General features: G+C 39.5%; 1 long non-coding RNA gene across 1 annotated transcript; it reads right to left on the bottom strand.

The window, feature by feature from the left end:
• Nucleotides 1-40,190: 40,190 nt before the first annotated feature.
• On the bottom strand, nt 40,191-143,736 carry LOC126284053 (uncharacterized). The gene is made up of 3 exons (XR_007551431.1): nt 143,651-143,736; nt 42,523-42,883; nt 40,191-40,362 (listed from the first exon to the last, which is right to left on the bottom strand). It is a non-coding gene; the product is annotated as an uncharacterized LOC126284053 (long non-coding RNA).
• Nucleotides 143,737-144,179: the final 443 nt, after the last annotated feature.

Genomic DNA, 144,179 nt, shown 5'->3' with positions numbered 1-144,179 from the left:
TACAAAGGCAGCAGAGGCCTGGAGAAAATGAAGAGTTTAAGAAGAGATTTGAATGAAGAGACACATGTGACAGTTATTGGCATCAGGGAACGAGGAAATAATTTCAAGATACTATTCATGGAAGAGAGAATCAGATATAAGGACATAGAACTGGATTTTGAGAATGAAATGTTCTGTGGGAAACGTAGACCCAGTAGCTACAGCAGAAGCTGGAATACCTGTGGAAGAAACGGAAACCATCCCGGAACAAGAAACTATCAATAGAATTAGTTAAGTATGGACGGAATGTGTTATGGGAATATTCAAGCAAGTTGTTTAATGCATGTATGAAGTCTCTTCAAAAAATTCCAGAACTTTATCTACAAATTTTTTCTACATTTACATTTTACTTATTGTGCATGGTCTCCTTCAAAACACTCTCCTCCACAATTGCTACTACACTACCAGTGCCATTTCCGCTTCCGGAAGCAGTCTTTGTATGCCTCTTGCTGGGTCGTGAGAAGTTGCAGTCTCCGCATTTTCTTTTATCTCATCTATTGTTGCAAATCTTCATCCTTTCAATGAGGTTTTCAACTTCGGAAATAAAAAAAAAAGGCCACAGGAGCCAGGTCTGGAGAGTATGGTGGCACCACAATGATTTTGTTTTTTGTGCAACAGTCATCCACCGACAGGGATGTATGTGTGAGTGCATTATTGTGATGCAAGAGCCATGAATTGTCTCACAACATTTCAGGCTGTTTCCTTCTCACATTTCCTCACAGGCATCACAACACATCCTGATAGTACCACCAATTAACAGTTTGACCTATGGCACAAATTCGTGGTGAACTATCAGGCTTGCTTTGAAATTTGACCTGACCTGACGACCTTTCCCGACCCATTGTGAAGACTGAACCTTGATCTGAACATCATAACTGTAGACCCATGTCTCATCACCAGTTATGGTTCTCTTAAGGAACATCTCATTCTAATTTACATGATCCAAAAACTTTTCACAGATTGTGAGGTGAAGGTCGAAGGTCTTTCTGGCCTTGACTCATAAGCCATGGCACTAACTTGGTGGCAATGTGATGCATTCCAACATGCTGTGTTACAATTTCGTGATGTGTTCCAAGTGAAACATAAAATTCTTGTACAATCTCTCGGACAGTCAGTCTTTGAATGGCATCCACAATTTCATTACCATTAATGACAGATGCTTTGCTCCTCTAACTCTGCCATCTCGAAATTTGTAAACTGTGTCACTCAATGTTCTACTCAATACAGCACTGAGCAATAACTAACAGACAGACAACAATGAAATTTGTGGCATTTATACACTGAACACAGGTGTGTGCAGGGATTCCAACCACATTTCACTCAAAAACACCATTGGCATGAAATTACGAATGTTCTGAAATTTTTTGAACAGACTTCATTTGTTAGAGAGAGAAGTGACCATGGAATGAAATTTGGCATATCCAAGTCCAATTTATAAGAAAGATAGTAAGAAGGTTTGTGTAAATTATCATGGAATCAGGTTACAAACTTTATTGGTAGGCTGCACAGTAGAGTGCTAAAAGACAGGATGGAGAAGATGTTGATGGATGCTGAAGAGCAAAGTGGATTCTGGAAGGGAAGATATCATAATGACAACTCTTTAACTTTAAGACAACTAATGGCAAAGACACTGGAAAGGAATCTGAGCAGCCACTTAGTGTCCATAGATCTCAAGAAGGTGTATGACATGGTGCTGATGAAGAAATTGTTTGAAGTCCTGAGGGGGAGTGAGCTTCAAAAGACATATGTTAGAAGTACATGCAAGCAACACAAGTTTCCGGAGTGTTTGATAAAAGTGGGGATAAAATTTTATCACAGCCTTTCAGAATTACAAAACGATTTAAACAGGAATGATGATTATCTTCTACATTATTTAAAATGTACATCCAGAGAGTTGTAGACTCGCGGAGTAGGAATTTCATAGGAAACAATTAATGTTTACACAACTTGTTCTTCACAGATGATCAGGTAATGTTAGCCAGCAAGGAATATGATATCTGCTTTATGCTAAGAAAATTAGTAGAAGAGTATGATATGCTGGGATTGAAAGTAAATTTTTGAAGGTTTGAATACCCATACAGCAAAGAAAATGTAGGAAATTTAATAGCAGATGGCTAGCACATCGAGGAATGTAAAAAAATTAAATATTGGGTGGCATTCTACCAGAGGACAGAACAAGTTATTGGGAAATACAGGGAACAGTAGCCCATGGGAAAGCAGAAATCCAAAAGCTAAAACCTGTGTTATGCTCTTCTAAGATAAGTTGAAAAGTAAAGTAGATGCTCTGTAGGAGTAATGTAGTTATGACCTACGGATGTGAATGCTGGGAACTTAGAAGAAAAATAAAAACAAACTGAGATTTTTAGAAATGGACTATCTCAGAAGATAATGTAGAATATCTTCGCAAGACCATGTGAGAAATACATCATAGATGGAATGGAAGAATGGCAGTTCACTTAGTATGGACATACAATACGAATGGCAGATGACTAAAGAAGATCTTGATGTACCATCCTCAAGGAAGAAGGAGAGAGGAAGAGTGAAGGTTTCCTGGTTAGCAGGGGAATAGGAGGTCATGAGAAAAAGAGAAATAGTAGAAGACATGGAAGCATGGTGGGAAGTCAGACATTGATGGCAACAGATATATGGTATGGGTGATAGCAATAGGAACCCCACACGAGAGAGAGAGAGAGAGAGAGAGAGAGAGAGAGAGAGAGAGAGAGAGAGAGAGAGAGAGAGAGAGAGACTTTTGTAACTCATTATCTCTTTGACCCTAGCTATTCAAATATTGTGCTAAAGGACAGTTTTTTTAAAATTAAAAAGTCACATTAACTTCATATAGGACTTAATGTTTGTGCTTAAACAGTTGTCCTTATAATATACTGTTGCCTTATAGGGTGTTCACTGACTACAGTTTCTCATGGAATGCAACCATTGGCATTAACTTCACAATTTAATAAAAAAAATCTATATGTTTTATCTGTTTAGTGAGAAACTTTCCTGATCTCTTTGATAGAAGATATATTTCTTAATGTGCACAATATTTCTGCAGAAGTTGAGATTGTGACAAAACAAGTTGGGATCTGTTTACTTCCTATTTTGTTTTTCCATCTGCCTCCTTAAATTTAATTTTTTTAAATTTTTGACTGATTACTATTAACATAAGTGAGTATGATCTACATTTTCATAAAAGAGAAAGGTTGACCCTCAGTCTTAAGGAATGTACCACCAAATCTAATTTTGTGCTTAGTTTTATGTGTGTAGTTGATTTTCTAATTTATTTTGACTATTCCTGGTTAATACTTTTGTTATAGGGTGAAATCAGTAATTGTTTTGTAACTTAAATTCAATTGTGTGCTAATTATACACATTTGGAAGAACAGCAAATAGTATTCTTAAAATATTTATTTGGCTCTAATCAAAAACATGTTAGCAAAGGCACCTCTTAATTTATTCCAAAGCAATTATCAGTTTTGTCAAATGTATTGTTTGTATAACTATATCTGTTAATTTCATCATTTAAACAAATAATTTAGCTTAACCCCTGTGATAGAAGAAACTGTTAAAAAGAACCAGTTTTTGATGTATACAATTAATTTAATGAGTTATGTACTAATTGTAATTTCTGTAAATTAAACATCAAACAATGTATAGTTTCAGTATCTATTATTGTGATAATATAAAAAGGCTCGATCTTGGGCTCGAATCAGTCAGTCCACGCCCAATTTTCAGACGAGAAACCAACAATGCATCAACTTAACTGTGAAATAGGTGTAACACAATTATGCTGAGTGTTAAAATAATGACAGTGTCTGTTCAATACGTACTGTATTATTCTGCAAGAACTATGTGGTTAGTATTTTACTGCTCATAGATATTCAACAGCAAAGTGTTGTATGCTAATGTATGCCTGCAAACTACTAATGAGGCTTATCGAAAGTTAAGCAATAGTGAATTGTAACAATTTTCCAACATTGAACTAGCCATGTTAACTGTTAACTGTGTGTATTGGGGGGTGGGGGGTGGGTGTTGTGTTGTAAACAGTGAAAGTAAAGAAGTATGAAATGCAACTGTGCAGCTGTCATTTATAGCGGTCAGTGTTGAACTTCCACCCCACATTTTTCAGCCAGTATCACAACACAGTACCTCGACACCGAGGACCATCAACAAAGAAATAAAGCAGGCAAATGTCACGAAATCAACTAAATTTTTGTGGCTCTTAGCAATTGCAGAATAAGGAAGGACTGTGCACGGCACCTAGCCAAGCTGGGTGAACAGGAGTCATTGAATGATATTTTATTGTGAATTTAAAATTTTCTTTCAGGCATGTAGCTGCAACCAAGTTACATGCATAGGTTGCCATCATGAGTTCTTGCAGGGCCTATATGTCAAGCCAGCCTGTCCTTCAGGACAGAAGCAGTTCATTCCAGTAAAAGCTCCTGACAGGATACACTTTTAGTCCTCTGCTGAATGTACTAACTTACCCATACCACCAGCTAACCAACAGAGTAGTGTAAGAAAGTAGTCATGTGGTTGCTGCTGGACTTATCCTGAGGAGCAGATGGCAGTGAAGTCACATTCTTGGTTTTTAGGTTTCAGACAGAGCAGATGGCCTTATTTCACATGCATCTGTCTCTACTCTCTCTGACTGGCTGCAGGTTAGTTCAAACATGGAACTCCTTTCTCTTCCCTTCCTATTCCTGCATTTAGCCATGACTCAAACTGGTGGACATCCCTTCAGTCCAGCCCTTCAGAATATCAGAATTTAGACAAAAGTTAATTTTATTCCTCTGTTTAATTTAAAACTGTCTCATTTCTGGTGCCCCCCCCCCCAATCTACCATCCTTGACACAGGTCACCTCCACAACAGATTTTGTCTGTACACTATGGGGTGGTGAGTGTTAGGTAATGTGATACATTATGGTGGCTCCATAATTACTTCAATTACACACTGATTAATACTATGTAATGTGAACTGCTGTAGACTGACAATCTTATTTATCACTCAAACTGTAATTAATACAAATTCAAGTAAAGTGTATAAAAGAAGTAATATGCAAATGATTACTAAGAGTATGACTGAATGAGGAGGGCTGTGGTTGTCTTTAAAGTTATTAATCAAAATTTAGTTTATGCTACTCGTAAGATTACTTATATTTTATTATTAAATGACATGCTTTTATGCAATTTTTCATCACATACCATTCTGTACTGTTATCTAGGTTAATTTGTATCTGAAAGGAACAATATAATTAGTAAAGTAAGTTTTCAGAAAGGCCTTGTAGCATGAAAAGCATTGTGAATATGCTAATTTTCCCTATGCTTCTGTAAATAATTGTATGTACTTACATTTATTAGAATATCACATTCTGAACCTTTGGGAACTATAATGAAAAATCTTCACAGTGGGATTCACTAAGGATTTATTTTGTAAGGATATACAAGGGGCTCAGATTTAATATTTCTACTGTTAAACTACCAGAATCAGTACTTTAATTATACTTAAGGGAAAGAAGAAATGTTATCAGCTGTGATGAATTTTATACATAAGCAAAATACCTTGAACTTGTTATTTCACTTTTACTTTGAAAGATTTAATATGTATTGAGAAATGAAGTAAGTTTTATGTAAAGTAAGAGCAAATAATCTAAAAGTATAAAGCTTTGAAAAGTAAATAAATGATAAAATGTGCTTTGTTACATTACAAAGTAATGAGTTTTACACTGCTTTCATGTTACAGAAAATAAGTGAGAAACAGTTATGATGGAGTATAGTAAACTGCTTAGGATATAATGAAACTTATTATGACATGAAATGATGACAAAACTGTGTCAGGGTTACTTGCAAATATTGATTATTATTATGATGAACATGATCATGTTGATGTATTAGATATTATTTATGGAAGTAATGATGTAGTGTGAGTGTTATAACCTTTAATCACAATAATTGCATGGATATTCAACACTCTCTCTTAGAAACAATAGCTGATCACATGATTACAACTCAGTCTCTCGTATTCGACTGCTGTGCCGTGACATGCAGCCAGCGTCGTTCGTAGCTAGGTGGCGCTCCCACGCTCAGCCGATTTGCGGAGCGCCTCTATCGCCATTTGCGTGCACTGTCGTGGCGGCACTGTTAAATGTCATGGCACTATCACAACACATTTCCCCCTTGAAAAAAAAAACACTCACTTCCTTGGAGACATGGACAGCATGGAGACATCCATGGCCTCTTGTGGGGCCCCGAGGAGATCCCGCGGAGAGACACGAGAGTATGGTCGAAAATGTCCAGGACGGAAGCTCGTGCGTGGAACGTGCCTCCTGGATGAGATGATGGGCGAAAACTCCGGAGCAGCATCCATAGGTGTCATGGACCTGGGAGTGTGCTCCAGCAAGATGGGTCCTGGAGAAGGCGGCGTCGCGACTGTGGCCAGTTCCGGCATACTCGGAAGCGGCAGCGACGTCGGCTGCATCAACACGGATGGTAAATCGGCAGCAGCGACAGGACTGGTTTCTCGGGTTGGTGGAAGCGAAGGATGGGGCGGTGGCACCGGCGTGACCACCACTCGTAGGCGCATTTGGTCGTAATGGCGAAGAACCGCCGGATGGTAAATCGGCAGCAGCGACAGGACTGGTTTCTCGGGTTGGTGGAAGCGAAGGATGGGGCGGTGGCACCGGCGTGACCACCACTCGTAGGCGCATTTGGTCGTAATGGCGAAGAACCGTGCCGTCGCCTGTACGGATTTCGCAAAGCCGGCGGCCGCGAAGAGCCTTGACCACCCCTGGAATCCATTTAGGGCGAGATCCATACCCTCGTGCCCAGACGTCGGCGCCCACCGAGTATTTTCCCACACTAGGGGACACAGCACAAGGCCTGACAGGGTGAAGCAGGTGCAGTAGAGTGCACGGTTGGCGGCCATGCAAGAGTTCAGCAGGGCTGTGATCACCCAGAGGCGTGAAGTGATAAGAACTCAGAAATTGCAGCAGAGCGTCATCTGTGAAAAAATCACTAAGGAATTTTTTCATCTGGCATTTGAAAGTGTGGACAAGGTGCTCGACCTCCCCATTCGATTGCGGATGGAAGGGAGGTGCTGTAACATGATGAATCCCTTGTCCAGTACAAAAATCACGGAAGGCCTGCGAAGAGAACTGAGGGCCATTGTCTGTGACGATCGTGGATGGAAGATTTTGGACAAAGCCAGCGTCGTCACCGCAGTGGTGGGTGACGGACATCTAACAACAAACGGAAACTTCGAGAAGGCATCAGTCAACAGTAGCCAATAAGTACCGAGGAAGGGGCCGCCAAAATTGGCTTGCATCCGTTCCCATGGCTGAGCTTGATCAGGCCACGGAGAGGGCATTGTACGAGGTGCCGCCAGTTGTTGAGCACACTGGCCACACGCAGCAACCATATGGGCGATGTCCAAATCAATATCGGGCCAATAAACATGCCTGCGGGCCAGGGACTTAGTCCGAGAAATACCCCAATGGCCTCCATGCAACAGTTTGAGAACATCTTTGCGAAGAGAGGCTGGCACCACAACCCGCGGAGATGCGCCATTCGTGGCCAGAAGAACAACACCATCACGAACAGACAGACAAAGGCGCAAGGCATGGTAGTTGCGAAGGGGATCCAATGTCTGGTCCTTGGTCCTGTCCGGCCAACCCCATTGAACAAAACTGATCACCCGATGCAGGACCGGGTCCCGCGCAGTAGCCGACGTCACCTGGGAACCTGTAAGTGGAAAGCCCTCGACCACACGACGTTCTTCCTCATCAATGTGGAAACAGAGGAGTTCATCACGATCGAAAACAGGGTCGGGGCCCATCGGCAATCGCGACAATGCGTCAGCGTTGGCGTGCTGGGCCGTGGGGTGATAGTGAATCTCATAATGAAAACGAGACAAGTATACGGCCCACGTTGCAGGCGGTGAGCCGCCTTATCCGGAAGCGACGCCGATGGGCTGAACAGGGAGACCAGCGGTTTGTGGTCGGTGATGAGGTGAAACTTAGAACCATACAAAAAAATGCTGAATTTTTTTAGAGCATAAATGATAGCGAGCGCCTCCTTTTCGATTTGAGAGTAACGCCGTTGCACCTCATTGAGGGTCTTGGAAGCATAGGCGATGGGTCATTCCGACCCATCCTAATACCGATGGGCGAGAACAGCCCCTAGGCCATACTGTGATGCGTCAGTCGCCAGAACCAAGTGCTGACCCGGACGGAATGTGGCAAGACAAGGCGCCAACTGCAAATGAGCCTTCAGGCGGACAAAAGCCTGCTCACACCCGTCGGACCAACAGAAGGGGACGTTTTTGCGTAACAGCTGATGCAGAGGATAAGCTACCGCCGCTGCGGATGGAATGAATTTGTGATAATAAGCAATCTTGCCTAGAAACGCCTGAAGTTCTTTGACCGTAGACGGCCGCGGTAGAGCGTTAATGGCCGCAACGTGCTGACGTAGAGGACGTATACCCTCACGGGACAAGTGGAAACCAAGATACTCAATGGAGGGTTGGAAGAACTGTGACTTGTCCAGATTGCACCTCAACCCAGCCGAATGCAAAACCCGAAACAGTGAACGCAAATTACGAAGGTGCTCCTCAGTGGCGGCCGTCGTGACAACAATGTCATCCAGATAGTTTATGCAGCCGGGAACGGAAGCCGTGAGCTGTTCCAAAAACCGCTGAAAAATGGCCGGTGCGCTAGCGACGCCAAATGGTAACCGCTGGTACTGATACAACCCACAAGGAGTGTTGATAACGAGAAATTCCTTGGAAGTAGCGTCCAACGGCAACTGATGGTACGCCTCTGATAAGTCAAGTTTGGAAAAGAACTGGCCCCCAGCGAGCTTCGTAAACAACTCCTCAGGACAGGGAAGAGGATAAGTGTCAATGAGGCTCTGAGCGTTGACAGCGGCTTTAAAGTCACCACACAATCGCAGACTCCCGTTTGGTTTAGAAAGCACCACGATCGGTGATGCCCATTTGCTGAAGGTAACCGGAAGGAGAATTCCTGAAGCTGTTAACCTGTCTAGCTCAGCCTTGACAGGTGCACGCAACGCCACCGGAATAGAGCGTGCCCGGAAAAACTTAGGGTGAGCCGTAGGTTTAAGAGTAATGTGGGCTTCAAAATCCTTGGCACAACCCAGACCAGCAGAGAACACAGACGAAAATTCAGAACACAATCCATCCAGCTGTTGATACGGAATATCCTCAGATATGAGGTGCACATCATCATCAATGGAAACCCGAACAACTGGAAAGCATCATAACCGAACAGGTTTGCAGTGCCCGCATGATCCACCACATAAAACATGAGGGGTCGAACAACAGACTTGTAGGCAGTGGAAGCATCAAACTGGCCCATGATAGGAATTTTCTGTTTATTATAAGTCCTCAGATTTTGCGTAACTGGAGACAAAGGAGGGGAGCCCAACACCAAATACGTGCGAGAATTAATGAGAGTTACTGCAGAGCCAGTGTCCACTTGCAAGCGGATGTCTTTATCCAGAACACGAACAGTAACAAACAACTTATTTGTTTGAGAAAGCACACAGTGAACATCCATGTCTGACGCCTCATCCTCGTCAACAGGAACTTTAGGGGACTGACACACAGAAGCAATGTGGCCTTTTTTCCTACATGAATTACACGTGGCCCAACGTTTTGGACACGCTGCCCTGTCGTGCTGTACGAAACAACGGGGGCAAGAAGGAAGTGCGGAACGAACCGGCTTCTGTGGTTGCTGGTTTTGCTGCGAGCGTTGCGGCCCAACGTGACGTTGTTGATGCGAGTGAACTGCCGCCACATCATTGTTCTCCTGTGAAACAGGCAAATTGCCCGTGTCGAGAGTTGACTGTACAGCACCTACATCACACCACGCGTCTATTTGCGCGCCAGCAGCGTGAGACACTTCAAAGGATTGAGCGATGTTTAGAATTTCCGACAACGACCGGTTTGGCAGTTGTAGGGCATGTTGCCGAACTTCTTTATCAGGAGCAAGCCGTAGAATAGCATCTCTAACCATTGAATCAGCAAAGACTCATGATGTGTGTCCGTGACAAACTGACATTTCCTACTCAGACCGTGTAGTTCCGCCGCCCAAGCCCGGTAAGATTGATGGGGCTGTTTACGACACCAGTAGAACGCCACGCAGGCGGCAATGACATGGGTGTTTTTTCGATAATAGTCAGACAATAAGTCACACATTTCTTGGAAGGACAGGAAGGCAGGTTCCCGCAGAGGGGCTAACTGAGATAGCAGCTGATAGACTCGAGGGGAAATCCAAGATAGAAATAACGACTTACACATAGGAGCGTCGACAATGCCGAAAGCCAAGAAGTGTTGCTGCAAACGCTTCTCATAATCCTCCCAGTCTCCAGTGGCCTCGTCGTAAGGAGGGAATGGAGGCGGAGAAGAGGAAGACAGATGATGAGTAAGCGACGTCGACAACGCCTGAATCGCTGCCGTCAGCTGTGTTTGTTGAGCCTGAATAGTAGCTGTCAGCTGTGTTTGTTGTTCAATGAGCGCTTGTATAAGCTGTTCCATGTCTGCTCCGTCACGAACACGGAATTCCACAACGCAGTGAAAATATCCCGACCTCGTCGCCAAAAAGTGTTATAACCTTTAATCACAATAATTGCGTGGATATTCAACATTCTCTCTTACAAACAATAGCTGATCACATGATTACAACTCAGTCTCTCATATTCGACTGCCGTGCCGTGACATGCGGCCGGCGCCGTTCGTAGCTAGGTGGCGCTCCCGCGCTAACCTGATTTGCGGAGCGCCTCTATCACCGTTTGCGCGTACTGCCGTGGCGGCACTGTTAAATGTCGTGGCAGTATCACAACAGTGAGAAGTATGAAAATGAAGTTACAGCTAGTAGTAAAGTATATTAATCAGACCATAAGGAAATGTGGATCTTTGTAAACTGGGTTCTGAGGAAAGACAAATAAAATAATAATAATAATAATAATTAGTTAAATTAACTAGTCTGCTTATGACAATGGGATAACACACTGAGCCATTAAAATTGTGTTACTACAGCTATAACTGACACAAATTAATAGAATATTGCAGGAACAATTGGGAAAAAGATGTTGAAGATCATCACTGTAATGTAGAGAATCATATTTAAAAACAAGACAATGAAAGCATTACTGTTAGCACTAGTTATTTAAAACAATCGTGTTACTGTTTGTCTCAATTTGTACATAGTAGCACTTGCCATCAGCATCTTCTTCTTCTCCTGTTTCTAGTCCTTGGCTACATCTGTTTAGAACATAAGCCTTAACATAATTCCCTGTCTTCTCACCACATTTCTCTTGTCCCAGTCTTCTCCTCACTTCATCACACAGCAACCACTCATCTCTCATTCTTCCTCTAGGTCTCTTGCCTTCTACTGTTATTTCATTGGCCTGTCTTGGTCACCTGCCAGCTCCCATTTCGTAGCATGTCCATCCTATCTTAATCTCATCTTTTCTATGGTCTCTTGCATGGGCTTCTGCTCTGCTTTTTCTTCATTACTCACTTTAATGATATATACACAAGCACAGGAACATAATATACTTTGTGTAACATTTGCTTACTTTTCGGTGGTACATCCTAGCTCCAGACCAGGCTTCTTGCACTTTGTTAGAAGCCACGGGCTTACCTTCCCATTTAACTTATCTCTTCATCATTTCTGCTACTGTCTTCCATTATGCTACACAAGTATTCAAAATTTCCCACAGCCAAATAAGGTATAAAATGCAATATCGTATTTCATACATTTTTTAGTATCATCTGTAGTTTTAAATATAAAAAATCAATCTGAACTTTAATTACACTAATGTCTCTTGTATTATTTTAGTTATGTAATTAATTACAGTTTGGATTTGTTTACTAACATTCAATGACAGTACAAATCTCGTGCTTTATCTGACTACATATGTAAAATTTACAAACAAGGCCTTAAATTATGAAAATCGAAAAGTTGTATGGTGTAAATAATTGGAGAGTTAATTAGAAATGTAATTACAAAGGATATTAATTACAAGGAGGACATAAAAGTAGATAACAAATGAAAACACATCACTTGGTAATAAATTTAAGCCATTTCTCAAGATAATGATGATCTCTGTATCAACCCACCTATCAACTGCAATTAAGGTAATTAGAGGTGTCAACCACTTATGCCAACATTTCTACAGCCTCTTAATATTTGCTACCAGATATTTAACACTTCAGTTTCTTGATTAAACATCTAACTCAGCACCTGTACATAATTTTGTTAATAACAACAATCCTCTGACAATCACGATAATATATGTCCTTCCAGAACATTCTATATGCTTTCACAATGAATACAAAGTGTAATAGCATATTGGACAGAATGATATATACAAAGACACACATACAAGTCCCTAGGAAGCACTGACTCGTCTGATAGCCAGCTGGAGCACACAAAAAAATGAAGATATCAGTCTCTTCATTAGAGTCTTGGGGAAGGGTGTATCGTTATAATTTCTACTAAGGAGAAAATTATTAAGTAAAATCCACTTCAAATACAACAAAACCATATGTCACTTAAAAATGCAATCCATTTTGTTATAACTAATATTTTCTCAAAAAAATTTGATTATGAAATAATATTTTGTGTATATATTAAGAATGTGGCAAACCTACGTTTCTAGCATTCGTAGACTTAGAGAAAGCTTTTGACAATGTTGACTGGAATACTCTCTTTCAAATTCTAAAGGTGGCAGGGGTAAAATACAGGGAGCGAAAGGCTATTTACAATTTGTACAGAAACCAGATGGCAGTTATAAGAGTCGAGGGGCATGAAAGGGAAGCTGTGGTTGGGAAGGGAGTGAGACAGGGTTGTAGCCTCTCCCCGATGTTATTCAATCTGTATATTGAGCAAGCAGTAAAGGAAACAAAACAAAAATTCGGGGTAGGTATTAAAATCCATGGAGAAGAAATAAAAACTTTGAGGTTCGCCGATGACATCGTAATTCTGTCAGAGAGAGCAAAGGAGTTGGAAGAGCAGTTGAATGGAATGGATAGTGTCTTGAATGGAGGATATAAGATGAACATCAACAAAAGCAAAATGAGGATAATGGAATGTAGTCGAATTAAGTCGGGTGCTGCTGAGGGAATTTGATTAGGAAAGGAGACACTTAAAGTAGTACAGAAGTTCTGCTATTTGGGGAGCAAAATAACTGATGATAGTCGAAGTAGAGAGGATATAAAATGTAGACTGGGAATGGCAAGGAAAGTGTTTCTGAGGAAGAGAAATTTGTTAACATCGAGTATAGATTTAAGTGTCAGGAAGTCATTTCTGAAAGTATTTGTATGGAGTGTAGCCATGTATGGTAGTGAAACATGGACGATAAATAGTCTGGACAAGAAGAGAATAGATGCTTTCGAAATGTGGTGCTACAGAAGAATGCTGAAGATTAGATGGGTAGATCACATAACTAATGAGAAATAATTGAATCGGATTGGGGAGAAGAGAAGTTTGTGGCACAACTTGACCAGAAGAAGGGATCGGTTGGTAGGACATGCTCTGAGGCATCAAGGGATCACCAATTTAGTATTGGAGGGCAGTGTGGAGGGTAAAAATCGTAGAGGGAGACCAAGAGATGAATACACTAAGCAGATTCAGAAGGATGTAGGTTGCAGTAGGTACTGGGAGATGAAGAAGCTTGCACAGGATAGAGTAGCATGGAGAGCTGCATCAAACCAGTCTCAGGACTGAAGACCACAACAACAACATTAAGAATGTTCTCAGTTCACTTGAAATTCAATTACATTTTGAATAACTCTCAAATTACATTTATTAAAATAGAATTAAATAGTTCCACTGATCAACTGTCTCCGTTTTCACATGTATGATGTTTTGTGAAAAATTTATGCTTCTGTTGACATTTGTTATTTGTTTTATCCAGGGTGTCTTTCCTAAGAGCTGTCAGATGCATTTTCTTTGGTGTTTCAGCAAATATTTGCAACTTTATTTCAGTCCAAACAAACAATGCTCATCATATATTTCGTGCAATGTCCAGTGTTGACAGAAAGTGTCTGTTTGTTTCCCATTACAAATGAAATGAATTTTAAAGTGGAATTTTACATGCTCATTTGAGAGAGCGGCCCAAGTTAGTCAAGTGCAATATCTGTTTTATTGATATGTATAAAAAGGGACAGTAAAACTCAAAGAATAACCAGTATCCTGCAGCGGCAGCACTGCCCTGGCCCTCGTTGACTGTTTTACTGACTAGACTAATTTGGAAGTGCTTTATTGAACAGTCGTGTAAATTTCCAATTTAAAAATAATTTTGTTTGTAACAGGAAACAAACTAATGCTTTCAATAGACACTGGGTATCACATGAAAGATGTGATGAGCAGTAATTGCTTGGGATGACTTCAGCTACACAATGCAAAAAAGGAAATTGCAAATATCTGACAAGACACCTGAGAAGATATGCCTGACGGCTCTTAGAAAGACACCCAGTATACAATAACAGTTCATATTGAGCATTGTTAACAAGCATAAAAAACATAATTGGGTATTCACCTCAAGTCGAGTATTCATTTTTTTGTTAAGGAATGTCATTTGTCTGCTTTGGATTATCATATGCTTTGTGGGTATTAGGGAACAGGTCTAGCATACACTCCTACCTATACTTTGGGTGATTATGTGCTCACCCGGAAGAGCAGAAAAAGTTTTTAAAGTTCAGATAACTACAAAAGCATAGTAAAATTGATAGAATTGAATACACACCTTGTCTATATACAGAAAATGAACTAATATTAAAAGAAAATGTTTATTTTAATAAAATTATGGTAATATACATCTCTTTAACTTACTTGTGGACTGACAAATGGCACAGATAATGTTTCAAGAACATGGAAAAATATTTTTCATTATATATTGTGTCCAGCACCCCATTACTTTCAATTAAACACAAGAACACTGATATTATCACAGATTTATGATGATTTTGCGTGATCCTTCAGTCCATACAGAATGAAAGTACTGTCCACAGTGCCAGGCTAAAAATAATATTGCAAAGAAATATCTGTCTTCAACAGCAATACTCTCTTGTTATATTTAGTGCTGAAATTTTTTAGAAAAACATCATCCATTGTAAACAGTTCTTTTTCACAGTTTTGAAAAGGTAATTCCAAAACCATGTATGTGTTTAGTAAACTAGATAAAACATCAGTGGTGCCATATCTCAATGAGGAACTTGAAAGTTTCAACACAGGGCAGGAGGACACAGATGAATTCTGGGTCAAGTTTAAGAGAATAATTGACCATGCACTGGATAGATATGTACCCAACTGAACAGTTCATAGTGGGAGGGACCCTCCACGGTATACAGTCACTGTAAAGTAACTTCAAAAGAGATTACTGCAAAATAGGTGTGAAACAAAGCATAGGGCTATAGATAGAGAGATGCTGAATGAAACATGTTTGGCTGTCAAGAGAGCAATGAGTGAAGCAGAATATTATCAGATGATCTTTCATAAAACAGAAAGAAATTCCAGACGTATGTACAGGCTGTTAGTGGCACCAAAGTTAGTTTCCAGTCCCTAGCAAATGAGGCAGGAATGGAAGTTGAGGATAGCAAAGCAAAAGCCGAAATATTAACTCCATTCTCAAATGTACCTTTAAAAAGGAAAACCCAAGAGAATTGCCCCAATGTAGTCACATACCATTGAAAAGATGAGCAAAATTAGTCTCAGTGGTATTGAGAAACAGCTGAAATCCTTAAAATTGAACAAAGCTTCATTGTCTGATAGAATCCCTATCAGATTCTATACTGATTTTGCAGCAGAGTTAGCCCCTTCTTCTAGCTATACTCTATTGTAGATCCCTTGGACAAAAAAACCATGTCCAGTTCTTGGAAAAAAGCACAGGTCACAACTATCTATAACAAGGGTAACAGGGAAATGTAACAGATGAAATGCAATAGATCTCAAACAATACAAAAATGCCACAACTTTTCGTTTAAATGACTGCAAATGGTCTAAATAACCTCACAATATTTTTTAATTGTTTTTATTAGGACAAATATAACAACCAGGATTATACAGTGTATTCTAATTATAATGTAACCTAGAAATATTCTACCTAACAGTAATGATACCCCGTTTTGTTTAACTTGGAATGATTCCCCACTTTTTAACTATCACATTTTAGAGACTATAAGGTGCTTTGGAGTATATGACACACCTTAATTTTTATGTAATTTTTTAAAATAGTAACATTTTTACCATTTTTATTACTTGATTGCAAAGCCAGACTAAAAAATTCTTAGTTTATAAGACATTTAAAATCCCTAAAAAAGTCATCTGAATTTTATTCTACTTTATTTATTTATTTAAAACAGAAAGAAACTTCCACATGGGAAAATATATTAAAAACAAAGATTCCAAGACTTACCAAGCGGGAAAGCACCGGCAGACAGGCAGGCCTGTCTGCCGGCGCTTTCCCGCTTGGTAAGTCTTGGAATGCCTGTCTGCCGGCGCTTTCCCGCTTGGTAAGTCTTGGAATCTTTATTTATTTATTTTATTTACTCGTCAAGTTCTGTAGGACCAAACTGAGGAGCAAATCTCAAAGGTCATCGAACGTGTCAGTACATGAAATTACAACATAAAATTAATAACAGATAAAAATAAATGTTCATGAACCCAAAAAAAGTCAGTCCATAAGTTTAAGTAAACTCAATCAACAAAACAATAAGAATCAGCTTAATTTTTCAAGAACTCCTCGACAGAATAGACGGAGTGATCCATGAGGAAACTCTTCAGTTTCAATTTGAAAACGCATGGATTACTGCTAAGATTTTTGAATTCGAGTGGTTGTTGTTGTTGTGCTCTTCAGTTCAGAGACTGGTTTGATGCAGTTCTCCAAGCTACTCTACCCTGTGCAAGCTTCTTCATCTCCCAGTACCTACTGCAACCTACATCCTTCTGAATCTGTTTAGTGTATTCATCTCTTGGTCTCCCTCTGTGATTTTTACCCTCAATGCTGCCCTCCATTACTAAATTGGTGATCCCTTGAAGCCTCAGAAAATGTCCTACCAACCGATCCCTCCTTCTAGTCAAGTTGTACCACAAATTTCTCTTCTCCCCAATTCTATTCAATACCACCTCATTACTTATGTGATCTACTCATCTAATCTTCAGCATTCTTCTGTAGCACCACATTTTGAAAGCTTCTATTCTCTTCTTGTCTAAACTATTTATCATCCATGTTTCACTTCCATACATGGCTACACTCCATACAAATACTTTCAGAAACAAATTCCTGACACAAGGTTAACAAATTTCTCCTCTTCAGAAATGCTTTCCTTGCTATTGTCAATCTACATTTTATATCCTGTCTACTTCGACCATCATCAATTATTTTGCTCCCCAAATAGCAAAACTCCTTTACTACTTTAAGTGTCTCATTTCCTAACCGAATTCCCTCAGCATCACCTGACTTAATTCGACTACATTCCATTATCTTCGTTTTGCTTTTGTTGATTTTCATCTTATATCCTCCTTTCAAGACCATGTCCATTCCGTTCAGCTGCTCTTCCAGGTCGTTTGTTGTCTCCAACAGAATTAGTGTCATCGGTGAACCTCAAAGTTTTTATTTCCTCTCCACGGATTTTAATTCCTACTCTGAATTTTTCTTTTGTTTCCTTTACTACTTGCTCAATATACAGACTGAATAACATTGTGGAGAGGCTACAACCCTGTCTCACTCCCTTCCCAACCACTGCTTCCTTTTTATGTCCCTCAACTCTTACAACTGCCATCTAGTTTCTGTACAAATTGTAAATAGCTTATCGCTCCCTGTATTTCACCCCTGCCACCTTTAGAATTTGAAAGAGAATATTCCAGTCAATATTGTCAAAAGCTTTCTCTAAGTCTACATATGCTAGAAAAGTAGGTTTGCCTTTCCTTAATCTATTTTCTAAGATAAGTTATAGGGTCAGTATTGCCTCACGTGTTCCAGCATATTTACAGAATCCAAACTGATCTTCCCTGAGGTCGGCTTCTACCAGTTATTCCATTCGTCTGTAAAGAATTCGTGTTAGTATTTTGCAGCAGTAGCTTGTTAAACTGATAGTTCGGTAATTTTCACATCTGTCAACACCTGCTTTCTTTGGGATTGAAATTATTATATCCTTCTTGAAATCTGACGGTATTTCGCCTGTCTCATACATCTAGCTCACCAGATGGTAGTTTTGTCAGGACTGGCTCTTCCAAGGCTGTCAGTAGTTCTAATGGAATGTTGTCTACTCCTGGGGTCTTGTTTCGACTTAGATCTTTCAGTGCTCTGTCAAACTCTTCACACAGTATCATATCTCCCATTTCACCTGCATCTACATCCACATCCTCTTCCATTTCCATAATATTGTCCTCAAGAACATCGCCCCTGTATAGATCCTCTATATACTACTTCCACCTTTCTGCTTTCCCTACTTTGCTTAGAACTGGTTTTCCATCTGAGGTCTTGATATTCATGCAAGTGGTTCTCTTTTTTCCAAAGGTCTCTTTAATTTTCCTGTGGGCAGTATCTGTCTTACCACTAGTGAGATAAGCCTCTACATCCTTACATTTGTCCTCTAGCCAGCCCTGTTTAGCCATTTTGCACGTCCTGTCGATCTGATTTTTGAGAGTTTTGTATTCCTTTTTGCCTGCTTCATTTACAGCATTTTTATATGTTCTCCTTTCATCAATGAAATTCAATATCTCTTCTTTTACCCAAGGATTTCTAGTAGCCCTCATCTTTTTGCCTACTTGATCCTCTGCTATCTTCACTATTTCGTCTCTCAAAGCTACTCATTCTTCTTCTACTGTATTTCTTTCCCCCATTCCTGTTAACTGTTCCCTAATGCTCTCCCTCAAGCTCTCTTCAACCTCTGGTTCTTTCAGTTTACCCAGGTCCCATTCTCCTTAAATTCCCACCTTTTTGCAGTTTCCTTAGTTTTAATCTACAGTTCATAACCAATAGATTGTGGTCAGAGTCCACATTTGCCACTGGAAAAGTCTTACAATTTAAAATCTGGTTCCTAAATCTCTGTCTTACCATTATATAATCTATCTGAAGCCTGTCAGTGTCTCCAGGCTTCTTCCATGTATACAACCTTCTTTTATGATTCTTGAACCAAGTGTTAGCTATGATTAAGTTATGCTCTGTGCAAAATTATACCAGACGGCTTTCTTTTTCATTTTTTACCCCCAATCCATATTCACCTACTATGTTTCCTTATCTCCCTTTGCCTACTCTAGAATTCTAGTCACCCATGATTATTAAATTTTCATCTCCCTTCACTACCTGAATAATTTCTTTTATTTCATCATACATTTCATCAATTTCTTCATCATCTGCAGAGCTAGTTGGCATATAAACTTGTACTGCAGTAGTAGGCGTGGGCTTCGTGTCTATCTTGGCCACAGTAGTGCATTCACTATGCTGTTTGTAGTAGCTTACCCACATTCCTATTTTTTTATTTATTATTAAACCTACTCCTGCATTACCCCTATTTGACTTTGTATTTATAATCCTGTATTCACATGACTAGAAGTCTTGTTCCTCCTGCCACCACTCTTCACTGAGTCCCACTATATTTAACTGTAACCTATCCATTTCCCTTTATAAATTTTCTAATCTACCTTCCCGATTAAGGGATCTGACATTCCACCCTCCAAACCGTAGAATGCCAGTTTTCTTTCTGCTGATAACAACATCCTCTTGAGTAGTCCCCGCCCGCAGATCCGAATGAGGGATTATTTTACCTCTGGAATATTTTACCCAAGAGGACGCCATCATAATTTAATCATACAGTAAAGCTGCATGCCCTCGGGAAAATTTGAGTGGTAGCTTACTGAAAATGGATGCAGCAGTATACTGCACACCTTTTTGCACAAGAGTTAAGGAAGTCCGATCCAAATGCAGGTTTTATTTCTGCCAAGTATTAACCGAGTGAAAGCTGCTTATTCTTGGGAATAAGCTAATATTGTTAACAAGAAATGACAGTAAGGAATATATATATCGAAAGGCCAATGTCAAAATACCCAAACTCGTGAAGGGGGGTCGACAAGAGGTTCGTGAAGTTACATCAAGTATTGCCCAAATCGCCCATTTCTGAGCCAGAGATATCCTTTTAGAATGGGAAGAGTTACCCCAAAATATAATACCACACAACATAAGCGAATGAAAATAAGCAAAGTAGACTAATTTTCGTGTCAAACAATCACTCACTTCTGATCCCGTTTGAATAGTAAAATTCTTTTTCCTCTTCGTCATTGTTTCCCTGTTCATATATAAGATAACCTTCATTGCCATCAAGAGTGTTATTTGTGCTACATTTCTGGAAATATTTAACAATAATGTCTTTTCACACATAGACCTTGATTGTTTTATCCACTGACACACTGGTTTGATTGTAGGTCATTTTAATTCTCCCTTCGGTGTGCATTCACGTTGGATCTCATCCATCATCCATTTCTTCCTTTCTCTCGCATATGCATTTATTTATCAAGATATCAAAAGGTTGTAATTGTGAAGCAAATGGAATAACAGCAGTTTTGAATAATAGGATGCTCTGTATTTCTCTGTCTCAATTTCCATTTCACAGAATTTTTCAAATGACTATGGAATTGATCTAGCACAAAAAGAGAACTTTCTTCAATAAAGCACCATTCCTTCTCTCCCACACATAATTTCCTACCAGCCTTGTCTGTCCAATCCTTGTCATGTACATGAACAACACCACATGGTGGTATTTCAGAAGGTTTAGGCATTATTTTGCACTTGAAAATCATTGGTTTATGTTCCGGCATAACGTCAAGTAAGAATGTAGGGGCATACATCACTAGGGGTAAGATAGATATTGCCTACTGGAAAATTAGAGAGACCTTTGGAGAAAAGAGATCCACTTGTATCAATATCAAGAGCTCAAATGAAAAACCAGTTCTAAGCAAAGAAGGGAAAGCAGAAAGGTGGAAGGAGTATAGAATAGAATGTATTTATTCGCCTTTCAGTATTTTTCATACAATTGGCTTCATCAAAGTTTACAATAGAGTACAGTTAACCACAATAGACACTTACACATGCAGAATTATTTAGCTTATTTAAGAATTGAAAACATTTCTTTATCACTTATTAAAAGCTTATATTATAATGAGTATTTCCTAGGATTTCTTCAATTCTATAGAATTCACTGTATTTTAACCAATTTTGAGGAGGAAGAAAAGAAAATATTGTATGCTGATGACATGACAGTACTAAATAGTGACCAAAATATGGAACAGCAGCTTGAGAGAAGAGCATACATATCTGCAAATGTCACAGCTCAATGGCTGTTGGAAAATGAACTGGTTATAAATCTAAAAAAGACAATGTATGGAGTGTTTAAAAACAAGGAATAGGCTGCAGACATGGATTTAGAAGTTGATGGAACAAGGCTGGAGGAAGTAGAATCTGCTATATTCTTAGGTATTCTTGTGGGTAATGAACTGAAATGGGAAAAAAAACATATTAATAATGTCTGTAAGAAACTGAGCTCTGTCATATTCTTAATGATGCAGCTATCACAGTATTCAGACAAGAAACTTTTGTGTACAGTGTATCATGGACTTTTTGAACCATACTTACAGTATGGAGTGACTGTGTGGGGAAACTCAAATAAACAAGAGACAAAACAAGTGTAAACATTGAAAAAAAAAAATGCTGCAATTAGGACCATTTTAAGAAGAAAGACCTCTGAAACGCGCAGAAACTTTTTCAAGAATTTAGGTATCTTAACTTTTTCATCATTGTATATATACAAAACAATAATGTACATCACAAAAGGTAGTGAGGACTGGATTACAAATGCTAGTGTACACACCCACAATACAACAAGGAAGAGTGAAGTACGGAGCATACCCCACCGACTGGCAATGCTAGAAAAAGGACCCCAGTACTCTGGTATCAGACCACTAAGAAGTCTACCCAAAATCCTGCAAGATAGTGTACTTCACAATGACTTTCCAAAGAAACTTAAAGACTATCTCATTGAAAAGGAGTTTTACAGTGTTGCACAATACTTATGCCATTAAATTTGTATATATTGTTATTCATTATCAGTGATGTAAAAATATAAGCTAAAGGTGTAGAAAAATAAGTGATAATGAATGTAATACTTTGACATGTCCTATATTACACGTACATTTACTGTACAAAATGTAATCTTACAGGATTCAATTCAATCACATCTTGTGCTGAATTTGTCCAGATCAGGTTGTAGTTTCACTAACTACCTATAATGACCAACAAGCGAATGTGGTAGCAGCTAGGTACCAATTATTTAATCACAATAAATTGTCAGTAACAAACATATCATGAGTGGGTAACACATTGAAGGGCATGACAAGGAAATGCAAATTTAAATGCACTTGTGGTGCTTTCTATTCAGATGTAATGTTGCGCGATGCGATCGTGTACAAAGTAACTGATGTCAAACTTAGAGAACAGATTTTGAAACAGTCTAATTCATCATTTCAACATGTAGTGCAAATACTAGATCAGGATGGTACAGGTCCCCTGTTCGCTGGTAAGTCTGAGCAGCCAGCAATTTGATGGGTTTAGTCCCTTGCTAGCAACTGGCCTATTAGGCAGCGGAAGCTTGTGTGCACCACACCACATAAACAGTTCTCCATGCCATATAAGCAGCTCACTAACCAGGTGGCTACACAGGCAAACAGAACTGTCATGCCCTCGGTGCTATTCATAGCACCAACACCAAGACTGCCAATCTAGACAAGCACAGTGTTATGTTTGTGGCAAGAAAGGACATGTACAATTCGTATGTTTGCAATGGAACACTCATACGACTTGTGCCCACTCACAAAAATCCAGTCACAAGGCCCATGTAATTTAATGCAGTGTATTCAAAGCATGCTGCAGACATTAGCAAATCTGGCAAAGCAACAGTTTCTTCAGTGCTACGACAGTCCAACAAACTTTTTGTACATTTGCATATTTGTGGAAAACAGGTGAAATTTCAGTTGGGCAAGGGTGCCTCTGTTACATTGCTGAATCTTAACACATATGACCTGTTAGGCTCCCCACGCCTGTCTAAAACTGGCATGAACCTGATGGCTTGTAATGGACAAGACATTCAGACATTCCCCCTTCTTGGAAAATGTACTTTGCCTGCCATGTATTGCTCGCATACATGAACTGTGACTTTCACTGTGCTACAATCACGTGATTGTGAGAACATATTTGGTCTTTATTTTTTGATTTGGGCTTTAAAATTCAGGACTGTGTTATCAGTGTCTGCATTCAATACAAAAGACTGTATAGCTAGCTTTCTGAAAGAATTCCTGGAATTGCTCAATGCTCACCCGAAATTTTGCTGGGACAAAGTTGCTGCTAAAGTTAAAGAATTTCAAGATAGTAGAGCAATTGTGCCCATACAAGCTAGTCAGTGGGCAAGTCCACTGCTTTTGCTCCCCAAACCTTCAGGTCACATTCATCTCTGTGTTGACTAACTCTACAGTCAACTAACAAACTGTCATTGATACTTTTCCATTGCCACACCCACAGGATGTCATGGACATATTAGGTGCTAGTTGCTACTTCTCAAAAACTGATTTGCACGATGCATATCTTCAAATACCACTAGATGAAGAATCTCAAAGAGTGTGTGTAGTGAACACTCATCTGGGCTTATTTAAATATTTGTGTTTGCCTTTTGGCAGTGCTGCTGCACCTGCCATTTTCCATTGGTATTTGGAACAGCTGACTGTTCAACTACCAAACTGTTCAACTACCAAACTGTTCAAACTATTTGGATGATATTGTCGTAGCAGGTCATACACTTGAAGAACACATTGCAAAGTTGTGTGCTTTGTTTCGTGTGTTATCTGATACAGGACTAAAGTGTAGACTGGACAAGAATTATTATTATTATTATTTTTTTTTTTCCCCAAACCTGAGCTGCAGTATCTTGGCCATATCATAAACAGTCAATGTGTAAATCCTCTTCAGTCACATTTGTTAGCCACACATGACCTGCCAGTTCCTCACTATGTGACACAATTGCAGTCAGCTTCAGGGAGAATGAACTATTATATTCAGTTCATATCAAATGCTGCATAAATTGCAGCTCCACTACATCGTTTGGATCACAAGAATATCCCCTTTGTTTGGACAACTGAGTATCAAAAATCTTTTCAAAAATTTAAATACGCAATGCTCAGTGATCACTGCTTTGTTCACTATGATCTGAACAAACCAGTTGTATTGCGAGTTGACACTTCTTCTTACAGAATTGGTGCACTGCTTTCACACAAAACTGGTGATAAAGACAGGCCTATTGCTTTTCCATCATCAGTGTTGTCCAAAGTTTAGTGTAATTATTCACAAATCGAGAAAGAGGAATTGGATATTGTGCATGGTGTCACCAAATTCCACCACTATTTTTTTGGCAGAAAATTGTACTTAGTCATAGATGACAAGCCATTGCACTCCTTGTTTCATCCAACAATGCTGGTTTCTGTTCAAACTGCCCAAAAATTGCAACGATGGGTTTTGTTGTTGTCTCAATACCAATATGAGATTGTGTGTCATCCAACGGCTAAACATGGTAATGAGGATGCACTTATGAAGTTTCTTCTGATTGGCCTTCATACAGACTTTGACACTTCTGCTGCATCTTCTTGTCACATCAATTCTCAGGATCCAGAATGAGATTTTCATTCTGCAGCGGAGTGTGTGCTGATATGAAACTTCCTGGCAGATTAAAACTGTGTGCCCGACCGAGACTTGAACTCGGGACCTTTGCCTTTCGCGGGCAAGTGCTCTACCATCTGAGCTACCGAAGCACGACTCACGCCTGGTCCTCACAGCCCCAATTCTGCCAGTATGGCAGATGCTAGAGCACTTGCCCGCGAAAGGCAAAGGTCCCGAGTTCGAGTCTCGGTCAGGCACACAGTTTTAATCTGCCAGGAAGTTCAACTCTCAGGATACTGAATTGCTTCAATCCTTTCTGCTGAACTATCAGAAAATTGCACAGGCAACGGAAGCTGATTCAGATTTGAACATTTTGCTGAAATACATTCACAAATCTTGGTCTCATTCATTGCCTGATACTTTGCACATTGACATAGCCTCATTACACAAAAAGGTGTGAGTCTTGTTCAAAATGGCAGTGGACAGTACCATGTGTTGATCCCTAAACTGTTGCAGTTACTTCACCAAGGACACTGGGGGATTGTTTGCACGAAAGAGTTAGCATGTTGACACTGTACTTGGCGGGGAACAGACACCAAAACAGAAAAGATGATGTCACTGTGTCATCCATGTGTGGAAACTCAGTCTGCTCTGCCACAAAATTCTCTGCTTGGCCTAAGCTGCAATTACCTTGGCAACGTGTGCACATTGACTTTGCAGGACCTTTTTGGACCAGTCATTAGTTGATTGTGGTAGATGCTTGTAGCAAGTTCCCTTTTGCTGTGACAATTAACTCGAAAATGTCACTTAGCATAGTTTAGGTATTGTCCTCTATTTTTCACCACGAAGGTTTGCCTGAAGTCATCGTGTTGGACAGGGGCCCCCAGTTTACATCAAATGAATTTGAAGCATTCTGTGAATGCAGTGGTATACTCAATTTAATAAGTGCACTGTTCTATCCACAGTCAAACAGCAAAGTGGAACATTTTATCAGAACTTTCAAGTAGCAAACTGCCAAACTTCGCACCACACAACCGGGGATCAAGCATTACCTCACCTCCTATCTCTCGCATCCATGAGATGGAACATCGCTGGTGATATTGCTTCACAGCCGCCACCATTGGACACTGCTCCACCCTCCTCAGCATCCGGCACTGAAGGAAGGCCACAAGCATTGCTTGGTTTTTAACAGCAGCAGCAGCAGACAGTGGGCGCAAGGCAATATCGTTCGTCAGCTTGGCAGTTGCATGTATCTCGTTTCAGGACCTGATGGATTGCAGTGCCGACATCACAATCAAATTTTCCATTGTCATGTGCACAGTGATCCTTTTGTGGCTCTCCCACCAGATCTATGGATCCCGAGGACAGCGCAGCCACAGCATCACTCAGGGGAGACTTACTGTACAGTATTAAAAGGAAAGTCTCCATTTCATCCCATACGGTAAATCTCCCCTGACTTGCGGTTCTGGGTGACCTTTCCTAGACCTCTCCAGTCCTTTTCCTTCACCTTCTTCCTTCCCCTTCAACCCTTCTGCCTGAAGGAGGAGCCACTGGCTCCAAAGGCTGGTCAGTTACAACAGTCTTTTATGTGTGTGTTCTGCCATTGCTTGGTGAATAGATTTTTTATCCATCCAGTTAGATAATTTTGTCAATAATTGAAGATTATGAACATTTTGAAAAAGGATTTTGCATTTTTACATAAGGGGAAGTTAAACTGAAAATACAGGGTGAGCACTAAGTCTTGCCCTGATTGTAACAATTTATAACAGAATAACCGTTTGACATAATAATTTACATTTGATGCTGTTATATAGGTTAGTGTTACTAGTTTTTTTTAAGACCACTTATGTTAGTAAACCTCAACGTGTGTTCCCTTGGTAGCTCAGAGAATGTTGAGGCAGTATTCCAGTTCCCACCAGGTGTTTCGTAACATGTGTTCTGTCACAGCACCCACAGCAGCTTGTACCCTAGCCTTCAGCTCGTCGACATCAGCAACTGGTGTGACTAAGACTCCGTCCTTGATGTAGCCCCAGAAAAAAAAAAAGTCAAGGGGTGTAATGTCTGGAGAGGAGAGTAATGTCGGATCGGTGGATTGAAATGAATGGTCCAACACCTTGGCCACCCCACTCTCCAGACATTATGCCCCTTGACTTTTTTTCTGGAGCTATATCAAGGACAGAGTCTTCGTGACACCAGTCACTGACATCGACAAACTGAAGGCTAGGATACAAGCTACTGGAAAAAAAAAAAAAAAAGGTAACACTAACCTATGTAACGGCCTCAAATTTAACTTATTATGTCAAACGGTTATTCTGTTATAAATTTTTATAATCAGGGCAAGACTTTGTGCTCACCCTGTATTTTACTGTTTATTATGATTATAGTCAGCTGGTGTTAGCAACACAAAAACATCTAGTAACTTAGTGCATGAAAAATGTTTAAGGTAAATGAATATATTAGATTTTTGCAAGCTATGTCATCTCTATTACTGTTGTAGCATCGTTGCGGCAGCAAGGCTTAATTGGGAATTATGTTTGTCAGACCAAAGGAATAAACAAATTAAGCAAAGTGAAGGTTATATAAGATGTCTGAAAGATCAGTTATGATGTAAAATATATTTCTTGGTTCAAAATAGATTCTATATTATTGTGAGCGATGTAATTTTTGGGTATATTTATGGAATTACATGAAGCTTATGGAGATTCTGTGACGCCTATATACAGATAAAGTTACGTGAATTATTTGGTGCTTTTGAGGTTTACAGTGTTGATAGTGAGATGATGTTGTGAAAATATGTTTCTCACTATTTTGCTACATGTGAGCTCAACATGTGCCATGTCATGGCCCAAACAGGACTGGGTCTGCAGATTGAAATAACAGACACAGAAATGTTCTTGTGGTTCCTTCATTGGAACTGGGCACCACTACACACAACAAATAGCAGATAGTAAGATTACAAGGGGGCCGTAGGTATGCACCTTTGAGATGGTAGACACCAAACCACAAATAATTTGTGGTGGGTGGCAAACAGTTGGTGCTGACAGTTTTGAGGTTTGGACACCATTTACTACACAAGACCCTATCAACAAGGCACTAAGCAATCTATAAACTTTAAACATACTTAATTTAGTCAAATACATCAACACACAGTTATGACCAGAACAGATACACACAATATTATTGTGACAATAAAACAGCTATCATCCATTCATATACAAGAGGAAGTGGCAAAGTACCTATGGATGGAATTTCTGTAAGCTTAATCATGCACAACACAAACAATATATTCTCAGTACAGAGGTGAGGGAAATAGCATACTATCCACAAGGGTATAGTACATGCTAATACCATAATGTACATGAGATAAAAAAGAAACTGGCAGTCAAAAGGACAAGTCATGTATGAATTTACTCTATAATAATTACAAAGCGAGCAAGGCAAGAGAGATATTGTCCATAAGGTTGTATACATTAATAGAAGGGATTTCATGAGGTGGGGACAGTTGCAAGCTTGTGGCAGAAATTTGCTATCCTGAGGAACCTGTGGAGTTCCTTGTATGTCTTGGGATGGGGAAACTCGGACCTTATTGGTGAGAGGGCAGGAACGTACAGATGATATCCTGCACCCCAGAAAGTCAATCTCCAAAACACTGAAAATGCACTTCACCAGTTTGACAATAACACTGCACTACCTCCCGGAAGTGAGAAGAATACAAGTACCTCCTAGAGACAGTGGTTGTGCTCTGCTATCTCACATCAATAAATCAGGATATTGTCAAAGTAGGTGTAACACCATGTAAGATGCTGTCAAGGAAATGCTGTCATGTCTAGGTGGTATTTTGGAGCCTGAATGGCATGAAAACATTCTTGAAGAGGACAAAAGGTGTAATAACACCATCTTCTTCATGTCCTTGAGGTCAACCCTTATCTGCCTAAACACTTTTGTGCAGTCCACTTTACTAAAAACAAATGTGCCACACAGATCACCACCGTAACTGCTCATAAGTGGAATGGGGGAAAAGATCTGGCACCATACTGCATTTAGCCCAAAAAGTCCCCACATGGGTGCTATATGCAAGGGCAGTGCATACCAACAGCGATCACTGCCTCAGTCTCAGCCTGTGTGGCTCTCCATTTGTTGGGTGGGGCGGGGGCAACAGAAAACCAGTACGACAGAATGGTGGGAGGTGGCATTGACATTTTGCCAGTTTAAGGAGGAGGCGGTAGTGGGAAATAAAATCACTGCCAAGGAGAGGTCCAAGTAGATGGATCAGGCATGGAAACTGTAGGTTGTGATTGCTGAGCCATTAGCTGCAGTGAGGAATAGTGGACAAGATGGATGGTCTCCAGCAGAGGGTAATAACCAGCAGGGATAGATGAAAAGATCTGAACCAGTATCACGAAGGTAGTGTATCGAGGAGAGTGGGTTACCATGATCACACACGAAAAGGTACTGTGAAATTGCAGAGCAACTGGGCACACCTATTGACAGTTGCTGCCATGTTTGGTCCCATGCACACAGTGCTCAGCAGGTTGGAGAGTCTCTTTGGGGGTCATGGTAACTCCATGAAGACAAATACATTTAGTTTTGATATTATCTGTTATTTACTTAACTTGCAAATAGTGTCCATATCCAAGGTCGGCTATAACTCCACAATCTTGGGTTGTTGACATAACATGGCAGCTTAATAAATTGTTTCCAGATTATGATGTTTTATTTCCATTTAACATTAATCAATCCACAGTCAGAAACATTGTCCCGAATCATAAGGCAAATATAAACTGGTAATGCATATAAAAGTTATGAACAGATCCACTGTCTTTCTACCCACAAAAAGTCAAAGACCTTCACTTCGTGTTCACTCTCTCCAATGCAGAATGAGTCTGACACAACTGATGCCATACAAGAATAGGATATACCTTGCAGATTATTATGGAAGCTTCCAGAAAGTTCTATATACCAAATTACTATTTAGGTAACTTCTGTTTTTAAGTTTTATAATATTTTCAATTAGAAATTGATGTTTCCAAAATGTAAATTCTTTTAGAGATTTATGAAATTAACAAGTAATAAAAATATTGTAAGATTAGAGTAAATACACTCTATAAAAAGGACACGCCACAAAGGATTTACTAAAATTGTGCACAAATTGATGTTCATACAGGTGTCAACAGAAAATGCAAAATTGTCAACTTTGGCAGCTAATGTATGAATGTAGGGCACTGCAGTGCAGTTTCACCACAAAGCTGCCAAGGATAGTAAACAGGGGTCATATTGATACCAGTGTATAAAGCATTTGCGAATTTCATTTTGTGTAATCAGTTGGACAGTTAACTATGCCTCACAGACAGGCGCATGAACCATATATGCAGAAATAAGCATTTGAGAGAAGACATGTAGTTGGGTTCAAAGAAGCAGGAATGGGATAACCATGGCAGAAGCAGTCAATCCAGAGGGAAAACAAAACGACAGGACCAAGCAATCATCAGAGAGCCCCTCAGAGCCCCAGATTCATCATTATCACTGATCCAATGTTCAGCTTGGCATCAGTGACCACAAGCACCATTAATAGGTGGCTCACAGAAAGGGGACTGAGCTTATAGTACTCCTCATACTGACTATAAGTGACCTCTGTATACCAAGAAGCATGTTTGCTGTGGTGCTGGGCACGTTCAGACCGAAATCTCATTGACTGGAGGAAAACTGTCTTCAGTGATGAGTCCAGCTTTGAACTAAGCCCCAAGGACCAGCAAAGATGTGTTTGGAGATGATCCGAATAGAGACGGGATACCAAAATAACTGTCAGCTGCCATGCGGCCCTACAATCAGGAGTAATGGTCTGGAATGCATTTCATAGCTGGACCCCTTTAGCTGTCATCTGTGGCACCCTTACAGCACAGCAGTGTGTCGACAGTATTCTAGGATCCGTTTTGTTGCCCTACATGGCAAGCCATCTTGAGCTTACATATCAGCAAGATAATACCCAACTGCACATGGTGAGAGCTTCTACTGCTTGTTTTTGTGCTTACTGCATCCTACCTTGGCCAGCAAGGTCGCTGTATCTTTTCTCAGATGAGAGTGATTTGGAGCATTATGGGCAGGACGCTTACTCCAGCTGCAGATTTTTACGATCTAATGTGCCAATTGGACAGAATGTGGAGTGATATCACTCAGTTGGACATCCCACAACTCTTTCAATCAATGCCAAGCCAAAAATCTATTTGTAAAAGGTGCCAGAGATGGCCCAACGTGTTAATGGTTGGTTGGTTTGGGGAAGGAGACCAGACAGCGAGGTCATCGGTCTCATCAGATAGGGAAGGACAGGGGAGGAAGACGGCCGTGCCCTTTGACAGGAACCATCCCGGCATTTGCCTGGAGCGATTTAGGGAAATCACAGAAAACCTAAATCAGGATGGCCGGACGCGAGATTGAACCGTCATCCTCCTGAATGCGAGTCCAGTGTCTAACCACTGCGCCACCTCGCTCAGTCAACGTGTTAATGATTTGCTCAACTCATGACATTCTTTCCCTTGAATAAACCATCCATTTTTTTTCTGAAATTGCAATCATTTATTTGTCTGTACATGAGCATCACATCTATTGATATCTGTCCCATTTGGATAATTCATTTGCATGACACTTGCTTTTTCTTTTTCTTTTGTTTTGAGTGCATTTCTAAAATTAGTGGCTTTATGTTAAGGTTTCACCAGCTGTGACATAGTCGTGAATACAAACAGTGATCAAGGTATTGTCAAATGTTTTTTTTATTGCAGTCTTTGATCACAATATAAAGTCCTTCGATGATGACTGGTTTCAGTCAGTAATGACCATCTTCAGATCTATAATATAAAAAGTTTACAACTATGGGCAGCCTATCTTTCAAAACAATACAGTAGTTCACATCACGATATACTCTCATACAAAATGGGAAATGTAAAGATCAAATAAGATAAAGTGTATCTGTTCTATACCATAATGGCATCATCAAAACATATAAATACACTCATCAAAGCATCATTACGTAGAACTCAAATATGGTGTAAAATAGGCCACAACGTCCATACAGTCATTTTGCAACTGATGTTACTGTACAAAACATACTGAAGTGCAGAAGCTACCACAAATATGTTTGCCTATATGCTTCATAGATGTCGCTGCTGTGGGCTTAGATGCATTCTTCATTTACATAAGAATAATAATATGACAAAAATACATTAAGTAAAAAACATGTAGCAGAGTTTTAAATTTTCAAAAATATTATAGAAGCCATTTGTGATCAAATAAAAGACAAATACAGTTAACCGTATAAAATTATTTAAAGGAAATATATAAAGATTATAGATCTGACACTTTTATGGTGAATTTACAGTCAAAGCCAAAATATATGTAACACACTGCCTATGGCAATCTATAAATTACCTATGAAAGATAAAATGTCTATATGACAAAATAACTGTACAAAAGAAAAGACAGATCAATGACTGTAAGAACTTTTATGTTAATGTGCTAGTTTATAATCTGATATCAACTGTAAATCAATACCATCAATACCAATAAAAATACATACAATTATCTCGACTGACTTCAGTTACTTAGCAAAATAGAAGTAAGTGATAATATTCTGTTTTACATGTTTTACTAACATTTATTGGAAAACTAATTTTTGAAGTATAATATTATAGCTATCATTATAACTATGAAACTATCGATATATATAAACAGAAAAATATATATGTGCAAAAGTTTCGCTCAAGTACTAGAAAACTCTATAAACATTAAAAATCATGAATTACATACTTTACCAATGAAAGTAAGTTCAAATAAGGCCAAAAAGTCAGGTTATTTCTGTTAGAGGAAGAATTTCTGACAAGGCTTCATTTATTACAGGGGTACGCTGAGATCAACGCTGTTGAGTGGTGAGTGTTCTGGTACTTGTCAGCGACTGTTGAATGAATATGGAGTACACATGATACAGTGTAGGGTGTGGCAGGAGGCAATAGGATCAGCCATATTGTGGGGTAATGGGGACTGCAGGCAATCCTGCCACTGCCACTGACGAGGGTGGATCATGTAAGCATGGTGGCAGTAGCAATGGTGGGTGGTATGAGGCACAGAGAGTTAGCTGGCAGGGTGATAGGGAGCCTGCCAGCGACAGAAAGCAGGGAGGATACAGCAGCAAAATCAACAGCTGGCAGTAGGCAAAAATGCGCGAGAGTCAGGTAGTAATTAATGTGGATGGTTAGTCCAAAGTCATATGACTAGCTTCAATCAAAAGTTCTGTGTCAGCCAGATTGACCACAACTTCATCCGGTTGATAGTTGTGGATATTGACTGTAATAATTGCAGGCTCGGTGTGTCATGAGCCTGGTGGGAGCGAGTTGACCCAAGTGTTATTATCTTAAGGAACAGTTGGGTCTCCAAGGCAGAGAGGATTCATGCAGGTTTCAGCCTGTCAATGGAGACTGTCTTAGCAGTGCCTCTTATGTCAATGTTGAAGGCGTGACTACCTGTTTCAACATCTGGAGTGGCCCAGCAGAGGGTGGTTATAAGGCCTGACATATGGTATCATTGTGGAGCATGACATTTGCACAGCCTGCAAGCTTCTTGTGGATGAATGGTTTCTGGGCTAAGGCGCAGATGGGGGGACACACTAGTGAATCACAGATGTGACTTTTGGTATGCTCCACCAAAACAGGGAGTCCCACTGAGTTCGGCATAGGAGTAAATAGAACAAATTCTAGCGGCAGTGTGAAGATCTCACCACAGATTATTTCAGGGAGTGAAGTGTGTAAGTAATCTTTGGACATCTTACAGATGTTGACGAGCAGTTACAGAAGGACCTCATTCCATGCACCCCCTTGGTACATGACCCTGATTGGGCAACCGAACTGGGATATCCAAGATTCTAGGAAGACTTAGGCCATGGATTCTGCTGTGATGTCAGTGACTGACACAGCTTGCACACACCGCAAAACATGATTAGTCATGGAGAGAACATATCCATACCCCTTCAACCTGGTAGGGATTGAATGAGATGCAAGGATATGAGGCAGAAACACCTTCTTGGTATGTTGAAGCTGCTTAGGGGCTTTGGCACATGGCAGCTCATCTTACTGCATCGGCACTAGAGGCATGCCTGCTTCCATGTACAGCAGTCATGCCAGACATCTAGCCAAATAAAATGCTTGGTGACCAACAGGATCATTGTCGAATTCCTGGATGAGTGAGCTTGGACAGATGATTGAAGATTGGCCATCACATCAGTATGAGGAGGAGAAGTCAAAGCCTGAAATGGGATGCATCACAGAGGATGCGGACATCTGAATTGAGATTGGAAGAATTGTTGTGGAGTAAAGCAGAAATTGCTGGATCCTGCTCTTCGCTCTCAGCCAGTCTGCTATGATCGTGAGCAAGGGTGAACATGAGCACCATGAGAGGGTAATCAGCAACAAAGTTGTCTGCTCCATGCAGATGACAGATTTTGATGGAGTACTAGGCAATTAGAGGTGGTGAAATTGTCAAGGATTGACAGTTATTAATGGGTGATGTATGGCATCCAGCAGTGATCTGTGGTCAATGTAGATGAGAAAGTGATGACCCTCAGTGTCTTCCCAGAAATAGTGCACAGCCTTGCATGTGGTGAGCAACTCATGATCGGATGCTGATCATTTTGTTGGAGAGGATGTGAGTTTCTTGTAGAAGAAACCACGGGACTATATATATCACCTGACACCTCTTCGAAGAAGACCGCTCCAATGACTGAATAACTTGCATCTGTGGTGATGGTGAGCTGGTTATCTAGTATATGGTGTGCCAGGAAAACAGCCATTGTGAGACACTCCTTGGTCCGGGTGATGTTGAACCTCCATAGTGTGTAGTAAGTGCCAACAGTAGAAATTGAGGTTTCTCAGGAACCAACAAAGGTCATGGTAGGTTGGAGGCAGTGGCAATTGGCAAACGAGTTTCACACCATCTGATGATGATCTGAACCCATTAGCATTGAGGGTGTGTCATAGAAATGTTACCTCTGGCATCTGCAGTTGTGATTTTTCCTCACTGATGATCACCCTTGGAACACAGAGGGTAGTGAGAATGAGTTTGAAGTATTGTTCAAGGCTTTGAGAATCAATGGAGAAAATTAAGATATCCTCCAAGTACATATAACAGCAATCAATCTTGAAAAGCATCGATAAATCATTTCCACATTTGAGAGGTTTTCTTCAGTCCATAGGGAATAACAAGGAACTTGAATAGGCTGAATGGCATAATAATGACCTTCTTGCTGACATTTTCCAGGTGCATGGGTATTTGATAATAGTTCTTGCGGTAGTTGATCATACTAAAAACAGTAGCCCCCTGCGAGCAAATGTGTGAAATCTTGAACATTCGGCATATGGTAGCTGTCATAAATTATGAGGAGTTAAGAGTTCTGTACTCACCACAGAGCTGAACAGAATCATCTTCCTTAGTGATGAACTATGTGGTAGAGCCCCAAACGCTGTAAGAAGGGTGAATGATACCTGAGTGCAACAGTTTGTCCACTGCTGCCTTAGGTGCACAAAGGAAGGTATGATATAGTGTGGTTGTGACAAATGGGCAGGCTGGGGGATGTGTTAATGCAATGCACCATACTGGTCCTGATTGCACACTGATAGAGCCTAATCCACAGTGTGTCATGTGGGAGAATGGAATGCATTTGCTGAACTGAGATGGACACTGCAAAAGCACTGTACGGACATATTGTGGATGCCATCATGGCTGGCCCTGCAAGGAAGCTTCATCAGGCTGCAGCAAGGGGATGTTGCCGGACATCTGGGGAGTGGTCATGTTGGCCAGAGTAACTGCATCATGCGATAGGCATCAGAGTTGCTTTAGTGTGTGAGATTTTCTTTGTATTTGGTGATGCAGGTCATTGTTGGCAGAGTGTAGCAGCCACAAGTCATTGCAAGTTGCAAAGAAATGTTCCTGAACTGTGGAGATAGCTTCCAATGTTGTATGCATTCATGAAGAATTCAAGAACAATTGGTGTCAGCAGCAACTTAGATTGCGAGGAGGAATGAGCACTGGTCAGCAGCCCATGGTGGAGATAGAGAAAATGCCCTGGGATGGACTGAAGTGTCACATGATAGAACATGGTCAAATCTGTGGAGGAAGTCAATCCCCAGCCACAGGTTCAGTAATATCAGTGACGTATAAAGTCCAGAGGCAGTGTAGCTAGTCTGAGAGTTGTATGCATGTGGATACTAGCATCATTACATGTGTGGAGCTGCAACCCAATGGCTTCAGAGTGCCTTTCAAACATCTGTTGGGACATCGCACTTATGTCTGAACCCTTGTCAGGAGGTATGCATTTGCAGATTGATCATGGATATATATAGAAATCCTACAGCAGATGTCAACATTGTGGAAGACGGATCAATTGATTTTGCGGTAAGGGTCAGCATACCTACTGTGGCCTGCAATTGTCAATTTACGGAAGAGCTGCACTGCTGGCAGTTGCGAGTGGTGGCACTAAATTGCAAGTTGTATGAACAACAGTGTGGCCAAGAGGTGACAAAATCAGATGATGCAGTGTTGTCTGACAATCGTGTCATGGCCTCAGCATTCCATGGTCCGATGCTAGGGAGGGGATCTATGACATCAGTTGGAAAGTTGGAGACAATCAGTTGGAAAGTAGGAGACAAGTCACTGGCAGAAGTTAAGCTGCGAGGACCAGTTGTGAGTTGTCCTTGGGTAGCTCAGTTCATAGAGCACCTGCCTGCAAAATCCAAAGGTTCCAAATTTGTTTCTCAGTCTGGCATACAGTTTTAACCTGCCAGGAAGTTTGCTAATCATGTTTAGGCAAATATGTTTTTAGATAGCTTATAGGCATGTAGGACTTGAAGGTGTCCTTGATGGTGATCCCCAAGAATTTTATTCAGTTTTCATTTTTTACTATATCAATTCATAGTGAACTCTATTTCTTTCTTGGCATTAAATTCCATTATGCAGCCTTTGTAGCACTTACATTTAGGTGGCTTTTATAGAAATACTGGACTATTTCATTCATAACACTGTTGAGCTAGTATGTCAGAAGTTTGGTATTTGCACAAAATAAATATATTATGTATGTAACACATTTTTTTTTTCTTTGGGAGAACAGTACTTCATGTCATTAACAGAATTCAAGAAGAGCAGGGTCCCAAAATGGAACTTTGAGCACTCCATATTTGATATTAGTAACTTTAAATGACCCACTGTTGGTTTCAAGCAACACAAATTGTTGCAATCACTCATATATGATTTTATGAATTCTTACCTGCTGTTTGTAGCTTGTCAAGTAACACAGTGATGTTAACATAACCATAACATAACCAAATGTCATCAGTATAAACTGTCTCAGTTACCATAGAAAATGCAGGTGAAATTGAGATGTGTCGACAGTTTTCAATTTTAGGTTTTTCACCTTTCTTATAAAATTGAGTTACTTGCGCTCTTTTTAGGCTGTCTGAGGAACTACCTGATGTAATTACAACATTTATTGTGCAGCAATTGCATAAGACATGTTGCAAAAAGCTGAGGCAATTTCAAATTGTAGTTAATTGCCTGAGATGGGTAATATTGTTTTTGTGAACGAAGGGATGTAGAAATCTGGATAAATATTGTTTGGTGCCCAAGGGTAACCTATACCAGGGAAAACAAAAAATTTCTGAGAATGGAAAATTTGTTGATTAGGGCAATGTTTAGAAAGGTTAACTGAATTACAGGCATTTGGAAACAAGAAACTGTGTGTCATATTTAATAATATGGAGAGAAGGGCAAATAATAGGATAAAGGGATTTGACAGGTGAAGGATGATAAAGTCAAGCAATTCTATGAAGAGAGAGTAAGTGCAAAACGTGAAACCTAATGATGTGTTGAAGGAAAATTCTATCAAGAATGCTAATAAATACAAGACAGAATTGCTGCAGGAGGTGAAATCAGTACTGCGAATAGACACACATAAAAGAAAAGTGATGATATTAGCCATGCATTTGACACAAGTAGTTATTTTCTTCGCGAGGAGAGAAGGTTAGTGTGGTGAAGGTTAGAAATAAAATGCTTGTTATTCACAAACTGAGATGATGGGGATCCAACTGTAGTGAGGACTAGGGTACACAAAGATGAAGGGGGAAGCTACAGAGAAAGCAACCCAGTTAAATGAACAGTGTCTCATTTGTTTAGATAACGATGAGCTGGTCAAAGAAATGAAGAAATAATTCAATGAAGAATATCCAATCATCATGGAAAACTGACATTTTGTCCATAAAACCTCAGAGCTAGTGCATTACAAAGGATATAGAGGAATTCTATGTTTCAGAAAGAACACCAAAAGCAGCAAGGGAACTGAAGATGAAAAAAATGAATATTAGCAAATAGCAAAATCAAGCATAGACAGAAGCTTCCAAAAAAACACAGTTCACTTTCACATAATGGATTTCAATAAATACTGTGTCGTTCAGTAACCTATACAAAAGTTACACGGAGGTATTTCGCTCAGTCCAGCCATTAATGACAGTCATAATGTATAATAATCATTTGTTCCAATGGCAAAGATGGCCCAACCTTTTTATTGTCTGTAACACAATTTAGTCAAGATAATCACAAACTTGCACAAGAGAACTCACTAGTGGATCCTTAGGCACAAACATTACTAAATTTTTGCAGATACCAATATGTGTGCTTTCAAGCAGATGCTAGCATGTTCAAATTCGAGAGCTGACCTTTTTATTTTTTAATGCAAAGATCTCAGCATAGTGGACAGCACCTGGTGGGTGGTTTGGGTATTAAAAAGATTGGCAATAGATTTATTGTAATTTTGGAAAAATAAATAATTATCTGAAAAGTTGTTTGGATACATTTCACCACTTAGGATGTACTGTAAGTATTAACAGTAATTTTGTTTATGAAACTTGTGATGATCTAGGAAATTAGAAGAGTTTATGAAACCATGTTATGCCTCCATGTTGGGAATACCTCATTTACACATACAAGTGCCATACTGAAAATTATGGTAAATTATGCAAAAAATCTTTATTAGTGGCTTAACTAGTTACTGAATTATGTCACTTGTGCATAAAAGTTATGTCAAAAAAATATAATTGTGAAAGTCAGAATCCAAGGAGCACAGAAACAAATCTGCCATGGAAAATGTAATTGGTCACAAACTTTAAAAATAATTATCATGGAAGTTAATCAGTTTAACAGTAATTGAAATATGTTACTGAAAAATCAGAATACTGATCTTTGTAATGACCGGTGTCATTAAGTCCATGAATATACATTAGTTCACACAAAATTTGCCAAGTTATACTGCAGTAATAAGTTCAGTTAGTCATATCTTTTAACAAAAAGAATTTCCAGTAAAACTAAAGGCAGAATTGCAATCAGTACATTGAAAATAATGCTTTTAATAAAGAATGTAAGTGGGAAAAGGCTTAGTTAAGGTTTCAAAACATTTGAACACATACCACATATATGCTACTTAGAAACTACACAAAATAAACAAAGATATTGAAACATTGACTATCATCTTGAGTGGGTTTATTGTTAATTGTCTTCTCAAACTACATGGAAAAATTTTATTGGAACAAATTTTCCTGATATTTTGACAAGTAGTAGGTTCTGAGTAAATTATAATAACTTATTGGAAAACTGACAAAGCAAATATGTACTTGTACAGAAAAGAGAGTATGGCATGAGCCATTGCTTTCTGATCTGTCCTGCACAAACGTTGTAAGATACCAGAAACAAAGAAAAATTTATGCTCCCCACCCACCACCTCCTGCTGTATGCCCAGGGACCTCAATACATGGGAATGAAAATTTGTAATAAATTAAAAGGGAACAAGTTGATGCAGATGAATTTAGGTTCACTTAAAAGAAGCTATATGAGGTACTGACACTGAAGTCAAGTGACCCAATCTGGAAGATGCACTCAGTCCATCCACCTTTAATTAATTAACAACAAACCCACTGCAAGATGATAGTGAATGTTTCAATGTCAGAGTAGGGCAAAGTGACAAACAGTTTCAAATACAAAAATTGTAGAGTTAATGTAAGTAGATTTTGCTAAGAAGTACAGTTAATTTGCTTGTAACACAGATTTCCATAAGAAAAATAGTTGGATTATTTTGTGCCAAGTGACAAAGAGGATAGCAGGCTGCAGGATCTTAGCCGCATCAGATCAGGATCAGTGTTATTACTCAGTGGATGAATTCATGCGGGACAAACTGGAAATTTGAGCTGGGTACAATGTGTTATCCTTATAGTGTTGTTATTTATTATAGTGCTATTATTTATTAATGTAAAAATCATTGTAATTGTTTTATAAATTTTTGACATGTCTCCTGTACGCAAACCAAATGGATTGCAAATGTACGTCATGAGATGAATAAAACACAATTCACAAATCAATTCACTAAACTAAAATTCTTTGTTAGTTTATCAGTTCTTACCAGTCAAAATTACAAACATTTAACTGAAAACCAAAACAATGAAAAAGTCCCAGGTTTTTCCCCACTTTCTCGTAGATGAAGAAATTCTCAGGTTTCCTGGGGTGTATACATCCTGTTAATTCATCCTGTGCCTGAAAAAGCAGTTAGAGCGTAGTTGCATTGTGCTTACTGCAATGGTTATATCAATAATAAATAAATAACTTTAAATTAACCTTCTCAATTTTTATTTAATACCACAATCTGTTGAACTACAGTGATTGCAATTTCCCCTTTAATACATAAAAATCTACAACACTGAAGAAAATGGATCGTGTTATAATGACGGAGAAACTTCGAATAAAATTTTCCTTATTCCTTGAAGACAACATTATTTCTTGAACATTTAAACATATTATTTTACCAATAAATTGTGTAAAAATCTTGTACTGTGAGCTACAAACAGTACTGTTGAAGAGGGCAAACTAAATGCAATATGCTTTGAAATTACAGTATACACAAAAAACAATAGTGCTCCACAGCAATCAACTTTGTAAGAGTGACATAATAATCATGAAATTGTAAACACTGGAAAAAAAGAAAAAAAAAGTGTTTGTGCATGTGTGTGAAGACAAAGGGGAAAGACAAATGTGTGTAGAGCTCATGCTGTAAGGGTTCCTTAATTATTCATTTAGATGGTTCATCTACACTATGTTTCTCAACTTTTCTGAGGCCATTACGCCTGAATGCAGTCAGATATAAGCTATTCCTCCATAAGGTATATAAGCTATAACTACAATTCCAACATCACCGACATTAATGCCTAACTAACTTTTAGACTGAAAAAAAATTTTATTTCAACACTTTTATGTTTAGTATTACAAAAGATAGTTTTCTATGTGTTTTATTAGAGAATGAAAAACTGTTTCTGCTTATTTGTAACAACCTTTTTTATAAAACAATGAAATGCTTAGCAGTGCATCACTGTGCTACCTACAACTCCTCTTTAAAAATGAAGGCTAACTATCTACATTGAGGATAGACACTTTTAACAAAATATGCTTCCTTTGCACCACTCCTCTCCTAGTGACTCTTGCTTCACCCACACATCACACCCTCATTTAAAACTAATCAAACTAAAATGCATGCACAACACTAACTGTTCATAAATTACTTCATTGCCAGACTCATTACTTATGAACTGGTAGAAATTTGGAAGAGTTTATTCTGCTGATGCATTATGTCTGACCACTGCTAATAATACTAATAACAATAATGACAATGTGTAGGCCCTACAGCAATTTAGTTAGTTAATGTTGTGTTGTGCCCTCAACTACATGGATTAGCTATTGTTAAGTGAATAGTGAATCAATTTCTGGTCCACTGCAGGAACTACTTACAACTTGGAGAAGGCATTCTGTTGAAATACCAAAGGATATGTGATATATTTGTATTAGTTTTCCTGTCATAAAGTAAAATGTTTGTCTATGTGAGTGGCCACGTGAGCAAGATGATGTTCGTACATTCGTTTCATTGATTTTAATCTCACCCAAATTGTGTCAAAGGGTTAATGTTCATATCTGGGGGGGGGGGGGGGGGGGAGGATAAGAACTGGAAGTTAGTAATCAGTGTTACAGTCTTACGAAACAGTGATAATAATAGTGACCTTTACATAAAAAAATTTTAACAGCAACACAATCGAATTCTTTCTTTTTACCCCTTCAAAAACCCCTTTTTACCCATGTTGGAAACCACTGCTCTATAGTTTTTGATGACTGAGTCTGCGAGAATAAAAATTTGTGACACAAATGCCCATATCTGTTGCTTACATTGTCTTAGAAACTTAAATTTTTTACTGCACCCGAGAGAAAAGGGGTCTTAACAGATGATTGTACTTTTTGATTGTACTGACTTAGTAGCATAGATTTTTTTACACTGCCAAGGGACTGCAGACCTGACATACATTTCAAATAACTGTTCCCGGGAAAAGGGGGTCTTAACGGTCAGCCAGACAGAGATACAGACAACAAAGTTATCTTATTATGGCTCCAATTTGAGTGACAAGTGGAAAAAAAGTTGAAATGTTACATTAATCATATAAGTACCTTCACTTCAATAAGGAGAAACAATTTTTTGAAAAGAAATTGCTGCCACAGTTTGCAGGAACATATATATAGCTTGCAATGTTAATTTACTAACTAACGTATCCTGCACTCACCTTACCCGTAGTCCTATTCATTCAGCCACTAACATCATTAATTCCCCTACACCTAACTTCAACCACTACATTTCTGTTTTTAAATTCTGTAACCTACCTACATGATCAGAGATGTAACATTCCATGCTCTGACCCCTGATAACAATATCCTCTTGAGAAGTTCCCATCCAGAGGCCCAAACAGGGGACTATTTTGCTCTGGAATATTTTACCCATCTTAATTTAACCATATAATAGAGCTGTATGCTCCTGGGAAAAATAATGGCTGCAGTTTTCCCGCGCTTTCAGTTGTTTGCAGTATCAATACAGCAAGGCCATGATGGCTAATGCTACTAGGCAAGATCAGTCAGTCCTCCAGATTGCAGCCCCCACAACTTCTGGAAAGACTGTTGCTCCTCCTCAGAAACCACATGTATGTCTGGCCTCTCCATTAGGGGTAATGTGAGAGTAGGTCTAATACTGAAAAAGAAAAGAGTAAGGTGGGTAAGCTACTATGAACAGCATAGTGAACAAATTATCATAGCCAAAATAGACATGAAGTCAACAACCACCACAGTATTACAAATTTATATACTAATTAGTTCTGCAGATGATGAAGGAATTGAAAAACAGGCATAATGAATTAAAAGAAATTATTCGTATATTGAAGGGAGAGGAAAATTTATTTGTGATGGAAGACTAGACTCTGAGGTCCATAAAGTGGGAAAAGATAAATGGAGAATATGGACTGGGGAAAAGGAATTAAAGAGGAATGCATCTGGTGGAATTTTGCACAGAGCATGGTTTACTCATCACTAACATTTTGTTTAAAAATGATGTAAGAATGCTGTATATGTGGAAGGGACATAGAGACACTGGAAGTTTTCAGATGGATTATACAATGTAAGGCAGAAATTTCAGAACCAGATTTTAAACTGCACGCCATTTTCAGAGACAGATATTGACTTTGATCTTAATTTACTGCATGCTAAATAAAAACCACTGCAGCTATTGTAATTCCTTTATTACAGGCATGACAGGTTTCATAATTTAAATTACAACATCAGGTGCAAATCTGAATAAAAATAAGAAAGAGACCATGGACAATATTACACAAAGACCCTATCACAGCAATAAGAAGTGTCTGCAAGACTGAATACTTACATTACAGTGGCTTCTACAGTCCGATTCTAACTCTTTCTCTAAAAGAGGGGAAATTTTGCGAAAAGTGATAGTCACCGACCAAAACAGGGCAACAAAACTGCAAACTATGAACAAATGGGATAAGAGAAAAGGTTATAAAAATAATATCACAAAAAGGTGGAGTGGGGAAAAAGATGAAGTACGGAGTAAACAATACTTCAGAGGAAGTCATGCAGGAACAGAATGCTGCAACTACCCTAAATGAACAGAAATGATATCAAAACTTAGGCTCTGAAGGAAGCAATGCATGTGCGGAAGTGTAAATTACATCTGATAAACTTCATGAAAATTTTTGAAAACCAGGTGTACACACATAAACATTATTAATAAAATTAGCAAACATTAACTGAACAACTCCTAGACATAAGGACAAAAGCCTAGAAACTGTTGTGGACCACTTATAAACATAACATTTAGAATTAACAATAATAAAAATTCTTACAGTTTTCAAAAAGTTTTTTTTTTTAATTTTTAAAAACTCTTTGAAAAGGGAAACAGTCCTAGTAGAGGCACCAAGGAAGAGGAGGTAAGGGGGAGAGGGCAATGAACCAGGCTACATGTAGCCAAAATGGATTTACATCTTAATTCAGTTTGAGAATTAAGTGTTTGATGTGAAGGTTTTCTTAACACATGAAAGATCTCCAGCTCTTCAAAGATATCAATAATATTACCCTTAAATTCTGTAAGTAAAACTGTAGGAGCAGATATAATACTAGAAACTAAGTGACCTGTTTCAGGCAAATCCGAATTCAAGACTGAACTGGGACATGAACCAGAATTGTACTCCTTAAACCTAACTTCAAAGGACCTTCCAGTTTGACCTATTTACTTAGACTGGCAATCATCATGGGTGATGTAAACATTTGCTCACTTGTACGACATGTGTTTCATTCTCTCCCTGTGTTTAAACTTCAGTCCATTATTCCTAGGAATGAAACATGGTGGGACAATATCTTTTATAGCCAACTGTATACACTGTCAATTTGAATCCATTCCAAAATACAGAATCTTATTGTAAGAAACAATCCTAGCCCATTCTAATGCACAGGGAGTAATTTAGGTGAAATATTATGTTGATCCTGGACCAGAGCAATCTAATGCTCTTTTCATTTTTCTTTTTTAAAAGGCTCTTGTTAACACTCAAAACAAAATCAGTGTTGTACCCATTAGAAAATGCTATGAACTGGATGACCCTATATTCACATTCATATGATACTTTAGATAACAGGGTGTATGTAATGTGTAAAGCATTGACTCTAGAGGTTGAGAGGAAGAGCTGTGAGTAACCAAATCTGTGGTTGCCGATTTTCTATAATTGTCATACTCAAAAGAATTCCCTGATCTAGTGACTGATACGTCCAAAAATGGTAAGTTCTCTTTACACTATGTTCAGTTGTGAATTGTACATGGTCACTGAAGCCAATAAGATGATAGAGGAAATTGTCACTCTTCAGGGTGGAACACTTAAATAAAAGAAAGATGTCATGTATATAGCATTACCAAAGTGGAACTTTACTGCAGTACACAGGTAGCTCACTGGAAATCCATAGCGCCTGGATCTAGTATAGTTTGAATAATTGTAGCCACTTGCTTATTTTTGACTGGTGTTATTGTAATAAGACATTTAAATTTGGCTCAACAATAAGCATTGGAACCCAGAAACTAATTTATCAGTAGATTCAGATTGTTGCTGAGCACTTTAGTCACAATGCAACTACATAACACATGAAATTGTAAACAGTATTATTTAAATAAAAAGACCCTTTCAACTGAACACTGTAACTGTCCATTCATGAAAGTTACATGAAGTATTTCAAAACTTGTCCTTACTAAACAATTATGTACGTTACAAATCCACAAAATTTATTAACTTTTATTAAAGACAATAATTGCTTTTCAGTTCAGTAAAACAGAATACTCAGATTCATTGTAGCACTTGGGATAGGATCCAGTCAAGGTAAAAGACGAAGGATAAAATATGGTGGCTCAATAGAGAGTTTACAGAACACAAAATTATTATTGAAAACATAACCACATAAGTGGTCTGTGCAAAGATACAGTATTCAACTGACAATTTGAACTAAAGGTGACAGCAGTGTTGATCTCCTGTGCTGGCTCATCCTGTGCAACAAGCTCTGCAAATTCTCTTCTTAGTTTCGGATTTTCATAGGACAGAGTAAACCAAAGAATTCCAAGAATAATAAGTTGCATTATTTCTTCATCCGATGCTACATTATATAATCTTGCATTTATCCTTGTCTCTTTCACTTATGAGATGTGCACTCTTTGCCTACTAGCCACCAACTGACTCATGCCACAAAGGAGCTTTGCAGTTTGACCGCCAGATCCACCTTTTCTATTCCCACCTAGCCAGTTCCATTGCAGAGGGATTCCCTCCAAGATTTACATTATTGCAAACCTACTTTCCCTATGCATGAACCAGTAAATATAACATTTTCATACTTTTACAACACATTACTTTTGACATTACACCCATAGATTAGTAACAGTTACATAAACTACCATACATAATCAATAAAACATTTACATAGATGTTACATCACAGAGCATAGTCATCCAGAAATCACATTAAGTAAAAACAGACAAGATAATTGGGTGTTTGAAACTTTTACCTAACTACTTGGCTAAAATTTTTCAGTGAGATAACCTGGTCCATTTTTTGTGTTAACAAGCAGGTGATTCGGAACCCCAGGCTTGTGTGTCTTTACAACGTCATGTAATTCGGGGAGGGGGGGGGGGGGGCAGGAGGAGGGGAGACACTGACATTCAGAGATACCAAAGTACATCTTTTATGCTGATCAGGGAAAACTTCTAAAGATTTCAAGGTCTTCTCTACACTAGTCAGATATTTAGAGACTAAGTCAAATCTGGTTATTGTGATACTATTGCCTTCAAAGAAGTGATGCACTTTGCTAATGTAATACACTTCATAAGTAATGTCTGCTGCTTTAAATTTATCAGCACATACTATAAGGGCCTTGTTGTCTGACAATTTCTTACTAACACCAACTGAATGGGAACATTGAGAAACTGAACACATCCAAAAAAAAATAAAGTTCAGGAGATTAAAACATTCCAGACTTTAATATTATGCAGAAATTTCAGTTTTCTTTTCACTGTTTGTTAAAGTGAATGTAGATAAAAGAATACCAGAAGACTGTAGACAATCTTGATACATTTTCTTGATGTTAGTAGTAGTAGTAGTAGTAGTAGTAGTAGTAGTAGTAGTTTATTCATCCAGAGACAAAGTACATTGCATGGATTTCGTCAAACTATACAAAATACAGATGTGCATAGTAGACTACATAACATCAGACCACATTGAAATAGCACGTACAACTTTGATTTTTTACATTGATGTATGAGAAAGACTTTTTACATAGAATACACAGTTGATATTTAGATATAACACATATAATTAAAGCACTTTTGTAGATAATATTTATTTAGATCATAGCAACAGTCAGATAAAAATTACTATTGGCATAGAGTACATAAATATAATTGTTTAGTATGAAGCTATTCCAGGTATTCTTTTACACTATAATAGCAGTTGGTCATTAAAAATTTGAATACTGCTTCTTTAAATGAAGACAATTTTTTTATTTCTTTTATCTTTACCGGTAGTTTGTTGTACAATCTGCTTCCTTGTATGTTTGTTTGTTTCTGCGCCAAAGCCTTGTTAACTCTTTTTGTATGAATGTCATTGCACTTTCTTGTGTTGTAAGTATGTAGATCCGAGTTGGATTGGAAATTGTTAATATTTCTTCTCACATTAATTATACTTTTCTGTATATAGAGGCATGGTAGGGGTAGAATATTCAGCTGTTTAAATAATTGCTTTGAAGGAGTTAGCCTTGAACTGTTGGTAATTATTCTAACAGCTTGTTTTTGTAGAGTGAAGATGATTTTGAGATTTTTCTTACTATGACCCCAGAAGGCGAGGCCATAGGTAATAGCAGAATGTATATAAGCAAAGTAAACAGTTCTGCTACATTCCCTACTACATACAAAACTAATAACACATAAAGCAAAGCAAGCAGAGCTTAACTTATGCAACAGATTCAGGATATGTTAAGTTAAAATTTATTTAGTGAACACACAGTCTTTCTAGTATTTTGTAATATATAAGCATAAATCATTAAGTAACTCATACTTTATTACTAATATGGACCAAAATCAGACGAATTATGCCTATTTCCATTCTCTTTGGGATTACAGTCTTCATAGGGTTCATTCTTTGACACATAATGACCAATTGTGTAAGTCAGTGTAGAAGCTCTGGATGATTTCTTCTTTTGATAGGAATGGTAGAAATTGCCTTGGGCCATGGATTTTACTTTTAACTATAGGCACATATCAATTATGTTTGCTCTTTAAAACACAGCTGACAACATAATACTTTGAGAAAACCCATGTATTTTGCACATGTGAGGGTTTCTCTTCAGTTTAGGTGATACAATGGCTGCATAACAGCACAAAAAATGCAAGAACATATGAGGTTTCTCTATAACATGATTGGCCTATATGTTTAAAGCACGAAATCATAGATAAACCAAACTTCTCAAAAAATGAACATGTGGGGTTTCTCAATATTCCCGTTCAACTATAATACTGTTCTCTGTAAGAGGAGCTGATATTAAGCGCTTTAGACCCACCGACATATCGCTGGGCTGACACCTGATTATTTTATTAACATTGAATGTAATTTCATATCATTGAGCTGTTGTCAACAAATGTCCATATAAGGATGAAACAACATGGGCAACTAATCTATCAATCTGTTGCTATGAGGCACACTATTGGAATTATGGGATAGATCTCTATTAAGCAATTTCATCTCATTCTGGTCAAAAAGAACCTTAATTATACTCGGAGTCTTAGGCCAAACTGGACATAAGGGAATTTTCACCAAGGTATTTCAACACACTTAAGAGCTTGTTAAGTTCGTGTTAGTGGCATCTAGCTAAGCCTTTGCCTAGTTGCTGAATATACATATCAATATGCTCATTGATCCAAAGAAAATGTTGGCTACTCAGCATCTGTGAAAGTAAAAATGAAGCAAATACAAATCCTTATTTATATCATTTTTCTTTACATACTTCATCCCACAAACAGAAGAAAATAATTCTATGTAACCTGGACGCCAAAAAGGAAATATTCCTACATAGTTAGGAATCATCCAGTGTGTTACACACATTTTATTACACCCAATATTCATGATCATTATTGCATCAGATTTCCTGATATTCAGATATTTATGAAATGCCATTTTTGTGGAACGTGGATAACTTTAACATGCCAGTTTATTGGTTGGGCATTGACAGCTACCCTTTTGCATGTTGAATAGAAACCATTGCAGCTGTTGTAAGTCCTTATCAAAGGCAAGACTGGTTTCATAATTTAAATTACATCACCTGCGAATCTAAATAAAAAGAAGAAAGAGATCATAAACACTATAACATAAAGACCTTATTAAGGAGCTAAAGGTGTTCAAAATACTAAACACTTACATTATAGTTGTTTCTACAGTCCATTCCTAAACCTTTCTTTAAAATTTGGGAGATTTCGCAAAAAGCAAGAGTCATAGATTAAATGAAACTGGAACGTATGAACAAATGGCATGAGACAAAAATGGATTAAAAGCACTGGAAAGAGGGGAGGGGGTGGGAGGGGGGGAGACATGAAGTATAGAGTACATAGTACCAACATGGTTATGAACTGTAGATTAAAACTGAAGAAACTGCAAAAAGGCAGGAAATTATGGAGATGGGACCTGCCGAGACTTTGAAAGGGTGCATTAAACAATAGTTTACTGAAATAGGGGAAAGAAATGCAGTGGTAGAAGATGAATTGGTAGCTTTGATTGATGAAATAGTGATGGCAGCAGAGGATCGAACAGGTAAAATGACAAGTCTCAGTAGAAATCCTTGACTATCACAGCAGATAGTGAATTTAACTGGTAAATGGGGAAAAAATAAAAGTGCAGGAAGAGGATCAGGTGAAAGGGGATACAAACATCTAAAAAATGACAACAGAAAGTGCAACATGGCTAAGAAGGAATGGCTAGAGGAAACTGCAAGGGACATTAGATCCTTCTTACCAGGTGGAAATGATCATTCAACCAGGTGCATCTTTAAAGGAAATCACAAAAAATGTGACAAGCCAAACATATACTTCCACAACATACAATATATTAGTGGTAACAGAGGGTGCAAATGAGAGTGACAGTACTATTCAAATAGTTAAAACAATATGTACACAAAACATCAGAGACAGTGCTGAAACTTTGTCACAAAAATGAATATAACAATACACCCTACCTCAAAACGACATGACGTGCAACATCTCTTAATTCAAAAATTGAAGCAACAAGTCACTATATTACAAAGACAGTCAGTGAATTAATACATGCAAACTAAAGAAGAATCACCATTAATTTTGGAATGGAAAGCTTAAATCAAAACAAATGTATTTTACAAGGCTCCACTTACTCAAAGAAGAGAAGAAACTTATGTGAGAGACTGGCTTTTCTCATTAGCAAGAACAAAGCAAAAATCCAGAGTGTTGATGTTCAGTCTCAGAAGAGAGACAAGAATGCAGAAAGTATAGGAAAGAAAAATGGCTAAAACAGTACAAAACAAAACTGACCAGTGAATTTCAAAGACAAAGGCAGAAGGCATAGGAAAGAAAGTATCAAAACAATGCAAACTACAACTGACCAGGGTAAAAGAAAGAAGATATCCAAGGAATTAACAATGATCTGGATGAAACAAACTACACAGAAGGAAGAAGATATCAAGACATCAGTCAGTGAACCTGTGAACCTGTTTCATTTGTCAAAATGTTGTCCCAGTGTTGCAGCATCCTACACCGTTGCAGGACCTGCAACCTCAATGGAAACTAACACTTAAGTATGAGCACTAAACATTCTGACAGAAGAAATAACTTCAATAGGATCTGCAACCACTTCACAGTGTTCAACACCAACCTCACCAACAGCAGCTGCAATCGCTTCAGCATCAATACCAACCAAATCAACAACAGAAGAAGTTCAGCAAGCCCAGTTAGAAGGAACATGAGCAACCAAGTCATTTGACAGATTCTTTATTGCCAAAAGCAGCAGCTACAACATTGGAAGAAGGATGGTCACTAAGGAAGCTGTAAGCTGCATAGGTGAAAGACCAGAAATTCTGACGCGCACAGGTAACAAAGGAAATGAAATAGAACATAGGAAAGAAATTGGAACTTATTCTGATTTCCAAATATTTCATCAATATGTTCAGTATGGTTCATAAAAAATCAGAAGAAATAGAAGTTTTACTTGCTGCTGAGGTACCAAATATCTTCATAAAGACTGAGCATGGATTGACTGAAATTGAATTATAAAAGGAGAATTTACAGGGTTATAATAGTATGCTGTCCACCTCCATAGCTAAGTAGCAGATGGCTGCCTTGCAGAGAATCTTGGTTTGATTCCCAGTATTGTAGAGGAATTTTCTTGGTGGGAGGATTGGTATGGGGGGTACTCAGTCTCATGATGCCAACTGAGGAGCTGCTTGAATGAGGAGCCGGAGCTCCATGGTCTCAAATGTTGGCAAAATGGCTGGGAGAGCAGTGTACAGACCAAATGCCACTCCTTACCAAGGCTGCATGACACCAAATGGCAGATGATGACATGGCGACCAGTCGACACCCCTCAGGTCTTCAAGGCCTGGATGAGAAGTTTGTAATAAAAGTGTGTAATATTTGTGCAGAAATGGATATAAAAGTAGTGGGGCACAATTGTAAGTGAATAACAGTATAAGTGAATGGGTTCCATGGCCAGTTACAGACTGTAGAGAAACATGTTTTACAGCAGTAGCAACTGAAACTAATTTTTTGAAGACAAATGTCTAGTGTTAGGTATATACTGCTCTCAAAGCTCTAGGATAAAAGATTTTGTAACAGGCTGTTTGACAAAGCTATTAAAAAATTCCCATAATTAACAGTAGCTGATGACCTAAATATAAATACAATGAAGCAGAGTAGTCGTACAAAATGTTTACATGATGTTGTAAAGACATATAATATGAAGCTGCTTGTAAATAGCCCAACAAGGAACACTTAATCATCAGACACAGTAATAGGTCTTGTTTTTACAACATACTTTCAAATGAACTGAAGGTACTCAAATTAACACAGTTTCAGATCACAATGGTCAGTTAACTAAGCTACATAATCAGAAAATTGAAAATGGAAATGTAGCTTTAGACTGTAGGCTGACAATCGCTGGAAATGTTACTCAGATCAAAAGGCTCGAGGCTGTATATAACAATGGCATGGAATGATTGATTGATGGGGGTATGGGACTAAATGGCAAGGTCATCAGTCCCGTGATTCCAAAGTTACGCGCAGAAGAGAGAGTGTCCACTAAAAGTAAAAAGGAGTGAACTATAAAACGAGGAAGTTAAAACATACACAGCAGAAAGTATAAGATGAAGGGACAAAAGCAAGGGACATTCTACCAATGTTACCAATGTATGGGATCCTTCGGTCTGGCTCCACAACCGCACTGGGGGGAGGGGGTTCATTACACAAGAGGAAACAATGAGTGAGCCTGGTATGACCAATGCAAAGACGTCGTAAGATAGTGGACTCCTTCTGAGAGGAGCAGAAAGAAGAGTACCAAACTGCAATGGACTCCTTGATTGTGAAGAGTTTATTACTGTGAGCAGATTAGATTAGATTAGATTAGATTAGATTAATACTTGTTCCATAGATCATGAATACGACACTTCGTAATGATGAGGAATGTGTCAGTGCGCCAGATGTCATTCCACTTTTGGGTAAAGAGAGATTTGACATTGACCTGCATATCTGCAGCTGGAATCATGAAAGGGACTGAGGAGTAAGTTCCTGCTTCTCTAGGCCACATAACTTTGGACCCAGAAAAAGACAACTGAGCAAGCGGCATGACCAATGGTAGAGAGAAGGTCATGGATAGCAGAGACCAAAGGGTGACAGGAGTAGCATTAGTCAATAGCCTGCAGGCTGCTCATTGAGTTGGTACAAATTAAAACATTGTGGAGGGAAGCCTGATAAACAAAATGGGGGGCTTTGTGAGTCACTAGGAGCTCTGCTGTAAACACATTACATGACCCCGGCAATAAATGGTGTTCTGAGGTAGTAGGAGACCTGAAAGCATATCCCGCCTTATCTATTGTCTTCGAACCATCAGTGTAGAAGATGGTGGCACCCTGGACCTCTACAAGGATGGACGTACAAGATGCTGGAAAACCATAGGGGCGACAGAGACCTTAGGACTCTGGAATTGGTCAGTCCTAATCAGTGGTCTAGGCACCATCCAAGGGGGAGGGGAGTGAGGAAATACATGGAGCGCATTCCAATGAGCGGCAAGGGAGGTCCCGGGGGAAGCAAGATAGGTGATTAACAGGAGGGAGACATCCCTCATTTGCAAAGTGGACACGGTACACAGGGTGGTCAGGGAATTGGCAAATGGCGATTGCATAAGAGACCAGAAGGTTGCTCCATTGTATTTGTAGAGGGGGGTCCCCATTTCTGCAAGGAGGTTGTCGAAGGGACTAGAGCAAAAGGCACCAATAACAAGACACATCCCACAATGGTGAACAGGGTTAAGTACCTGCACAGTGGAAGGAGCTATTGAGCCATAAACTTGATTACCTTAATCTAATCTGGACAAGATCAGAGCATGATAGACATGGAGAATCGTGCCACTGTCTGCACCCCACGACGTATGGGCTAGGAGGTAGAGAGCATTAAGCTTCTGCATGCATGTTGTCTTTAGGTGGTGAATATGGAGGAGCCATGTCAGCTTTTTATAAAAAGTAAGGCCCAAGAAATGCGACCATGCCACAACATCGAGGAGCTGGTCACCTAAAAATAAAGTTCCGGTTTGGGTGGTACTGTGGGTTGATGACAAAAATGCATAACCCATGTTTTGGAGGGAGAAAATTGGAAGCCTTGGGAGATAGCCCACACAGAGGCTCATCAGATGGAACGTTGGAGCTGGTGCTCAGCAGATGGTACCGAGTGGGAGCTGCACCAGATACAAAAATCGTCACTGTACAATGCTGGGTTTACCACAGGCTCAACAGAGGTTACAGGCCCATTGACAGCTATGAGGAAGAGTGTGACAATTAACACAGAACTCTATGGGATACAGTTCTCCTGAATGAAGTGAGTGAAGTGCCAACTTAAACCCGGAGGAGCTGGTGAGATAAAAACTCCCAGATAAAAATCAGAAGGAGGCCGTGGAAGCCCCAGTCATCGAGGGTGGCTAAAATATTTTGGCACCAAGCTGGGTGGTATACCTTATGTAGGTAAAAGAAGACCACAACAAGATGCTGGTGGTTTGTAAAAGTCTGTCGGATAGCTGTTTCCAATCTAAGTAAATGGTCAGGTGAAGATCGTCCTTCCTGGAACCCAAACTGATACATGGACAAAAGGCTCTGTGATTCGAGTACCCAACGTAATCTGAATATAACCATCCTCTCGCACAGTTCATGAAGTTCATTAATCAGGCTAATTGGGCGGTAGCTGTCGAGAGACATTGGGTTCTTCACAGGCTTAAGGATGAGGATAATTACATTGTCTTGCCACTGCAACAGGAAAGCACCTGTGAGTCAAATGCAGTTGAAGACCCTGGGGAAATATTGCCTCTGTGTTATGTCCAAGTGTTGGGTTATCTGGTTGTGGATGGAATCCGGACCTTGGGCTGAGTCACGTGAAGAGATAAGGACCTGCAACAATTCCCATTCAGTGAACAGTTCATTATAGGGTTCCGCATGGTGCAGTTGAAACAGAGGGGGGTCTATTTAACTAGGCATTTCAGCCAGAGAAAGGTAGCGGGATAGGATGAGTACGCCAATGCCATCGCAAAGTGTCTCGTGAGGTGTTCCGCAAGGACTGACTGATCAGTGCACAGAGCACCTTGGAAGTTAAAACCCGGGACAGTTATCTGTCGCGGGTGGCCCAGAAGGCTATGGAGCTTGGATGAAATCGGCAATGAAGAGGCATATGTCCCCAGGGAGGAAACAATGTTCCCAGCATTCCTTTTTACTCTGCTTAATAAGACAATCAGCCTTATCATGGAGACACTTAAAAGCAAGGAGGTTGGTCTGTGCAGGTGTGACAAGGCACGCTGCGATATTTTTTACTTCCCCTCTTCTTTTTCCATCTGCCTCCTTGAAATTCATTTTTTCACTTTTGACTAATTAACATTAACATGCATGAGTACAATCTTTATTTTCATACAAGAGAAATATTGGGCCTCAGTTTAAAAAAATATAACACTAGATCTAATTCTGTGTATAGTTTTATGAATTTAATTGATTTTCTAATTTATTTTGATTATTCCTAGTTAGTATCTTTCATTACAGGGTGAAATCAGTAATTTTTTTCGTAACTTAAATTCTATTGTTGACTTATAAGCAAATTATAAGTTCTGTGCCAATTATAAACATTTGTAGGAACAACTAATGGTATTCTTAAAGGATCTATTTGGCTCTATTCGAAAACATGTTAGCAATGCCAGCCCTTAGTTAATTCCAAAGTAATTAACAGTTTTGTCGAAAGTATTGTTTGCAGAATGATATCTGTTAATTTCATCATTTAAACAAATAATTCAGCCTAACTCTTTAGCAGAAGAAACTGTTTAAAAGAACCAATTTTTTAATGTATTCAGTTAATCGAATGAGTGAAGTTTTAATTGTAATTTCTTGAAATTTAACTTCAAGCAGAGTGTAGTTTCAGTACCTATTATTGTGAGGATATACAAGGGCTCAGTTTTTGGTCCTGAGACAGTCAGTCCACAGTCAAGTTTCAGACGAGGAACCTGTATTGGTTAGATCAACAACAATGCAGTTGTGAAACAAGTGTAACACAATTAGGCCATGTGTTAAAACAATGACAGTGTCTGTTCCATACATACCTTGTTATTCTTCAAGAACTGTGTGGTTAGGTTTTTATTGCTCATAGATGTTCAGTAGGAAACTATTGTAACAGTATGTGGATGTTTGCCTTGAACTTATTAATGAGGCTTATCAAAAGTTAAACAATAGTGCACTGGTCATATAACTATACATAACTATGTCTTATTGGGGGGGGGGGGGGAGGGGAGGGGGGGTTGGTTGTGAACAGTGAAAGTAAAGAACTGTGAAATGCAAATGTGCACCTGTCAGCTACATCATCATTGTTTAAAGTAGTCAGTTTGGTTTAAGAATGGGGGTTGGAAGATCAAGTGTTGCTACACAGTACATCAACACCAAGGACTACAAACAAAGAAATTACACAGGCGAATGCCACATGTGGTACCCCAGGTGATTCATGAGCTTTGACAGTGAACTTGAGCGGTTTAGAGTGAATAATATGGAAGAGATGCAAGAGCCAATCAGTGCTGGGGTTTCGTGGCCACAGTAGAACAGCAGCCAATCAGTGAGCGGGTTCTATGGAAGCAGCCAATGAGTACAGAAGCAGCCAAGCAGCATCTGACCGAGATAAACAAGACACCTCACCGACAGAATCACAACTTGCTCTGCTGCAAGTTGAGATGACAACCACAGAGGCAGCAGCAGGAGACAAGTGATCAAAAATACAGTAATTTCATAGCAAAAGCCATTTTATGTTAAATGATACATTATGAGAGGCCTTAATGAACAGGAGAGTGTGACTGAGAACAAAGCTGTAGAGGCTAAGTGGTTAAATGAACAGAAAGACCTAAGTGGGACTGGTTTTGTAGATGATAGTGATTATAAATCAAACATGAATGTAGCTTTGAATGAAGGGGTGAAAGTCCTATTGCAGATGGAATGATAAAAGTGTAATATATGTTGTATGATGATATAAGTGAAATGGACGAAAACAGTACAGACGTGGATGAGATCGTTAAGGTTAAGGAGAAGGTACCTAGCAGCAAAACTCACCAAGGGCAAAAGTTTAGGGCAGATGGAAAAGTGGAAGCGATGTTAAGGCAAATTATGAGTAGTCTGAGTAATATGAGTATGAAAGAAGACATTAGTAGTATGAAAAAAGACGTTAGTAGGTTGGAAAATAGTATGAAAAAGGACATTAGTAGGTTGGGACATAGTATAGAGAAAGTAGTACATAACAATAATGAGAAATTAACAGTAATAAGCAGTAAATGTGTAGAAGAGAGAAAGAGAAACTTTGTGATGACAATAGTAGGAAGCTGGAGGTTTCTGAGAAACAATATGCTGAAAATAGGATTAAACTTGAGAACCAAACTGATCAGATGAAAAATGATTTAGAAACTGAGTCAGAAACCAAGTGGGCAGCATTGGTAGAGGAAAACTGCAAAATGTAAATGAAAATGTAAATTTAAAATTGACTGAAATGGAGATAAACGTCAAAGAGGTACAGAATCTAAAGCATAGAGAAAGTGACAGTGATTTTGATTCTGACAGTAGTTGTAATGATGATAGCAGGAATGAATCCAGTAGTGATGAGGATGCGGTATTTGAATTTATTATCGATAATGATGGCAATGTGGTAAGTAAAAAGGAAGTGTGGCACCCTGTAATAATGGCAAGGGTACAAGGTATACATTAAGTGTTTACTTGACATTGGTAGTGATTTGAATGGCATTTCACAAGCATTTTTTGAATCTATTAACAATACAGAGGGTGTAGTAGTGATGCATGTTCCTGGAATAAAAATTATTGGTGCTACTGGTAACCTATCAAGGAGCATGAAACAAGAGGTACTATCAAATGTGTAACTGGCAGGATGGCTGTTGGAATGCAATTTCTTGGTGATTCAAAATCTCAGCATTGATGTTATAATTGATACTAATTTCCTGTGCAAATAGCAAGTAGGGTGTTCAACATTCTGTGGTGGATTCCACTAACAAGGTAAGAAAGGTAAGTAAAATAATGGAGCTGACAGACGTGACTGAGTAATGAAAAAGACAACTGTATACCAACACATGTGGTGTAACTGTACTGATGATCTATTTTTGAGCAACTTCGGATACTGTGTATATTCTGCAATTCATGACAATGCAGCTGGAAAGGAGAGCCTAACAGAAACGGCAATACTGTAGTGAGGTATGAGTCATAGACTGTATGAATGCAGAGTCTCGCGGCGATAACATTGAGCAGCTGGAGCTAACGGTCTACCCATTGCTACACAGTATGTCCGATTGTAATACTGGCCATTGTACACGAAATAGGACAATGACCAGTATTAAGATCAGACAGACTGTGTAGCAATGGGTAGCCTGTTGGCTCCAGCTGTTGCAAACCTCTTCATGGAGAATTTTGAGGATATTTCCACAGATACTGTGCCATTAAAGCTGAAGTGTTTCTTTCGATATGTTGACAGCACGTTCGTCATTTGGCCACACGGACGTGAGAAACTAGACAAGTTTTTGGAACACCTCAATGGCATCAACAGTAATATACAGTTCACCATGGCGGTGGAAAAAAATAAGGTGTTGCATTTCCTCGATGTCCTTATCCACTGTAAACGAAATGGGTGCCTTGGCCACAGCATCTACAGTAAACCCACCCATACAGACCTGTACCTGCACGCCACCAGCCATCATCATCCAGCACACAGTATTACAAACATTGGTTCATCGTGCAAGAGTAATATCAGATGACGATAACCTGCCCCCATGAAGTGCGAGGTTTTCAGGAATAAAAGATACAGTGCCCATCAAGTGAAAGAAGTGATTTCTGGGAAATATCACAAAAAGACCACCGACGAAGAGCAGGAAAAGAAACTTGCTTTGCTGCCATTCTTTGGTTCTGTGTCGGGAAACATAAGACACCTGCTGAAAAAACACAAGATCAAATCAATCTTCAGGCCTCCAACAAAAATCTGTCAATTACTGAAACCAGTTAAAGATGCAGTAGGTCTCAGAACACCTGGAGTCTATGAAATACCTTGTGAGTGTGGCCAGAAGTACATCGGACAAACAGTGCGCACTGGGGAACAATGCAGGAAAGAACACAAGAGGTATTATCGCCTACGCTATAAAGAGAAATCTGCGTTAGCTGAGTACGTGTTAGAAAACGGTCACCACAAAAAATTTTACTATACCTCTGTCGTGGCTCGTACTAATGGCTTCTGGGACAGTTAATAAAGGAAGCTATTGAAATAAAAACTACTGCAAACACCCTGAATAGAGACGGTGGCTTGCAGCTCAGCACTGCATGGGATCCAGCGATCGCGCAGTTGAAGAGGGCACATCGAACGCCGACTCAAAACATGCCCATATATGGCAATGTCATGGGCACCAGTGATGTCACAGACGGCAGCTAGCATATGTAAGGACACACCAACAGCACACTGACAGTCATACCAATTGACAATGGCCAAGGAGTGCTTGGCTGAAAGCTCATGTAGTTTTAAGTAATTGACACTGTTTGAAACCCAAGAACATTTTATTCAAGTCATGTAATGCTGCATTATTGGATATATAGGTTATCTGAAAACTTCTACTGGTGTTCTGAGGAATTATGAGCCTAAATTGTTAATACTGGGATGAAGAAAAGTAATTTTGATGATTAACTGATAACTGTAGTTCTAGACTTATGTGAATATTCTGACAGGTCAAATATTTAGTAACATTTCGTGTGGATTTAATTTTCTGTTTGAATGAGAGTAGTGCTCAGAGTTGAGTAAAGTGGGGCAATGATTTGGTACAGCTTCTATCCCCTTAATGTTGATTTGCATAGTAATTAAGTTACGTAATGATGACACTATTCTTTTTTCATAATGTAATGATTGGTAAATCTATGCTATTGCACATCTTGAGTTTTTGCTATTTTGCAAGTGGGAAAGAAATCCAAATCTTTAAAGTTTAACCAATTTTAGACAGAGTTTGACTTAGAGTAAGGTTTTGTAGTGTAATGCACACTTGATTAAAAATTTTTTTTAGTCTACACCTTTTGTACTATAGTCAAATTGAGCGCTAATTATTGTAATGTTATGAGAACTATGTAATGTATGATGTACTGACTATCATTTGCCATGAGTGTTAAACATTTTTTGCTTAGACTTAAGTTAGAAGTAAAAGTAATTGTACTAGAGTCTTTTGTCTAATTTTTTCTTGTACTGTGGTGGAGGAGAACCACCTCCAAGGGAACTGATAGAAATCATTTCCTTAATAAATGCCACTTGGACCTGTAGAAGGCATGGACAACTTGGTGAGAAAGTGTGTTGAAGCTCATTAAAAGAGTGAAAGTGCTTCTGAAGAATATCAGATGTTGAACAAGTGATTTTTTTTTTTTTTTTTTTTTTTTTTTTTTTTTTTTTTTTTTTTTTTTTCGAGACAGAACTTGTGTAAAGTGATATGTATCTTCGGATGTAATCCTTGTTTACCAAAAAAGGACATCACTTGTGAAGAAGGTGCCTAATTCTTATTAAAAGAATAACTTGTAGATATTTTGTTTAAATGTAAAATACACTGTATGTAAATATTTTGATATGGAGAGTTTCATATGGCCAGTTCATATAAATATAAATTAAAAAAAAAAACATATGTACTGTAGTTTTGACAAGATTTCTTATGTAATACTTTTTGTGTGTAGAGTTTTAATCCACTATCTGGAGTCACGTGTGGTCATTGAATTGCCCACATAGCTATTTGCAATATCTGTCTGGTCAATCCAATGAGGGGGTGATGTCACAAAGCAAACTGGGATATTTTTTTTACTTCCCCACTTGTTTTGCCATCTGCCTCCTTGAAATTCATTTTTTCACTTTTAACTAATTAGCAAATATAACATGGAGAAACATGAGAAAGGTTGGCCCTCAGTTTTAAAGAATATAACACCAACCTAATTTTGTGGCTAGTTTTATGTATGTAATTGATTTTCTACTTTATTTTAATTATTCCTAGTTAGTATCTTTCATTACAGGGCAGAATCAGTAATTGTTTCGTAACTTAAGTTCCTTTGTTGACTTATAAGCAAATTATAAGTTCTGTACCAATTATAAACATTTGGAGGAACAACTAATAATATTCTTAAAGGATCTATTTGGCTCTATTAGAAAACATGTTAGCAACACCAGCCCTTAGTTAATTCCAAAGTAATTAACAGTTTTGTCGAAAGTATTGTTTGCAGAATGATATCTGTTAATATCATCATTTAATCAAATAATTCGGCCCAACTCTTGTAGCAGAAGAAACTGTTTAAAAGAACCACTTTTTTAATGTATTCAGTTAATCGAATGAGTAAAGTTTTAATTGTAATTCCTTGAAATTTAACTTCAAGCAGAGTGTAGTTTCAGTACCTATTATTGTGAGGATATATAAGGGCTCAGTTTTTGGTCCTGAGACAGTCAGTCCACAGCCAAGTTTCACACGAGGAACCTGTATTGGTTAGATCAACAACAATGCAGTTGTGAAACAAGTGTAACACAATTAGGCCATGTGTTAAAACAATGACAGTGTCTGTTCGATACATACCTTGTTATTCTTCAAGAACTGTGTGGTAAGGTTTTTACTGCTCATAGATGTTCAGTAGTAAACTATTGTAGCACCTGACGGCTACATCATCATTGTTTAAAGTAGTCATTGTTGATCTTCCAACCCCTATTCTTAAGCCAGTGTTGTAACACAGTATGTTGAGACCGAGGACTACAAATGAAGAAATAAAGCAGGTGCATGCTACAAAGGGTGTCGTTTAAATCGTTGCAGCAACTGTCAGCAGTCCTGGACAGGGACAGCTACATCCTTGGTCCACCACAGTACCAGTCAACGATGAGGGGGACTTGTGGATAGGGTGACAGCAGTGCCAACAGCATGAAGAATAATGGCAGACACACCTTGCACGACTGCATTGATACAATTTGAGAGAGAGTTTCGAAGTGCACAGCACATATATAAGGGCCAATTGACATTGCGGAATGCCCAACGTGGGGGCCTGTCTGCCTGGTGGCAACAGTGGCCCAATACAATCACCAGAAAGTGGGCACTATCACAGAGATCATCTTGGGATTGCCAATCTAGGGAAGCCACAAGAGCAGGGGAGGAGATTGTGAGATCAACAGCAGTAAAAGTGCCATGAGTGGCATTGAAGTGGTAAGGGACCATCATTGAGGAGACACAAATCGAAGTCTGTAATAAGTTGATCAATTAGGAGACTCCCCACCCGTTGAAGTGGCACTCCGCCACAGTGGATGGAGGGCATTTACGTCCCTGAGGAGGAGAAATGGGGCAACAGTTGCTGTATTAAGCTAGACAGTTCAACATAAGGAAGTGGCCTACCAGGAGGCAGGTAGACATTGCAAACCATGATTGCTAGAGGCGTTTGCACTGTAAGCACTATTGCTTCCAGGTTGGTACGAACAGAGATTCAGTCACTAATGGCATTGGAGCGAACCAAAGTGAAGACCCCACCAGATGCTACCCCAGGGTCGATATGGTTCTGACAGAAAGTCTGATAAATACGAAAAGTTGGAGAGCAGTCATCATGGAAATGCATTTCTTGAATAGTGAGACAGAACGCAGAATAGGAGGAAACAAGATGATGTTATTTCCAGTAGGTAATGATAATATCCTTTGCAATTACACTGGATGATTGTGTGGTGGGAGTCTAGGTTAGAAATAAAGAGGCCCAGAGGCGATCCTGTCACTTGGTCAGTGGTCATCACCGACATGGATGGGGTGACATCCATAAATAAGATGTAAGACTCAGGTTGTGAGGGGAGAGATGGCACCTCTGGAGGCACTGGGCAGCTTCGTGTTGGAACTGAAATTTCTTCTTCTTCTCTTTTGGACATGGAGCAGGGCAGGGCACAGAGGGAGTACAGGCATCTACAAGGAACTGAAAGAGAGCAGTCAACCTTGGGGCATTCACATGGTGCATCTCATGGCCAAGTTGTAGTAGCATGCTTCCAGCCTGAGACACATCTGGGTAAGTTGCAAGGTGTGCGGGAGGGGGTGGGGGAGGGTGCGAACGCCAGCAACAGCAGGTGCCAAAGGAAGGGGGGACTTCTTCGGCTGGGGAGGGGGAGTGGCTCCCAGAGAGGAGCTTGTGGGAACTGCAGGAGAGGGAGAGAGGGAGGGGGAGAGAGAGGGAAGAGGGAGGGGGAGACGGAGGGAGGGGGAGAGGGGAGGGAGGGGGTGGGGTGGAGGGAGGGAGGGGGAGAGGGGAGGGAGGGGGTGGGGAGGAGGGAGGGTGGAGAGGGGGAGTTGGAGGGGGAGAGGGGGTAGGAGAGGGAGAGAGAGTGGGAAAGGAGGAAGGAGGGAGGGGGGAGAGGGGGAGTTGGAGGGGGAGAGGGGGTAGGAGAGGGAGAGAGAGTGGGAAAGGAGGGAGAGTGGGAAAGGGGGGAGAGGGAGAGGGAGGGGGAGAGGGAGGGGGAGAGGGAGCGGGAGATGGGGCTGGTGTAAGGAAGAGGTAGGAGGAGGAAATAATGTAACAGAGTCAAAAGTTAAAGAAAGTGGCACTGGATGGAGGCCCCAATATTTTTTGCGAGCCTCAGCATAAGACAGGTAATTCAGGGACTTGAACTCTTTGATCTTCTTTACTCTCTTGTAAGCTGGGCAGTCTGGTGAGCAAGGGGAGTGGCAGTCATGGCAACTGATTCACAGGTGGTGGAACACAGGGGCTTTCCTCATGGAGTGGGCATCCACAGTCACCACACACAGGATCTGCCATACAGCAGGAAGACGTATGCCCTAGATGAAAGCACCGAAAGCACCTCATGGGTGGTGGGACATACGGCTTCACGTTACGTCTGAGGCACATAACCTTGATCTTCTCTGGGAGGGTATCCCTCTCAAAAGTCAGAATGAAGGCCCTGGTATTGGTGCAGTTGTCTTTGCAGTCCTGCACATGTTTTACAAAATGATCATAATGTCACATCGCTCCAGGTTAGCCTGGAGTTCCTCATCAGTTTGCAGGATGAAGTCCGTATGAAAAATCATTCCCTGGACCATACTCAGAATTGGTGAGGGGTAATATACACTAGGACATTGCCAATATGATCACAAGCATGAAAAGCTGCAGATTGGGTGGCAGAGGAAGCTTTAATCAACAGCGAGCCTGACTGCATCTTACTGGGAGACTTCACCTCACCAAATTAGGCTTCAGTATTGTCCACAAGAAATAATGGCTTTGCGGTGGTGAATGTGTCCCCATCCCTCCTAGTACAAACAAGGTAGTGGGTAAAAGTGTTTCATCCCAAGACTGCCAGCCTGGCCATCCTCCCATGGTATAGCCAGGGAAGGGAAAGCTGCCGCATCATATGAAGTAGCATTCAATGATCCTTCACCATTCAAAGAGACTGCCATTTGAGAATGGCTAGATTTTTGCAGACTGATATGCTTCATGCTCAAGCATCTGCCCTGATACCACCCACTCCAATCAGGGGCTTTCTCCATGAATACCACCCAGACACAGCAAGGGCTGCCTGGCACAGTGGCTGGTGCCAAAAGTTCTGATGCTCCAGGAAGACAAGCAACCCCTCCTTGCCATACATGGGGAGGTAACAACTCTGATATCAGTAGTGTGATTCCTGTGTGGGGTCAGGTGGTTCAGCCAGATGGGCACATAACAGCTCCACTACACAGATTGCCTACACATGCTGGTGACCTGGAAGGGTGGAGGGGGGGCTATGGTGGGGATGGAAGAGGGGAAGGAAGGGGGGGGGGGAGGAGGAATCCACACCACAGAAGCTAGGGAGGGAGTTCTCCCCCATATGACTCTCAAGTTCTTCCCCATACAGCTCACACTAAAAACAAAAAATTTAGGTCATATCTCAAGCGGAGACCTAAATACCAAAAAGGAGGAATGAGAACAGGCATAAAAAACAAAACTGCAAGCAATACAGGGAACCAGGTGGATAGCCAGGTTGACACAAATTAGGACACTGAATGAGGTGAAGGAGGGGGACTCGTGGGGAAGTAGCAAGAATACGGAGGGAAGGGCAGGGTGAAGGAAATGCAACTAGGGAACGTAGAATGGGCTGCAATAGCTCAGGGCCATGTGTGCGCCGTGCCCGAGTTCATGAACGAACCGTGAGCCCTTATTCTTTTCTTTTCAAAAATGTTTTACTTTTTGCAGAAACTTTATATTTCAGAAGTTATTTGTACCCAAAAATTTCATGTCCTAGAAACTTTCAGAATTAAAGTGTGATTATTTCCAAAATCCAGTACCACAGTATCACAGCCCAGAAATTTTTGATTCAAAAAATGCCTATTTTTGCTAGAGTCAATTTTAATTTATTTAATTATTCAATTTGGAAAATTTAACTTTTTCAAAACATTTTGTCAGACTTTATGAATCTCTGTGTACATAGTTACACAGTTAACAGTTAAAGAAACTTTCTCCTTTGCCTATTCTATCTTAATTCACTTGAATTGTAATACCTCTGCATTTCAACATTTTGAGGGGTTTTCGATCCGTCTGTAGTGAGGTACAATTATTTTATAAGAGTTAACTATTAGAGTTAACAGTGTGTAATTTGCAGTTCATTAATATCACGGAGATGGTCTCAGTTAATCCATCAAAATGTACATTTTCTGTCGGAAGAGTATAAACTTATATATCAGTCTGCCACTAGAGAACTTTGTGACTTGACACCTATTAGTGCAACTTTTTTAACTCATTCAAATGCTTAGACTCTTACTTGGGACAATGCTGAATGTCAAATAGGGAACACTGAATATGAATATAAATAAGGATAAAGAAATCAAAAATTAATTGCTGTAGTGTAGTGTTTATTGTTTAATATATGTTCGTCAAATACTCCAACAGCTGGAAACCAATTATCATTGAGATATTGAGGAGTTACTGAAAGCTTAACACTAGGTGAGCAAACTTACAACTGGAAGGAGAAATGATTTGCATTACCCTTTAATGAATCTAACTTTGGCACAGAAAGCAGTGAAATATGCAGTTATAAAATTCTTCGACAATTTACCTATTGACTTAAAAGTCTGATATAAAGCAGAAGTGTTCTCAGATAGAGATTGAAGATATTTCTCCTTAGCAATTGGTTCTATGCCATAGATGAATTTATGAATGAGAGTAATAACTTATGAATATAATAGAGGGAAACATTCCACGTGGGAAAAATATATCTAAAAACAAAGATGATGTGACTTACCACACAAAAGTGCTGGCAGGTTGATAGACACACAAACATAAACACAAAATTCGAGCTTTCGCAACCGGCGGTTGCTTCGTCAGGAAAGAGGGAAGGAGAGGGAAAGATGAAAGGATGTTGGTTTTAAAGGAGAGGGTAAGGTGTCATTCCAATCCCGGGAGCGGAAAGACTTACCTTATGGGAAAAAAAGGATAGGTATACACTCGCACACACACACATATCCATCCGCATATACACAGACACAAGCAGACATTTGTAAAGACAAAGAGTTTGGGCAGAGATGTCAGTCGAGGTGAAAGTACAGAGGCAAAGAAGTTGTTGAAAGACAGGTGAGGTATGAGTGGCAGCAACTTGAAATTAGCGGAGGTTGAGGCCTGGCGGATATCGAGAAGAGAGGATATACTGAAGGGCAAGTTCCCTCCCATCTCCAGAGTTCTGACAGGTTGATGTTAGTGGGAAGTATCCAGATAACTAGGACGGTGTAACACTGTGCCAAGATGTGCTGGTTGTGCAACAGGGCATGTTTAGCCACAGGGTGATCCTCATTACCAACAAACACTGTCTGCCTGTGTCCATTCATGTGAATGGACAGTTTGTTGCTGGTCATTCCCACATAGAAAGCTTCACAGTGCAGGCAGGTCAGTTGGTAAATCATGCGGGTGCTTTCACACGTGGCTCTGCCTTTGATCGTGTACACCTTCCGGGTTACAGGACTGGAGTAGGTGGTGGTGGGAGGGTGCATGGGACAGGCTTTACACTGGGGGCGGTTACAAGGGTAGGAGCCAGAGGGTAGGGAAGGTGGTTGGGAATTTCATAGGGATGAACTAAGAGGTTACAAAGGTTAGGTGGACGGCGGAAAGACACTCTTGGTGGAGTGGGGAGGATTTCAGGAAGGATGGATCTCATTACGGGGCAGGATTTTAGGAAGTCGTATCCCTGCTGGAGAGCCACATTCAGAGTCTGAGCAAGTCCTGGAAAGTATCCTGTCACAAGTGGGGCACTTTTGTGGTTCTTCTGTGGGAGGTTCTGGGTTTGAGGGGATGAGGAAGTGGCTCTGGTTATTTGCTTCTGTACCAGGTCGGGAGGGTAGTTGCGGGATGCGAAAGCTGTTTTCAGGTTGTTGGTGTAATGGTTCAAGGATTCCGGACTGGAGCAGATTCGTTTGCCACGAAGACCTAAGCTGTAGGGAAGGGACCGTTTGATGTGGAATGGGTGGCAGCTCTCATAATGGAGGTACTGTTGCTTGTTGGAGGGTTTGATGTGGACGGACGTGTGAAGCTCACCATTGGACAGATGGAGGTCGACATCAAGGAAAATGGCATGGTTTTTGGAGTAGGACCAGGTGAATCTGATGGAACCAAAGGAGTTGAGGTTGGAGAGGAAATTGTGAAGCTCTTCTTCACTGAGTCCAGATCATGAAGATGTCATCAATAAATCTGTACTAAACTTTGGGTTGGCAGGACTGGGTAACCAAGAAGGCTTCCTCTAAGCGACCCATGAATAGGTTGGCGTACGTGGGGGCCATCCTGGTACCCATGGCTGTTCCCTTTAATTGTTGGTATATCTGGCCTTCAAAAGTGAAGAAGTTGTGGGTCAGGATGAAGCTGGCTAAGGCAATGAGGAAAGATGTTTTAGGAAGGGTGGCAGGTGATCGGCGTGAAAGGAAGTGCTCCACTGCAGCGAGGCCCTGGACGTGTGGGATATTTGTGTATAAGGAAGTGGCATCAATGGTAACAAGGATGGTTTCCGGGGGTAACAGGTTGGTAAGGATTCCAGGCATTCGAGAAAATGGTTGGTGTCTTTGATGAAGGATGGGAGACTGCATGTAATGGGTTGAAGGTGTTGATCTACCTAGGCAGAGATACGTTCTATGGGGGCTTGATAACCAGCTACGATGGGGCGGTCGGAATGATTGGGTTTGTGAATTTTAGAAAGAAGGTAGAAGGTAGGGGTACGGGGTATCAGTGGGGTCAGGAGGTTGATGGAGTCAGGTGAAAGGTTTTGTAGAGGCCCTAAGGTTGTGAGGATTCCTTGAAGCTCTGCCTGGACATCAGGAATGGGATTATCTTGGCAAACTTTGTATGTGGTGTTGTCTGAAAGCTCCCTCCAAAACCTCAAAATTCCAATCAACACAATCTGGAACCACAATAACCCTAATTCAGTAGTTAACCTTTCCTCCAAACCTCTCTCCCAATCCGAAACCTCTGTCCTATCCAAAGGCCTCACCTTCAGCCCCACTCCCAGATTCAACCACACAGCCCTCGTCAAAGATTTACTGTCCTACACTCGCACCCTCTGCTGGAAATATCACTTTGCCACGAAGAGAAATGATCATAATCCTACTTCTAATGATCCAACTCCCCAAGACACTATCAAAATTGAACCCTGCCTGGAACAGTTCCATCCTCCGTCACAGCGGGACCCACCTCCTCTTCCTCAAAATCACCCTCTCCAAACCTTCCAGGAGTTTCTGACTTCCAGCCTTGCCTCTCAATCCTTATTAAAAAACCTTAATCCTACTCCCAACATCACCACTGCTGAAGCCCAAGCTATCCGCGATCTGAAGGATGACCGATCCATTGTCATTCTTCTGGCAGACAAGGGTTCCACAACCGTGGTACTTGATCGTCGGGAGTATGTGGCTGAGGGACTGCGTCAGCTTTCAGGCAACACCACATACAAAGTTTGCCAAGGTAATCCCATTCCTGATGTCCAGGCGGAGCTTCAAGGAATCCTCACAACCTTAGGGCCCCTACAAAACCTTTCACCTGACTCCATCAACCTCCTGACCCCACCGATACCCCGTACCCCTACCTTCTACCTTCTTCCTAAAATTCACAAACCCAATCATCTCGGCCGCCCCATTGTAGCTGGTTACCAAGCCCCCACAGAACGTATCTCTGCCTACGTAGATCAACACCTTCAACCCATTACATGCAGTCTCCCATCCTTCATCAAAGACACCAACCACTTTCTCGAACACCTGGAATCCTTACCCAACCTGTTACACCCGGAAACCATCCTTGTTACCATTGATGCCACTTCCTTATACACAAATATCCCACACGTCCAGGGCCTCGCTGCAATGGAGTACTTCCTTTCATGCCGATCACCTGCCACCCTACCTAAAACCTCTTTCCTCACTACCTTAGCCAGCTTCATCCTGATCCACAACTTCTTCACTTTTGAAGGCCAGACATACCAACAATTAAAGGGAACAGCCATGGGTACCAGGATGGCGCCCTCGTACGCCAACCTATTCATGAGTCGCTTAGAGGAAGCCTTCTTGGTTACCCAGTCCTGCCAACCCAAAGTTTGGTACAGATTTATTGATGACATCTTCATTATCTGGACTCACAGTGAAGAAGAACTTCACAATTTCCTCTCCAACCTCAACTCCTTTGGTTCCATTAGATTCACCTGGTCCTACTCCAAAACCCATGCCACTTTTCTTGACGTCAACCTCCATCTGTCCAATGGCGAGCTTCACACGTCCGTCCACATGAAACCCACCAACAAGCAACAGTACCTCCATTATGACAGCTGCCACCCATTCCACATCAAACGGTCCCTTCCCTACAGCTTAGGTCTTCGTGGCAAATGAATCTGCTCCAGTCTGGAATCCTTGAACCATTACACCAACAACCTGAAAACAGCTTTCGCATCCCGCAACTACCCTCCCGACCTGGTACAGAAGCAAATAACCAGAGCCACTTCCTCATCCCCTCAAACCCAGAACCTCCCACAGAAGAACCACAAAAGTGCCCCACTTGTGACAGGATACTTTCCGGGACTGGATCAGACTCTGAATGTGGCTCTCCAGCAGGGATACGACTTCCTAAAATCCTGCCCTGAAATGAGATCAATCCTTCATGAAATCCTCCCCACTCCACTAAGAGTGTATTTCCGCCGTCCACCTAACCTTTGTAACCTCTTAGTTCATCCCTATGAAATTCCCAACCACCTTCCCTACCCTCTGGCTCCTACCCTTGTAACTGCCCCCAGTGTAAAGCCTGTCCCATGCACCCTCCCACCACCACCTACTCCAGTCCTGTAACCCGGAAGGTGTACACGATCAAAGGCAGAGCCACGTGTGAAAGCACCCGCGTGATTTACCAACTGACCTGCCTGCACTGTGAAGCTTTCTATGTGGGAATGACCAGCAACAAACTGTCCATTCACATGAATGGACACAGGCAGACAGTGTTTGTTGGTAATGAGGATCACCCTGTGGCTAAACATGCCCTGTTGCACAACCAGCACATCTTGGCACAGTGTTACACCGTCCTAGTCATCTGGATACTTCCCACTAACATCAACCTGTCAGAACTCTGGAGATGGGAGGGAACTTGCCCTTCAGTATATCCTCTCTTCTCGATATCCGCCAGGCCTCAACCTCCGCTAATTTCAAGTTGCCGCCACTCATACCTCACCTGTCTTTCAACTTCTTTGCCTCTGTACTTCCACCTCGACTGACATCTCTGCCCAAACACTTTGTCGTTACAAATGTCTGCTTCTGTCGGTTTATGTGCGGATGGGTATATGTGTGTGTGTGTGTGTGTGTGTGTGTGTGTGTGTGTGTGTGTGTGTGTGTGTGTGTGTGTGTGTGCGCGCGCGCGAGTGTATACCTATCCTTTTTTTCCCCTAAGGTAAGTCTTTCCGCTCCCGGGATTGGAATGACTCCTTACCTTCTCCCTTAAAACCCAGATCCTTTCATCTTTCCCTCTCCTTCCCTCTTTCCTGACGAAGCAACCGCCGGTTGCGAAAGCTCGAATTTTATGTGTATGTTTGTGTTTGTTTGTGTGTCTATGGACCTGCCAGTGCTTTTGTTTGGTAAGTCACATCATCTTTGTTTTTAGAGTAATAACTTATCTATACAATATCATGTTAACTAATTCTTCCATCAGTTCTTAGTAGAACAACATTGTAACAAATATTCTACAGGATCAACTTATTGAGTTAACCAACTTTCACCTTACAAGATCATCATCAGTCTTTAACTGACTGTTGCCAAAAAATTACAATGTAAGCAACTTTGGGAATTATGTTACTCATATAGATTGAGGCACAGATGAACAGTAAATGTCGTATTTGACAGTGTGGTGGTGATGCAATTTAAAAGGTAAAAAGTTGAACAATAAATAAGTATAAAGTGAGCTAACAGCAAAAACAGTAACACTATTTTCAAAAACTGTACCTATGTAACAGTTTACATTAAATAAACAAACCAAATAAATAAAGCAATGTAGGTACTTGACAATACTATTTCAAGAAGTATTAAACATGGAAAGTGACACAGAAACCTATTAAAAGATAGAATTAACAACTGTAAGAAATGCATGTATGGAGTACATCAGCAATCACAATAAAATAAAAAGAAATTATTACATACAAGAAACTGGATAATTATGAAGGTACAGACAGTCTGGAAAGTTTAAAAGAGGGAAATATTAAGCTGTGTTTGGTTATTGAAGATTGAATCAGGACTGTGGGCTGGATGTTTGTTGATCTCCACCAGGGCTTCCAGCAGATTGAGTTTTTTGCCTTTGTTTGTTACGCGAAGGACATGGGACTGTCGCTTGTATTGTGGCCCTAATTCAGTGAACTTTGAAGGGCAAAAGACAAATGATAGGCTTAAAACACTACGTAATAAATTTCACAATGTGTCTCTGGTAAATGTGAGGAATCTAGAACGAGACCTACACAAAACTCATGGTATGCACATAAATAAAAGAGCCAATAAAACTGTCAGTAAATTTATTGCCAATGAAATCAGGTGAAATTGTCCACAAAGCAGTATAAATAAGTGCATTGGCATGGAACAGCACAACCCACCAAATCGCGATCTGCCACACAAACAGCCACTGCAGGCAAGCCAGGGAAACTTCTAAGGCTTGGCAGACAGTTTTGTAACCCTAAATCACCTTGTATGGTCCAGCAGGAGAAACTCAGACTTAATATCATACGCTAGAATTTTGATAATTCTAAAACCAAGCACAATGATCTGGATATCATAAAATGTGTTGATTGACCTCATATCTTAAGTCATAATTGAACACTGGTACACTGAAGGCCTAATTAGCATTAGTCCATTAGTTTTCATGAAATTTTTTTCTGCTTTTTGTAGGAAAAACAAGGCTCGGGGTGGTGTAGCAATTTTCACTGTAAAAGCACGTAATGTAAGGGTTATTGATGAAAGAGCATTCTGCACAGAAGGAATTGCAGCATCTGCCACAAAAATCTAGAAAGGGTTGAGTAAATACTGCAATTATTAATGTGTACAGACAAGCTGGGGCATGTGTGCATACCTTTTTCAAAAATCTATCTGATTATCTCATATACAGGGTGAGTTGTGTGAGACATAACACTTATTTTATTTTGTGAATGGCTACACATATCGAAACGTGGTTTTTGGTAAATGTTAGAACATCAAGGGGATTTATCGTCAGGGAGGGGAGGTTGGTTTGTTTGGGTAATGTTTTTAGCACTCTTGTCAACTGAGATATTGACATAAGTACTTTTTTTTTTTTTTTAAAAAAAATGGAACCATATATTTTTTATAACTGCTTTTAATAGCTCTGGAGAAGACAATGATAGTGATATGTTAGTTAATGTTTGAAGTTGAAAACTGTCATAAAAAAATTTGAGAAGTGTTCTATAATTTAAGAGTATGGTGCATGGGAACAGCTTTTGCAATGCGAACACTGCCAAGCAGGCATGTTGGACCAGGCTGTGTAGTTGTGTACTGTAAGGCAGGCCTACACTTAGGGAATAAAGCTTTATTTCCCCTTGAACCAACTTACAACCTAGATTCAGGTTCATTTATGAATTCTATACAGTGGAACCTCACATAGCAAGCATAATTCATTCCAGAATCTTACTCATAGTGTGAAACATTTGTGAAGTGAAACAATTTCTCCTACATAAATTAATGTAAAATACAATAACGTGTTCCATGCAGAGAAAGTAATAAAAGTTTTATCTTATTCATGCCATTTATTTAAAGAAAACTGTAAATACAGTATTATGTACTTTTCATGATGCACAACTTTTTTTCTTTTTTGTTACTAGGAAGCTATCTATAATAATTTGTTTCTGACAATGCTTGGAAACAATTCAACACAGCATTACTGTCAAATAAATATGAAGCATTTGTAGCCACTGCTTTATTGTGTTAATGATTTTTGATGGAACTGATTCTCATGCTTTCAGCATTTCTCTTATTGTGTCAGAAGATTGCTGCTTTGCTGCTATCGCCTTCACCTCCGCCTCCTCGTCTGAAGAACTCCTCTCCACAACTTCCTAATGTAAAACACACCGCAACTCCCTAAGCTCTTCGGTGGTCATTTCTTGGCTGTGGTCTTCCACTAGCTCATCCATACCACTGTTATTCATTTCTACTCCCATGCTCTTGGCCAAAGACACAATCTTGTTGACTTCAGGCTCCACAGGTACTGACGCAAATGCCTCAGAGTCACATTGGACAACACACTCCAGCCAATACCTCTTCCAAGCAGATGTGAGAGATCTCTTGGCAACCCCTTCCCACGCCTTTTTGATAATCTTGACACAGGCAACAATGTTGAAGTGATATTTCCAGAACTCTCAGAAAGTGAGATTGGTAGCTTCAGTCAACTAAATGCAATGCTTGAAGAATGCATTAGCATAGAGCTTCTTAAAGTTAGAAATAATCTGCTGGTCCATAGGCTGGATTAATGGAATGGTGTTGGGAGACGGAAACTGGATCTTTACAAAATGAAATTCTTCAAGGATGTGATCTTATAGGCCTGGAGAATGGGCAGGTTGTAGCAGTTCCACATGCTTTTTGATTCTTCATTTGTTGTCCTCGGAGTCGATGTACTGCATTGCTACACTGGCTGAAAAATGTGGTTTGTAATTTGGGCACTGACTACTGTAAATATTGTAGCCGACAGGACACATTTGTGTTTCACCATAGTTTACTTTCAACCTCCCCAGTAATACACAGTTATGTACGTATGGGCAGTGCAGTATTGTTAAAACTTTCGATAAGCCTCATTAATAGTTTGCAAGCGAACCTCCACATACTGTTACAATAGTCTTCTGTTGAACATCTATGAACAGTAAAAACATAACCACATAGTTCACAGTCCTTCAACTAAATTGAACAGTCACTGTTATTGCTTTAACACCTGGCCTATTTGTGTAACACTTATTTCACTGTTAAGTTGATATATTGTTGTCGTTCTAAGCAACACAGGTTCCTTGTCTGAAACTCAGCTGTGGACTGACTGTCTTGTGATTAAGACCGGGACTTTATATATCATCACAATAATAGGTGCTGAAACTACACATTGTTCGATGTTAAATTTACAGAAATTACAATTAAAACTTAACTTATTCAATTAACTAAATACATCAATACATTGCATCTGTTTAACAGTTTCTTCTACTGCAAACAATACTTTTGACAAAACTGTTATTTACTTGGAATTAATTCAGGTCTGGTTTTGCTAACATGTTTTCAAATGGATCCAAATAGATGCTTTAAGATTACTAATATTTCGTTTTCCAAATGTTTATAATTATTACAGAATTTATATTTGTTTATATGTCAAATAGAATTTGAGTCACGAAACGACTACTGATTTCAGCCTATAATGAAAGATACTAACTAGGAATAATCGAAATAAATTAGAAAATCTGTTACATATATAAAACTAAGCACAAATTAGATCTGGTGTTATATTCTTTAAAACTGAGTACCAACCTTTCTCTTTTATGAAAATGCAGATTTTATTTGTGTATGTTAGAGGTAAATAGTTAAAATGAAAAAATGAATTTTTAGGAGGTATATGGCTAAACAAGAGGGTAGTTAAAATTATCCCATCCTCCTTCGTCACAAGGTGTGTTGTCTACAACAAGCAAGACATGGTGTGGCAGATTCATCTCAAGCAAATATTGTTTCACCAAAGGTCCAAACACTTCACTTCATTGATCCAATCACAAAGAAGATCACATGTCATCAAAGCCTTGTTGTTGGACCTTCACATGACATTTAACTTTCTCTTCTGGACTCCACACTTTTTGAAGGCTCTTGGAGTTTCTGAATAGTAAAGAAGTAGCTATTTAATTCTCAAATCACCGCTTGCATTGGCACAGAATAGTAGTGTCAGATGGTCTTTCATTGGCCTCTGAATGGGCAATGCATTCTCATCTGCTGTTATAAAGTTATGGTCCAGCAACTTTTCTCAGAACAGAACTGACTCCTCACAATTAAAAACCTCTTACAGAGATCACCCTCAGAATCTATGAGCATCTTGAAGTTATTGATGTGTCAGAGCTGTCTGTTCCGCCATGCCTCATAATGCTGTGGATGCTGGTTATTCTCTTAAAACTTCTCGAACCACCTACGGCTTCCCTTAAGCACTTCTTCAGCTGCTGATGATCCTGATGTCTCCTTAATATGGCCGGCAAACATTATTCTCTCCCTCTCACAAATTATGTTCTCATTAATAGTGTTGTCTTGCAATTACTTTTCATTTATTCATATGAGGAGCAACCTTTTGGCATCATCCAGAATACGAAACCATTGTTTAGATACTCTTGCCACACCCTTTGAAGCATCTCCTTAATCTTGTCCTTGGTTTTGAGTATAGAGCAAATAGTTGATGTAGACCAATTATATGTGTGTGCTAAATCAGTGTTTCTCACACCATGTTTGTGTTTTTCAGTGATTTTACATTTCAAATTCTATGGTCATATTCTTTCTCTTATGGTTGTCTTCTTGTGGCTTTATCTTCAGGGACATTTTTATGAAGGTTATTAAAATTTGCACACAAAAAAACTCTATGAACACGTTTAGAAAATTGTGTGATCACAAGCTGCACCGAGATGGTAGTAGGAAGGGCGCTAAACCCAGATTGCAGTACATAATACTAAAGACATTGTTCATATGCTGCTGCCAACAGTGAAAGGTGTTCATATTGTTGAAAGTTTTTCTGGTGACATCACACTCAATCATCGTCACTAGTTATGTGAATTACATGTTATGGGAGGTGCTCTTAAGCAATGTTCTGCTGTGTATGGAAATATGACTTAGGCTAGAATCTAACATATCACAAAAAGCTTAGGCTAACTATTTCACATTTGTATACCTTCCCAGATTTATGAGAGCTGAAACAGAGAAATCAACAGTTTTCTTCAAAAATAAAGAGGTCTTATGTGCTGCAAAAAGCATCTAAATGTTACAAGGAAGATTTGACCTATCTTTTCCTGTACATGGCTGTGTGCTTCTTAGAGGTAAAATATATGCTGTTGGATAATTGTCTCTACCTACACTGCTCTAAATTATATCATATGGGTTACGTTCATTAAACTAAACAACTTATTAAAACTACTTGGTGACCACCTGCACGCCAGGAAATAAATATACTTCTTAACGAAACAACATTTCATGCTGAATGTAATCACATAATGACAGTGTTACTTCTTAAGTAATAGAACCCAGTACGTTGTCCTCGATGCTGAGTGTTCATCGCAGGTGAGGGTATCATCTGGAGGGGCCCAGGGAAGTGTGGTAGGTCCGCTGTTGTTTTCTATCTACATAAATGATCTTTTGGATAGAGTGGATAGCTAAGTCTAAATATAGATAAATGTAAATTAATGCAGATGAATAGGAAAAAGAATCCTGTAATGTTTGAATACTCGATTAGTAGTGTAGCGCTTGACAATTAAATATTTGGGCATAACATTGCAGAGCGATATGAAGTGGGACAAGCATGTAATGGCAGTTGTAGGGAAGGTGGATAGTCTTCTTTGGTTCGTTGGTAGAATTTTGGGAAGATGTGGTTCATCTGTAAAGGAGACCACTTATAAAACACTAGTACGACCTATTCTTGAGTACTGCTCCAGCGTTTGAGATCCCTATCAGGTTGGATTCAGGGAGGACATAGAAGCAATTCAGAGGTGGGCTGCTAGATTTGTTACTGGTAGGTTTCATCATCACGCGAGTGTTATGGAAATGCTTCAGGAACTCCAGCGGGAGTCTCTAGAGGAAAGGAGGTGTTCTTTTCGTGAACTGCTACTGAGGAAATTTAGAGAACCAGCATTAGAGGCTGACTGCAGTACAATTTTACTGCCGCCAACTTACATTTCACGGAAAGACCACAAAGATAAGATAAGAAAGATTAGGGCTTGTACACAGGCATATAGGCAGTCATTTTTCCCTCGCTCTGTTTGGGAGTGGAACAGGAAGAGAAGATGCTAGTTGTGGTACGAGGCATCCTCCGCCATGCACTGTATGGTGGATTGCGGAGGATGTATGTAGATGTAGATGTGCAATATATGCTGTCAACTTATTTGACATTCCAATGCAGTTTCATACACACATAAATGACAAACAATTTACTAACAATGATTTAGTAACCACCCAAATCACATAACAAAAATTTTGTCCCCCTGCCCTTTTCTTCCTTTTTAACAGATGTAATTACAGTGGCTGATATGGTAGAGCATGCACTGGTGATTCAATGACATATCGTCAGGTGTAGTTGGGGCTTTGTCACAGACTGCTTCATTGAGTGCTCTCCAAGGAAAGAAATGAAGAAAAGTCAAATTGGGGACCCTCACAGGCCATTTGACAACAGAATTTCACCCTGTCTAATGTCTAGCAAAGTTCCCATTCAGTATTTGCGTTGCAACATGGGACAAGTGAGCTGGACAGTTGTTGCATTGCATCCATGTACACTGTTGAATATCCAGTGGTACCTGTACTTTAAGAACTGGCAGAATGCACATCAGAAAGCATGTGTACGAATGTTCATTTAGAATATTTAAAATGCCCGAGATGAAGAAAGGTCCCACAACGTAATTTTCTATGATGCCACATCACGCATTTATGCTCCACGGCCGTTTATGTTGCACCTGACAAAGCTAGTCTGGATTTTCGGCTCCCAGTAGTGCATGTCATACAAATTTACATCAGTGTAGCTAGTAAACATTGCTTAATTGGTAAAGAGCACAGGTTGGAAAAACACAGGGCTGTCTCGCAGTTGCCAAAGGGCAAACTGACAAAGTTCTGTATAACCTTCAAAATCAAGATCATCAAGTGCCTAATGTAGTGACATATGTTAGGGATGGATATTCTGTCACTGCAGGACATGAATGACACTTATCTGTTCATCTGATTGATTTCACGTTCCCTGGAAATATGTCTTGTACCACTGTGTGAATTGATTAGCGTCATAGCTAGAACAGCTTCTTTGTGGCCTGTGTCAGTTGCAGTCTTCTTTCTTGTCCTGTTTTTGATGTTAGAGCAATCTGTTGGCACTAGCATGTTAATAATTTGTACAGGTGCTTGGTGTGTCGGACAATGGAGACGTAGATAGACAGCCATATAGCACCACACTGTTTTTATGGAATTTCTTTTACATTCACCATATAAAAGTACTATATCCAACTTCTCTTCCTCACTGGTGTACATTTTTGAACGTAGAGAATGTTGAAGCAGAAATGAGTGGCCTGCAGTTTAGACATGTAAACAGGTGAACATGTTGACATTCTGACACAGCATAGCATGGGAGCTATGCTTGGTGGTGTTTGCACTACTAATGCTGATTCCAGCCACCATGCTCTCAAATTCTAAGACATTTCTCTAATTTTTTTTATGAGAAGTTTCAACATCAAGAAACACTATATCAATGTAACTGTCTTCTCAAGACCTATTGAATGCAGTTATACGATTCCATTTCAAAAAAACATACTTGCTCCAATATCTCCATTGATAACACCACTAAAAACATTAACCAAACAAACAAATATATCATTCATGAAATAAAAGGGGTGTAACATCTTATGTGACTTACCCTGTATATAGACAGTATATTTTCTGGGTTGAATGGTCAAGTAAATATTATAACAGCAGGGGACATAAATACAGACTTATTAACCAATGACACCAATTCCAAAAAGCTACACTTCCTACTCAATTAATTCAATCATGCCACTTATCCACGAGCCAACTAGAGGAATAGGCAACAGCAAAGCACATAATAACAAACATGACCCATCTTTCCTGCAGAACATCTGTTCCAAAATTAGGCATCTCTGATCACCATGCAGTACAGCCTCAGTTTGTGGCAAATGAAATGACCATTATCACTAGAAAGAAATGATATGCAAGCTAAAGAATTGTGTGTAATGTTAACATTGACAGATCGAACTGCTTGTTAGCACACATACCATGGTTTGAGAATGATACCGTTTCTATGTTAGCTTTACTGCTGACTTCTACTGCAGTTTTGATGCCATATGCCCTGTTGTGGGTACAAAAGTTAAACAAACAAAAACATAAACAAAAGTATCTGCAAAAATAGTGATGTCACTGAAGCAAGGGAAAACTTAAAATTACTCAATGGTGCAATGTTGAATAACAGATAACATCTCAAGTTAAAGGAGGCCTTCAGCATTCATTAAGAACACTATAAATATTTATTAATACAGACCAGGTGCAACTATATTGCAAACAAGCTTCAGACTTCACACAATGTTACTACTGGTGTCTGGGGAGTGAGTAACAGTTATAGATCATGCAGAGACAAACCACGTATGGAGCTGTTATTGTCCGCAGTAGGACGGTCGTAAAAGACCAACTTGAAATTGCAAATATTTTCAAAAAATATTTGTCATCAGTAGGGGAAGCTATCAATGACATACATAATAAGCAGCAGCATTATTTTAAAGGCACTCTATCTGAGCATAGCACATGCCTAGCCCCCCACAAATAGTAAAGAAATAAACGAACATTATTGTGTTGTTGTTGAGGTCTTCAGTCCAGAGACTGGTTTGATGCAACTCTCCACGCTACTCTATCTTGTGCAAGCTTCTGCATCTCCCAGAACCTGCTGCAACCTACATCCTTCTGAATCTGTTTAGTTTATTCATCTCTTGGTCTCCCTCTACGATTTTTACCCTCCACATTGCCCTCCAATAGTAAATTAGCGATCCCTTGATGCCTCAGAATATGTCCTACCATGCAATCCCTTGTTCTAGTCAAGTTATGCCACAAATTTCTCTTCTTCCCAATTCCATTCAATACCTCCTCATTACTTACGTGATCTACCCATCTAATCTTCAGCATTCTTCTGTAGCCCCCACATTTTTAAAGCTTCTATTCTCTTCTTGTGCAAACTATTTATCGTCCTCGTTTCATTTCCATACATGGCCACATTCCACCCAAATACTTTCAGAAACGACTACCGGACACTTAAATCTACACTCACTGTTAGCCAATTTCTCTTCTCCAGAAATGCTTTCTTCGGCATTGCCAGTCTACATTTTATATCCTCTCTACATCGACCATCATCAGTTATTTTACTTCCTAAATAGCAAAACTCCTTTACTACTTTAAGTGTCTCATTTCCTAATCTAATTCTGTCAGCATCACCCGATTTAATTTGATTACATTCCATTATCCTCGTTTTGCTTTTGTTGATGTTCATCTTACATCCACCTTTCAAGACACTGTCCATTCCGTTCAGCTGCTCTTCCAGGTCCTTTGCTGTCTCTGACAGAATTACAATGTCATCGGTGAACCTCAAAGTTTTTATTTCTTCTCCATGGATTTTAATACCTACTCCGAATTTATCTTTTGTTTCCTTTAGTGCTTGCTCAATATACAGATTAAATAACATCGGGGAGAGGCTACAACCCTGTCTCACTCCCTTCCCAACCACTGCTTCCCTTTCATGGCCCTCGGATCTTATAACTGCCATCTGGTTTCTGTACAAATTGTAAATAGCCTTTCTCTCCCTGTATTTTAACCCTGCCACCTCCAGAATTTGAAAGAGAGTATTCCAGTCAAGATTGTCAAAAGCTTTCTCTAAGTCTACAAATGCTAGAAACGTAGGTTTGCCTTTCCGTAATCTTTCTTCTAAGGTAAGTCGTAAGGTCATTATTGCCTAATGTGTTCCAACATTTCTATGGGATCCAAACTGATCTGGCTTCTACCAGTTTTTCCATTCATCTGTAAAGAATTTGGGTTATTATTTTGCAGCCATGACTGATTAAACTGATGGTTCGGTAATTTTCACATCTGTCAACACCTGCTTTCTTTGGGATTGGCATTATTATATTCTTCTTGAAGTCTGAGGGTATTTCACCTGTTTCATACATCTTGCTAATCAGATGGTAGAGTTTTGTCAGGGCTGGTTCTCCCAAGGCTATCAGTAGTCCTAATGGAATGTTGTCTACTCCTGGGGCCTTGTTTCGACTCAGGTCTTTCAGTGCTCTGCCAAGTTCTTCACACAGTACCATATCTCCCGTTTCGTCTTCATCTACATTCTCTTTCATTTCCATAATATTGTCCCCAAATACATCACCCTTGTACATGTGGTTCTCTTTTCTCCAAAAGTCCCTTTAATCTTCCTGTAGGCAGTATTTATCTTACCCCTAGTGAGATAAGCCTCTACATCCTTACATTTGTCCTCTAGCCATCCCTGCTTAGCCAGTTTACACTTCCTGTCGATCTCATTTTTGAGACGTTTGTATTCCTTTTTGCCTGCTTCATTCACTGCATTTTTATATTTTCTCCTTTCCTCAATTAAATTCAATATATCTTCTGTTACCCAAGGATTTCTAGCAGCTCTCGTCTTTGTACCTACTTTATCCTCTGCTGCCTTCACTACTACATCCCTCAGAGCTACCCATTCTTCTTCTACTGTATTTCTTTCCCCTATTCCTGTCAATTGTTCCCTTATGCTCTCTCTGAAACTCTGTACAACCTCTGGTTCTTTCAGTTTATCCAGGTCCCATCTCCTTAATTTCCCACATTTTTGCAGTTTCTTCAGTTTTAATCTACAGGTCATAACCAATAGATTGTGGTCAGAGTCCACATCTGCCCCTGGAAATGTCTTACAACTTAAAACCTGGTTCCAAAATCTCTGTCTTACCATTATATAATCTATCTGATACCTTTTAGTATCTCCAGGGTTCTTCCACGTATACAACCTTCTTTCATGATTCTTAAACCAAGTGTTAGCTATGATTAAGTTAAGATCTGTGCAAAATTCTACCAGGCGGCTTCCTCTCTCATTTATTCACCCCAATCCATATTCACCTACTACGTTTTCTTCTCTCCCTTTTCCTACTATTGAATTCCAGTCACCCATGACTATTAAATTTTCATCTCCCTTCACTATCTGAGTAATTTCTTTTATCTCATCATACATTTTATCAATCTCTTCATCATCTGTGGAGCTAGTTGGCATATAAACTTTTACTTCTGTGGTAGGCATGGGCTTCATGTCTATCTTGGCCACAATAATGCGTTCACTCTGCTGTTTGTAGTAGCTTACCCGCACTCCTATTTTTTTTATTCATTGTTGTACCTACTCCTGCTTTACCCCTATTTGATTTTGCATTTATAGCCCTGTATTCACCTGCAAGGAGTCTTGTTTCTACTGCCACCAAACTTTCACTAATTCCCACTATACCTAACTTCAATCTATCCATTTCCCTTTTTAAATTTTCTAACCTACCTGCCCGATTAATGGATCGGGCATTCCACACTCCGATCCGTAGAATGCCAGTTTTCTTTCTTCTGATAATGATGTCCTCCTGAGTAGTCACCACCCAGAGATCCGAATGGGGGACTATTTTACCTCCGGAATATTTCACCCAAGAGGACGCTACCATCGTTTAAACATACAGTAAAGCTGCATGCCCTCGGGAAAAATTACAGCTTTAGTTTCCTCTTGCTTTCAGCCGTTCACAGTACCAGCACAGAAAGAACGTTTTCATTAGTGTTACAAGGCCAGATCAGTCAATCATCCAGACTGTTGCCCCTGCAACTACTGAAAAGGCTGTTGCCCCTCTTCAGCAACCACACATTTGTCTGGCCTCTCAACAGATACCCCTCCGTTGTGCTTGCACCTACGGTACGGCTATACAGCTATCTGTATCACTGAGGCATGCAAGCTTCCCCACCAGACATTATTAACTCTTTAAAATCTCCCATTTCTGCAGGGCAAGATGGCCTAAATATTAATGTATTAAAAGTGGCTGCACAAAATGTATCCGTATTTCTGTCTGAAGCAGTAAAAAAATGTAACAGAATCAGGCACCATCACAAAAAGACTAAAAACAGCACAGGTAATATCGATCTTCAGAAAAGGTGACAAATGCAGACCAATCTCAACACTTCCTGTTTTTTCCAAAATAGTTGAAGTCTTGTATAACAAAATTATAAATCTTCTCAATGAGCACAATCTAATGTTTTAAAATCAAAAGCGATTTTTTGAAAATAATTCAACTAGCACAGCAGCTGTTCAGGTAACTGAAGAGGTAATAAGTGGTGTCTTGACCTTGAGAAAGCTTTGACTATGTGAACTCTACTATCCTTTTATGTAAGCTATGGAACCTTGGCATCAGAGGCACTGCTCATGACTTAATAAAGCCTAGCATTAGAAACCAAAAACAGTTTGTTCTGCTTAAAACTGAAAGTGGTGTTCATAAATCCAAAATCATTAATATAAAATATGGAGAGCCCCAGGGCTCAGTTTTTGATTTATATAGATAATGTAAAATTTTGCACTCACAGTTCCAAAGTAGTTCTGTACGCAGATGATATATGATTTGGATGTAAAAAGGAATCATTTAATGAACTAGAGACCCATTGTCATAATGAAACTGTTCAATACTTTGGTGAAACTCACTTAAATATAAGCACCAGTGAAACATGTCTCATGGAGTCCAACAACAGCAATTTTAATGATGAAATTAAACTGTATGTAGACAATGAATTAGTAAAAAACAGTGTAGTGTAAAATTCCTCGGTTTAACAATTTAAAACAATCCAAAATGGGTAACTCTAGCATGTAAGTTGTCTAAGAATGTATTTGCACTTAATATGATTAGCAAGTTCTGCAAGGACACTCTTATCCTCAAAACTGTGTACCACACTTTATTTTCCTACCACCTGAATTACAGAATAGAAATTTGGGGAGTATCACCCAAAGAAAATCTAAATAAGTTAGCACTGCTTCACGAAATGGCAATAAAAAATTTTTCTGTGCAACAAATTATAAGGAATCATGCCATGGCTGGTTTCCAAAAATGGATGTGCTAACTGTAGAAAACACATAAATTCTAAAAGCCATATTAATTGTTCAAAGTCTGCAGACCAACATTTGTTCCGGTTTGCATCAGCACAATACCAGAAATAAAGAAAAATTTTACTTCAGGTGGCACAGAAAAGAATTCTATGAAAAGGATCCACAATATGTTTGTTTAAAATTAACCAATGTGCTGCCCAGTACAGTCAGGACTTTTCCCACAATGAAGCTTAAATATCAGCTAAAGAAATTTCTGTTACAAATTCCATGTTACACATTAGAAGAAAATCATACTCACATGCAGAATAAGAAGTGCCTTGAAAAAAATAGTGTTAAGCAAACTATTTTATTTGTAATCTAATCATGTCTTTATTTTTCTACATATGCAATGAATCGTTTGATGTTGAAATGAAGTATTATTATTATTAATATTATTGTGTGTCTGTGTCTCAATCTATATGAGTATATCTGTTCCAATTCTATTTACAAACATTGTAACTTCTTTGGCAACAATAATCAGTTAACATCTAATGATGGCCTTGTAAGCCAAAAGCCAGTTAATACATTAACCTTCTAGAACATAAGCAACATAATGCTTTTCAGTTATTTATACATACATTATTTGTAAATGGCTAGAATTTAGCCTTATAAATATTTTCCGTAGGTTCTCAACCAGAGGTTCTATCAATTCCGTGATGGTTTACACTGCATTATTGGGTGAAGAACTTAAGGGGCATACTACAAAGCAAAAACAGCTAATGAGGCAGCCAGTCAATACACAGTGGGTAAAATCAGATAGTGTAAAAAGTAAAGCTACTTCATATGTCAAAATTTTAACAGTAAATTGCTAAGGTATTTGTAACAAAGTTCCTGATTTACTGCCCACCAGGAAAGCTGATACGAATAATTATGCTCTGAATTGACAGCTGGATGTAACCCAAAAAGTAAGAAGCCTAAAAGCCTTGAAATATTTAATAAGGCATGGATGGAATGTGCGTCAAAAAGGCAGGTTAGATGCCATAGGAGGATTAGTGTTCATTGCAACAGACAGAAATATTGCACCTATCAAGGTCAAAATGCAGACTCACTGCAAAGCTATCTCAATGCCAGTAACATGACTAGGTAAAATCAGGCAAATAATCAGATTTCTTACCAGTCAGCTGATTCAACTGTAACAAATGAGTGTGTGTATTCCTAAGAGAACAAACTGCTGAGGCAATTGGTCCCTAGACTTACACACACTACTTAAACTAACTTATGCTACGAACAACACACACACCCATACCTGATGGAGGACTCAAACCTCTGGCAGGAGGGGCCGTGCAATCCATGACATGGCGCCTCATACTGTGTGGCCACTCCACACGGCCCAAATGTAACAGTTATAGAATCATTCAAAGAAAGTCTATGCTTAGTATTGCAGAAGTATTAGGTTGTTGTGTAGTATTAGGTTGTTGCATAAGTTAGAATGTTTTTCCACCAGTTTAACAAAACAACAGTATCAAGAATGGCACAAGAAGTATCAGCCTCCACAGAGCTGTTGCACAGCAAAGCGGTATCATGAGGTGCCAATGAGATGCTAGGAAGTAGTCATACCTCCTGTAGTACTGAGGAGCCATCACCGCACACCTCTGCCATGAAATAGATTTGCCAGAGACAAGTGAGTGAGTTTCATTTGAGGTCAGATCCTGCCCACTTTCAGGAAGTTCCTGTCGGAGTAATGTAGTTGTGCTGTCTACTCACCATGACATAGCTTGTGTCAACCATTGAGGAGTGAAGCAACTTCTGTCTCCTGTTAACTGTGCCTATGCATGAGTGCTATCAGAACTGTGTCAACATGTGTTTACAAATTTGTGTTTTTTAGTGACTGCAGTGGAACAACTGTACAGCCATTATGACCTTGTGTCAATCTGTCATTCAGTAATAGTGGCTCATTTAGTGTGTTCTGAACCACTAATCCATGTCTGCAGTTTCATAGCTACAGCAGAGCCTGGAGAACAAAGATAAGTTTTGTAGTAATTAATAAAGTATTTGTTACTCAGAGTTCTAATTAACTGAATTGTTACTAGTGTTATAGTGAGTGGTCATGATGCCTCTGGATGTTTCTTTAATGCAAGCTACACAGTTGCAGGAACAAATGATTAAACAATTATTACAAGAACTGTAAGAAACTGTGGCAGCACCATAACCACCACCCCAGCCCCCCAGCCTGTTCAAATGGAAACAACTCAACAAATGGTTCGAGCACCTAAATTCAGAGTGCTTCTGGGGCAAAGCAAAGACTGGGTAGAGTATGTTCTGCAGCTCACAGCGTATTTCAAAACCTATGGCACAACAGGTAACCAGCGTATTTACCATTTCCTCTCCCTCATAGGCTCAGATGAATTCTGGTTGGTAGTAAAACTGTTTCCTGATCACCAACCTCATGAGGTACCTTACAATGAGTTAGCTGACAAACTGTCAAATCATTTTAAATTACAAGCCCATGTAAGGGCTATTCATTATACGTTTTTCAGATTAAAACAGCAGCCAGGACAGTCATACAAACTGTGGGTAACACAACTTCATAGTCTTACTACGCAATGCCACTTTTATTGTTTATTTGGGTTAAGTTACAGTGACATTATGATGCGATTACTCAGAACCTGTCTGATTCCTGTATTCGTGCTGACATAGTAAAGCATCCAAACCCTGACCTCAGTACAGTAGTGTCAATTACTGAGTCACAGGACATTGTCAGAGTACCTGAGAATGATTTTCAAACACCTGCAATATCTGTTGTCAAGAGTAAGACAGTTGAGGACATGAACTCCAAGCTTATTAATCAGCAGTCGAATAACTTGTACATTCAGTTGCATGTGTTCAACAAGTGTGTAATTTCCAGTTAGATACTGGTCCTACTGTTATGATGCTCAGCCACACTACTTATGAAAGGTTAGGTAGCCCACAGCTTCAGCTACCACATAACTCATTGTCGGCATACAATGGACAACCTGTTCCAGTGCTTGGAGTGTGCAGTTTACCAGCCACACTGTATGGTATGACTAAAATGGTATTATTTCATGTGTTGTGCTGTCACAAGTATACTAACATTTTTGGCAAGGATAATTTTGACCTTTTTGGACTGTCAATTCACAGGAAGATGTTACAAATTAATTCCTATGTGTTTCTGGCCTAAATTAAAGCATTATGTGACAAGAACAGTTCTCTGTTCCATGGAAGTTTAGGTAAAGCTCAAGGGTTCAAGGCCCGTGTGACAATGAAAGACAATGCACAGCCCAAGTTTTTTTGTGTGTTTGTTCTGTCCCTCATGCATTGTGAGACTGGGTTGCTTCAGAATTGCTGGACAGTGACATCATCAGACCAGTGTTGGTCAGCCAATGGGCATCACCCTTGGTGATCTGTAGTAAACTCTTAAATGAGTTGAGACTATGCAGATTTTAAATCAACCACCAACCCACAAACTGTTGTTGAATCTTTTCAATTGCCGCACCCTGAATATTTGGTGGACAAATTAGGTCAGGGACATATCCTTGATCTCCAGGAGACCTGCATGCAATTGCCTTTAGCTAAAGAGTCAAAGAAGATTTTTGTGATCAACACATATACAAGAGATTATTCCAGTCTCAATGGTTACTATTCAGTAGCTCTGCTGCCACAACTATTTTTCAGGACCTTGAACAAATGATGTCACAAGAACCTTCTTGTTCTAACTAGTTAACTGATGTAGTTGTCTCTAGTCTTATGCCAGCAGAACCCTTCCAAAGTTTAGAGGCATTGTTTCAAGTATAGTCCAAACTGGGACTGACCTGCAACCATTCTTAGTGTTCCTTCTGGCTCACTGAAATTGAGTATTTAGGCCACGTGATTAATGTGCATGGCATCTATTCATTACAGTTGCACTAGTGGCCATTCATGACTTCCCTGCACTAGAATTGCAAACTCTAATGGGGAAGCTAACTTATTACATCAGTTTTCTCCCAAATGTCACTCAAATCGGGGCATGTCTAAATTGGTTGTACCACAAAGGGGTTCCTTTTGTACAGTTGGATGAATGTTAGACCACTTTCCAGTGGCTGGCACTAATAGCTGACCAGTGTTTTGTCCACTTCAACCCCAATCCTGCAGTAGATGTGTCATCTTATGGCATTGGTGTGGTGTTGTCACACCAAGTGAGCTCCAATGATAGGCCAATTGCGTTTGCATCAAAGACCTTGACCAAGGCCCAAAGCAACTACAGTCAACTTGGAAAGGAGGCATTGGTTATCATTTATGGGGTAATGCCTTTAATCAATACCTCTACAGCTGCTGCTTTTCTCTAGTTGTGGACTACAGACCAGTTATTGCTCTGTTTGGATCCTCCCAGCCTGTCCCAGCACACACAACACAGAAATTACAAAGGAGGGCCTTTCTCTTGTCCAATTACCAGCAATAGTTCTCATATGAGCTCACTACTAAAAATTCCAATTCCACCCTCCTATCAAGGCTCCCTATTGGCTCTGATGTGTCATTGATTCCTCCAAGGACTCCAGTCATCACAGTGATTGAGGAGAAATCTGGCTTTCGAAAGATTCCCTGGTCACCTTCTGCTGTGTGGCACAGGAGATGGCATCAGATCCGGTGTTGCAGATAGTGCTCGAGTTTGTTCCTTTTGGGCGATTGCAGAGTCTGTAGGAGATCTGCCACTCGGTAGTTTGTCAATGGCATGCCATCTCTGTACAGATGGGCATTAAAAATGGTGATGCAAGAATCATGGTGCATGAGTGCCTCCAGCAGGAAGCTCTTTGGTTGTTGCACCAAGCACAATCAGCACAGTATCAGCTCTTGCATCAATCTTCTGCACTGGAGGCATACCTAAGGTGATAGTGTCAGATAACGGGCCACAGTTCACATCTTGAGAGTTTGAACAGTTTTGTGCAGACAATGGTATTCAGAAAGCCCTTGCAGCACTCATTCATCCACAGTGGAATGGTGAAGCCAAACGCTTCATAAGGACCTTCAAATTACAGATGGTCAAGCTGTGAGCCACCCACACATGGGACCAGGTTTTGAAATTTTTTTTGTCATCACATCTCTCCCTGACAAAAAATGGAAAGTCAGAAGCAGAGAGCCAGCACAGTTGATGTCATACTTTCAGCCTCAGGAACCATTGTTCTTTCATGTGTTTGTCAGTGGGTCAAAGTTGCAAACGGGTTGTGGTGTCCGACGTGTTGTTCTATTGCACCTATATCATCCATGGTCCGATGGGGTTTCAGAGGCAACATTGGAATCAGCTGCAGCCAATTCACTTGGCAGGTTCACAGACCCAGCACACAGACTGGGCAATCAGCTCCCGTCACAGTTGCCTCCGGTGGCATGGGCATCTCCACAGCAGGAGGCGACCATGGATTCTGGCCTGGCAGTGCTGATAGTTTTGTAGTCATGCTGGTGTCTGTGACTTGGCCAGCAATGGGTTGCACCCAGTCACCCAGCCGGACAATCCACTACAGTTACTAGAAAAAAACAAGTTTGTAGATATTGACTGAAACAGTTTTGATAGTGTTGGCACATAGGCTCAGTCCAGAAGACATGGAAGTCTGTTCACTCTCCAATGGTTGACACGGACTGTATCACAGCGAGTAGACAGCACAGTGACATTACTCCAGATAAACTTCCTGGAAGTGGGCAGGATCTAACCTTGAACAGAATTCTGCTCCTGGCCTCCTGCAATGCTGTATGGCATCAACCATGCAGGAGCTCTGCTGGTGACTTTCCTTGCTTGGGCAGGAAGTGAGACAGTGGCATAAAAACTTTCAAAGCTTGGTTCCATGTATGGATGGGCGGCTTCACCATTTGACTGCAAATGATAGGGTGCTGTAAAGATGCAGTGAATAGCATTGCATGAACAAAACTGTTCAAACTCCAGACATGTGAACTGTGACCCATTATCTGACACTATCAACTCAGTTAAGCCTCAAATGCAGACTGAAGTAAGAATTGACAATGTGCTTACTAATATGGTAAACTTCATTGGAACCACAAAAGGAAACTTGTTGTACATATCGAGAATCACTAGCCAACATATGTTCCATTATGGTCCAGCAAAATCTGTGTGCATGCATTGTCAAGGTCCATCAGGACTGAGCTACTGAAAGTACTGCAGTGTTTGTGTGTGTGTGTGGGGGGGGGGGGGGGGGGGCAGATTAATACTCTGCATTCATTACACACTATGAAGTATCGGCCTCTATTTGTGGATCCATTCCTGGCCACGTACAATGCCACCTTGCCTACTGCTTGGTGCAGACAATATCCCTATGTCCTTGATGCAACAACCAAAGAGCTTCCCGCTCAAGGGATTGAGGGATAATGACTACTGGGTTCCCACTTTTGGTGTGCATCAGGAGGACACCCATCTGTACAGAAATGGCATGCCGATGAGCAAATTAGTGATGAACCTCCAGGTGGTGGATCTCCTTCAGACTCTGCAGCCATCCATGATGGACAAATTCAAGTACCATCTGCAACACCATGTACAATGCTATCCCCTGTGACACACAGCAGAAGGTGACGGGAAAATCTTCCAAGAGCCAGACTTCTTCTCAGTCATTGCAATGACCAAAGTCCTCTGAGGAATCAAACCCACCATCAGAGCCAATAAGGAGCCTCAACGGGAGATCGGCGTTGGAGTGTTTGGTAGTGAGTCAGTATAACAACTTGTACTGGTAACTGGGCAAGAGAAGGAGTCACAATTATAACTTTTGCACTCTAAGTGCTGGGGCTTGCCAGTAGGACCCAAACAGAACCATCAGTGGTGTGTGGTCCATAATGAGAGAAAAGCAGCAACTGTACAGGTATTGATGTAAGTGTGTGAGCTCATAAATGATAGCCGACGCATCATTTTAAGTTGACTGTAGCGCATTGGGTCTTGCCCTATGTCTTTGAAGCAAACACAGTTGGCCTGTCACTGGAGCCCACATAGTGTAATAATACTGCACCAATGCCATACAATGCATCCACTGCAAGAATGACAGGCTTGCTGAGTTTGAAGTGGACCAAACACCAGTCACTTAGTAGTGCATCTTTCAGCCACTGGAAAGTGGACTTGTATTCGTCCGTCCTTATGAGCAGACAATGCCTTTGCGAAGCAACAGATTTAGAAGTGCCATTATCTGAGAGGCATTTGGAATAAAACAAAAGTAATAGGTTAGCTTCCCCATTAGAGCTTGCAATTCTGATACACTGGTTACCACAGGCAAGGTGCGAATGGCCACTGAGACTGTGATTGTGGGTGCCATCTGCACTAATCACATGGCCAAATACTCAGTTTCAGTGAGAAAAAATGTTTAGAATGGTTGCAGGTCAGTCTCGGTTTGGACAACACTTGAAACAATGCCTCTAAATTTTGTCAGTGATACGCTGGCATATGACCAGAGACAGCTCTAACATCTAAATATTTTGAACAAGGAGGTACTTGTGACATCCGCTGCTCTAAGTGCCTTTGGAAAATAGCTGGGACAGAAATGCTACCAATTGGTAACTGTGGAAGCTGCAATAAGCCCTTGCATATGTTGGTCACAAAAATCTTCTTTGACTTCTCATCTAAATGCAGTTGCAGGTAGGCCACCTGGAGATCAGCTTTTGAAAAGAAATGACTATGACCTAATTTGTCCATCAAATCCTGAGGACAGAGGAACAGAAAAGAATAGACAACAGTTTATGGGTTGATGGTTGATTTAAAATCTGTAGAGTGTCTCAAGCGCGTGACAGTTCAGTAAGGATCACCAAAGGTTATGCTCATGGGCTGGCTGATTCTAGTTTGATAATGTCATTGTCCAGCAACTTTGTGACAACCCAGTCCCATAATGCATGAGGGACAGGAACAGTACAAAAAAACTTGATCTGCACATTGACTTTCAATGTCTCCTGGGTCTCAAAACCTTGGGCCTTGCCTAAACTACCATCGAACAGAGAACTGTACTTGGCACATAATGCATTGCTATTGGCCAGAAACCCAGATGAATTAATTTGTAACATCTTTCCATAAACTGATAATCCAGAAGGGTCAAAGCTATCCATGCCAGAAATATAGTAGTGTCATGGGAGCACAACACATGAAATAACACAATTTTATTAGAACCATGGAATGTGATTAGAAGTACCTTCACTCCCCAATGGTTGACATACACTTTGTCTTGGTGAGTAGACAGCATAACAACATTATTATGACAAGAACTTAGGGCAGGGTCTGACCTTGAACAGAACTCCCCTCCTGGCCTCTGGTGTCGCCATTTCATGGCAGAGGTACAGAGATGGCGCCTCGGAACTATGGGATATATATGGCTTCTTCCCAACAGCTCACTGTCGCCTCATGATACCACTTTTCTGTGCAATGTAGAATAGTTCTTGCACTGCTCTCAATACTCAATGATGCTGCATTCCTCCCCAAGCATTTGCCCCGGCATTGGGTATGGAGATGGAACATGACAGTGGGTGGGAGGATGGAGTGATCGCTAACCAGGAAAGCAATCACAGGGTGCACAATGGTGGGTGGAGGTGCAGAGGCAAATGTGCAACAGGCAGGTCACTGGAGATGACATTTGTGTCCTCTGGATTGTCCAGCTGGGTGACTGGGCGCAACCCATTGCTGGCCAAGTCACAGACACCAGCATGACTACAAAACTATCAGCGCTGCCAGGCCAAAATCCATGGTCGCCTCCTGCTGTGGAGATGCCCATGCCACCGGAGGCAGTGTCTGCAACTGTGACGGGGGCTGATTGCCCAGGCTGTGCGCTGGATCTGTGAACCTGCCAAGTGAATTGGCTGCAGCCGATTCCAATGTTGCCTCTGAAACCCCATCGGACCATGGGCATTCTGAACTTGTATTAATTCACCACTCAGTGAAACTTTTATCAATTCACCACTCAGTGATTGTGGCTCATGTAGTGTGCAGTTCCATAGCTACCACTGAGCCTGGTCAGCAAAGGTAAGCCTTGTAGTAGTTAATAAAGTATTATATATTCATACGGTTCTAATTAACTGAATTATTACTAGCCATCTCTGTGTCTATCAAGTCAGACATAACAAGATACACATAACAGAGACATTAGTCATTAATAATATATTCTCCTTTACTATTTACAGCAGTTTGTCAATGCTTAGGTAACTATCCCATTCCACGACTGTAGAAATCATGTTTTGAAGCAAAGAACTCATTGAGGCATGTTCAGAGCACATTTTCATCCAGAAAGGAAGTTCCTTGGAGGTTGTTTGATAAAGAGTGGAAAAGGTGAAAATCTGAGGGCGCAATATCAGGTGAATAAGGCGGGCGCAGAATGACGTCCCAATCCAACTCCTGTACAGTGTTTTTTGCAGAATGTGATTTGGTGTTATCATGGAGTAGCATGACTTCATGCAGTCTTCCTGACTGCTGTTCTTCAATTTCATCTGTAAGATGTTTCAGTTGTGAGAAATGTGAGCAGAGATGGTTACATCTGAGGGCAGCAACTCGTAGTACACCACACCATCACTGTTCCACCAACTGCTATCTTTCGTGGAGGCATGGAGATCTGTGTATGGGGAGTTGCTGTTTGTTTGAGCTTAGCCTGTTCTTTCTTTTCCTTATGCTAGCAGAAAGACGCCATTTCTCATCACCAGTAACAATAGAGAATACAAATGGTCAGTGTTGTTCACAAGCCAATTGATCATGAGCTACCAGAAATGCACATATATGGTCACCTGCTGATTTTTGTGGTTTTGACTCAGACCATGTGGTACCCATATAATCAATTTTTGAATCTTCCACATAGCATGCAAATGTCAAACGATGATGGAATGATCAGAGTTCATCACATTTACCAGTTCTTGAGTACAATGATGTGGATCATTGTGGATTAATGCATTAACACCATCTTTCATCGAACCCCAAATATCTTCCTGAGTGTGGGGAGTCACTAAAGTCAAAACAATCTTCCTTAAAACGAGAAAACCATTTTCTTGCCGTACTCTGTCCAGTGGAGTTATCCCCACATGCAGTGCAAATGCTTCTGGCTGCATCTGCTGCTGTCACCCTTCTACTGAACTCAAACAGAAGAATATGTTGGAAATGTTCCAATTTCTCCCCTTGGCGTGCCATTTTCTAGCATCCACAGCTCCACTCACTATCTCCAATGACAAAATGTAAACCCAAACAGCAACAGTTAACCACAAATAAAAAAGTGACAACAATAAATAAACACACAGCACTGGAATACCAAAATGCAAAACAAAAACACTATGAACTTATGCACCGGCCTAGTACGTTATCATGAAATTGTTTACTATAACAGAATTCTGTAATTTTTTATGAAAAACAAATTTTTAGAAGTAGAAGTTTGTTGTCTCTTAACATAGAATTTCAAGCCTTTGACTTAAATATACTGGAGACTCTTCAAAACACAAAAACTGGTTTACAATTTTACTTATAATATCAATAATATAATGTACAGTACTGAATAATTACTTAATTACAGTTAATAATGTTTCTTCAAAAGTAATGAACTTTTAAGATTAACAGTCCTAAGTACTTGCTCTCTCTTCTGCTCAAATTTTCATGTTGTCATTTATGAATTCTTCTACTGAATAGTAACATTTCTGCACTAGTTTCTCATGTAAGGATTTTTTCTGTGTTTCTCAACCTATGCTGAGCAACTCTCTTCCTTTCATTTTGTTATAAATTTTCATACCCATATAATTTGGAGTTTGAGCATAAAGTTTTAAACAGTGGTTGGGCAGCATAAAATTATTTTGATTTCTGGTGTTGTAATCATGTTGAAAATGATTTGCTACAAATCAATGAGGATTACAGTGTACAAAGATAGTACGCTCATATATGTATAGTGAGGGAACAATTAATATACTCGGATTGTTTAGGAGTGGGTGACATGATTTCTTCACCCTACATTGTGAATATTTCTAATGATGGTTTTCTGAAGTTTACTGTTCGACACACATGGTTTGAGGTACCCTAAAATACAATTCCATACCTTATTACTGACTCAAAATAGCTGTGATATACAACTTTTCTTATGCCCATACTGGTAGCATTTTACAATATTTTTATTGCATATGCTAGGCTATTTAATTTATTTGCAAGGTACTGTATGTGTGACCCCCATGACAGATTTTTATCTAGTTGCATTCCTAGGAGTTTCACACAGCTAGCAAATCCTGGTTTCTTGACTGGCCTGCATTTCATTTCATTTTGCTTGTTTAAAATTGCATTAACTGAGTCTTTTCCATGTTTAATTTCAACCCGTTTACATTAAACCAGGCATCTAAGTTTTCTAAAGTATTGAATACAGTTTGTGGAATTTGATCTGTAATGTTACTTTCAATGATTAAAGATGTGTTGTATGCAAATAAAACTGAGTGACACTCAAAATTAAGTGGCAGATAATTTATGTAAAACGAAAACAGACTGGGACCTGAGACAGAACCTTGGGGTACTCCTTGTGAAATGGTTTTCCATTTTGAAGTATAAGTTCCTCTCTCTCTCGTGTTTTAACCACTCTTTGTCTTCAGTTGGTTTGATAGGATTTAAACCATTCTAATACCGTGCCCCTAACTCCATACTTTTCCAGTTTACAGAGTACCAAAGAGCAATTCACACTAGGTCACGAAAAATTCCTGTAGCATGCAGTGAGTTGTTTAGAGACGAACTAATTTCATCAACAAAATTATTTATAGCAGATATTGTGGTTTTGCCTTTTTGAAAGCCATACTGAAAAATCTGTAGAAAAAACATATTTAGTATAATTTAAAATGGGTAAATCATCACTCTATAAGTACAAGAAAATTTTGAGATTCAAAACTAATGAAGAAACTATTATCACAAGGCTCTGAATCATAATACAGAAACATAAAATGTATTAAATATCAAGATTTCATTTAGTGATGTGAGAAATAATCAAGTGAGAAAATGGAAAAAATAAATAAATAAAACTGTTGCTGATGCTATATGCACGGACTCTACTTTCTTGAAAACAATGAGGTCATTGAAGCCATAACCAGTAGCCAATAGGCAACATCAATTGATGTACAGAAACACAATGTATCTGCAGGGATTTCAAAGTGATCCTATTCCCTAGCCAGAAAAAATGATGACAAAATTAGCTGATAGCGAGTACTTTGTCAGACTGGACCTTAAAGGAAGCATATTTATCAATCCCTTTGGGTGAAGACACACAGAAACTTGTTGTTGTTGTTGTTGTTGTCTTCAGTCCTGAGACTGGTTTGATGCAGCTCTCCATGCTACTCTATCCTGTGCAAGCTGCTTCATCTCCCAGTACCTACTGCAACCTACATCCTTCTGAATCTGCTTAGTGTACTCATCTCTCGGTCTCCCTCTACGATTTTTACCCTCCATGCTGCCCTCCAATGCTAAATTTGTGATCCCTTGATGCCTCAAAACATGTCCTACCAACCGATCCCTTCTTCTAGTCAAGTTGTGCCACAAACTTCTCTTCTCCCCAATCCTATTCAATACCTCCTCATTAGTTACGTGATCTATCCACCTTATCTTCAGTATTCTTCTGTAGCACCACATTTCGAAAGCTTCTATTCTCTTCTTGTCCAAACTAGTTATCGTCCATGTTTCACTTCCATACATGGCTACACTCCAAACAAATACTTTCAGAAACGACTTCCTGATACATAAATCTATATTCGATGTTAACAAATTTCTCTTCTTCAGAAACGCTTTCCTTGCCATTGCCAGTCTACATTTTATATCCTCTCTACTTCGACCATCATCAGTTATTTTACTTCCTAAATAGCAAAACTCCTTTACTACTTTAAGTGTCTCATTTCCTAATCTAATTCCCTCAGCATCACCCGATTTAATTTGACTACATTCCATTATCCTTGTTTTGCTTTTGTTAATGTTCATCTTATATCCTCCTTTCAAGACACTGTCCATTCCGTTCAACTGCTCTTCCAAGTCCTTTGCTGTCTGACAGAATTACAATGTCATCGGCGAACCTCAAAGTTTTTACTTCGTCTCCATGAATTTTAATACCTACTCCAAATTTTTCTTTTGTTTACTTTACTGCTTGCTCAATATACAGATTGAACAACATCGGGGAGAGGCTACAACCCTGTCTCACTCCTTTCCCAACCACTGCTTCCCTTTCATGCCCCTCGACTCTTATTACTGCCATCTGGTTTCTGTACAAATTATAAATAGCCTTTCGCTCCCTGTATTTTACCCCTGCCACCTTTAGAATTTGAAAAAGAGTATTCCAGTCAACATTGTCAAAAGCTTTCTCTAAGTCTACAAATGCTAGAAACGTAGGTTTGCCTTTTCTTAATCTTTCTTCTAAGATAAGTCGTAACGTCAGTATTGCCTCACGTGTTCCAACATTTCGACGGAATCCAAACTGATCCTCCCCGAGGTCTGCATCTACCAGTTTTTCCATTCGTCTATAAAGAATTCGTGTTAGTATTTTGCAGCCGCGGCTTATTAAACTGATAGTTCGGTAACTTTCACATCTGTCAGCACCTGCTTTCTTTGGGATTGGAATTATTATATTCTTCTTGAAGTCTGAGGGTATTTCGCCTGTCTCATACATCTTGCTCACCAGCTGGTAGAGTTTTGTCATGACTGGCTCTCCCAAGGCCGTCAGTAGTTCTAATGGAATGTTGTCTACTCCGGGGGCCTTGTTTCGACTCAGGTCTTTCAGTGCTCTGTCAAACTCTTCACGCAGTATCGTATCTCCCATTTCGTCTTCATCTACATCCTCTTCTATTTCCATAATATTGTCCTCAAGTACATCGCCCTTGTATAAACCTTCTATATACTCCTTCCACCTTTCTGCCTTCCCTTCTTTGCTTAGAACTGGGCTGCCATCTGAGCTCTTGATATTCATACACGTGGTTCTCTTCTCTCCAAAGGTCTCTTTAATTTTCCTGTAGGCAGTATCTATCTTACCCCTAGTGAGATAAGCTTCTACATCCTTACATTTGTCCTCTAACCATCCCTGTTTAGCCATTTTGCACTTCCTGTCGATCTCATTTTTGAGACGTTTGTATTCCTTTTTGCCTGCTTCATTTACTGCATTTTTATATTTTCTCCTTTCATCAATTAAATTCAATATTTCTTCTGTTACCCAAGGATTTCTAGCAGCTCTCGTCTTTGTACCTACTTTATTCTCTGCTGCCTTCACTACTACATCCCTCAGAGCTACCCATTCTTCTTCTACTGTATTTCTTTCCCCTATTCCTGTCAATTGTTCCCTTATGCTCTCTCTGAAACTCTGTACAACCTCTGGTTCTTTCAGTTTATCCAGGTCCCATCTCCTTAATTTCCCACATTTTTGCAGTTTCTTCAGTTTTAATCTACAGGTCATAACCAATAGATTGTGGTCAGAGTCCACATCTGCCCCTGGAAATGTCTTACAACTTAAAACCTGGTTCCAAAATCTCTGTCTTACCATTATATAATCTATCTGATACCTTTTAGTATCTCCAGGGTTCTTCCACGTATACAACCTTCTTTCATGATTCTTAAACCAAGTGTTAGCTATGATTAAGTTATGCTCTGTGCAAAATTCTACTAGGCGGCTTCCTCTTTCATTTCTTAGCCCCAATCCATATTCACCTACTATGTTTCCTTCTCTCCCTTTTCCTACACTCGAATTCCAGTCACCCATTACTATTAAATTTTCGTCTCCCTTCACTATCTGAATAATTTCTTTTATTTCATCGTACATTTCTTCAATTTCTTCATCATCTGCAGAGCTAGTTGGCATATAAACTTGTACTACTGTAGTAGGTGTGGGCTTCGTATCTATCTTGGCCACAATAATGCGTTCACTATGCTGTTTGTAGTAGCTTACCCGCATTCCTATTTTCCTATTCATAGTGATAAATATTCTATTTGCTATATTCTGTCACGAAAGGTTACCAATTGGAACAGCCAGCATCCGAAGTCAGTCTGAGCATGATGTACAACAATTTGTAACATGTCTGGGGGTACAATTGGGGGTTGCTGCTTTTCACCATGTGCCCTATCCACACCACATACCTGGTACTCCCGTGGCAGTCATATTATTTCTGCTCCACACTGCTGCTGGCTTGACTGAAATTATGTTTATAAATATGCAAGCTGGTTTAGGGGAGCCATGCAACATTAAACACGACACTGTCCTACGTCTGGTATGAGCAATTATTTTCTAAGATGGTAAGAAAATCGTAGGTTCCACTGTTTACACACTGTCATACGTGTTGATGTCTATTACCATTCTCACTAATTTCATGAGAGATCATAATTATCATTCCCTTCTTACTGTACAGCATTCTTGACCATATTAATATCTGTCACTATTGTACTTCACACCATCACACATATTTCACAGTCTTACTCTGGCAGAACCTTCAGTGATACATACACAGGCAATGATGATGATTAGATGTCCACGATTATCACTTGTATGAGCATACGTGTAACCGACAACATGACACAGGTGATTGTTGATGATGCGGAAGCCAAATGGTCAAACGAAAGTTCCTACGCTCATCACGTACGCACAGATAGCTGGTACCAGTCCTTCTTGACACTTGTAATAATTAACACTGTTCATAAAAGTTAATTTACAGTTCACAGTTCTCATTTGTATGAGCATGCGCATAACCACTGCGACGAGGCTGATTGTTGATGACGCGGAAACGCAATAACCGAATGCACGCTCTCAAGCTCGCTACAAGACACTGGCACTTGATTGCTCTCTTTTGTGGTAAAATATTTTACTGAATCACATTAGTTTCATTCTGGGAGGCCAAACATGATGCAGATGATTGATGCTGTACAGTACAACACACACACACACAGGCGGATACTCAAATATATTATTGGCAGCACTGTTATTACTTAATTACTTCTTTATGCACTTTTCATTGTATCCACATCCATATCTCATTACTTCACAATAATAGTACTTGCAGCCACACTTTAACTTCCATAATAATGCCTTCCCCTTGCAGAGCTACCCAGAACACAACATAGCAGCTCCTTGTCCTGTGCTCAACTCTGTAATGCAGCCGCTCGGACAGATACTCCATAACCAAGCCAGACAATACACTTACAAATTAATTAGGAAAGCTCTGAAGACTGAACTACCTAAAAAACATAACTGACTAAAGCACAACTCCACAGGAAATCTTCCAGAATTTAGCAATTTCAAAATTCTGAACGTGGGAAATTTGAAATGCAACAAAGACAAGTGAATCTTCTTTCAATGCAAAGTGCAATACTTGTGGCACATGGTGTCTGCAAAAAGCATTAAAACCTTCCAGCTCCCAAGAAAACCATGCAGTTGTTTGCCGTATTGGGAAAAAACAAATTTTTATAAAAAGTTTCCCACTGATGTTTCAATCAGTGAAACATTGCACTAGTTGTTATGTAAAAGCACTAAATGGAACTATAACAGTGAACACCGGCAGGAATTTAACAAATTAAAATGATGTTTTACTTGATGCCAAATGTCTCACGATATTTGGTCTGAGCAAAATGCTCCCAATTGCTGCCGGTGCCTCAAACTATAGTACGGATGCCATTCTGTGGCATTTAAATAATAGTTTTGAATGACCAATTGAGTTTGTTCAAAGATTCTGAGAGTGGAACAAATGAATTACAGTCAGATTGAGAAGAAGGCTCTTGCAATTATATTTTCAGTCAATAAGTTTTGTGATTACATTTATGGAGATAAATTTATCCTCTTCAGAGATCACAAACCTTTTAGTCGTTATCTTTGGACAGAATTATACTATTCCTACACAGATACCTCAATGTTTGCAGCTCTGTGTGCTACTTCTGTCAAATTATGACTATTAAGTCATATTCAGGTCCTCAACTCAACATCCATCAGATGATGTTTGTTTTTCAATAGGTACCAGTATTAGCTATGATTAAGTTGTGCTCTGTGCAAAATTCTACCAGGCGGCTTCCTCTTTCATTTCGTACCCCCAATCCATATTCACCTACTACGTTTCCTTCTCTCCCTTTTCCTACTACCGAATTCCAGTCACCCATGACTATTAAATTTTTGTCACCCTTCACTATCTGAATAATTTCTTTTATTTCATCATACATTTCTTCAATTTCTTCGTCATCTGCAGAGCTAGTTGGCATATAAACTTGTACTACTGTAGTAGGTGTGGGCTTCGTATCTATCTAGGCCACAATAATGTGTTCACTATGCTGTTTGTAGTTGCTTACCCGCATTCCTATTTTCCTATTCATTATTAAACCTACTCCTGCATTACCCCTATTTGATTTTGTGTTTACAACCCTGTAGTCACCTGACAAGAAGTCTTGTTCTTCCTGCCACCGAACTTCACTAAATCCCATTATATCTCACTTTACGCTATCCATTTCCCTTTTTAAATTTTCGAACCTACCTGCCAGATTAAGGGATCTGACATTCCACGCTCCGATCCATAGAACGCCAGTTTTCTTTCTCCTGATAACAACATCCTCTTGAGTAGTCCCCGCCCGGAAATCTGAATGGGGGACTATTTTACCTCCGGAATATTTTACCGAACGCCATCATCATTTAATCATACAGTAGAGCTGCATGCCCTCGGGAAAAATTACGGGCGTAGTTTCCCCTTGCTTTCAGCCGTTCGCAGTACCAGCACAGCAAGGCCGCTTTGGTTATTGTTACAAGGCCAGATCAGTCGATCATCCAGACTGTTGCTCCTGCAACTACTGAAAAGGCTGCTGCTCCTCTTCAGGAACCACACGTTTGTCTGGCCTCTCAACAGATAACCCTCCATTGTGGTTTCACCTACGGTACGGCTATCTGTATCGCTGAGGCACGCAAGCCTCCCCACCAACGGTAAGGTCCATGGTTCATGGTTCATGTATTAAGTTGGGTGACGCTGAGGGAATTAGATTAGAAAATGAGACACTTGAAGTAGTAAAGGAGTTTTGCTATTTGGGGAGCAAAATAACTGATGATGGTCGAAGTAGAGAGGATATAAAATGTAGACTGGCAATGGGAAGGAAAGCATTTCTGAAGAAGAGAAATTTGTTGACATCGAGTATAGATTTAAGTGTCAGGAAGTCATTTCTGAAAGTATTTGTATGGAGTGTAGCCATGTATGGAAGCAAAACATGGACGATAAATAGTTTGGACAAGAAGAGAATAGAAGCTTTCGAAGTGTGGTGCTACAGAAGAATGCTGAAGATTAGATGGGTAGACCACATAACTAATGAGGAAGTATTGAATCGGATTGGGGAGAAGAGAAGTTTGTGGCACAACTTGAGCAGAAGAAGGGATCGGTTGGTAGGACATGTTCTGAGGCATCAAGGGATCACCAATTTAGTATTGGAGGGCAGCGTGGAGGATAAAAATTGTAGAGGGAGACCAAGAGATGACTACACTAAGCAGATTCAGAAGGATGTAGGTTGTGGTAGGTACTGGGAGATGAAGAAGCTTGCACAGGATAGAGTAGCATGGAGAGCTGCATCAAACCAGTCTCAGGACTGAAGACCACAACAACAACAACAACAACAGGTACCAGTAGTCAAGACACTGTGGAAAATTTCCCAGTAAACTCAAGTTTAACTGTCAAACTTGTGTCTAAGAATACTGTTTTGTCTAAGAGAGGTTACTTAATCACAGAGATTAAAGTCAATGGGGATATAAGGCAAAGGTGTCACTCTGGTACATTCAGAGTCAAGCCAGACATGAGTTTTTTTCTTTGTCTTTTTTTCTAGTGGTGCTTGGTACTACAAATGCAACATTGGTGCTTATATTTAAGGTACTACAAATGCAATACCAATGTCTTTGGGGGATACTTCTTACTAACTGCATTGCTTCTGGAAGGATATTGACAGACACACTGAAATAATACTGCCTCAATATTTTGTGTGAACGCAAACATCAGAACCATGGTCATGTCTACATATTGATTTTGCAGGACTGTTCCGTTTATCAGAATCTAATGGCTTATCATCATCATCATCATCATCATCATCATCAATGCTTTGTGCAGATTCCCATTTCAGATAGTGCTGTCCTCAGTATTTTTCACGAAGACTATTCCAGGTTCGTCAGAAGTCATTTCTATTGAAGGACTGTACAGTATCAGCAGAGCCACTCCACAAGATGCACTATCACTACCTCCAGCTGAGAAACTTCATGGACAGCTACACTGAACATTAATGTCAAAGTCATTTGTGCCTCCACATGCCGAGCTAAATGGTACGGTACTCATTTCAATGTACCAGTATGGAAAGAAGACATGGATACCAGGTATAGTTACAGATAAGCTCAGAAATGTAATCAAGACTGTCTCATGTTTCCCAAAGTTAAATTCTCTTATTTCCAGACACACACACACACACACACACACACACACACACACACACACACACACACACACACACACACACGGCAGTATTTTTGTTGTGCCTATCTGCGACTTGGCATCTCCGCTACATGGTGAACAGCAATTATTCTTTTCATTATATTGTTGAATCAGAAAAAATTAATAACATTTTACTCATGGAATTTTCTTCAGTTACTGTTAGCTTACTTTTTAGTTGCTTTATTCAATTTCCAAACACACAGGTGGTGAAAATTACATTGTAGAACATTCGGTAAAAGTGCTACAAAAATATCAGTTCTCTTCAAATGTAGAGAAAATGCTGATACACATCTGTATGCCTATGATGTATCCTTAAAAACACAAATTAATCAAAGCAAAGAATTAAAGTGTGTACAGAACATTTTACTTGACTAAAACTGTTTATCTTCTAATAGCTATGGCAGTGACATATTATGAAATCATTATTGAAAAGGAACTTTTATGATAGAACCCAGTATATAATTACAATTTATCACTCCAAAATATCATATGTCAGGTTGAATACTTTGATTTTAAGGTGTTTACATTAAGACCATGTTATAACTTCCATCAACACTTTTAAAGATGAAACTTATCTTCTGTGGAATCAAACCTTTTAAAAATATATTATGCCATCAAATCATCAGACAAATAGTTGAACCACAGTACAAGAATTTAATATGAACATAAATGAAAACAAAACAGAAGTTTTGCATTTTCATTAGGTGCATTTGAAAATTCAGTAATGTTCAGCAAATTAGGCGACACTTTCAGTCCTTTCATGTAAAATTCTAACAAATTTTAAGCTATGGGAAAACGCACAGCATGTATTAAATGAGAAGTCAAAGGAGTTGGGCATTACATGCAGTCTTCAGTGACAGAGGGTGGATTTTTACGTAGCTGCAGACCCAATAATTACCAGCAGTCCCAATAATCACCACCTGGGACCGAGGGACTATGAAAATGGAACAACTATATACAAGGGATAAAGTTATATAACAAGACATACATATAAAAATAATAACAGTACATTTCTTCATCCTTTGTATATATGAGTTATCATTTATTTTGTAAGGTGCAAGCATAGGAAATTTAAAGTTTGTATTTGAAGTTAACTTTCATCAAATACTGAATTTTTAGGTGCCCAAAATCATACAAAATGTATCTGAAAAGTTTTTAGGGAATAAAATACGAATTTTTAACAATTCAAATCATAACTATAATAAATATCCCTGTAAGACATTGCTGGAAATGGCAATCCATCTGTGCATTAACATTACCAGTTTACTACTATCTCATTTTTAAGTTTTGTCTCAAACTATATAAGTCATTTTTGAAATGATGGGCTGAGGACAAATACAGCAGTGTAGGTAACATTAAAAACTATTCTTCAGAATTCGTCTTTCTTTCCACAGACGATTATCTGTTGTCATACATTCTCCTGAGAGATTACAAGTGTCTGTTGGGTTAGGACACAAACCTACACTTTTGCTTAGAACTGAAACTGAATTTGAAAAGTCGAAATGAAATGAGCATATGACATTGTGGGCCGGGAGTCACCCATTCGGGGAAGTTCGGCCGCCTAGGGCAAGTACTTATTGCATTCGACGCCACATTGGGCAACTTATGTGTTGGAGATGGTGATGAAATGACAATGACGACGACAACAACACAACACTAAGTACATGAGCAGAGAAAATCGCCTGCCCCAGCTGGAAATCGAACACGAATAGGTACTGACAGACTGAAGCAGTGATGGGGTAATGACACATGCCGGAAAAGGCAGTGAAGTAAGAGGTTCATCAATAAAATGATTACGGAGACTCCTTCACAACTGATGGAAATGGAGTAATAAATGTTTTAAGATACAAGGCTTGAAATACCTATTGGCATCAGTTTGTGTCATACATTTTGTAACTAATTTATTTATGAATTTTCTTTTCTTTGAGTGCAGTCTACATCTGGCACTTAAGATACCTGCCCATTATTTCCTTACATTTGCATGGATTGTTATTGGTTGTCTGCTATGGTCAAGATTCTGGCACTAAATATTGATATTGCAAGGGGGTTTGGAAAAAATGGACACAAACTTAAGTGTATAAAACATGCATTCATATCCTGAAAAGCTGAACATCAAAATGTGGCAGAGGTCTCTTCAGTCACCTTTTCCATTAGGTTTCATACTTTGATAACACCTCCATCCTACCATATAGGATTTACAAACTTTGCAGGCAAGATAATGCATCAGACCACACAAATATAAAACAAATATGTTGTATAATATAACATTAAAGTTTAAAAAATAACAACAGCACTGAGGTAAACTTAGTGACTTTTCAATGCCAAATAATAATATATGTTGTAATTGGCAAGCTTTTGGAGCCAGTAGCTCCTTCTTCAGGCAGAAGGGTTGAAGGGGAAGGAAGAAAGTAGAAAGAAAAGGACTGGGGAGGTCTAGGAAAAGGGGTAGATTTCAGGAAAGTCACCCAGAACCGCCTGTTAAGGGAGACTTACCATACAGGATGAGAAGGACCCATGGTCCAGGGGGACTTTCTGGAACTTTACCCCTTTCCCTAAACCTCTACAGTCCTTTTCCTTCACCCTTTTTCCTTCCCCTTCAACCCTTCTGACTGAAGGAGCCTCTGGCTCTGAAAGCTTGCCAATTACAACAGTTTCATGTGTATGTTCTACCATCATTTGGTGAGTGTATTTTTGTCTATCCAATTAAATAATTTTGTTAGTAATTGATTGTTTTCATTGTTAAATAATAATATCCATATTTTGTCAAACAAACTATTCAAATCAATCAATGAAAACCAGTCAAAATTCATTTGTGAGAGAAGTAACCTCTTCATCAATTCCACTCAGTACAGTGGCTCTTTTGGCCAGGATACATGTCTTTTTGGCTTCCAGTTCTTTAAATTTCTGGATGGTGGACCACTTCCGTCTAGTTCTCTTGCATTCTTCATCTTCACATTGCTTCTGCTTTAAAACCTCATCATATCAATCTCGAGCATTGCGATCGTCCACGATCATTCTCTTGTTAACATCAATCTTGAAGACACGACCAGCAGATTTCAGGCCATTATGTACTTGACGTATCACTACTAATGAATTGGTTTCTTGGTTGACTGTCATACACTCTTGATTAATGGGCAAACCTTGCTCTACAAAGGCTTGACCATGGCTCAGAATGAGTACCTTTTGAAGAAAGCTATACAAATGCTGACAGGTGCTATCACCATCCAATAAGTCTCTCCAAAAGTGATCGATTCTCATCTCAGTAGTCCTCTAGTTCACACAGAGATCCAAAAATACCTCCTCACCAACAAGTTGCACGAATTTTTTCTCAACTTTATCACAGTCTTTATCGCTTATCCAATTCTGTGAAGAGAATTCCTTCACAGCATTCAAGATTATAGCCTTGCTAGTCCTCAGGCTGGTATTTATCACAAATGGTTTACAAAAGCTTATGTATCTGCAAATGCTATACTTCAAAGGCGACTTTAGAAGGGCGTTTGAACACATTTAAATCTGAAAGTCCCTGCCCCTCAGTCCTGAAAGTTAAAATATCTTTGGCAGGTACTTTTACTTTCCTGTGCACAGGCCGTACAGAATGACCTAAGTTCATGTCTATTGCAGAAATAAGACCAGCTTTACTATCAAGTTTTATATCACACACTAATCTCACAGCAGATAATACTTCAGCCTTAACAACTGTGGACATCACATTAGCAAGTAGAGATGACAAAGCATCATACAAGAAAGCTGCCATGGGGGATACACATTGGAATTCCCTCAGAGAGGGTGTGACCTTATAATGGTACAGCCTCCCCCTAGATTCATATGAAATGTCTGCTACGCATCCGGGTAGCTTTCGGACGATTCAGTGCTTCCTGAAGACTTGTGTGTGTATTTTGGATGAATTATTCAGTTTAATTTGCCACAGTTTTTTATTCTGGAAGGGCACATATTACCATAATTGTCTATGGATTGTTGCCATTAACAAAATTATGTACAGATTACAAATCAAAGACCTTGCTGAGAAGCTGAAGTAAAAGCTATTTAGTAACAAATGTTATGAGGCTGTGGAAATGTTGGCATAAAGTGGCTGGTGCCTCTAATTACCTTAATTGCAGTTGATTGGTGGGTTAACACAGAGAACCTCATTGTCTTGAGAAATGGCTTATAAATTATTACCAAGTGATGTATTTTCATTTGTTACCTATTTTTATGTCCTCCTCTGTAATTAATGTACTTTGTAATTACATTTCTAATTAACTCTCCAATTGTTTACACCACACAACTTTACGATTTTCAGAATTTGAGGCCTTATTTGTAACTTTCTCGTGTGCAGTCAGATAAAGCACGAGATCTGTACTGTCATTGAATGTTAGTAACCAAATCCAAATTGTAAATCATTACATAACTAAAATAATACAAGAGACATTATTGCAATTAAAGTTCAGATTGATTTTCATATTTAAAACAAGTGATTATACTATAAAAATTTATGTAATACAATATTGTATTTTATACCTTTACATGACAGTAACATTAGTTTCTTTACGTTTTGTGAATTTTAATTGTAACATCAGAATTGTATAAAATTAATAATGGGTTATTTTGAAATTTATTGTTAAAATTCTATATAAAGCGACGCTGTAAGGGAGTTGTTGAGTTTTTTTGTAAGTCACTCAAAGAGATCTGTGAAGGATATGTCAGTGGTTTTTTTAACGTGACTAGTATGCACTTCAGTTGTCAATAAATTTTGTGAAGTTGGAGACCATTATATTCTTTCATCAAATGAACTCAAGGGCAAGTTAAGTTAAGTTAAGTTAAGTAACATTCAAAAATGTAGCATCATTACGAATGGTTGAGTTGAGCTGCGATCAATGTTTGAAATGTGGAAATACGTTTAACAAGTGACTGTTTCAGGTGAACGTAAGACAAATGCCAAGCATAAATAGTCTTGAAAAATTTTGTGTAATTGACGCACAGAACGAATGGATGTTGCCACATGGGAAGAGTTGGTGTGGATAAAAAAAAAAAAGGCCAAATTCTCGGACAGCATCGTCAACCATCAGATGAGTAACAGTTTATTTTTTGTGCGTTTTGACTGTGATAAACAACTGTGTGGGAAGTTTTTATATTTTGTAATTTACCATGGCTGATATCAACATTATAAAAATGAGTGAGGGAAAATGTGTTAGTAGTGAATCTGTGGAAAACACTTCGGACCTAGGACCAAGTATCACTGAACTATCGCCCAGTAGTAATCCAAGTGTAGATCGAAGTTTTGGTGAAGAGGGTTTGTAACAATGGCGACGCTGTACTATTGTACATATAAGTAATTTTTTTCCTTCTGATTTATCGATAAAATTGTGTAATTGATGTTCTGATTTCATTTCTTTTTTTGTTTCATGCCATTGTGTTAAGAAAACTGTAAACAAGTTTCAATGTGAATATTAATGTTTATGTCAAATGTCAAGTAATATTGTAATAGAATTGAAATGTAACAAATGTTGAGACTGTTGTAAGATTATTAAAACTGTAACTACGCGTCTGTCCATATGTATATAATGTGTTAGGATATGTAGAATGCAAAACCTCGGGTGAATACCCAGTCTGTTAAGGAGCGGTAAAAGGTGGATAGCAGGCGAGCGCGGAAAAATGCGCACGGACACTGCACGGCACAACGGGCTCAGTACTAGTAGTCGTCGGAGTTTGGCACTGTTTTGAGCAACACCCTCTGGGGCGAGGAGGCTCCCCTAGAAGATATAGCTTCACTGAGCCTCGGGTATGCCGTTCCAACGCCCACACAGCATGGCAAAATTACATAGGCACTAAATGGAAAAGTATTGTGACGCTAAGAAGAATTAGAGGGCCGATACATCAAGTGACATAGCTGTGGCTGTATGTGTGCTCTGTGGCTCGTCATCTCGCCACCTGCCAATCGCTGCATCGATACTAGCAGGTTTAAACTTTTAGTACTGTATTCGTATGGATCAGAGAGAGAACTGTGCAATAATAATCTAAATTTTACCAGAACCTTCCCATTATTTATTTATCCTCACAACTAACCTAGACAGGGTCCTTTCCAAATATTGTGCAATCCGAGTGTCCCGAAATGAAAAATTAAATTTTGTGTTAATAATACTTATTTGCAGACTTAGCTATGTTAGAATGGTGTTTAAAGAAATGTTTTGTTAATGAACCAGTAAATGAATAACAAAGGTCTAACGAAGTTGAAAGATAACTTTAATATAGATATAGTAATGAAGTTTAATTATTTCAAGACAGATATAAAGGTATTTACGTGAGCAGTAAATAAGATGAAAATAGTAGTAACTTATATACTGCAAATCTTGAATGCATAATAAATTAAGTAATCATTTTGTTAATACAGTGATCATAACAGTTTCAGCGCCCCCCCCCCCCCCCCCCCTTTTTATTCATTTGAATTCTGAGGTGTTCTAAATTGGTTTGACCAGCAAAAGTTAAAGTCAATATAAAAGTCAAAATTTATCAGTGATTTATCTTTATCAAAATTGACATTTTGTGGCGGGAAAGTGATATTTCTAGAGTAACCTACGCCCGATTTTAATCAGATTGATAGACAGTATAAAGTTTTGTAGTATACATTATAGTGTAGTGTTATGTATTCATGGTTTTTCCGTATCAGTACAGAACGTGAAACTATCAATTCAATAGATTTTCTGGTTCTAAAATTCTACTATATTATGCAAATTTTTCTACCTGTTGTTTTGCATGAACATCTACCAACTTGTACAGGGAAGAAACTCAGTTAATGCCTAATTAGGCTGGCGACCATATTATTATCAAATGCGTAGCATCTTCAGTGTTGCTTTTGGTCCATCCTGACGTGTAATTGCATTTTGTACTTGCTTGACGGATCTTTGTTATTACAGAGTGGGTTTAAGTTTGATTTGCCGCCATTAAAGTACACGCGGTTGATATCTATACAAAAATCCTTTCTCATAAGGTGAACCCCGCTCACTTACCATAGTACAGGCTTTAATGAGTACTGTGTCACACGGAGGTTACTGGTTCCAGTGACCTCCGTGTGACACAGTATGCAGCATATGAAACAAGTAAAGCAACAGCTTAGTAAGAAAGTTGTAGAATCAGAAGAGGGTGTAGCTCAAAGAAATTTTGTTATCAATATTAATTGTGTATCAGGTGGCATACCTTTAAAATGCTTTCCAGGAGATGGGAAATTGCATCCTGTTGATTTTTTTACGACATTGTCAAGATAATTTTATTAATGACATAACAGACAATGTCAAAATTAAATTTGTTAAGCGATTTTTGGACGGAAAAGCATTTTCATTTGCCAATCATAATGTTAAGTTTTGAAATAAGATTTGATCAGAATCTAATCAAGCTAGGACTAAATGCGAGTTTTTGAATGGGCAAATGTATAGGGAAGTTAATGGTAGCTTGAAGTGTTTTTGTGAAAACCAGTTGAGGAAATTAGTACACTTAGACAAACCTTTTGATGAACTAATACAAATAGATGCCTTAAAAAGGAGATTACGGAAAAAAAGTACAGTGGGAGCTGATTTATTGACCAGACAACTCTGTAGATCAGTTCTTGAGATATGTAGAGAAGTTGGATAGAGCCTTTGAGAGAAATTAGTGGTTAATTAATGGCAGACTTGGCAACCAACCACCTGGGGGCGGAATCAAAACAGGAATCAAGGCAGGAGTGACAATGAAAATTAGAATAATAATAGTGGTTATAATAGAAGTGATAACAGATGGCTCAACCATAGTAATGGGAATGGAAACAGAGGACATGACAACAGGGAGAGACCTTGGGAGAATGGCAGACAATCAGATAATTACCAATCAAGATGAGGCAATTTAACTGATGGCCGCCTCATTGGGAGCCTGTCAGTTTGGGCAAGAAATAAGTACCAAAATCAGGCTAAACACCACCGACCTAAAAACATCGAAAATAATTACACAAGACAGTAATCGAAGATATTGGAGTGGAAGTGTCAGAACTAATGTAAGAAGAGCACATCAGATTAGCAAATTACAGTTTGACAGTAAATTGTGGAAAAGTATGAATGAAAGTGTGGAAGATAGAAGTATTAGCACCTGTAAGAATGTTTAAGAAATTCGATTAGAGGAGGAAAAGTATCTCAAGTCTATACAATCAGTGTGGCAAATAAGTTTGCGAAGAAAATGTTGGTTCTGATAATAATCCTGACGAGTTTGGATTAGGTAAATTAATGGAGGAAGAATCTATCACTGTTAAGCACTTAAGTGATGATACTTGTACTGGTGTACTTAAGATGTTGAAGTGCCTAGTATTGGAGATGATAGCATGTGTGACGATGTTGATAGTTAAGTGTTAGTATTAATGATGAACGGGAGGAAGAATTAGTAGGCATGGTGTATAAGGATGTTAAAGAAAATTTAATTGATGGTGAAGAAGATGATGTCAGTACTATAAGTGAGGAAGATGAGAGTCAGATTGTACTAATGAAAACTGGGAACGTATCATCATAATAAGGAACATGTGGACGGCCATTATAATTTAGATGTGATGATAGAAACTTTATGGTATACTTACAAGGATTATAGTGACAATGGCAGAGTAAAAAGTGTCATCAAGATTATTTGTGATGAATTGCATTCCAATTGGTAAGGTAGAACCAATCAGCAGGCATTCAGTGAGATCAGTTCAGTGAAAAATGGACAGTGTGTAAAAGAGGGACATGACATCATGCACTCATCTGGTGTGGCTCTAAGAAAAATTCAAACAACTAAGAGAATATGTGTGTAGGAAAAATTGGTACAAATGACTTGGACTTTAGAGAGATTGAGGATGATTTGTTACATGAAGATGAGGAAAGCAGGAAGGAAAGAGTTTTAGGTTGTCCGTATATACGTATAAAAGTTGAAAATTATGAGGGAGTTTGCCTCTTAAGACACGGGTAGTCCTGTCTGTGCCATTTCTGAAAAATTTAGAGACCAGATAAGACACAGTGCTGACTTTGAAGAATATCCTGTTATTGGAATTAAAATTAAGGAAGCAACTGGTAGGGCACAGCAAAGCTGTAAACAGGCAAGCTTTAATATCTTTCACCATTAATGATGTACAGTATTCAAATGGTTCAAATGGCTCTGAGCACTATGGGACTTAACATCTGTGGTCATCAGTCCCCTAGAACTTAGAACTACTTAAACCTAACTAACATAAGGACATCACTCACATCCATGGCTGAGGCAGGATTCGAACCTGCGACCATAGCAGTCGCGCGGTTCCGGACTGAGCGCCTGAACCGCTAAACCACCGAGGCCAGCAATGTACAGTATAACCAAGGATGTTTTGCAGTGACTGACCTCAATGAAAATATTTTGTTCACAATGAATTGGATACAAGGAGTAAATGTAGATTTTGACTGGAATAACAAAAAGTTAAAGCTTACCAACACAAAAACAGATGTAACACACGTGACTGAAGTAATCATCCCAAACTGCCTACAGAAAAATTTTCAAATTAGAAGAGTGATTTGTGTAAATGGAAAGATTGACATTAAAAAGGAAGACAATTAAGAAGAATGCAGTGAAGACAAGTATGCTGAATTAGTGGCCACCAAACTAAAGGAAGCTGGGAGTCTAGATACAGGACAGAGAGATCAACGAGGTAGTTTGTTGTGGGAATACAAAGATGTGTTTAGTGAGAAACCCAGAAAAGTGAAAAACTATGAATGTAGACTTAAACTAAAACCTTACGAACCATTTTTTATAAAACCATATGGAGTAAGTGTTAAACATCAAGAAAAAATAAGATAATGTAAATGCCCTCAGGAGGACACTACATCTTTGTGTCAAATGTGTGGCGAGTACTAGGTCTCTGAGCCTATGTAGCATTATATTTTCTTTTTGTTTTCGGATGATACATCTTTTACTCATCTATAAACTTGTAATCTAATCTGTATACAGCTAAACCTTTACAGTTTAGAGATAATTAATTTTGTGTGACTTTGTTTGTAAATATGCTCGCAGTATATGGTAATATGTGAATGCTTTTGGTATATTCATACCTGATGTGACCTTAATTGTAATCTACACGAGTACCTTGAGTAATGAGTTCATCCCTGTTCCTACCTAGACAACTGTATCCAAAATCCTTACCTGACCTGAAGTGAAAATTAAAAATACCGACACTAATAGTCGACTGTGCTATTTCAGCATAGACACTGCCAGAAAAAGAGGGGTTGCAGACAAGATGCACAGCGCAAAAGGACTGATGATAGTGAGCTGCCAGTTCCTTAAAATGTGCAATGTGAACAAGTGACTGGGGTGACAACTAAGAAAAGAAAACTTTCGTTTTTTTGGTTGGGTGTATGTATTTAGCAGCCATTCATACAAGTAAAGAGGAAATAACAGTACGGAGCCTCCCCCTAGATTCATAAGAAATGTCTGACACTACCTTTATTTTTTTTATGCATCCGGATGGTTTTCGCACGATTCAGTGCTTCCTGCAGACTTGTGTGTGTGTTTTGGATGAATTATTCAGTTCAATTTGCCAAAATACAGTTTTTTATTCTGGAAGGACATGTACACTATTGGCCATTGAAATTGCTACACCAAGAAGAAATGCAGATAATAAATGGTTATTCATTGGACAAATATATTATACTAGAACTGACATGTGATTACATTTTCACGCAATTTCGGTGCATAGACCCTGAGAAATCAGTACCCAGAACAACCACTGCTGGCCGTAATAAAGGCCTTGATACACCTGGGCATTGAGTCAAACGGAGCTTGGATGGCGTCTACAGGTATAGCTGCCCATGCAGCTTCAACATGATAACACAGTTCATCAAGAGTAGTGACTACCGTATTGTGACGAGCCAGTTGCTCGGCCACCATTGACCAGGTGTTTTCAATTGGTGAGAGATCTGGATAATGTTCTGGCCAGGGCAGCAGTCCAACATTTTCTGTATCCAGAAAGGCTCGTACAGGACCTGAAACATGCGGTCATGCATTATCCTGCCGAAACGTAGGGTTTCACAGGGATCGTATGAAGGGTAGAGCCACGGCTCATAACACATCTGTAATGCAACATCCACTGTTCAAAGTGTCGTAAATGCGAACAAGAGGTGACCGAGACGTGTAACCAATGGCACCCCACACCATCATGCCAGGTGATACGCCAGTATGGTGATGACGAATACACGCTTCCAATGTGCCTTTACCACGATGTCGCCAAACACGGATGCGATCATCATGATGCTGTAAACAGAACCTGGATTCATCCGAAAACATGACTTTTGCCATTTGTGCATCCAGGTTCGTCGTTGAGTACACCATCGCAGGTGCTCCTCTCTGTGATGCAGCATCAAGGGTAACCGCAGCCATGGTCTCTGAGCTGATAGTCCATGCTGCTGCAAACGTCGTCGAACTGTTTGTGCAGATGGTTATTGTCTTGCAAACGTCCCCATCTGTTGACTCAGGGCTCGAGATGTGGCTGCACAATCCGTTACAGCCATGCGGATAAGATGCCTGTCGTCTCGAGTGCTAGTGATACGAGGCCGTTGGGATCCAGTGCAGCGTTCTGTATTACCCTCCTGAACCCACCGATTCCATATTCTGCTAACAGTCATTGGATCTCGACCAACGAGAACAGCAAATGTCGCTATACGATAAACTGCAATCACGATAGGGTACAATCCGACCTTTATCAAAGTCGGAAACGTGATGGTTCGCATTTCTCCTCCTTACACGAGGAATCACAACAATGTTTCACCAGGCACCAACTGCTGTTTGTGTAGGAGGAATCGGTTGGAAACTTTCCTCATGTCAGCATGTTGTAGGTGTTGCCATTGGTACCAACCTTGTGTGAATGCTGTGGAAAGCTAATCATTTGCATAGCACAGCATCTTCTTCCTGTCGATTAAATTTCACATCATCTTCATGGTGTAGCAATTTTAATGGCCAGTAGTGTATTACCATAATTGTCTACGGATTGTTGTCATTAACAAAATTATGTACATGTTCCAAATCAAAAATCTTGTTGAGAAGTTGGAAGTAAGAGCTATTTGGTAACAAATGTTATGAGGCTGTGGAAATGTTGGTGTAAGTGGCTCGTACCTCTAATTACGTTAACTGCAGTTGATTGGTGGGTTCTACATCTACACCTACATCCATACTCCGCAAGCCACCTGACGGTGTGTGGCAGCGGGACAGAACCTCATTATCTTTAGAAACGGCTTAAAAATTATTACCAAGTGATGTATTTTCATTTGTTACCTATTTTTATGTCCTCCTCTGTAATTAAGATCCTTTGTAATTACATTTCTAATTAACTCTCCAATTGTTTACATCACACAACTTTACAATTTTCAGAATTTGAGGCCTTATTTGTAACTTTCTCGTATGCAGTCAGATAAAGCACGAGATTTGTACTGTTATTAAATGTCAGTAACCAAATCCAAACTGTAAATCATTACGTAACTAAAAGAATATAAGAGACATTGTTGCAAATTAAAGTTCAGATTGATTTTCATATTAAAACTAATGATGATACTACAAAATTTATGAAATACGATATTGTATTTTATACCTGATTTGGCTGTAACATTAGTTTCTTTACATTTTGTACATTTTAATTGTAACATCAGAATTGTTGAAAATTGATAATGGGCTATTTTGAAATTTATTGTTAAAATTCTATATAAAGCGATGCAGCAAGGCTGCAAGGGAGTTGCTGAGTAGTTGTTTTGTCAGTCAGTCAAAGAGATATGTGAAGTATGTCTGTCAGTGTTTTTTTAATGTGGCCAGTATGCAGTTCAGTTGTCAATAAATTTTGTGAAGTTGGAAACACATATTGTTTCATCAAATGAACTCCAGACTAAGTTAAGCTAATTTAAATAATGTTCAAGAATATAGCATCGTTACCATCTGCCCTGAAACAAAGCTAAAAAAAAGATACTTTAAGTGGCAGCCGAGGATCTTTGAGGTTCTCAACATTGTTAACCAGCTGTGAATATCTATTTTTATCATGAACTTCTTTACTTTGGCTGCACAAGTCTTTAGAAAGGGGATGATATTTACACCCCAATTGGTCAGTTGGTCACATCCTTGTTTTCCAGCCAGTGCCCAGAGCAATTCCAACCCCCCCCCCCCCCCCCTCCTTAAGGGAAGAACAAATTTGTGGGTTTATTAAATCTTTTATAATCAGCTCTTCTAACATGTACATTCTTCAGCACACTGTAAATCAATTTCAGAAAAGACACAATGTCCCAGTTAGTCTTTAAGGCTACATTCATGAAACTCTGATGAATTATATGAAAACCACAGTAAAAGTTGATGCACTGCACCATGAATATCCTTCAGATCAAGATGCAAATCTATCCCACCGATACCTGAAGCATGTTAAAACCATCTGATATACTGGCAGCAGTGGTAAGGGCTAGAAAACGCATATGAACAATAATTCATTTTTTCAACTTGTTTGTTAACTTTGGGCCAGTATCTATGAGCAATATCCATTTGCTGCATCTCGGCCACCTCGTTAAGCCTCTCATCAAATTAGATTGCAAGATCTTCGAGAATATTTTTCCTAAAATGTGGAGCTTACTCATGAACATCACTGTGTGATGTCGATCTACCCAAGCTGCATCTTACTAGCTACATTATCATTAGGGAACATGACTAGAAACAAAGCAATCTGCTTTCCTCTAGTAAAAAAGGACACTTGATCTCCAACAACCTGTAAAGTCCATAACATTTTCACCCTCGTAACATCAACCTGAATCTGATACTTTGAAATACGACTGTTGGCAGATGCAGCATTAGTGGCAGTGGTGGAGGTGACAATACAACTGTTAGCTGATGCAGCATGAATGGCAGTTGTGAATGTGATGCAGGGCTGCAATATCTTGGAGGTCAACAAACTGACTGTCAAATGCGAGCTTCCTGATTCACCAGTCACTCTGACCTTATCAAACACCAAAGGAGCATTTTCATTGTGCGCAGTTATCTCACCACATGACAGGGAGTGCGACCTAGAAGTACCAGCACCCTGAAAACAATCGAACATCCAAATAAGAGAATTATACAAACCCTTGTGGTACTACATACCTGCCATTTTAAAACAAAAAAATCGGGACATGCAGTTTAAAAAAATCAGAAGATACAATTGACCAAAAATTGTGGCTCATTTTCAGTATAGTCTCAAGACAGCTGGTGAGAGTTATTTCCTACAACATTAAAACGCTATAGAATGGCAACGTTTTAAACATGGCTGCTTGGTTTAGTGACCGTTTATGAATTAAAGTTGAAACAAATGAGCCCTCAGTCACAATTTTTGGTCCTATTAACCAGGTTTCAACACTTCTGAGACTGTCTTCATCAGAATCTAAATGTTTAAAGTGGCCTATAACATAATTACAAATTTATGGGAAAAGAAAATTTTTTATATAAAAAGTGTAAGTACTGACTAACAATATAAGACATGAGACAGTACTTACATGTGAGATATAAAATAAATAACAGGCCAGAAGGGCTTCAATCACAATTTAAAAATAAAAAAATAATAATAATAATAAAAAAAGAATGCATGAAGGTGAGCCACTACAGGTTGTTCATATCTGTAAAGCTACAGGTAGCAACAGACTGAGGTGCCTGCGTTAACAAGTGGGGGCAGGTGAACATGACACCAAGAAGTGTTGAAACCTGGTTAGTACGACAAAAAATTGTGACTGAGGGCTCATTTGTTTCACCTATATAATGGCAATAAAAATACAAATAAAGGCACTGGAACTAACCAATGCATCAATTCCATACCCATTATCTGTAGCGTAGTTCAAGTGCTGAACTAGGCTGGGATGTTTTTTTGACCATTTTTCCTATGATTGCCATAGTTTTTGTTCTTGCAGAGCTGTATTTTTTCACTAGAATGCTATCCAGTTACATTTTCCTGAACAGGCCACTCACATGGTCAGTGGAATTAATTGGCAAATTACAAACAATTCTAACACCAAATTCCAATTTTTTTTTATTAGTCACAAACTTAACGTTTTCTTAGTGGTTTGAAACATCACTTTTTCCACCATGTGATATACAAATGTCACTTCAGCAAAGGCAAGATATCTGTATGGTGTGAAAAATGGCAATTGTCTCCAAATAAAGAAAAGTGTGAGGTCATCCACATGAGTACTAAAAGAAAGACTGTGAATTCAACTGAATACCTAGGAATTAAAATTAAAAACAACTTTAATTGGAAAGACCATATACATAATGTCTGGGGAAGGCAAACCAAAGACTGTGCTTTGTTGGCAGAACATTTAGAAGCAGCAGCAAATCCATTAAACAGACTGCCCTCTGCTAGAGCACACAGTATGGCACTCTTTCCAGATAGTATTGATGGAGAACATAAAAAAGTCCAAAAAATGGCACCTTGTTTTGTATTATCGCGATATATGGGAGAGTGTGTCACGAAAATGACACACGAGTTGGGGTGGCAGTCATTAAAAAAGGATGTTTTTTTGTTGTGACAAGAGCTATTTATGAAATTGCAATCACAAACTTTCTTCTTCGAATGTGAAAGTATTTTGTTGACTCTCTCCTACACAGGCAGGAATTAGCATCATAATAAAATAAAGCAGAGCACAAACAGAAAGATTTAGGTGTTAGCTTTTCCTACATGCTATTTGAGGTGGAATAGTACAGAAATAATATGAAAATGGTACAATGAACCCTCTGCCTGGCACTTAAGTGTAAAATGCAGTCTAGCCATGTAGATAAAGATTATAAAACACACACAATGGATCTTTCCTTGACATAATAGTGTACAGAAATTGTTGCAGTATTGCTCCATGAAAACAAAATGAAAGTGTTTGAGGTTGACTGATTAAAAATATGTTGAAATGATTGCATTGCTTGCAGCATTGTAATCTATTGTTGTTATTCCTAAAAATGCTAATGTCTGTCCAACTTCTTAAGTGACCAAATGATATGATTAAAATATGCTAGGGAACCCTCAGCTTGATTCACTTCTAAAGATTCTTTCATGGTTTTGAAAGGTATTTTTGTTATGGTGCTGCAGCTGTCTTGTGTTTTTTTCCCACTATGGCTTATATGATGGCATAAGGTGCTAATGAAGTATTACAACAAAATTTGCAAGATGCTTTTGTGTCATCGCCAAAAATTATTTCCAGCCAGTTTGCAAATTTACTATAGCGAAGCCATTCAGCACATCATATGTGGGAATACTGTAGCTTTACTTCACCCATGTCTACCACTAAAACAAGATGCAGTGATGTAAAAAACTACCTTATTAATTCTGGTACTATAGGTAAGCACAATGCATGCAGCTGCATAGATTTATTAATACTAGAATGCATAACAATACAGGAATTCATTTCATTGTAATTTCATTTTAACGAGCTGCATGGTCACCGATGATATCTGTTCTTTCGGACATGTCCAAAAGAACAGGTACCATCTTAGTATATATAAACTAATAAAACAACATGTTCTCACATACAAGTATGCACCACAAAATGTACTGGAGAATGATGAATACAAATTATACTGGAACAGAACCATTATAGCAGATAAAATGACACCACATAACAAATTTTACATCATACTCACCAATAAAACGAAGAATTAACACAACTAATCGAAATATCCATAACCAATACAACAAATATACAGGAGAAAAAAATTGAAAAATACATCCAACTGGCTGAGGAAGTCAAGGGCATATGGCATCAGGATAAAGTTGACATTATACCAATTACACTATCAACTACAGGAGTCATACCACACATATCCACCAGTACATCAATGCAATACAGCTACATCCAAACGTATATATACAACTACAGAAATCTGTAATTATTGATACATGTTCAATTACCCGAAAGTTCCTAAATGCAATGTAACATATACCGTACAGTTAAAAGCAAGTCACACTTGATCAAGATCTGCATCACTTTCCATTTTTAACCAGACATAATGTCTGAGAAAGGAAATAAATAATAATAATAATAATAATAATAATAATAATAATAATTGAAAACTGGGATGAAAATGAAACCATTTTCGTCAATAGATTTCAACTAGCAGAACACAAATGATCACATGTACTGCAAACATTGCTGAAATTATTGAGAATTTTTCATTTACACTGGAAAAAGGCTATTGTTCCACAATCTTACATTGCCAAGTCTCAATCAAAATACTATATGGTACTTAAAAAAAACATCTGATGTAAACTTTGCCATACTATCAATGGGGGTTTAGTGAAAATCATTCTTTTACTATCCCAAGGAAATGTTATAGGCTCTCTGTTGTTCCTACTCAATACAAATAATATAGTAGAAAATTGGAGCTGTCATCTCAGACGGTTTGCAGATGATGCTGTCATCTACCATCTAGTACCGTCATCCGAAGATCAAAACCAGTTGCAAAAAAATTCAGACACAATATCTTTAAGATGTGAGAAGTGGCAATTGATCCTGAATAATAAACAGTGTGAGGTCTTCCACATTGGTACTAAAAGAAATCTGTTAAATTTCCATTATATGGTAAATAACACAAATGTAAAGTCTGCGAATTCAACTAAATACCTAGGTGTAACTATTACAAAGAACATTAACTGCAATGATCACGTACTTACTGTTGTGGGTAAGGCAAATCAGGCTGTGGCAGAATACATAGAAGATGTAACAAATCTGCTAAAGAGACTGCTTACACTAAGCTTGTCCATCCTCTGCTAGAGTACTGCTTTGTGGCACGGGATTCTTATCAGAAAGGATTGATCGAGGACATCAGAAGGACATCAGAAGAAGTTCAGAGAAGGGTGGTCTTCAGTATTACCACAAAATAGGGAAAAGTCTATCATGGATGTGATATGTGAGCTGGGGTGGCAACCGTTGAAACAAAGGCATTTTTCATTGTGGTGAAATTTTGTTCCCAAAATTTCCATCACCATCTTTCTCCTCTGAATACAAAATATACACTCCTGGAAATGGAAAAAAGAACACATTGACACCGGTGTGTCAGACCCACCATACTTGCTCCGGACACTGGAAGAGGGCTGTACAAGCAATGATCACACGCACGGCACAGCGGACACACCAGGAACCGCGGTGTTGGCCGTAGAATGGCGCTAGCTGCGCAACATTTGTGCACCGCCGCCGTCAGTGTCAGCCAGTTTGCCGAGGCATATGGAGCTCCATCGCAGTCTGTAACACTGGTAGCATGCCGCGACAGCGTGGACGTGAACCGTATGTGCAGTTGACGGACTTTGAGCGAGGGTGTATAGTGGGCATGCGGGAGGCCGGGTGGACGTACCGCCGAATTGCTCAACACTTGGGGCGTGAGGTCTCCACAGTACATCGATGTTGTCGCCAGTGATCGGCGGAAGGTGCACGTGCCCGTCGACCTGGGACCGGACCGCAGCGACGCACGGATGCACGCCAAGACCATAGGATCCTACGCAGTGCCGTAGGGGACCGCACTGCTACTTCCCAGCAAATTAGGGACACTGTTGCTCCTGGGGTATCGGCGAGGACCATTCGCAACCGTCTCCATGAAGCTGTGCTACGGTCCCGCACACCGTTAGGCCGTCTTCCGCTCACGCCCCAACATCGTGCAGCCCGCCTCCAGTGGTGTCGTGACAGGCGTGAATGGAGGGACGAATGGAGACGTGTCGTCTTCAGCGATGAGAGTCGCTTCTGCCTTGGTGCCAATGATGGTCGTATGCGTGTTTGGCGACGTGCAGGTGAGCGCCACAATCAGGACTGCATACGACCGAGGCACAGAGGGCCAACACCCGGCATCATGGTGTGGGGAGCGATCTCCTACACCGACCGTACACCTCTGGTGATCGTCGAGGGGACACTGAATAGTGCACGGTACATCCAAACCGTCATCGAACCCATCGTTCTACCATTCCTAGACCGGCAAGGGAACTTGCTGTTCCAACAGGACAATGCATGTCCGCATGTATCCCGTGCCACCCAACGTGCTCTAGAAGGTGTAAGTCAACTACCCTGGCCAGCAAGATCTCCGGATCTGTCCCCCATTGAGCATGTTTGGGACTGGATGAAGCGTTGTCTCACGCGGTCTGCACGTCCAGCACGAACGCTGGTCCAACTGAGGCGCCAGGTGGAAATGGCATGGCAAGCCGTTCCACAGGACTACATCCAGCATCTCTACGATCGTCTCCATGGGCGAATAGCAGCCTGCATTGCTGCGAAAGGTGGATATACACTGTACTAGTGCCGACATTGTGCATGCTCTGTTGCCTGTGTCTATGTGCCTGTGGTTCTGCCAGTGTGATCATGTGATGTATCTGACCCCAGGAATGTGTCAATAAAGTTTTCCCTTCCTGGGACAATGAATTCACGGTGTTCTTATTTCAATTTCCAGGAGTGTATTTTGTTAATACCTACCTACATGGGGAGAAACGATTACCATTATAAAATGAAAGAAGTCAGAGCTTGCATGGAGAGACTTCATGCTCATTTTTTCTCACATGCTGTTTGCGAATGGAACAGTAGAGAAATAGTGTAAAAGTGGTTCAATGAACCCACTAACAGATTTTTACATGTGAATTGCAGAGCAGTCATGTAGATAAAGATTTAGATGAAATATGGAAGAAGATTGCAAATAACAAATTTTATTGAGACAATGAAAACTGTGAGAACACTAATTTCATAGATGCTGCACAACATTTAAAGTGTGAAGGAAATTATCAGGAACTATAGTATCCCAGACCACTTCAGCAACCAGCTCACTCAATTTTTATGGATGCATGAAAAAACAGGAACTCATAAAAATAATTCAGAAGATGGAGAAATACTACATTATCTAATAAGGCATGCGAGTGAAAAAATAATTGAACCCATTTTTGGATTAAGCAAATTGTTCATTCACAGAAGAATTCCAGGAAAATTAAAAATAAGTGTAACAGTATCATTATACAAGAAATGTGACAAAGGACTAAAATAATTATAGAACTGTTTTCTCAAAAATACTTGAAAGGCTTATGTAATGTAGAAAAATTACTTTCCTACAAAAACACAGTATACTGATTGCAGTACAACTTATTTTCTCAAAGGGAAATCTACATAAACAGTTATCTCAAGCCTAACAGGGTCTGTTATACAACCATTAGCCAAAAGCTACTCTGTGTATCTGCTATGTTTCTGGGTTTATCTAAAGCTTTCGACACAATCACCCTTACAGCACTAACTGAACTTGAAAGCTATGGTATACATGAGCATGCAGCACAATGGAGAAAAATACTATTTGTATGTTGGAAACAGAAAGCAGTATGTGAGTACAGAGTCTGGATGCTAATCTGAAATTGTCGGCTGAGTGTGACATTAGAGCTACCAACCCCCCTTGGCTGTGGCGACAGACAGATCAATGATGTAGCCATGGATCTAGCTTAGGTTCAAAGGCGATAATTCATTGAAGAGTTTATTTATTTAGCACCCATAATATCACATTCATGATGTTGGATTTCTCAAAGTACAAAATATCACATATTGCATCATGTGCAAAATCTTATCATTTGTATCAGCACATCTTTATAACAAAAACATTCTTCTCCTTAATTCGATTACAAAATTATAGACATACAAACATACAGATAAAATAAGAGCTAGCTTCACACCTTGGCTGATTTTACTAAAACTATTAAATATCAGTACTTTAATTAAATAGGCACAGTAACATATGCCACAAAAGTTAGGTGCATAATTAGATACATACATGGATAAGGGAAGTTCAGTTTCACCTAGGAATGGTTTGATAATTATGAATTTTTGTTTAGAGAGTTACAAAGCAGAACTACAGATTTGAGCAAAATTCCAAGTATTCATTAATGCTGTAGGAGCTGTTGTTTATTAGTAGATTTTTTAGTTCTTTTTTGTATGTGTTAATGTTTGGTATTTTTTTATGCTATCTGGCAATGCACTGTAAACAATTTTTGGTTTGTAAACAACACTGTCCTAATATATTGATTTTCTGTGCACATTCCTATGATAGTCATCCCTATTCCTTGTTTGATAATTGTGGGTCTCATTATGCTTTTTAATGAAGCAGGTACTTTCATATATTAATACAGACAGTAAAGTCATGATTTTTAATTCCTCAAAAATATCTCTTCATGACACTCTGTTAACAACATCACTTATTAATCTTACAGTTTTCTTCCAAAGCTTAAAAGACTGCTTTGCAAAACAAGTATTTTCCCAGAATACTATACCATACAGTAGACTATGCATGTAAGCGTAATAAGCACTTAACACTGTTTCAGTATTGCAGCAGTCTTTCGGCATTCTTAATGTGTGACAGCACTTGCTTAATTTTTTGTTAAGTATTTCTACAGGTTTTTCCCATCTTAGATGCTCATCCACCCATAATCCTAAAAATTTTATTTGATTCTTTTGCTGAATGTGGCTCTTCGATAATGTGGGTGTTACATTGGTCCTATTTTTGTTCCTTTTATGCTTGAAGTTCATCCATACAGTTTTCTTGTAATTGACAACTAGACAGTTATCTTTAAACCATTTTTATGCCACTTCTGCTGTTTTGTCGATTTTTTGCTGCATCTCAGTCATTCTTCCCTTTTATAATGAAGCTGGTATCATCAGCAAATAATATAGTATCAGCTGTTGAAACATGTTGTTGTAGGTCATTAATAAAAATCAAGAATACCAATGTTCCGAATACCAAATCCATCCTGAGAAATTTGATTGTTTATTTCCTATCAGCTAAATATGACTTGAACTGCTCATGGGTAACACCAATGGACACCATAGTTATATAGTTTTAACAGTAGTGGATTATGATTTATAAGATCAAGCACTTTAGAAATGTCCGAAAACAAACTTCTCTTCTCCCCAAACAATCCACAGATCAGGTCCAGTACCTTTGTAAACAAATCTTAGGAAACTGAAGAGAGCTGTTTGTATAGATTGCCTTTTCTGAAACCATTCTGTGCATTTACAAGAATTTTCTTTTTCTTTTGGAAGTCTAGCAATCTGTCATACATTATTCTTTCAATTGTTTTCAAAAATACAGGCAATAATGATAGTGGTCTGAAATTTTTTATGTCAAGCATGTCACCACTTTTATAAACTGGTATTACTGTTGACTGATTAAGTTTACCTGAAAACACACCAGTTTCAAAGGAGTCATTGATTATGTCCACAAGTTGAGAGACAACATTATCAGTTGTTGTTGTTGTGGTCTTCAGTCCTGAGACTGGTTTGATGCAGCTCTCCATGCTACTCTATCCTGTGCAAGCTTCTTCATCTCCCAGTACCTACTGCAACCTACATCCTTCTGAATCTGCTTAGTGTATTCATCTCTTGGTCTCCCTCTACGATTTTTACTCTACACGCTGCCCTCCAATACTAAATTGGTGATCCCTTGATGCCTCAGAACATGTCCTACCAACCGATCCCTTCTTCTGGTCAAGTTGTGCCACAAACTTCTCTTCTCCCCAATCCGATTCAATACTTCCTCATTAGTTATGTGGTCTACCCATCTAATCTTCAGCATTCTTCTGCAGCACCACATTTCGAAAGCTTCTATTCTCTTCTTGTCCAAACTATTTATCGTCCATGTTTCACTTCCATACATGGCTACACTCCATACAAATACTTTCAGAAATGACTTCCTGACATGAACATCTATACTCGATGTTAACAAATTTCTCTTCTTCACAAACGCTTTCCTTCCCATTGCCAGTCTACATTTGATATCCTCTCTACTTCGACCATCATCAGTTATTTTGCTCCACAAATAGCAAAACTCCTTTACTGCTTTAAATGTCTCATTTCCTAATCTAATTCCCTCAGCATCACCTGACTTAAATTGACTACATTCCATTATCCTCGTTTTGCTTTTGTTGATGTTCATCTTATATCCTCCTTTCAAGACATTGTCCATTCCATTCAATTGCTCTTCCAAGTCCTTTGCTGTCTCTGACAGAATTACAATGTCATCGGTGAACCTCAAAGTTTTTATTTCTTCTCCATGGATTTTAATACCTACTCCGAATTATTCTTTTGTTTCCTTTAGTGCTTGTTCAATATACAGATTAAATAACATCGGGGAGAGGCTACAACCCTGTCTCACTCCCTTCCCAACCACGGCTTCCCTTTCATGCCCCTCGACTCTTATAACTGCCATCTGGTTTCTGTACAAATTGTAAATAGCCTTTCGCTCCCTGTATTTTACCCCTGCCGCCTTTAGAATTTGAAAGAGATTATTCCAGTCAACATTGTCAAAAGCTTTCTCTAAGTCTACAAATGCTAGAAACATAGGTTTGCCTTTCCTTAATCTTTCTTCTAAGATAAGTCGTAAGGTCAGTATTGCCTCACGTGTTCCAGTATTTCTACGGAATCCAAACTGATCTTCCCCGAGGTCAGCCTCTACTAGTTTTTCCATTCGTCTGTAAAGTATTCGTGTTAGTATTTTGCATCTGTGGCTTATTAAACTGATTGTTCGGTAATTTTCACATCTGTGAACGCCTGCTTTCTTTGGAATTGGAATTATTATATTCTTCTTGAAGTCTGAAGGTATTTCACCTGTTTCATACATCTTGCTCATCAGATGGTTGAGTTTTGTCAGGACTGGCTCTCCCAAGGCCGTCAGTAGTTCCAATGGAATGTTGTATACTCCGGGGGCCTTGTTTCGACTCAGGTCATTCAGTGCTCTGTCAAACTCTTCACGCAGTATCGTATCTCCCATTTCATCTTCATCTACATCCTCTTCTATTTCCATAATATTGTCCTCAAGTACATCGCCCTTGTATAAACCTTCTATATACTCCTTCCACCTTTCTGCCTTCCCTTCTTTGCTTAGAACTGGGCTGCCATCTGAGCTCTTGATATTCATACACGTGGTTCTCTTCTCTCCAAAGGTCTCTTTAATTTTCCTGTAGGCAGTATCTATCTTACCCCTAGTGAGATAAGCTTCTACATCCTTACATTTGTCCTCTAACCATCCCTGTTTAGCCATTTTGCACTTCCTGTCGATCTCATTTTTGAGACGTTTGTATTCCTTTTTCCCTGCTTCATTTACTGCATTTTCGTATTTTCTCCTTTCATCAATTAAATTCAATATTTCTTCTGTTACCCAAGGATTTCTACTAGCCCTTGTCTTTTTACCTGCTTGATCCTCTGCTGCCTTCACTACTTCATCCCTCAAAGCTACCCATTCTTCTTCTACTTTATTTCTTTCCCCCATTCCTGTCAATTGTTCCTTTATGCTCTCCCTGAAACTCTGTACAACCTCTGGTTCTTTCAGTTTATCCAGGTCCCATCTCCTTAAGTTCCCACCTTTTTGCAGTTTCCTCAGTTTTAATCTACAGGTCATAACCAATAGATTGTGGTCAGAGTCCACATCTGCCCCTGGAAATGTCTTACAATTTAAAACCTGGTTCCTAAATCTCTGACTTACCATTATATAATCTATCTGATACCTTTCAGTATCTCCAGGGTTCTCCCATGTATACAATCTTCTTCCATGATTCTTAAACCAAGTGTTAGCTATGATTAAGTTGTGCTCAGTGCAAAATTCTACCAGGCGGCTTCCTCTTACAATTCTTAGCCCAATCCATATTCACCTACTACGTTTCCTTCTCTCCCTTTTCCTACACTCGAATTCCAGTCACCCATTACTATTAAATTTTCATCTCCCTTCAATATCTGAATAATTTCTTTTATTTCATCATACATTTCTTCAATTTCTTCATCATCTGCAGAGCTAGTTGGCATATAAACTTGTACTACTGTAGTATGCGTGGGCTTTGTATCTATCTTGGCCACAATAATGCGTTCACTATGCTGTTTGTAGTAGCTTACCCACATTCATATTTTCCTATTCATTATTAAACCTACTCCTGCATTACCCCTATTTGATTTTGTGTTTATAACCCTGTAGTCACCTGACCAGAAGTCTTGTTCCTCCTGCCATCGAACTTCAGTAATTCCCACTGTATCTAACTTTAACCAGCCCATTTCCCTTTTTAAATTTTCTAATCTACCAACCCGATTAAGGGATCTGACATTCCACACTCCGATCCGTAGAACGCCAGTTTTCTTTCTCCTGATAACGACATCCTCCTGAGTAGTCCCCGCCCGGAGATCCGAATGGGGGACTATTTTACCTCCGGGATATTTCACCCAAGAGGACGCAATCATCATTTAACCATACAGTAAAGCTGCATGCCCTCGGGAAAAATTACAGCTTTAGTTTCCCCTTGCTTTCAGCCGTTTGCAGTACCAGCACAGCAAGGCCGTTTTGGTTATTGTTACAAGGCCAGATCAGTCAATCATCCAAACTGTTGCCCTTGCAACTACTGAAAAGACTGCTGCCCCTCTTCAGGAACCACACGTTTGTGTGGCCACTCAACAGATACCCCTCCATTGTGGTTGTACCTACGGTACGGCTATCTGTGTCGCTGAGTCACGCAAGCCTCCCCACCAACGGCAGGGTCCATAGTTCATGGGAGAGACATTATCTGTACTATATGTAATAATTTTGTCAGTGATACCATCAAATCTGCAGGTCATTTTACTCTTTAGTTTGCTGATAGCCATTTATACTTCTTTGGGTGTTATGGGGTAGAGGTATTTTGTCCTTTCATTTAGTGGTGAATCCAATGAATCTGAATGGCAAATAAAGGTTGCGATTAGAGATTGACCTGTAATGTAGGCTAATGTGTATGTTCCCACCATATTTAAAAGTGATTCACCACACAACACATTTTTCATCTCAAAAACTAAACATGCAAGATAAATTCAGAAAACATATTAAACAATGGAAAATCTTTGCTGTAATAATGAGAATATTATGATAAAACAAAGATTCCAAGACTTAACAAGCAGGAAAGCGCCGGTAGATAGGCACAATAAATAAAACACACACACAGAATTTCTAGCTTTCGCAACCGACGGTTGCTTCTTTAGGAAAGAGGGAAGGAGAGGGAAAGATGAAAGGATGTGGGTTTTAAGCGAGAGGGTACAGAGTCATTCCAATCCCGGGAGTGGAAAGACTTACCTTAGGGGGAAAAAAGGACAGGCGTACACTCGCGCGCGTGCGCACACACACACACGCACACACGCACACACACACGCACACACACACGCACACACGCACACACACACACACACACACACACGCACACACGCACACACGCACACACACGCACACACACACACACACACACACACACACACACACACACACACACACACGCACACACGCACACACGCACACACACACGCACACACACACACACGCACACACATATCCATCTGCACATACATGCACATACACAGACACAAGCAGACAAGCAGAATATTATGAAAAGGAGGTAGAGGAAATGTTGAGTTGCAGACAGGCACAACAAAATAACTGCTATACATTTGAGCTTTCTTTTAAAGTAGGAGACGCAAACCCACCTTCACACAGGTACAACTAACACTCACATGACCACTGTCTTTGGCCAATGAGGACTGACTGCAAACAACTGCACCTGACAGGAGAAGCAATTTGTGTGTGGGGGTTAGGAGGAGGCTGGGGTGGAGTGGGGTGGGGAGGGGAGGGGGAGCTATAGCAGAGTATGGATAGGGGCAATGTGTAATGCTATTTGTGGGAGCAGGCAGGGGCGTGGTAAGGACCGGGTAGGACTGTTACGTGCAGTCATTGGAGGGGGGGGGGGGGGGGGGGAGAGAGAGAGAGAGAGAGAGAGAGAGAGAGAGAGAGAGAGAGAGAGAGAGAGAGAGAGAGAGAGAGAGAGAGAGAGTAGAGGATATATTTGCAGGTAGAGTTCCCACCCATGGAATTCAGAAAAGCTACTGTTGGGTGAAAGGATCCAGACGGCGTAGGCTCTCTTGGTCACAGTTTGGCGGTGGCCATTCATGTGGGCTGACAGCTTGTTGGTTGTCATGCCCACGTAGAATGCAGCACAGTGGTTCCAGCTTGGCTTGTTGATCATATAACTATCACAAGTAGCCCTGGCTATGATGGGGGAAGTGACGCCTGTGAATGGACTGGAGTAGAGGATGATGAGAGGATGCATGGAAAAATTCTTGCATCTAGATCTATTGCAGAATATGAGCCACGAGGCAAGGGGTTGGGAGCAAGGGTTGCGTGCGGATGAATGAGGATATCGCGTACGTTTGGTGGGTGGTGGAATACTTCTGAGGGAGGAATGAGAAAGACAGTGGGTAGGATATTTCTCATTTCAGAGCACAGAACAAGGTAGTCAAAATGCTGGCAGAGAATGTGGTTCAGTTGCTCCAGTCCTAGGTGGTACTGAGTTATGATTTCTCTACAAGATTGTAAGGGTAATTTTGGTCTATGATGGCCATAGTGAGACCATTGGTGTATCTAGAGAGGGACTACTCATCACAACAGATGTGGTGGCCACCGGTAGCTACACAGTACGATAGGGAATTTTTGGTATGGAATGGATGGCAGTTGCCAAATTGGAAGTATTGCTGTTAGTTGGTAGGTTTGATATGGACGGAGTTACTGACATGCCATCTTTGAGGTGGAGGTCAATATCAAAGAAGGTGGCTTGTTCGGCTGAGGAGGAGGAGGATCAGGTGAGACAAATGAGGGGAGGTTGTGAGGTTCTGTAGGAATGTGGACAGGGTGTCATGACCCTCAGTCCAGTTCACAAATATATCATCAATGAATCTGCATCAGTTGTGGGCTTTGGGATTCTGGGTGATTAGGAAGGATTTATCTTGATGGCCCATGAATAAGTTGGTATCGGATGATGCCTTGTGGGTGCCCATTGTTGTACCATGGATTTGTTTTAGGTGATGCTTGAAAGGGTGAAGTAATTGTGGATCAGGATATAGTTGGCCATAGTACCAGGAAGGAGGTTTTAGGTTTGAAGTCAGTCAAGCACAGAGGAATGCAGTGTTCAGCAGTAGCAATGCATGCAGAGATTCTCTGCACCAACACTTTCAGCCTACCCACAACCTACCCTCATATATAAAAGATACCAATCATTTCCTCCACTGACTCCCCACAGTTTCTTCCCTGTACCACAAGGTGCCCTGCCTTGTTCATCACTCTTGATGCCACCTCCCTAATATGCCTAAGCCCAAGGCCTTGCCACTTTTGAACATCACCTTATCCAATGCCCAACTGACTCCAGACCTACAACCTCGTTCATGGTCACCATGAGGAACTATATCCTCACCCACAATTACTTCACATTTGAAAGTATCACTGACAAACAAATCCATAGTTCAGCAATGGGCACAAACATGGCATCATCTGATGCCAAATAATTCATGGGTCATCGAGAGGAATTCTTTCTAACACACACAATCTCAAACAACTCACTGGTTCAAATTCAGTGATGACATCTTCATGATATGGACTGAGAGTGTGAACACCCTATACACATTCCTCCAGAACCTCAGCAGCTTCTCCCCCACTCATTTCACCTGGTCCTCCTCTGTCCAACAAGCCACCTTCCTTGATGTTGAACTCCACCTCAAAGATGGCTACATCAGTACCTCCATTCATATCAAACTTTGACATCTAGCGCCCATTCCACACCAAAAAGTCTCCTATGCCTTGTCTCTCCAGTCACCTTTTTTTTTTGGTCATCAGTCTACTGACTGGTTTGATGCAGCCCGCCACGAATTCCTTTCCTGTGCTAACCTCTTCATCTCATAGTAGCACTTGCAACCTACAACCTCAATTATTTGCTTGACATATTCCAATCTATGTCTTCATCTACAGCTCCCTCTAGTACCATGGAAGTCATTCCCTCATGTCTTAGCAGATGTCCTATCATCCTGTCCCTTCTCCTTATCAGTGTTTTCCACATATTCCTTTCCTCTCCGATTCTGCGTAGAACCTCCTCATTCCTTACCTTATCAGTCCACCTAATGTTCTACATTCGTCTATAGCACCACACCTCAAATGCTTCGATCCTCTTCTGTTCCGGTTTTCCCACAGTCCATGTTTCACTACCATTCAATGCTGTACTCCAGACGTACATCCTCAGAAATTTCTTCCTCAAATTAAGGCCGGTATTTGACATTAGTAGACTTCTCTTGGCCAGAAATGCCTTTTTTGCCATAGCGAGTCTGCTTTTGATGTCCTCCTTGCTTCGTCCGTCATTGGTTATTTTACTGCCTAGGTAGCAGAATTCCTTAACTTCATTGACTTCGTGACCATCAATCCTGATGTTAAGTTTCTCGCTGTTCTCATTTCTAGTACTTCTCATTACCTTCTCCGATTTACTCTCAAACCATACTGTGTACTCATTAGACTGTTCATTCCGTTCAGCAGATCATTTAATTCTTCTTCACTTTCACTCAGGATAGCAATGTCATCAGCGAATCGTATCATTGATATCCTTTCACCTTGTATTTTAATTCCACTACTGAACCTTTCTTTTATTTCCATCATTGCTTCCTCGATGTACAGATTGAAGAGTAGGGGCGAAAGGCTACAGCCTTGTCTTACACCCTTCTTAATACCAGCACTTCGTTCTTGATCATCCACTCTTATTATCCCCTCTTGGTTGTTGTTCATATTGTATATGACCCGTCTCTCCCTATAGCTTACCCCTACTTTTTTCAGAATCTCGAACAGCTTGCACCAATTTATATTGTCGAACACTTTTTCCAGGTCGACAAACCCTATGAACGTATCTTGATTTTTCTTGAGCCTTGCTTCCATTATTAGCTGTAACGTCAGAATTGCCTCTCTCGTCCCTTTACTTTTCCTAAAGCCAAACTGATCATCACCTAGTGCATTCTCAATTTTCTTTCCATTCTTCTGTATATTATTCTTGTAAGCAGCTTCGATGCATGAGCTGTTAAGCTGATCGTGCGATAATTTTCGCACATGTCAGCTCTTGCCGTCTTCGGAATTGTGTACATGATGCTTTTCCGAAAGTCAGATGGTATGTCGCCAGACTCATATATTCTACACACCAACATGAATAGTCGTTTTGTTGCCAATTCGCCTAATGATTTTAGAAATTCTGATGGAATGTTATCTATCCCTACTGCCTTATTTGATCGTAAGTCCTCCAAAGCACTTTTAAATTCTGATTCTAATACTGGATCCCCTATCTCTTCTAAATCGACTCCTGTTTCTTTTTCTATCACATCAGACAAATCTTCACCCTCATAGAGACTTTCAATGTATTCTTTCCACCCATCTGCTCTCTCCTCTGAATTTGACAGTGGAATCTCTGTTGCACTCTTAATGTTACAACCGTTGCTTTTAATGTCACCAAAGGTTGTTTTGACTTTCCTGTATGCTGAGTCTGTCCTTCCGACAATCATATCTTTTTCGATGCCTTCACATTTTTCCTGCAGCCATTTCGTCTTAGCTTTCCTGCACTTCCTATTTATTTCATTCCTCAGCGACTTGTATTTCTGTATTCCTGATTTTCCCGGAACATGTTTGTACTTCCTCCTTTCATCAATCAACTGAAGTATTTCTTCTGTTACCAACGGTTTCTTCGCAGCTACCTTCTTTGTACCTATGTTTTCCTTCCCAACTTCTGTGATGACCCTTTTTAGAGCTGTCCATTCCTCTTCAACTATAATGCCTACTGCGCTATTCCTTATTGCTGTATCTATAGCGTTACAGAACTTCAAACGTATCTCGTCATTCCTTAGTACTTCCGTATCCCACTTCTTTGCGTATTGATTCTTCCTGACTAATGTCTTGAACTTCAGCCTACTGTTCATCACTACTATATTGTGATATGAGTCTATATCTGCTGCTGGGTACGCCTTACAATCCAGTATCTGATTTCGGAATCTCTGTCTGACCATGATGTAATATAATTGAAATCTTCCCGTATCTCCCGGCCTTTTCCAAGTATACCCCCTCCTCTTGTGATTCTTGAACAGGGTATTCGCTATTACTAGCTGAAACTTGTTACATAACTGAATTAGTCTTTCTCCTCTTTCATTCCTTGTCCCAAGCCCATATTTTCCTGCAACCTTTTCTTCTACACCTTCCCCTACAACTGCATTCCAGTCGCCCATGACTATTAGATTTTCGTCCCCCTTTACATATTGCATTACCCTTTCAATATCCTCATACACTTTCTCTATCTGTTCATCTTCAGCTTGCGACGTCGGCATGTATTCCTGTACTATCGTTGTCGGTGTTGGTCTGCTGTCGATTCTGATTAGAACAACCCGGTCACTGAACTGTTCATAGTAACACACCCTCTGCCCTACCTTCCTATTCACAACGAATCCTACACCTGTTATACCATTTTCTGCTGCTGTTGATATTACCCGTTACTCATCTGACCAGAAATCCTTGTCTTCCTTCCACTTCACTTCACTGACCCCTACTATATCTAGGTTGAGCCTTTGCGTTTCCCTTTTCAGATTTTCTAGTTTCCCTACCACGTTCAAGCTTCTGACATTCCACGCCCCGATGCGTAGAACATTATCCTTTCGTTGATTATTCAATCTTTTTCTCATGGTAACCTCCCCTTGGCAGTCCCCTCCCGGAGATCCGAATGGGGGATTATTCCGGAATCTTTTGCCAATGGAGAGATCATCATGACACTTCTTCAACTACAGGGCACATGTCCTGTGGATACATGTTACGTGTCTTTAATGCAGTGGTTTCCATTGCCTTCTGCATCCTCATGTCGTTGATCATTGTTGATTCTTCTGCCTTTAGGGGCAATTTCCCACCCGTAGGACAAGAGAGTGCCCTGAACCTCTATCCGCTCTTCCGCCCTCTTCGACAAGGCCATTCGCAGAATGAGGCTGACTTCTTATGCTCGAAGTCTTCGGCCGCCAATGCTGATTATTTATCAAAATTTAGGTAGTGGCGGGGATCAAACCCGGGACAAAAATGTTTTGATTATGAATCAAAGACGCTACCCCTAGACCACGGGTCACCCAGCTGCAATATTCCCACCATTTGGCGTTAAAGGAGCACAAACCTCATGACAGTATCACTCACATTCCAAATCACATTCTCCAGCAGGGTTACAAGTACTTCTTGTTGTGCTCTAAAATGAGGAATACCCTACCCACTATCCTTCTCACTCCTCTTGCAGTGGTAGTCCATCACCCACCAAACCTATGCAATATCCTCGTCCATCCCTACTCTACCCTCGCTCCCAACCAATTGCCTCATAGCTCATATTACAGAGATAGACCTAGAGGCAAGACCTGTTCCTTATATCCTCCAACCACTCCAGTCTGGTCGCAGGCATCACTTATCCCATCATAGATAGGACTACCTGCAAAAGCAGTAATTTGATATGTAAAATAAGCTGTAACCACTGTGTTACATTCTGTATAGGTATGACGACCAACCCCCCCCCCCCCCCATGAACCATGGACCTTGCCGTTGGTGGGGAGGCTTGCGTGCCTCAGCGATACAGATGGCCGTACAGTAGGTGCAACCACAACGGAGGGGTATCTGTTGAGAGGCCAGACAAACGTGTGGTTCCTGAAGAGGGGCAGCAGCATTTTCAGTAGTTGCAGGGGGGCAACAGTCTGGATGACTGACTGATCTGGCCTTGCAACATTAACCAAAACGGGCTTGCTGTGCTGGTACTGCAAACGGCTGAAAGCAAGGGGAAACTACAGCCGTAATTTTTCCCGAGGACATGCAGCTTTACTGTATGATTAAATGATGATGGGATCCTCTTGGGTAAACTATTCCGGAGGTAAAATAGTCCCCCATTCGGATCTCCGGGCGGGGACTACTCAGGAGGACGTCGTTATCAGGAGAAAGAAAACTGACGTTCTACGGATCGGAGCGTGGAATGTCAGATCCCTTAATTGGGCAGGTAGGTTAGAAAATTTAAAAAGGGAAATTGATAGGTTAAAGTTAGATATAGTGGGAATTACTGAAGTTTGGTGGCAGGAGGAACAAGACCTTTGGTCAGGTGAATACAGGTTTATAAATACAAAATCAAATAGGGGTAATGCAGGAGTAGGTTTAATAATGAATAAAAAAATAGGAGTGCAGGTAAGCTACTACAAACAGCATAATGAACGGTTTATGGTGGCCAAGATAGACACAAAGCCCATGCCTACAGTAGTACAAGTTTATATGCCAACTAGCTCCACAGATGATGAAGAGATTGATAAAATGTATGATGAGATAAAAGAAATTATTCAGGTAGTGAAGGGAGACGAAAATTTAATAGTCATGGGTGACTGGAATTCGTCAGTAGGAAAAAGGAGAGAAGGAAACAAGGAAATATAGTAGGTGATTATGAACTGGGGCAAAGAAATGAAAGAGGAAGCCGTCTGGTAGAATTTTGCACAGAGCATAACTTAATCATAGCTAACACTTGGTTCAAGAATCATAAAAGAAGGTTGTATACATGGAAAAATCCTGGAGATACTAAAAGGTATCAGATAAATTATATAATGATAAGATAGAGATTTAGGAATCAGGTTTTAAATTGTAGGACATTTCCAGTGGCAGATGTGGACTCTGACCACAATCTATTGGTTATGACCTGTAGGTTAAAACTGAAGAAACTGCAAAAAGGTGGGAATTTAAGGACATGGGATCTGGATGAGCTGAAAGAACCAGAGGTTGTACAGAGTTTCAAGGAGAGCATAAGGGAACAATTGACAGGAATGGGGGAAAGAAACACAGTAGAAGAAGATTGGGTAGCTCTGAGGGATGAAGTAGTGAAGGCAGCAGAGGATCAAGTAGGTAAAAAGACGAGGGCTGCTAGGAATCCTTGGGTAACAGAAGAAATATTTAATTTAACTGATGAAAGAAGAAAATATAAAAATGCAGTAAATGTAGCAGGCAAAAAGGAATGCAAACGTCTCAAAAATGAGATCGACAGGAAGTGCAAAATGGCTAAGCAGGGATGGCTAGAGGACAAATGTAAGGATGTAGAAGCTTATCTCACTCGGGGTAAGATAGATACTGCCTACAGAGAAAATTGAAGAGACCTTTGGAGAGAAGAGAATCACGTGTATGAATATCAAGATCTCAGATGGCAACCCGGTTCCAAGCAAAGAAGGGAAGGTAGAAAGGTGGAAGAAGTATATAGAAGGTTTATACAAGGGCGATGTACTTGAGGGCAATATTATGGAAATGGAAGAGGATGTAGATGAAGACGAAATGGGAGATACGATATTGCGCGAAGAGTTTGACAGAGAACTGAAAGACCTGGGTCGAAACAAGGCCCCCGGAGTAGATAACATTCCATTAGAACTACTGACGGCCTTGGGAGAGCCAGTCAAGACAAAACTCTACCAGCTGGTGAGCAAGATGTATGAGACAGGCGAAATACCCTCAGATCAGTTTAATAAGTCACAGCTGCAAAATACTAACGGAAATTCTTTACAGACGAATGGATAAACTGGTAGATGCGGACCTCAGGGAGGATCAGTTTGGATTCCATAGAAATGTTGGTACACTTGAGGCAATACTGACCTTACGACTTATCTTAGAAGAAAGATTAAGAAAAGGCAAACCTATGTTTCTAGCATTTGTAGACTTAGAGAAAGCTTTTGACAATGTTGACTGGAATACTCTCTTTCAAATTCTGAAGGTGGCAGGGGTAAAATACAGGGAGCAAAAGGCTATTTACAATTTGTACGGAAACCAGATGGCAGTTATAAGAGTCGAGGGGCATGAAAGGGAAGCAGTGGTTGGGAAGGGAGTGAGATAGGGTTGTAGCCTCTCCCCGATGTTATTTAATCTGTATATTGAGCAAGCAGTAAAGGAAACAAAAGAAAAATTTGCAGTAGGTATTAAAATTCATGGAGAAGAAGTAAAAACTTTGAGGTTCACCAATGACATTGTAATTCTGTCAGAGACGGCAAAGGACTTGGAAGAGCAGTAGAACGGAATGGACAGTGTCTTGAAAGGTGGATATAAGATGAACATCAACAAAAGCAAAACGAGGATAATGGAATGTAATCAAATTAAATCGGGTGATGCTGACAGAATTAGATTAGGAAATGAGACACTTAAAGTAGTAAAGGAGTTTTGCTATTTAGGAAGTAAAATAACTGATGATGGTCGATGTAGAGAGGATATTAAATGTAGACTGGCAATGGGAAGGAAAGCGTTTCTGAAGAAGAGAAAGTTGTTAACATTGAATACAGATTTATGTATCAGGAAGTCGTTTCTGAAAGTATTTGGTGGAGTGTAGCCATGTATGGAAGTGAAACATTGACGATAACTAGTTTGGACAAGAAGAGAATAGAAGCTTTCGAAATGTGGTGCTACAGAAGAATGCTGAAGGTAAGGTGGATAGATCACGTAACTAATGAGGAGGTATTGAATAGGATTGGAGAGAAGAGAAGTTTGTGGCACAACTTGACTAGAAGAAGGGATCGGTTGGTAGAACATGTTTTGAGGCAGCAAGGAATCACAAATTTAGCATTGGAGGGCAGCGTGGAGGGTAAAAATCGTAGAGGGTGACCGAGAGATGAATACATTAAGCAGATTCAGAAGGATGTAGGTTGCAGTAGGTACTGGGAGATGAAGAGCTTGCACAGGATAGAGTAGCACGGAGAGCTGCATCAAACCAGTCTCAGGACTGAAGACAAAAACAACATGACAACCAACAAGCTGTCTATCCACAGAGTGGCTGCCGATAACTGGAGCACAAAGTTGCTGAAAATGCTGCACAGCCCAACATGTTGCACTTCAATGACTGCCTCACACCCTGTGTTATCTAGAGCCAACCTACCAACACCAGCTTTTCTGAATTGCACAGGTGGAAACTCTCCCTCCAACATATCCTGCATTCCAGTAAAACCCCCTTGCCTCAACCTTCATGAGCCCCTGTCCTTCACCTTTCAATGCTCCCACACCAGCACTACATAGCCTTCTATCCCATCAACAAACCCTCAATTTCTGCTCTTTCTCACTTCCCTCCCCTACAAACCTCCTGCTGAATCTAGCAGTCCCACCCTGTCACCACCACATCCCTGCAGGCTTCCACAAGCAGCACTGAACCCTCACCCTCCCCACCTCAGCCTCCTCCTTGCCCCCACCAATTAGGTGCTGCTTCTCCCTTCAGCTGCAGTTGCTTGCAGTCCAGCCTTAGTGGCCAGGGACATGGTCACGTGTGTGTCAGTTGTGTTTTAGTGTAAGAGAGTGTTTTCTATTTTGAAGAAGGCCCTTTGGCCGAAAGCTTAAATATATGTCTTTTTGTTGTGCCTGTCTACAACACATCTCCTGTATATGGTGAATAGCAATCTATCCATTTCACATTATTGTCAAAAGTCTGTATTAGACACTGGAAAAAGTCTTTGTTGAGTATTTTGATAAATATTATATACTAAAGGTCAACTATGAAAAGTGTAATACTATTTAACTTTTAATAAAACCATGACCATAACATGTAGTATAAAATAATATGGCTCTATAATTGGTCTACTTTTGTTTAACCTCACAAATACTGATTTCACTGATATGGAATAAAAAGTATGGCATGCTCATGACCTGACATTAGCAAATGTAGAAAAAGAAATCTGGAAAAATTGGGAAGAATTGCATTTACTTCAATAAATAACATGGTACAATAAGCTTTATAGAATGGCTTAACTGTAGGTCAAAGACAACATGTAGAGTCTGCTGTAAATTATGCACTGTGAAATATTTCAGAAGTAGCTTGCACATTATGTGAAAAAACAATTTCTATGCATTGTATGTATGCTACAATAGTGTACCACGTTGTTTTTGAACCATACTTACAGCATTCAGCTACTGTTTGGGGAATCTCCTGCAGCAATAACATATAAAGAATTTTTCTATCACAAAAAATAGCTGTTATGACCAACCTGAATAGTAAACAAAATGAATCATGCAGATCTACCTTCCATAATCTAAAGGAATTGACATAATGTTCCATCCACGCACATTTACAGAATAATTATGAATCAGCATTTCTGGTTACACTTTTAACAATAAATAAAAGTGTACTAAATATACATCTGATGTTCACAACAACGAATTCTCTTTGATATTTGAAAAGGAAAATAAACAATGAAGTAGAAGTTACATCTCGTACTGACTGCATTTACATTTATTTAGCCTCTAATACCAAGGGCAAGTTGTACAATCTTCACTTAGCAGCCAGTTAAGCACTAGTCTTGCAAGATGGCAGAAATAGTGACAGAAAGTGATGATGATATTGCGGCTGAAGTGTTCATGAGAACGAAGAAGGAGAAGAAAACGAGATGATGCAGATTCCGAATTTATATCCAGATTCTGCTTTATCAAAAGAAACCGTGTTTCGTCTTTTCAGTGTAGTACTTGAGAAAGTTGAGCTAGTAACAGACGGATGAGACTATTTCTCTTTTTTATTAAATAATACAGTTTATTTGTACTAATATGCATTTTAATTCAGTACTTCATGAACTTAATTGTGTAATTTATGTAAATCAGGCACATTAAAATAAAAGATCATGCAGAAATAATCTTGTTTATATGGCATGTGTTCCAATTGCTGCAGTAGGGGAAAGGACTGTTTCATTATATGTAGCAGACAGCACCATAATAAACTTAACCAAATAGAAAAAACCACAACAGTTACATGTACTATTTGTTCTAACAGCCTTTTCTGTTTTAGACAAAACATCAATTTTTTGTACTGTAAAATGTTTTGATAATACAGTTGTGCCCCAATTTCACTCAGCCACATTATGTCAATAGCAAAAAATATTGTAGCATTCTGTTTTCTACTGGGAATACCCATTTTTGTAAACACCACAGCAGTGTCAGAACAACTTTCCACATCTCAGTGAAAATATTGGGATGACTGGCCCATTAATGCTTCAGAGCAACTTAAGCCCTTGAACCAATTGTGCTTACTCACGCTAAGTTTAATGTAGTAAAATTAAGAGGAAAGTTAGAGTCTTTAAGTGATGCTTCCCAGTATTGAACATAGTTGCTGTGTATTTCTATTATTAGTGTTATCCACATAAGATCACCCATATTTACCATAAAATAATAGCTATCAATGTATGTTAAAAGAGCAGAACAGGGATCTAGTAACTGAATCTGCACAGTTGTAGCATGTAGATGGAGTACTTGGAATGCAATGTTTTTCACTTTACTTACATATAAAGTTTTTTCAGTGTCCTTTATATCCAATTGTAGCTAGTCGATGGTAAATTAAATTGAAATATCTTATATTGAACTTGAGTGAAGTACCATTTTTATGAAACTGATGGCTTATTATGATAGTTTAATGTAACAAGAAGTTTGATAGCACACTAATTACCAAGTTCAATCAGTCACATATGTAATAGAAAATACTGTTCACTCTTATCTCCCATTGGGACAACTACTTTCCATCTTTTAGTGAACACTTCACAGCAACAAAATTGTCCATTATGTAACATTATTCCCACAAATATGTAAATTATTTGTGCTCACTCAAGTTGGTTTAACACAGCAAAATTAACTGGAAAGTCAGTTTTTTAAGAAAGATATAGCAGATACCTTTTTTATTTCTCAGTAATTAGTATTATCCACATAACCATATCCATATTTATCACAAAATAATTGTTATCTTTGTTTTTTAAGAACATAGTTACTTGCCATTCAGCCAACAGGAATCTTTAGTTTTTGATTCTAATTAATCGTAACAGTGGAGGCAGAGACTGAAAAGTTATGTTTTTAAATTTCTCTTGAACTGTCTCATGTCATTCTATTCTTTTCTTTTTTTTCAGAAATGAGTGTTCCACCAATGAACCAGCTACTACAGGCACTCAGATACTTTGCCTCTGTCCATTGAAGACTTAATTGGTATAATTGACAAGGGGCAGCCAGCAGGATTATTAAGGGGATGTGTATGCATGAACAACATGCTTGAGAGACAGTTTTTTTCAGTTATTTCTTTTCTCTGATATACTTAAATGAAAATAAAATTAAATCAATGTATCCTATATTAATATTTTTTATTCTGAAATCAGTTGCTTTAATTTTTATGTTCTGATCCTAATTCTGAGCTCTTTTTCAGTGCTTCAATTATCTGGTTCTTGTCAAGCTACTTTTAGTTTTGAAGGAGCACCATATGCAACTCTGCTAATTCTTTCAAATTTGAGAACACGTATTTTTATTCTGAAAACAAAACGGACAGATCTAAGGTGAGATGACTCAAGAAAAAGAACACAGTGAAGGTGTCACATTTCCAGATACTTCTCCTTCTTAACTAGATTACATATAGCTGCTAGAGATGATTACACTAGCCAAAATTATGATGAAATACTTACAATTCCTCAGGCATTTTTGGAGAGACAATGACAGCCCCCAGTTTGATATGTGCCATAGGTACATTTCTACTCCGGGATTATAAAAAAAAAAGATAATGGTTACTTATCATAAATGTAGACATCTTCTTCTTCATATATACACTTAATATATTTAATAAGCATCACACCATAGAAGCAGGATTTATATATGCAAAAGAAGTGCAAAGTGGATGCAAAAATAGTGTTCAGTAACTCAACAACAATATTTCCTGTAGAACACCCATTGTTGCTGTAATGAATTAACCATTCTAAGATGCAGCTAGCCAGCAACATCTCCGAGAATTTTCAGTCAAATCAATATCTGTGCTGTCACAGTTTATTGGAGATCACTATTTACCATACTGCTATGTTTTATGTAACGTTATTGTGCGTAGAAAGGTTTCATCTGAATCGAACTGCCTGTGACGTCTTTCTGTTGGCAACGTTATCAAATGGTGTATTTCATAGTACATAATTTGGAATTTATATGTTATGTATGGGGCTGCACCAAACTGTTGTCTCTGCTACCTTTTCTGGGCATAATATTTACGTGTATCTTTCTTACAAAAAGAGGAAAAAAATTGTTCGTCTGTTGCAGCTGCTCCATCGATCTATATAAAGTTGTTTGTGAATGGAAACTGTTGCATATTTTTCCCATACTTTATTCAGAAATGTAGAAAGATCTTACTGGTCGAGCAACAAATACTTGATCCTTTAACTAACTTCAATACGGGTTGTTATATATTATATATACATATAAGTATCCCAATAACTTAGTTAAATGTCTGGCACTAATATTTCAGTGAATGAGACCTCAGCAGTTTTCTGCTACACTCTTTAACTCATTTACAGTATCTACCAGCCTCAAAGTATCGTCAAGCAAATAGTCTTGCGATCTGGAATGCTTATCAATAATGTTTGACATGCTATTTCTACAGACAACGACTTGTAAATATGAAATGACGTATGCGAAAATACCAGGAGTGCTCTACAGTCGTTGCCAACTTAACTGGACATGAACGCTAGTGTGAGAATAATTAACTGGGGAATAAAACGGCGTCATACAACGCGCGCTCCAAGTTAACCAGTGGTTAGCCTATTCCTCGGTTAGCTCCGGCCCCAAAAACAAGACTGTATAAAACGGGAGCAAATGTTACCTGTTACGCACGTATAAACATCGTTCAACTGCCTTCGCTAGTATGTCTCATTTTTTCAGTTCTAACGAACACGTTACAGCCATTTGTTTCACAGAATGTCCAACTTGTAATTGTGACTTATCCATGTGTAACAAAACACAAAAGAACTTATGGGACCACTGAAAATAACATAAGAAAATTAGAAACGCACACTTACTGTTAGTCTTCTGTCTTCGGCAGAAGATTTCTCTCATTTGATGATGTACTACAAGGACCTAAAAACTGAATTGAATTTATTCGATATTTCAAAGCCAGCCATAGCTTAAATAGTAGTTCTTTAAGTTCGTGATGCATTAGATGGAGAATTCTGTAGATGCGACTTAATTATGCAAATAAATTCAAGAAGATTTTTGTAGTGCATTGAAATTGCCAGTACCCGTTTGAGTAACTTTAAAATAAACTATAGAAGAGCGTAGAAATTAAAAATTTTGCCATACACCATTCGCATATAGCAAATGCACTAATAAATATACCTCATGTTTGACACTGG

The sequence above is a fragment of the Schistocerca gregaria genome, chromosome 8, assembly GCF_023897955.1.
Source record: "Schistocerca gregaria isolate iqSchGreg1 chromosome 8, iqSchGreg1.2, whole genome shotgun sequence".
Taxonomy (NCBI): Eukaryota; Metazoa; Arthropoda; class Insecta; order Orthoptera; family Acrididae; genus Schistocerca; species Schistocerca gregaria.
The sequence above is the reverse complement of the archived record's forward strand: the minus strand, read 5'-3'. Positions and strand labels throughout refer to the sequence as shown.